We start from the raw sequence: 142,037 nt of genomic DNA, 5'->3' as shown, positions 1-142,037 counted from the left end.
ACATGGCACTTATTACTTAAAGCAGAGATGTTAACCCCGGTGTCCTGAAAACGAAGAGTTGCACACTCTAGTAGCTCAGATGCAATAATGTCATGACCTAATAACCAACGTTTCGACAGACAAGCTGTCTTCATCAGGGTATAATGACAAACACGGTGGGGTGATTAGTTTATATAGCGTCAAAGGACACACACGTGTCTGTAATCATGACCGGGTGTGGCTTGATATCATTGGCTCCTTTTCAGATATACAGTGGGGCAAAAAAGTTTTTAGTCAGCCACCAATTGTGCAAGTTCTCCCACTTAAAAAGATGAGAGAGGCCTGTAATTTTCATCATAGCTACACTTCAACTATGACAGAAAAAATGAGGGGGAAAAAATCCAGAAAATCACATTGTAGGATTTTTTATGAATTTATTTGCAAATGATGGTGGAAAATAAGTATTTGGTCACCTACAAACAAGCAAGATTTCTGGCTCTCACAGACCTGTAACTTCTTCTTTAAGAGGGTCATCTGTCCTCCACTCGTTACCTGTATTAATGGCACCTGTTTCAACTTGTTATCAGTATAAAAGACACCTGTGAACAACCTCAAACAGTCACACTCCAAACTCCACTATGGCCAAGACCAAAGAGCTGTCAAAGGACACCAGAAACAAAATTGTAGACCTGCACAAGGCTGGGAAGACTGAATCTGCAATAGGTAAGCAGCTTGGTTTGAAGAAATAAACTGTGGGAGCAATTATTAGGAAATGGAAGACATACAAGACCACTGATAATCTCCCTCGATCTGGGGCTCCACGCAAGATCTCACCCCGTGGGGTCAAAATGATCACAAGAACGGTGAGCAAAAATCCCAGAACCACACGGGGGGACCTAGTGAATGACCTGCAGAGAGCTGGGACCAAAGTAACAAAGCCTACCATCAGTAACACACTACGCCGTGTCAGGGACTCAAATCCTGCAGTGCCAGACGTGGCCCCCTGCTTAAGCCAGTACATGTCCAGGCCCGTCTGAAGTTTGCTAGAGAGCTTTTGGATGATCCAGAAGAAGATTTGGAGAATGTCATATGGTCATATGAAACCAAAATAGAACTTTTTGGTAAAAACTCAACTCGTCGTGTTTGGAGGACAAAGAATGCTGAGTTGCATCCAAAGAACACCATACCTACTGTGAAGCACGGGGGTGGAAACATCATGCTTTGGGGCTGTTTTTCTGCAAAGGGACCAGGACAACTGATCCGTTTAAAGGACAGAATGAATGGGGCCATGTATCGTGAGATTTTGAGTGAAAACCTCCTTCCATCAGCAAGGGCATTGAAGATGAAACGTGGCTGGGTCTTTCAGCATGACAATGATCCCAAACACACCACCCGGGCAACGAAGGAGTGGCTTCGTAAGAAGCATTTCAAGGTCCTGGAGTGGCCTAGCCAGTCTCCAGATCTCAACCCCATAGAACATTTTTGGAGGGAGTTGAAAGTCCGTGTTGCCCAGAAACAGCCCCAAAACATCACTGCTCTAGAGGAGATCTGCATAGAGGAATGGGCCAAAATACCAGCAACAGTGTGTGAAAACCTTGTGAAGACTTGCAGAAAACGTTTGACCTCTGTCATTGCCAGCAAAGGGTATATAACAAAGTATTGAGATAAACTTTTGTTATTGACCAAATAGTTATTTTCCACCATAATTTGCAAATAAATTCATTAAAAATCCTACAATGTGGTTTTCTTTTCTCATGTTGTCTGTCATAGTGTACCTATGATGAAAATTACAGGCCTCTCATCTTTTTAAGTGGGAGAACTTGCACAATTGGTGGCTGACTAAATACTTTTTTGCCCCACTGTATATAGAACATACAAAAACATGAATGGATAGCATGCGATCATAGATACAATTTTGCTATATCGGCCTACAAACATATACAATGAATAGCAAAATCACAATAATGGCTTCAAATCAAAGTCTAGGCAGCCTCTCGTTTTAACAATAAATTGTCGAGCCCCCCCCCCTCCGAGCCCCCCCCCCCCCCGGCATTGACGTGTTCAATGCCGATATAACGTAGGTACGAAATCGAGTGGTTCACTTCCAAAAAGTGGGCCGTAACTGGGTATGTCGAGTTTTTGCACCTAATGGTGCTACGATGCTCCGAGATCCGTACTTTTAATTCACGCTTCATTTTACCACAAGGACATAAATAACACCTTTGATTGGGATCCGAAAACACATTACTGATACTGTCATCGTATCTTAGAATGTGCCAATGTTTGTGAACGATTCCCTTAATTTGTTCAGAGCACTTTGAATAGCAGGTAGTGAGGATGCAAGAATGCTTCTCTTTGAGACTTTCTCAATGGCAGTGTTAATCTGACAATTTTTGTATCTGTCAAAATCGGATTGTTTTTTGCCAATTATTGTGATTAGACAGAATTGGCTGCAGGGAAAACTGTTTTTCAACGGAAGCGGTTGACAGCTATCTGCCCTCAACAGACTGTTACAATCAGTAGGTGTCCTGTAAAGATCAGTGTATAGAACATTATCCTCACACAAAATCAGAAGATCAAGATGACTGATTTGACGTGTGTCAGATTGCATAGTAAATCTCAGGTGCTCAGAAGAAGAGTTAAGTTCCCAACCTGTCCCTCACACAATCATGGCTACCTGATCATTATAATTTTATGTCAAAATGTATTATCACCATGATTTTATCACCAACCAACGATTTTGCTGTATTTATACATTGCATGTTGTTGTATAAATGTCATATCAGCATTTATTTATTTTTTCAATTGACCAAGTATGATTTGTTCAAACATCTTAACATCTTTATTAAGCAAATAACATTATAAATAAAAAAAGTGCATAGAAAAATTTAACAGGTTTAGAAATATGTATTCAATTATTTACAAACTCAGGGTTTATTTGTACAAGGTAACAAAGACAAGTTCACACATTTTCTTATGTCTTTTACACTTTGTTATACTTTAAAATAACCCTACCATATAGAACAATACAGCTTTCTGAACCAGTTCTGGGAGAGATCGTCATGGTAACTTCAGGTTTCCAACTAGTGCTTTGCATGCTTCATTGAACACACAGGCCAGCTCTGCAGGACATTAAAACCAAGTTACTCTTATTATATTATCATCATCATCCTCTTTTTTGCATTAGTATTCTTTAACATCTGTCAGAACAACTGAGGTAGAATCCTGGCAAGAGGTTGGGGAGTGGAGTGGGTATAGAGAAACTTTCTGCTCTGAGAGGTGTTCCCATTTCCGGTTTTAAGCAGAAAGGGAAGCTAGGTTAAGGATAGCCGTATCCCTGAAATCCAGATGCATCCTGTTAATGGCAAACTCTGCTAAGGGTGTTAGATGATTGACACATGGGAAAATCTGAACAGAAACATTAATAAATACAGCTATTTTAGAGCTCAAGCAATCTCTCACTGTAAAGATGTGAACCACAGTGTGTACATTTGATTTCCTAATATGTCTGACTGAACTGACAGCGTTGTCTAAAGTTGTACGACAGCAAACTTTAAGGTGCTGAGTGCATTCTCTCCCTATCTAGGTTTTACATCAAGACATGATTCTCTCTTAAAGCCATCCTACGGAGCAACACAGTACAGTACTGGCCTAATGCTATGCTTGAGATCTCAGGGGTGCTGTCAGTCCACACAGTCGGGAATATATAGAGTTTATAACGCATCTCTTAGTGGTGTAACTTGGACAGTGTTCCACCCTTCCACCCTTGGATTGCGGAGAATGTCATAGAGAGAAGTCAGTTCTTTGTTAACTCCACTGAATGTGGAAGAAATATGGAGTCTGGATTTTGTTAGTTCACTAAAGACGCGCAACTGTAATGCAGCAAAGTCGTAGGCCTAATATTATTGCAAAGGTAATCAGCATTTGCCATGATAGTAATAACATACATTTTAAATAAAAAAAGACGCACTAAGGTTTCCAGCTAAACTCTTCTCTCTTGGATTGGGTAGTGTTTGCTACATACAAAAATGGTGAAGGGAAAGTTCTTAAAGATATGATTTATCTACAGCAAACTCTGTAACGGTGACACTAACCGTTATCTAACCGTTTAACTGAACATAATGGAGGTCCCTTCCCCGGTCTGTGTGAGAGGGGAGTGGAGAATGGATAGAAAAATAGTTATTATTTGCAGGGTCTCTGACCTAGGAGCCTCCAAGCCTATTGCCCATCATATCTAGCACCATGGTTCTCTGAACAGTCAACGGAAAGCAAATATGTACAACCTGACGCATGATGAGCACTGTGAAATATAACTTAAAATAAATAAAACTATGATTACAGGATCAAGTAAAGATGGAGATATGGCCAAGGGATCGACTCCCCTGCTCCCCGACAAAAAACATATAAAGAATATGTCCAAGTCTAGCTTTTCTGGTCCACCCTTATTTCAACAGAAAGGGCTTGACATTAGGGCGTCAAGGAAAATACCTCCATGCAACATAGAACCAGCATAACCACAACAGATGTCTGCAGGGTTCAGTATCCTGTTCTCAAGAAAAAAAACACACTATAACGGTAGCTACTTCCACCGTCTCCTGTGGTGAACTTGTGCAACCTCTGGCAAGTGCATATTGGTTAGAAGGCAATGTGAGCTTATGGATGCATGTCCCTGTGTGGCGCTCCTCTTCCCTCTTGCTCCCCATCTCCTGGCCTTGGTTCCTCTCCCAGTCTCTTCGTAGTGGCTCATCCTTTCCTGTATTTTCTCCTCCCCCACCTCCCAACCCAGTAAAACCTTAATTTAAGGCTTTTAACCTCTGTCTTCCCCTGTTGCCTCTGCTCTCAGCCACTCCCGTAGTGCCTTGTCCCCCCTGCAGAGACTGTGGCAGTACCACGTCCTCCTCCTGCCCCTAGTTGAGAAAGCGTCTGCATTTCCGGGCCCCGAGGTTGCAGTTGAGCTTGCTTGCTTCTGACCTTTCGCATTTAACTCTGAGAAATGAGTCACTAGAGACTCAGACACAAGAGGTTAGAACATATTTTTAACATTGCTTGTTAGGAGGAGGTAGTTGCAGAAATGGCGGAATGGCGGAATGGTTTAGCCCAACCACAATGATGACTTTAGGGGAGTTACAAAACAGAAATGGACAAAATTTCAATAATGAATTAGTTACAGCTATAAAAACGATTATGTAAACCTGTAGTTGTACAGCTCCTTTGTTACTCATAAGTCTGAATGAGAACATTGATATGTTATGTCTACCAACTTATAAATGGATAATTTGTTGATGTGAAAGTTGTTTTTTAAAGGAACAACACTTGCGGCCATGTACAACACGTTCTAAGAATGTTCTGCTAGACAAGATCTTTCATGGACTAGCTCCTGCACTATTTTAGCCAAAGCTTCCTTTTTTAAGATGTTAGCATTTAGCTGGCTTCCTTTGCGATGGCCGGCATACAATAACTCTGTAATCTGACCTTGTGGATTTGAGTGGGACTTCATCCTCTTCCTCATCGTAGGGGTTGATGTCAGGCAGCTGGCGGTGCTAGGAAGCCAGGAAGTTGAACATGTCGAAGGTGGTCTTCCTGTAAGAGAAGACAGGAACAAAGTGTTACGTTACATTTTACAGTATGCAGGCTTGACTTTCTTGATCATTTTTTTTCCCCCGAGCATTGGTATAGAATTTGGGATGTGGACATCACCCACAAACTCTTCATATGTTAATGAATGGAGGAGCATAGACGTCATACAGGTCTTATTTCTAATTTACGCAGACTGTGGGAGGTGGAGATGACACCTCAGCATTTGTTCCTCTAAACCTGACAGATGTCTACATTCAAAACATACATTTCACCAATACTCTACACAGAGAGACTAGCTTCCACTTTGAAGTTGAAAACCACCTACAGAGGGGAAAACCTAGATTCTCCAGACATTTTCTAGACAGTGGTATGGGTTGACCAACTGCAAGGTAAGGACAAAGTAATACCGGTTCCCACCATTACACTTGTGGTGATGTACAATTTCTCTGAAACTTCCAAAAGAACATTTATTTATTAAACTTCTAAGCTACGACTCATGATACCTAGGAAGTATTGGTTAAAATGTTTTCAAAATATGTAAGATGAATCTGTTAGATAACTCGGACTCAATTTACGAATTACATTCCAAAATAATGACTCCCCTTGTCATTTCTATATTTAACTTCCAGGGCCCCTGTAGTGGACAGAACACCGGGACACTGACCTGAGGTAGACCTCAGAGCGGGCGCATCCAGAGGGGTTGACAGGCAGATCCTCCTCCTGGCTGATCTGTTTAAAGAAGCGGAAGGCGTGGCTATGGCAGCGGCGGGCCCCCTGGAGCTGCTCCACCAGGAAGACCACTGTGTCGTGGAGCAGGCCCAGCATACGGGCACCTGTCATCCCAGAGAAGGACAGCTGCCTAAGCCTAGCCCCCGCCCGCGCCTCCTGGACACAGTCGATCACTGCCCTCCAGGCCTCTGAGGAGGGAAAGGAGGGGGAAGAGGAATGGAGAGAGAGAAGAGTAAGTTGTGAGTAACACAGCATAACACACAAATGTAATACATATGGAAATTAGCCTACATTTTGTGCTAGATGGTTTATTACACAAGTTAATTCTAGCCAAGTACGAGAAGGAGTATATTTCATCATGTTATGTTTAGTCATATGTAGAAATAGTGGGTATTTGTGCAGAAATCATTGCATTGAGTACTGGGTAATGTAATTATTTCTAAACTAACATTCTATAGATAACAGACACATGCAATCTATTCATTTGCCATTTCCTCCCTGAAACCTCACCCTCTACGCTGTCTGCCTCCACAATGAAGCCGTCATCGCTTTTGATCTCGAAGCGGAGGTGGGGCTGGTCTCGGCTGGGGGGACACTCATCGTCTGAGGGCATCAGCTCATCATCTGAGCACGATACAGCACCTGACAGGATGGAAATACCACAGGGTATTTTCAAATCAGGCACACTTGTTTACATTGTACAGGTATAAGAAGTATCATCAGTCATCATCATACAGACATACTGTTCATACGGCACTATTACACATACAGTGAGGCAAAAAAGTATTTAGTCAGCCACCAATTGTGCAAGTTCTCCCACTTAAAAAGATGAGAGAGGCCTGTAATTTTCATCATAGGTACACTTCAACTATGACAGAAAAAAATGAGAAAAAAAAATCCAGAAAATCACATTGTAGGATTTTTAATGAATTTATTTGCAAATTATGGTGGAAAATAAGTATTTGGTCAATAACAAAAGTTTATCTGAATACTTTGTTATATACCCTTTGTTGGCAATGACAGAGGTCAAACGTTTTCTGTAAGTCTTCACAAAAAACATAATTAAAACATATCCCCTTATCAACTGTTCCGGGGACTGCCCTCCCCAGGTAACTGTTTCGTGGTTGGCTGATGTTGTTTTCTAGAACACCTCTGGGTTTAAATTTTTTTGCTTTGTTAGGACTTTTAATTGTCAGGTTTTGAGTGATTTATAGATATTACCCAGAAAGCATTGATTGTTTGTGTGTCCGTTCAGTTGTCTTACTGCTATCAAGTCCAAACCCCACCACCGGCAACAATGTCGCCTATGGGCACAAACAAACCGTTGCTGGACCAGACAGGACTGGCAAAAAGTGCTCTTCACTGACGAGTCGCGGTTTTGTCTCACCAGGGGTGGTGGTCGGATTTGCGTTTATCATCGAAGGAATGAGCGTTACACCGAGGCCTGTACTCTGGAGCGGGATCGATTTAGAGGTGGAGGGTCCGTCATGGTCTAGAGGTGGAGGGTCCGTCATGGTCTGGGGCGGTGTGTCAGGGCATCATCAGACTGAGCTTGTTGTCATTGCAAGCAATCTCAATGCTGTGCGTTACAGGGAAGACATCCTTCTCCCTCATGTGGTACCCTTCCTGCAGGCTCATCCTGACATGACCCTCCAGCATGACAATGCCACCAGCCATACTGCTCGTTCTGTGTGTGATTCCCTGCAAGACAGGAATGTCAGTGTTCTGCCATGGCCAGGAAGTGCCCGGATCTCAATCCCATTGAGCACGTCTGGAACCTGTTGGATCGGAGGGTGAGGGCTAGGGCCATTCCCCCCAGAAATGTCCGGGAACTTGCAGGTGCCTTGATGGAAGAGTGGGGTAACATCTCACAGCAAGAACTGGCAAATCTGGTGCAGTTTATGAGGAGATGCACTGCAGTACTTAATGCAGCTGGTGGCCACACCAGATACTGACTGTTACTTTTAATTTTGACCCCCCCCCCTTTGTTCAGGGACTCATTATTCAATTTCTGTTAGTCACGTGTCTGCGGAACTTGTTCAGTTTATGTTTCAGTTGTCGAATCCTGTTATGTTCATACAAATATTTACACATGTTAAGTTTGCTGAAAATAAACGCAGTTGACAGTTAGAGGAAGTTTCTTTTTTTGCTGAGTTTACATGCATCGAGCTTGGCTGACGCTTTAAGCACACTGTTTGATAAAATAATTAAGACAGCGAGTCTCTCTCTCCTCCCTGCTGCAGCAAACAGACACCACAGCAAGTGTTTATTGCGCTGTACGTGCCAAAGCTGCAACATAATTACAGCGATTTAGTTTCTTACTTGTTTCTCAAACTGAAAAGTTCTGTTACCTAAATACCATTTGTTTAGGAAAAACATTCCCTATTTCCTCAACCCTTGATCTCTTTACGTGAAACATGTATGTATGCATGCATTTTAGACTAAACATTTATGTCCCTACTCTAAGGCTGATTACTTGACCTGTCAATGTTTTAAATTAGCTGTTTTATGATTTTGTTATAATCCTGTGATTTCTTTGGTTTTAACTAGATTACCAGTAGTCTTTCATGTTGTCTGTCTGTAATTGTGTAATGACTTGGTGCTGCCTATCTTGGCCAGGACACTCTTGATAAAGAGATTTCAAATCTCAATGAGTGCATGTTAAATACAAGTTTAAATTAATAAATGTCATATTCTAGCTCTGAGTCAGTGCTTCAGTCCCCCATCCAGAATAGGCCATGTATATGTAGTGAATGAAATGGACTTTGTGCATCTTATCTTTGGTGTCATAAACAATCCTTGGTTCCTGCCTGTGTCTGTTCAAGAGAGGAGGGGGAGGGCCCCCCCCCCCCCCCCCCCAGGAAAACATCTGGAAGAACGCCCAGAATGAGGTTCTTTAAGTTAAGATAGAGACAGAGCCAGTCACATGTGGTGAAAGCACTCGTGAGAGAGATCATACCCAGGTGGGGTCTGCCATCAAACATTATTAGGCCCTTGACTATATTTTGGCAGGTCAAGGGGGCACTTGTGCAATCATTGGTGATGAATGTTGTACTTTTGTCCCAGATCACTTTTCAAATGTGAATGATTTTGCCGAATACATTGCCACAGTTGCTAAGAATAATTCTCCAAAACCAGATTGGACGCTTGCAACTTGGTTTGAATCCCTGTTTGTAAATTGGGGATCACAAATTGCCCAGTGCAGTGTGTGTTTTTTGTTTAGTTTGCTTAATTGTGTTATTAACATGCTGTAAGGCAATTTGTGCCTCTCTGACTGGTAAGATTTCAACTGTTATTATGTTGTTTTCTGCTCCTCCAGAGAATGGTGAAACGAATGAGCTACCAACTCTGGATGACCTCCCATTTCCCCCTTGTAGATGCAGACGATAAGTAATGATTGAAGTTTCTTTTCTTTTAAGTTGAGGGTAAGGTCATCTAAACCCTTAATCTGTTTTACATTATGTGGAACATAGAGCTGATGATCAAGGTCTTTGCAGAATTGTTAAACAATAGGCTTTTATATCTTGACTAGGTTGATGTCCCAGGGACAATTAGTGAAAAACATTGGTCAATCCAACCAGATGGTGGAAAGAGGTATGGAAACAATGGATAGCATTGAGAGTTGTTCACCTCTGAATCTACAGATTCCTTGTGTATGTATTTTTTTATATACTCACACACGTTGGTTATAACTTCTTGATTGTACATTTTAGCTTTATTATGATTTATGATGATTTTATAGAACCTCCTTTTGACAGAAGCTCAAATCTAAATGCTTACTTTTAAATGTAATTATTGTTAATCACACAAGTGATAAAAGGATGGAATCTTGTGAATGAAATTTACTTTGTGCATCTTATCTTTGGTCTCATTGTCACGATAGTCTAATGGATGAGACCAAAACGCAGCGTTGTAAGTGTCCATGTTAATTTAATATAACTGAACACGAAATACAAAATCACAAGGTGAAACAACGAAAATCGAAACAGTCCTGAAAGGTGACACAACACAAAACAGGAAACAGCTACCCACAAACACAGGTGGGAACAGGCTACCTAAGTATGGTTCTCAATCAGAGACAACGATAGACAGCTGCCTCTGATTGAGAACCACACCCGGCCAAACACATAGAAAAGGACAACATAGAACAAAACATAGAATGTCCACCCCAACTCACGCCCTGACCAAACCAAAATAGAGACATAAAAAAGGAACTAAGGTCAGGGCGTGACAGTACCCCCCCCCCCCCCCAAAGGTGCGGACTCCGGCCGCAAAACCTGAACCTATAGGGGAGGGTCTGGGTGGGTATTTCACCGCAGTGGCGGCTCTGGTGCGGGAACCTCGCCGCCGACCCTGGACTAGGGACCCTTGCAGTGGACCCCGGACAGGAGGGCGAATCCGGCAGCTCCGGACAGAAGGGAGACTCCGGCAGCTCCGGACAGGAGGGAGACTCCAGCAGCTCCGGACAGGAAGGAGACTCCGGCAGCTCCGGACAGGAGGGAGCCTCTGGCAGCTCCGGACTGACGCCCGTCGCTGGAGGCTCCGGACTCACGGCCTTCGTTGGAGGCCCCGTGCCATAATTCCTCACTGGAGGTTTCGTGCCATAGATCCTCACTGGAGGCTTCGTACCATGGATCCTCACTGGAGGCTTCATGCCATGGATCATCACTGGAGGCTTCGTGCCATGGATCAACACTGGAGGCCTCATGCCATGGATCATCACTGGAGGCTTCGTGCCTTGGATGATCACTGGAGGCTTCCTGCCATGGATAATCACTGGAGGCTTCGTGCCATGGATCATCACTGGAGGCTTCGTGCCATGGATCATCACTGGAGGCTTCGTGCCATGGATCACCACTGGAGGCTTCTTGCCATGGATCATCACTGGAGTGGAGAGACACACAGGAGGCCTGGCTCTGGCAGCAGGCACAGGACTCACCAGGCTGGGGAGACATGCAGGAGGGTTAGGGCTTAGCACAGGCACAGGACTCACCAGGCTGGGGAGACATGCAGGAGGGTTAGGGCTTAGCACAGGCACCGGATACACTGGGCCATGGAGGCACACTGGCGGTCTCGAGCGCAGAGCTTGCACAACTCGTCCTGGCTGGATACCCCCTGTAGCCCGGCAAGTGCGGGGAGTTGGAACAGGCCGCACTGGACTGTGCTGGCGAACCGGGGACACCGTGCATATGGCTGGTGCAGTATAACCCGGGCCGAGGAGACGCACTGGAGGCCAGATGCGCTGAGCCGGCATCATCCCTCCTGGCTTGATGCCCACTCTAGCCCGGCCGATGCGAGGAGCTGCGATGTAGCGCACCGGGCTATGCGTGCGCACTGGGGACACAGTGCGCTTCACTGCATAACACGGTGCTTACTCGATCACTCTCTCGCCACGGTAAGCACGGGGAGTTGGCTCAGGTCTCCTACCTGACTCCGCCAATCTCCCTGTGTGCCCCCCCCCCCCAAAAAAAAACAATTCTGGGGCTGCCTCTCGTGCACATTTCCTCGAGCCAACTCCTCGTTGCGTCGCCGCTCCGCTTTAGCTGCCTCCAGCTCCTCTTTAGGACGGCGATACTCTCCCGGTTGTGCCCAGCGTCCCTTTCCGTCCAAGATTTCCTCCCATGTCCAGGAGTCCATTCCACCTCGCTGCTTGGTCCTTTGGTGGTGGGTAGTTCTGTAACGATCGTCTAATGGAGGAGACCAAAACGCAGCGTGGTAAGTGTCCATGTTAATTTAATATAACTGAACACGAAATACAAAATCACAAGGTGAAACAACGAAAATCGAAACAGTCCTGAAAGGTGACACAACACAAAACAGGAAACAACTACCCACAAACACAGGTGGGAACAGTCTACCTAAGTATGGTTCTCAATCAGAGACAACGATAGACAGCTCTCTCTGATTGAGAACCACACCCGGCCAAACACATAGAAAAGGACAACATAGAACAAAACATAGAATGTCCATCCCAACTCACGCCCTGACCAAACCAAAATATAGACATAAAAAAGGAACTAAGGAGGGCCTCCCGGATGGCACAGTGGTCTAGGGCACTGCATCGCAGCGCTAGCTGCGCCACCAGAGTCTCTGGGTTCGCGCCCAGGCTCTGTCGCAGCCGGCCGCGACCGGGAGGTCCATGGGGCGACGCACAATTGGCCTAGCGTCGTCCGGGTTAGGGAGGGTTTGGCCGGTAGGGATATCCTTGTCTCATCGCGCTCCAGTAACTCCTGTGGCGGGCCGGGCGCAGTGCGGCTAACCAAGGGGGCCAGGTGCACGGTGTTTCCTCCGACACATTGGTGCGGCTGGCTTCCGGGTTGGAGGCGCGCTGTGTTAAGAAGCAGTGCGGCTTGGTTGGGTTGTGCTTCGGAGGACGCATGGCTTTCGACCTTCGTCTCTCCCGAGCCCGTACGGGAGTTGTAGCGATGAGAAAAGATAGTAATTACTAGCGATTGGATACCATGAAAATTGGGGAGAAAAGGGGGTAAAAATAAAAATAAAAAAAGGAACTAACGTCAGGGCGTGACACTCATAAACAATCATTGGTTCCTGCCTGTATCTGGTCAAGAAAAGAGGGGGAGGGCCCCCTCCAGGGGAATATCTGGCAGAACGCCCAGAATATGTTCTTTAAGTTAAGATAGAGACAGAGCCAGTCACATGTGTGAACCGATCCAATAAATCATGTTTATGTAGGTTTAGATGGCAGTATAGAAGGCTCTATGTAAGGAACATCCTTTTAGAGCTCCCTTTAGACCGGTACTTATGCATCTAAGTTTGACTGTGACCTCTCCAGCTTGCTGACAATAAAGAGTGATTCATTTAATATTGACTTTGAGTGTCCTGGTGTAAGAATTTTCACAACATATACTCAGCGCCTAACCACACTGTCCACGGGTCACTCCCCACCCAGCCCTCCCTTCGCCTCCCCCCTTCCTTCTGTAACTGAACACACAGTGTGTGACCCACCAGTGGCCTCCACAATCCCTCCAGGAGGACAATGACTTCAAACTGCTGCTTCCTCAACTGTTCATGGCCATGTGGCTCTCCCTCAGGTTACCCTGTCGGTACATCAGACACAGCTGGTCATCACGGTTGGCGATGACGCAAGTGCGGCTGAAGAGCAGCGTCTCTGCTCTCTTCTTGGGCCGGGAGATCTGGTCCTCAGAAGAACCGGAGAAGAGGACCTATTCCCGGGCAACACGCCACCTGGCGCAAGTTGAGAGCAAGGATTGAAACTCCGGACTCATCACTCTCTCACTCAGAGAGTGACCCACCAGTTACCTGAGAGGCCTTTCATTTGTATTTCTCCCCTCCCCCCAACCTTTATTAAAGAACTACTTTGTTTTGAGCACCATAAATCGGTCTCCTGCTGTCTTATTTTATTGTGAGTTTCACCTCTGATTCCCCTGGGCTGCCACATTTGGTGGAGAATGAGGGCACAACCCTCCCATGCTCTGAACTCACAATAAAATAAGACATCATTACGGAAGATACTGTAACTCAGCTGGTGCAAGGCCAAACGCAGAAAACCCAAAGCCTCATTGCACTTCAGGAGGCCGTAACACAGCTTAGCCAAGCCATGGTCCAGCCGGACCGAATGACAGAACCAGGCACAGTCCTCACCAAGCTAACTATTGGAGAGGACATTGAAGCGTATCTAGAGGTATTTGAGCACACTGCAGAGAGAGTGATGGCCCAAGGAGGACTGGGCTGGCCCAGAGGACTGTAGAGACTTGGCATTGGCGGACATCAACAACTATGCAGCTCTGAAAACGTGCATCTTGGCCCATTATGGGCACAACCTACCAACCCGGGCCCAACGGTTTCCTTCCTGGGCCTATAATGGCCACGCCCCGGTGAGACCACACTGGGAGATACGATAAGTTACCCCACCAGCCGTGTGGAAGTGCAAATGCCTCAAGGTAGCTTTGTGATTGTAGCTGGGGTAGTAGAGAAAGTGCCAGTAGATGTCCTACTAGGCCAGGAGTGCCCAATTTTCCAGAGATTCTGGAGCAGAGGTGCCACAGCCCCTAGGAGAAGAGCTTAGGGGAAGAGAACGGTTTTCTGACATAGAAGCATCATGCAAGTCTGTGCCGCCGCTTCCCCGCCCACCTCTTCAGACTCTGTGGAGGCCCCAGCCAATCCCCCCTCGGCACCGAGGTGAAGAGAAGCTTGAGGAGGAGAACTCCTCAGGTGAAATGTTTTCAGAGTTTCACTTTGTGGAGGAAGGAAAGGGAACTTCACCGGGACAGTTCGGCACTGGGAGATGAAGTGGTAGAACAACTCTTAGTGCCCAAATGTTACATCTCAAAAGTTCTATACCTAGCCCACTCACATTTGCTTGGAGCACACCTAGGAGTGGAGAAAACCAATGATCGGATCCGGGCTCCGTTCTACTGGCCCGGAGTGAAGAGGGCAGTCCAGGATTACTGCCGGTAGTGCGAGGAATGCCAGAAAACAGCCCCAAAAGGTAACCTACAGTACAAAACTATTGAGATTTAACTTAGCGCATGCTATATACACGCATGTTTCCAGTTAAAAATCAGACCCGTCCTGAAACTGTGGGCCTGAACTACTATTAAAACTCGGCCTGAAAAATGACGATCATTCAACATTTTGGTGACAATAATGCCCTTATTGCTGTATACTTTGGAAGTTTTGGAATTAGGCACTTGATCAAATGTCTTTATAGGTGTTGGCAGAATGTTTCATTTTGCAGTGACATTTGCTGTATCTGACGTTTCTGAAATACAAATACAATTGCAAATTGTTTGTGGACCTGTAAACAAATCGTTTGAATTCAATAATGTTTGGCATTTAATTTTCCCCGAACCTATTAGTTTGGGGAGCGAGGATGCCTGGAAGTATTTCTACAATATCCTTACCTCCACTGGAGCAGTTATTTCCTCACACGGTCGAACCAACAATCCCATGGGACAGATGGATGTTGTCGTTTGAGGTGTACATGGTAGCTACCAGCCTGGATGTGGTTATCCCTGAGAGGATAAGGGCCATTCTTCTCCACTGTTTCGGTGCCGAGGGCCTGCATTTGGAAGATGCGCTCGGGGAAGCACACACATATGATGCAGCTGTTGAACTTTTGGATGGACATTTCGCGAAGATTGTGCTTCTGAAGAGACTGCCTTTTCGGCACCGCACACATTATGTGGGTGAGTCAGAGACACAGTACGTTAGTGATCTTAAAGGGCTAGGGAAATCATGTCAGTTGGTTTATTTTAGAGATTAAATGATCAGGCACCAGTTTATTGAAAGAACCTCAAGCTCACTCTGTGGAGAGGCTTCTCCTTGAAGATGATCTGACTTTAGCAAAAACTGTTTCCCAATTGGAATCAGCACCTCACTGTGCAACTAAGATCACTGAGGCACAGCCACATGCTTCCAGTGCTGTTCAAGCTGTGCAGTCGTCTCAGTGTAGCCGTCACTCAGACAGTGACATGAGTGCGTCAGTGCAGTTGATGAGAACCAAAGGGAGTCAACGTTGTGCCAACTGTTGTTCCAACCAATCCTCCACCAAATTTCACAGTGGGTGCGAGACACTGGCTTGTAGGTCTCTCCAGGTCTCGCACCCACTGTGAAATTTGGTGGAGGATCAGTGATGATCTGGGGATGCTTCAACAAGGCTGGAATCGGGCAGATTTGTCTTTGTGAGGACGCATGAATCAAGCCAAGTAAAAGGTTGTCCTGGAAGAAAACTTACTTCCTTCTGCTCTGACAATGTCCCCCAACTCTGATGATTGGTTTTTCCAGCAGGACAATGTTCCATGGCACACAGCCAGACCACCAGATCAAGACCCTGTCATGGCCAGCCCAATCTCCAGACCTGAATCCCATTGATAACCTCTGGAATGTGATCAAGAGGAAGATGGATGGTCACAAGCCATCAATCAAACAAAGCCGGGCTGCTTGAATTTTTGCGCCAGGAGTGGCATAAAGTTACCCATCATCAATATGTAAGACTGGTGGAGAGCAGTTTATAGAATAAAGCAAAAATGTTCATGTTACCCAAACACATACGTATAAATAGTAAAACCAGAGAAACTGATAATTTTGCAGTTGTCTCTTAACGTGGTCATAAAAATATTTTTTGACAAGTTATAAGCATGAAAATAAAGATGCTTAAAACATTTGACATTTTGGAGAGATTTTTGGACACTATAGGGGCCTCCTAGGCCTTGTTAAAGACAAATGTCTATAAAGAATGATTGGTATAAGATATCTGCTCCATTTTTGGGGCACATGTTAACAAGATGTTGGGGAATCACTCGAGGGGCATATTGACCAACTGAGCATCTCAGTGTACAGCTCAGTAGGCATTTTGTGACATTTCAGTCTTCTGTGATGTATTTAAAGTGGCATATTGTGTTGCAAACTCAAAAATGAATACATTTAAACTATATCTGACATGTTACTGGTGTCTTCCTTTTTAAGTCCATAACTATGTGTGTGAAGTGTACACTTTTGTTTCACTGTAGATTTGTTTAAGACTACCAAGAAACACTGTGTGCCCATGATTTAGCCCACTGCAGTAATAGGTTATTAAGGGGGGGGGGGGGGGGGGGGGTAAATTGATCTGTTTAAGTCATAAGTAAAGGGCCCATCTTTTTTTGTAACAGCATTAATATTGGAATTTCACAATTTTCATCCATATTAAGAGATACAAAGACAAAGCAAAAAACAGCACTCACTTACACAGTCCTGCATGCATATATACATACAATCTTCCTCTCCCCGCTCGGCGCTTCTCTCACTTCATCCCCATCATTCAATCATACATTTTAAACAAATATACAAATAGAAATTAAACACAAAAGCTCAGTTTAAACCAAGAAGTTAGGTTCAACACATGGAACGTACAATGTCTGAAATAAATAGATCACCACCATTCTAAGAGAACCCTTGCAGCACAATATCTGATACCTCAGGTTCTAGATAATTTAGATACGGTTCCCATACTTTTTTAGAACTGATCTGTTTTAGAATGCAATGTACAAGTCAGATATTCCAGTGGCACCCATTCAAATAGTATCTTATGCCAATCTTTGATAGAAGGAACCTTATCACTAATCCACTGTAAGAAGATATTTTTTCTTGCTGTGAAAGTAAGGATGTTGTAAAGCCTCCTCTTACCCACAGAAGTAACATGTCTGCTAGGGTCACCTACCAGTAAAGAAACTGGGTCCAATTCTAGATCGACCCCTGGGATCTTTTCAAATTCTTGCAGAACACCAGAACAGCATCTTTGTATTTTGGAACATGACCATAAACAATGCGTTACGGTGCCTGTATCAGTTTTACATTTAAGACACTGAGGAGAAGAGGAAGAGGGGATAAAGGCATGTCTGCGATTTGGGGATATATGCAATCTGTGTATTATTCTTAATTGGATTGCTCTAGTACGATTACATATAGATATTGTTTCTGCATATCTCCAAATGTCCTCCCACATCTCTTCGTCAATAGTAACAGACAATTCTTTCTCCCGCACTTGTTTCACCCTCTGTGTGTCAACAGCAGAAAAGGACCCTACAGCATCATAAAACAAACTTAGACATTTTCGTTTGTGGGGGAAAAAAGCATTCTTTCAATGACAGACACATCAGGGTTGCCAATTAAGGTGGTGATCTTCAAAATGTGTCTTATTGTAGAAAGTGGAAAAAGTCCTGCTTTGGGAGTCGGTATTTCTCAGTTCTGTCATACTCACAGACATTATTTTAACAGTTTTAGAAACTTTAGAGTGTTTTCTATCCAAATCTACCAATTATATGCATATCCTTGCTTCTGGGCCTGAGTAACAGGCAGTTTACTTTGGGCACGCTTTTCATCCGGACGTCAAAATACTGCCCCCTAGCCTTAAAAAGTTTTAACCCCGGTGTCCTGAAAACGGAGAGCCACACACTCCAGGAGCTCAGATGCAATAATGTAATAACTTAATAACCAACGTTTCGACAGACAAGCTGTCTTCATCAGGGTATAACGACTAACACTGCAGGTCACTCGTTTTTATAGTGTCAAAGGACACACAGAGGTGTCTGTAATCATGACCGGGTGTGGCTTGACATCATTGGTTAATTTTGAGATATAAATAGAACATACAAGAAACATGAATGGATAGCATACAATCATAGATAACATTTTGCTACATAGGCCTACAAACATTTATAATGAATAGCAAAATCACAATAATGGCTTCAGATCAAAGTCTGCGTTGAGCCCGAGGGGAGCAAGGGTCTTTAAATTAAAGATCCGGGCAGCCTCTCGTTTTAACAATAAGGGAGGGTGACGTCTTCGATGCCGATATAACGTAGGGATGAAATCGAGTGGTTCACTTCCAAAAAGTGGGCCGCAACTGGGTACGTCGAGTTTTTGCACCTAATGGTACTACAATTTGCACTTTTAATTCACTCTTGGTTTTACCCAGATCATTGTACCACAAGGACAAGTTAAGATACATAACACCTTTGATTGGGATCTGTTTCCCTGTTTGGGGGTGTTTAAAGGATCCACATTTGTAAGTGCCATTGCATTGAGCGCAGCCGTTACATTTGTAATTTCCATCCGGTGGAGGTGCAAATAGACATTGTGCAGGGATAAATCAGTTTACCAATTGAGGTTTCTGTCCCGCAAGAATACGACCAAGGGAGGGTCCGAAAACACATTACCAATATGGTCATCGGATCTTAGAATGTGGCAATGTTTGTGAACGATTCCCTTAATTTGTTCAGAGCACTTTAAATAGCAGGTAGTGAAGACGCAAGAATGCTTCTTTTTGCGAGACTGACCTTGAAAGAGATTAAGGGACATTTTAATGTTTGTGCTTTTCTTAACTCATTTCTGTGTTCTATACATGTGCTGTTCTATAAACCAATTTCTGTATTCATGCAAGTGGCTGACTGTATGTCACACCTATCATTAACTGCAGTAAGTAGGCAGTAAGCAGTAAGCCCAGACCGTGTTTTGAGAACAAACAAAAGATCTCAGTTTCAAGGTCTCAGTTTAGAGAAGGAAGCCTCTGAGGTGTTGGTCTGTCACGTTATGAAACAGTATTGGTCAGTCACATGGATGAAACAAAATGGTAATGATTAATGAATTATTCTAAATCATGCATATGTAACTAGTCTGTGTATAGCCGTATATAAGACAACTGTTGGGACTGCCCCGGCAAGAGTTTTTCCTGACAGACGTGTGTACTATAGTGCAATGAGTTGGTTGGAACCTTTCCAGCGCGCTGACAAATAAACTATTATTAATTTAAGATTGACTTTCAGTGTCTCTGCGTAAATATATGTTTTTGATTTTCTCAATGGCAGTATTAATCTGACAATTTTTGTACCCTCTCCCCTTGATTTTTTTTTGCATCTCAGCCATGTTTTTGATGCGACATAATTGGCTGTAGGGCTAACTGTATGTAATGGGAAGCGGGAGACAGCTATCAGCCCTCAAACTGTTACGATCAAGATGTTTCCTATAAAGATCAGTGTATAGAAGTGTCAGTATCAGTGTATACAAGTAAAACTAAATGCATGCTCTTCAATCGATCGCTGCCTGCACCTGCCCGCCCGTCCAACATCACTACTCTGGACGGTTCTGACTTAGAATATGTGGACAACTACAAATACCTAGGTGTCTGGTTAGACTGTAAACTCTCCTTCCAGAGTTAAATCTAGAAATGGCTTCCTATTTTGCAACAAAGCATCCTTCACTCATGCTGCCAAACATACCCTTGTAAAACTGACCATCCTACCGATCCTCGACTTCGGGAATGTCATTTACAAAATAGCCTCCAATACCCTACTCAATAAATTGGATGCAGTCTATCACAGTGCCATCTGTTTTGTCACCAAAGCCCCATTTACTACCCACCACTGCGACCTGTACGCTCTCGTTGGCTGGCTCTCGCTTCATACTCGTCGCCAAACCCACTGGCTCCAAGTCCTCTACAAGACCCTGCTAGGTAAAGTATCCCCTTATCTCAGCTCGCTGGTCACCATAGCAGCACCCACCTGTAGGACCTGCTCCAGCATGTTTATCTCTCTGGTCACCCCCAAAACCAATTCTTCCTTTGGCCACCTCTCCTTCCAGTTCTCTGCTGCCAATGACTGGAATGAACTACAAAAATCTCTGAAACTGGAAACACTTATCTCCCTCACTAGCTTTAAGCACCAGCTGTCAGAGCAGCTCATAGATTACTGCACCTGTACATAGCCCATCTATAATTTAGCCCAAACAACTACCTCTCCCACTACTGTATTTATATATTTAGCTCCTTTGCACCCAATGATTTCTATCTCTACTTTGCACATTCTTCCACTGCAAATCTACCATTCCAGTGTTTTACTTGCTATATTGTATTTACTTTGCCACCATGGCCTTTTTTTTTGCCTTTACCTCCCTTATCTCACCTCATTTGCTCACATTGTATATAGACTTATTTTTCTACTGTATTATTGACTGTATGTTTGTTTTACTCCATGTGTAACTCTGTGTTGTTGTATGTGTCGAACTGCTTTGCTTTATCTTGGCCAGGTCGCAATTGTAAATGAGAACTTGTTCTCATCTTGCCTACCTGGTTAAATAAAGGTGAAAAAAAATAAAAAATCATCCTCACAAGAAATCAGATCAAGGAAACTGGTTTGATGTGTGTCAGATAGCATAGTACATTTCAGGTGCTCAGAACAAGTGTTAAGTTCCCAACCTGGCCCTCACACAATCATTATCATCGATTGTCAAATGTATTATCACCAACCAATGATATTGCTGTACTTATACATTGCATGTTATATAAATGTCATATCAGCATTTGTTTCATTACATTTTCAAATGACCAAGTCTGATTTGTTCAAACATCTTAACATCTTTATTAAGCAAATAACATTATAAATAAAAAAGTGCATAGAAAAATTAAACGGGTTTAGAAATATGTATACAATTATTTACAAACTCAGGGTTTATTTGTACAAGGTAACAAAGACAAGTTCACACATTTTCTTATGTCTTTTACACTTTGTTATACTTTAAAATAACCCTACCATATAGAACAATACAGCTTTCTGAACCAGTTCTGGGAGAGATCGTCATGGTAACTTCAGGTTTCCAACTAGTGCTTTGCATGCTTCATTGAACACACAGGCCAGCTCTGCAGGACATTAAAACCAAGTTACTCTTATTATATTATCATCATCATCCTCTTTTTGCATTAGTATTCTTTAACATCTGTCAGAACAACTGAGGTAGAATCCTGGCAAGAGTTTGGGGAGTGGAGTGGGTATAGAGAAACTTTCTGCTCTGAGAGGTGTTCCCATTTCCGGTTTTAAGCAGAAAGGGAAGCTAGGTTAAGGATAGCCGTATCCCTGAAATCCAGATGCATCCTGTTAATGGCAAACTCTGCTAAGGGTGTTAGATGATTGACACATGGGAATATAGGCTCCATCTCACTGATTGGTCGCGCAGGCAGGCGGGCTTAAGCTCTTCCTTACTGTGTATTAAATTCCAAAAAGGACAGAACTCATTTCCTTTAGATTATTATCTCTAGCTTGAAGGGTTCTCTGTAGTACGCAGATGGGAAGAATAGCATGGATTCTAATGCTTGTTATTCTCCTGTTATAAGGCCTGCCGATACTAAGGCCTGCTGTACTTTCTCCATGAAAATTATACCAGAACAAAGAAATAAAATCAAAAACAATTAAAAAAGACCTGCTTTAGAACAATGTCTTGTGTAAAGACTGAAATGTAATACACAACTTTCCTCAAACATCAAGGTTCAAATAAAAGAAAGAGGAAACAAAGTAAACAAAAAGAGGAAATGAGGGGAGGAAGATTTCCCACAAGACCACCACCATTTACACTAAGCAAAGCTAGTTTCACCAGTCCTAAATCTGAACAGAAACATTAATAAATACAGCGATTTTAGAGCTCAAGCAATCTCTCACTGTAAAGATGTGAACCACAGTGTGTACATTTGATTTCCTAATATGTCTGACTGAACTGACAGCGTTGTCTAAAGTTGTACGACAGCAAACGTTAAGGTGCTGAGTGCATTCTCTCCCTATCTAGGTTTTACACCAAGACATGATTCTCTCTTAAAGCCATCCTACGGAGCAACACAGTACAGTACTGGCCTAATGCTATGCTTGAGATCTCAGGGGTGCTGTCAGTCCACACAGTCGGGAATATATAGAGTTTATAACGCATCTCTTAGTGGTGTAACTTGGACAGTGTTCCACCCTTCCACCCTTGGATTGCAGAGAATGTCAGAGAGAGAAGTCAGTTCTTTGTTAACTCCACTGAATGTTGAGAAATATGGAGTCTGGATTTTGTTAGTTCACTAAAGACGCGCAACTGTAATGCAGCAAAGTCGTAGGCCTAATATTATTGCAAAGGTAATCAGCATTTGCCATGATAGTAATAAAATATATTTAAAATAAAAAAAGATGCACTGAAGTTTCCAGCTAAACTCGTCACTCTTGGATTGGGTAGTGTTTGCTACATACAAAAATGGTGAAGGGAAAGTTCTTAAAGATATGATTTAGCTGCAGCAAACTCTGTAAGGGTGACACTAACCGTTATCTAACCGTTTAACTGAACATAATGGAGGTCCCTTCCCCGGTCTGTGTGAGAGGGGAGTGGAGAATGGATAGAAAAATAGTTATTATTTGCAGGGTCTCTGACCTAGGAGCCTCCAAGCCTATTGCCCATCATATCTAGCACCATGGTTCTCTGAACAGTCAACGGAAAGCAAATATGTACAACCTGACGCATGATGAGCATTGTGAAATATAATTTCAAATAAATAAAACTATGATTACAGGATCAAGTAAAGATATGGCCAAGGGATCAACTAGATAGGATGGAGCCAACATGATTATGGGTGTCAATTAAAAATCTACCCCCGCCCCCTGACAAAAAAAGATAAAGAATATGTCCAAGTCTAGCTTTTCTGGTCCACCCTTATTTCAACAGAAAGGGCTTGACATTAGGGCGTCAAGGAAAATACCTCCATGCAACATAGAACCAGCATAACCACAACAGATGTCTGCAGGGTTCAGTATCCTGTTCTCAAGAAAAAAAACACACTATAACGGTAGCTACTTCCACCCTCTCCTGTGGTGAACTTGTCCAACCTCTGGCAAGTGCATATTGGTTAGAAGGCAATGTGAGCTTATGGATGCATGTCCCTGTGTGGTGCTCCTCTTCCCTCTTGCTCCCCATCTCCTGGCCTTGGTTCCTCTTCCAGTCTCTTCGTAGTGGCTCATCCTTTCCTGTATTTTCTCCTCCCCCACCTCCCAACCCAGTAAAACCTTAATTTAAGGCTTTTAACCTCTGTCTTCCCCTGTTGCCTCTGCTCTCAGCCACTCCCGTAGTGCCTTGTTCCCCCTGCAGAGACTGTGGCAGTACCACGTCCTCCTCCTGTCCCTAGTTGAGGAAGCGCCTGCATTTCCGGGCCCCGCAGTTGCAGTTGAGCTTGCTTGCTGGGTCTTCGATGGGGAACTTGTAGTCGTAGGTGAGCTCCTCACCCCGGTAGATCTTGCGCAGGGCGAAGATGACGATGTGCTTCTGGCCCTCCACGTTGATGACGCGCGAGTAGCAGTTGGGCTCGCATGAGTGGTTTATGAAGCGCGCCGCATTGCCGTGCATGGTGGCGTCCACCACGTCAAAGTCATCGATACGGAACATGTAGCAGCCGATACCCTGTGGAGGAAGGAGGGAAAAGAGACAGGGGACTTAGTTTTAGTTTAACATGTATTATGTTGGTATCAATAACATTTATTCATTCAAGCCCACAATTAGTGGATTTTAAAAAGGTCCACCAACTAAGGTTTCGTTGGGACAAACCATAGGGCTTATGTCGTCTCAACCACACTCTGAACTGATTGATCTCACCTTGCCATCGTAGTACTTCTCCCGCTTGTCTGTGAGCACTGAGCGAATGACGATGCCGGCATACTCAATGACCATCTCCTGAGCATCGATGTTCCTCTTGCAGAACAGACCTCGACCGTGGATAGCAGACCTACACCAGAGAGAGATGTCAAAAGAGGCTCAAGTATGAACAACAGTTTCCATAGCTAATCTCCTTGGCAATTAAAAGGATGCGATGATCACATTATTTTTATTATTATTTATTATCTGATCCTGAGTCAGTGGGAATTCATGTTACTCATTTTGTAGCAGAATAACATAATAGCAGAAAAGGGAGAGGCAGGAAATATAAACCATGCCTCAGTTCCTAGTTTGCTGTGATAGCTGTAGAAACCGCAATGACGGCTTCCTGTCCAGACAGACTGCAAATGATCTATTGTGGGGTCAGTTGGCACCCCACTGAGAAACACATGAGCTCTTTAGCCCAGAATCATGATCATAGTCACAGGCTCTGTCCATAGTATTGGCTTTGACCTCAGTGCCTCAGGGGGGACGAGGACTAGTTGTGTGCTGACCTGTACACGCCTACAGCCTCCTTTGATGTCCTCTCCAGATGTCTGAAGCGCATGGCCATGGGGAGCTCCAAGCTAGTGGCACGTCTAGGAGAAAAGGGACAAGCAGAGAAGATGACGATGTGCTTCTGACATTTCACGTTTAACACTGAGAAATGAGTCACTAGAGACTCAGACACAAGAGGTTAGAACATATTTTTAACATTGCTTGTTAGGAGGTAGTTGCAGAAATGGCGGAATGGCGGAATGGTTTAGTCCAACCACAAAGATGACTTTAGGGGAGTTACAAATACAGAAATGGACAACATTTCAATAGTGAATTAGTTACAGCTATAAAAACGATTATGTAAACCTGTAGTTGTACAGCTCCTTTGTTACTCATAAGTCTGAATGAGAACATTGATATGTTATGTCTACCAACTTATAAATGGATAATTTGTTGATGTGAAAGTTGTTTTTTAAAGGAACAACACTTGCGGCCATGTACAACACGTTCTAAGAATGTTCTGCTAGACAAGATCTTTCATGGACTAGCTCCTGCACTATTTAAGCCAAAGCTTCCTTTTTTAAGATGTTAGCATTTAGTTGGCTTCCTTTGCGATGGCATACAATAACTCTGTAATCTGACCTTGTGGATTTGAGTGGGACTTCATCCTCTTCCTCATCGTAGGGGTTGATGTCAGGCAGCTGGCGGTGCTGGGAAGCCAGGAAGTTGAACATGTCGAAGGTGGTCTTCCTGTAAGAGAAGACAGGAACAAGGTGTTACGTTATATTTTACAGTATGCAGGCTTGACTTTCTTGATCATTTTTTTCCCCCCGAGCATTGGTATAGAATTTGGGATGTGGACATCACCCACAAACTCTTCATATGTTAATGAATGGAGGAGCATAGACGTCATACAGGTCTTATTTCTAATTTACGCAGACTGTGGGAGGTGGAGATGACACCTCAGCATTTGTTCCTCTAAACCTGACAGATGTCTACATTCAAAACATACATTTCACCAATACTCTACACAGAGAGACTAGCTTCCACTTTGAAGTTGAAAACCACCTACAGAGGGGAAAACCCAGATTCTCCAGACATTTTCTAGACAGTGGTATGGGTTGACCAACTGCAAGGTAAGGACAAAGTAATACCGGTTCCCACCATTACACTTGTGGTGATGTACAATTTCTCTGGAACTTCCAAATGAACATATTTTTATTTATTAAAACTTCTTCCAACCCATGACGCATGATTAGTGTTGCACATTTTGGGGAAAATTCAGAAGTGGAAACTTTCCGTGGGAATTAACAGGATTACACGGGAAAAAACTGAAATATATGCAAATTAATATTAATACCATTTAAATGTAGACGTTTTTTTGCATTGGATATATTTACCATATCATATGGAGACAGAAACATAAACCTTTTACCTTATCATATGTAGACATAATTGCAAATGATTAAATCCTTCCAATAGAAAAAAAGCTTAGTTACGAATTTAACTTTAATTAAATGAGATGACTCTTCACATGGCACGATTTCACTGAACAACAAAAGAAAGGGAATATTGAATGATCCATCGCTTCTCCCAAAAATGTTTTCAACATACATCTGTAAAATGATAGTCTAGAAACTAAAGCTTTGGTTGTCTTCTTCTCAGGCTTCCATGTCTTCTCCCTGGACCTCCTCAATGTTCACCTATTGAACATCAGACTAAGGCCTCATCTTTACTGTCACTTTCCAACCTTGTTGAGGATTGTTCGTTGTCCGTCTCAAAAACCCTCAGAATTATCCGGATGGCCACCAATTTTTCACCCCTTGTATTGGTCAGCCTGTTGCCTGTTTTGGTGTGTGTGTTCCCAAACAAGGACCAGTTGCGCTCTGAGGTGGCTGATGTTGGTGGGATTTGGAGGATGATGGAGGCAACAGGAGAAAGAGCCGCAGATCCACAAAGCCCCTTCCACCAGGTGGCTGATGAGATGTTGGCACGACTGCCATATTGCATCTCCATCCCAAAGCCCTTGCTTGGAAGTGTACTTCGCCAGACTGCCAATAACCGTGCCCTCATCCAGGCCAAGGTGGCGAGGACACAGTAGTGATGACACCCCATAGGCCTTGTTGATCTCTGCACCAGACAGGATGCTCTTGACAGCATACTTGGGGTCCAACATGTAAGCTGTGGCGTGACGTATGGCCTTCAGGATTTCAGAACTGCAGTTTCCTCTGCTTTGAGCAACAGTGAAGCGGGCGTAACGTATTTATTCTCTTACTTCTGCAAGCAGAGTCTGAACATCAGACAAGATGGCATTGTCTCCCTCAATCCGTGCAATGGCTACTGCTATAGGTTTCAGGCTGCTTACCACTCTCTCCCAAAATACATCATCAAGGAGGATCCTCTTGATGGGGCTGTCCATATCGGCAGACTGTGATGTGGCCATTTATATGAGAGACTCCTTCCCCTCCAGGAGACTTTCAAACATGATGACAACACCACCCCAACGGGTGCTGGGCAGCTTCAATGTGGTGCTCTCATTGTTCTCACTTTGCTTGGTGAGGTAGATTGCTACTATAACTTGATGACCCTTCACATACCTAACCATTTCCTTGGCTCTCTTGTAGAGTGTATCCATTGTTTTCAGTGCCATGATGTCCATGAGGAGCAGATTCAAAGCATGAGCAGCACAGCCAATGGGTGTGATGTGAGGGTAGGACTCCTCCACTTTAGACCAAGCAGCCTTCATGTTCGCGGCATTGTCAGTCACCAGTGCAAATACCTTCTGTGGTCCAAGGTCATTGATGACTGCCTTCAGCTCATCTGCAATGTAGAGACCGGTGTGTCTGTTGTCCCTTGTGTCTGTCCTCTTGTAGAATACCGGTTGAGGGGTGGGGGTGATGTAGTTAATTATTCATTGCCCACGAACATTCAACCACCCATCAGAAATGATTACAGTCTGCTTTCTCTATGATTTGCTTGACCTTCACTTGAACTCTGCATCCAGCAAATGAGTAGATAAAGCATGTCTGGTTGGAGGGGTGTATGCTGGGCGAAGAACATTCAGAAATCTCCTCCAATACACATTGCCTCTGGGCATCCGAGGTGAACCAGTTGCATACACAGCTCGAGCAAGACATTCATCAGCATTTCTCTGACTACGTTCCTCCATTGAGTCAAAGAAACTTCTGATTCCAGGAGGACCATGAGCTGTTGCTATTGATAAGGTGTCTCATCATTTTCACCTCGAATAGAAGTAGAGGGACATTTGTCAGAGGTTGCTTGTTGTGAGCACTGAGGGAACTTTATGCACTTGGCCAGATGATTCTGCATCTTTGTTGCATTCTTCACATGATTTGGCATAGTATTTGCAAATGTGCACAGCTTTTCCTTCTACATTGGCTGCAGTGAAATGTCTCCACACATCAGATTGTGCCTGTGGCATTTTCCTGTGAAGATTAGAAAAAATTGTAAGAAAAAACAAAATACAAATCCATGTACAGATAAATAGTTGAGCAGTTAGATTAAACAACTCCTTTGTAAGATAAATGTTTTAAAATGAAACATGTATGGAAACGGGTGAATTAACACTCCTCAGTTAGCAGGCTCAAGCAAGCTAAAAGCCACATGGTAGCAAACACTAACTTGCAGAAATTGTTAACCAGTTAGAAATGATTTAAACACACTTTGCTGTAGGCTACTATTTACTAGTTAACAAAAAATCATGTTTGTCATATAAAATATATTCACTCCACCCAGTATTGTAATCAAAACTTACCAGAAAGCATGTAATCCTTGGCTCAGACAGTGTAGTAGTGTGGGCTCAAAAGCATCTCATTAGTGTGCAAGATCTTGAGAATCTTGATGGAAGAGTACACTGCACATGTGATGGAAGAATGCACTGTGCATGCAGAGGGTTCCATTTGATTTGAATTGGGGATTGTTTAACCAAAATATGCCACAAGACCTAGAATTGCCTTATGTGTATCCCACAAAAAGGTTCACTGTTATAAGCTAACTTTTTTGATGAATTTAAGCAAAATTCCCGGGCTTAACTTCCCATTGAAAAATTCCCGGAACGTTTGACACTTTGCAACCCTACTCATGATACCTAGGAAGTATTGGTGAAATGTTTACAAGATATGTAAAATTATTCTGTAAGACAACTCGGATTCAATTTACACTACAAAATAATGACTCCCCTTATAATTTCTATATTTAACTTCCAGGGCCCCTGTAGTGGACAGAACACCGGGACACTGACCTGAGGTAGACCTCAGAGCGGGCGCATCCAGAGGGGTTGACAGGCAGATCCTCCTCCTGGCTGATCTGTTTAAAGAAGCGGAAGGCGTGGCTATGGCAGCGGCGGGCCCCCTGGAGCTGCTCCACCAGGAAGACCACTGTGTCGTGGAGCAGGCCCAGCATACGGGCACCTGTCATCCCAGAGAAGGACAGCTGCCTAAGCCTGGCCCCCGCCCGCGCCTCCTGGACACAGTCGATCACTGCCCTCCAGGCCTCTGAGGAGGGAAAGGAGAGGGAAGAGTAAAACGTGAGTTATACAGAATAACACACAAATGGAAAACATATGGAAAACAGGCAAAATTTTGTGCTAGAAGGTTTATTACACAAGTTAATTCTAACCGATTACGAGAAAGAGTATGTGTCATAATCGTATGTTTAGTCATACAGTTGAAGTCGGAAGCTTACATACACCTTAGCCAAATACATTTCAACTCAGTTTTTCACAATTCCTGACATTTAATCCTAGTAAAAATTCCCTGTCCCTGTCAGTTAGGATCACCACTTTATTTTAAGAATGTGAAATGTCAGAATAATAGTAGAGAGAATAATTTTTCCCAGCTTTAATTTATTTCATCACATTCCCAGTGGGTCATAAGTTTACATACACTTGATTAGTATTTGGTAGCATTGCCTTTAAATTGTTTAACTTGGGTCAAACGTTTCGGTAGCCTTCCTTCCCACAATAAGTTGGGTGAATTTTGTCCCATTCCTCCTGACAGAGCTGGTGTAACTGAGTCAAGTTTGTAGGCCTCCTTGCTCACAACACTCTTTCAGTTCTGCCCACAATTTTTCTATAGGATTGAGGTCAGGGCTTTCTGATGGCCACTCCAATACGTTGACTTTGTTGTCCTTAAGCCATTTTGCCACGACTTTGGAAGTATGCTTGGGGTCATTGTCCATTTGGAAGACCCATTTGCGACCAAGCTTTAACTTCCTGACAGATGTCTTGAGATGTTGCTTCAATATATCCACATCATTTTCTTTCCTCATGATGCCATCTATTTTGTGAAGTGCACCAGTCCCTCCTGCAGCAAAGCACCCCCACAACATGATGCTGCCACCCCGTGCTTCATGGTTGTGATGGTATTATTCGGCTTGCATGCCTCCCCCTTTTTCCTCCAAACATAAATGGTCATTATGGCCAAACAGTTCTATTTTTGTTTAATCAGACCAGAGGACATTTCTCCAAAAAGTACAATCTTTGTCCCCATGTGCAGTTGCAAAACGTAGTCTGGCTTTATTATGGCGGTTTTGGAGCAGTGGCTTCTTCCTTGCTGAGCGGCCTTCAGGTTATGTCGATATAGGACTCGTTTTACTGTGGATATAGATACTTTTGTACCCGTTTCCTCCAGCATCTTCACAAGGTCCTTTGCTGTTGTTCTGGGATTGAATTGCACCAAAGTACGTTCATCTCTAGGAGACAGAACGCGTCTCCTTCCTGAGCAGTATGACGGCTGCATGGTCCCATGGTGTTTATACTTGCATACTATTGTTTGTACAGATGAACGTGGTACCTTCAGGCATTTGGAAATTATTCCCAAGGATGAACCAGACTTTTAGAGGTCTACAATGTTGGTGGTCTCAGCTGATTGCTTTTGATTTTCCCATGATCTCAAGCAAAGAGGCACTGAGTGTGAAGGTAGGCCCATCCACAGGTACACCTCCAATTGACTCAAATTATGTCAATTCGCCTATCAGAAGCTTCTAAGGCCATGACATAATTTTCTGGAATTTTCCAAGCTGTTTAAAGGCACAGTCAATTTAGTGTATGTAAACTTCTGACCCACTGGAATTGTGATAGAGTGAATTATAAGTGAAATAAACTGTCTGTAAACAATTGTTGGAAAAATTACTTGTGTCATGCACAAAGTAGATGTCCTAACTGACTTCCCAAAACTGTAGTTTGTTAACAAGAAATTTGTGGAGTGATTGAAAAACGAGTTTTAATGAGTGTGTGTAAAAAGTGTTTGTAAACTTCCGACTTCAACTGTATGTAGAAATAGAGGGTATTTGTGCAGAAATCATTGCCTTGAGTACTGGGTAAATTAACACTACAGGTAAGACATTCATTTGCCCTTTCCTCCCTGAAACCTCACCCTCTACGCTGTCTGCCTCCACAATGAAGCCGTCATCGCTTTTGATCTCGAAGCGGAGGTGGGGCTGGTCTCGGCTGGGGGGACACTCATCGTCTGAGGGCATCAGCTCATCATCTGAGCACGATACAGCACCTGACAGGATGGAAATACCACAGGGTATTTTCAAATCAGGCACACTTGTTTACATTGTACAGGTATAAGAAGTATCATCAGTCATCATCATACAGACATACTGTTCACACGGCACTATTACACATAAGTACCTGAGTATTTGTTCCAGTCAGTCAGGGCACTGCGGCCCACTGCATCCCAGTTCTGTTGTTTACCTGTGTCCATCCCTAATCGAGGTATCGACAGGCGCTCCCAAAGCCCTGGCCTGTGAAGAATACAACGAGAAAACACTGAAATCGACTGGATACAGGCTGTATATCATTCACTGTATAAGATACACACTTCGGTTAGGGCATAAATGCAGTGATGACAATTGGAGAGCATCGTGCAAACTAGGAGCTGTATTGTAGATTGTAATAACCGTCACCACTCATTTACCAATCTCAGTTATGACTTCAAAAAAGGGTTCTATAGTTACTGACATCTACAAAGCCTATTGACAGTCCTATTTCACGAGTAAAATGCCTTGTTCCATTTGTCATATCATACTATAGGTTACTAGTAGGGAGAGGAGGAGTTAAGCGTAAGGTTAAAAATAGCCAGACATGATCTTATCGACACTGACGAGAAGAGGCCCACACTGGAAAATTGAGTGACGTGCCAATAGTGAAAAAAATTATATTTCAATATGATTCTGACCTTTAGCATAGTTTCAGATGTAGCAAGTTAACCACTTTTAATAAAAAAGGAACACTACAGGAGACTCACTGGCCATTAAACATAAAGGCATGACAATTCTTGTATTATTAATTGAAAACAATATTTGTACATTTTGTCTCATTACTCATTTCATAAGATCACTGCCCTGATAAGTTCCAAAAGACTAACCTTGTGCTTTCAGAGTCACTCAAGTGCTCCTCCTTTAGCTTGTCCAGGTCCAACACACCTTTCACCGTTGGGGTTTTAATGCGAACACCCCCGGCCCTGCTGGAGACAGCAGCAAAGCTGTCTTTGGGTAACGACAGGTCCTCCTTAGCACTAGGGGGCTCTGGCTCTAGGAAGTCTGTCTTGGACTTCTTCGTGGCACCAATGCGATCAGAAAGGGAGGACACCCTCTTCATACGGACATGGGCGCGAGGAGGGCGGGGTGTTGAAACAGACAGTGTGGTGGCTGCGGGCTCGGGTTCGATGAGTAGTCCTGGGGGCAGGACCACAGATTTCAGGGAAGGGTTGTTACGGAATGTAGAGGGACTCAGTATGCGCGGACCGGTCCGGTTGGGGGTGTAGTTACTGGCCATGGCTTGGTTGATGATGGCTTGGGCACTCTCAGTCTTGGTCATGGAGGAACTGCCGTCCTGACCAGCAAACTCAAACAGGTCTGCAGCTTTGTCAGACTTCTTTCTCCTAGAAGTTGTGGAAGGTTCTTTCTTCTTTCTGGGTTTCTTCATCCCTGGTATAGCTCCATCTGCAGATGTGCTTGCGTTCTTCCTGGGTTTCTTGACCGCTGCAACTGTCCCATTGCTGTTGTGAGTGAGCAGTTGAGTGATGGTACCTGGGCTCTGAACCACAGGCGTGGCCATCCTAGGGACATGGGTTGGCATGGCAGTCCCTGGAGCCGGGTTGGACATTGTGCCAGCTGCTGCCAAGGTGGCAGACAGGGCATTGCTCTGAAGGAGGCTGGCTATCTGAGTGACACAATTATAGGAGGGAGAGCTCTGACTGGGCAGCTGGAAGGTGTTGCTCTCTGGGTTCTTCACAAAGATCTGGCCCAGGCGGTTGACCAGCAGAACGTGAGGTGTAGGGTCCACGTTGGGACCACCCACTTCCTTCACAGTAAGGATAGCGTGGCCAGGTAGTCCCTGAGGTAACAGCGGCTGTTGGGGCTCCAGTGGCGGCCTGGGGGTGGAGAAGTTGATGGAGATGGTGTGTCCCATGGCAGCTTCCTTCTGCAGAGCCGTGGAGCTGTATCCGTTAATCATCACAGGGGCAGAGGAGGGCTGAAGCGAAGAGAGCATGGGGTGACACTGGGTGGATAGAGCATCGGAGAGAGAGCATACGGAGGGAGAGGAGGATACAATGGTAATTGCTGTGGAGAGCATGGCCTGGGATTGTGTGGAGAATATAGGCAGAGAGACTGATCCATAAGATGGGAGACTGATGCTTGATGTTGCAGACAAAATGGGATCAATTTGAGAGGACAAATGTGGAAGGGCACTGCCTGGAATAGGTGCTGATAATTTGGTACAAAAGGTCTCCATGGGCGGCAAGACTGTTGACCCTTGGGAGGATGTCAGGGGTTGTAGCGAGATGCTAGTGAGAGGTGGCCTTGAAGGGTTAAAGCCAGGCAGAGAGGACTGCACAGAGGGACTCATTTGTAAAGGGTTCATCTGGGCTACGCTGGGGTTAGGGAAGTCCGAGGAGATAAGAGAAGAGGGTTGAAGAAGCTCCAATAGGGTGCCCTGACTACTGCTCAACGAGGGATCTCCGGAAGTCTCGGTCAAGTGGTTCATGTAAATAGCCGATCCATCTGTGGGCAATACAAAGTGGCCGCTGTTAGAATCCAAGAAGAGGTCTTTTGGATCTTGAGGCTGATGGGTTTCCATGGGAGCATCAACCTGGACAGGGACCAGTTCAGTGAAACAGGTGCTGGGGGAGGGAGGATCACACCTTTCAAGAACAAGTGGAGCCTCAGGGGCAAAGTCTAGACTGGAACCTTGGAATAAATCCTCTGGGTAGACCGTATCAGACACCTTAGTATGGACAAAGTCCGGCAGAGTTCCTAGAAGGGGTGCAAGCGGCACTGGTTCCTGGGCTTTTAAGGTGGGGATTGAGTTCTGTTGTTCAAGAGAAGTTGGGAAGGTGTATAACTGCAGGGGAGTAGTATTCACATCAGCAGGGCTGTATGTTGTGGATGGGTCCACTCCAGCTGGTCTTGGAGCTTTTGGTGAGATCTCAATTGGCTCAAGGGTCACACTGTCCAATTCAGTCCCAGCTAGTTGTGCGGCATTAAAGGCTTTGGATGGATCCTGGGGCATATACGCTGGGGGAGGTTTTGTAGAGGGGAGGACAACTCTGGTTGTAGACTTGAGAGGGTTGCTAAGGGGTGACTGATCTGAGACAGGGCTTCCAGAGTCTGCACTTAGACCATTTGTCGTCATTTCTACTTCAGGCGGAACATGCATTTGACCTGGGTTCTGAACCTGACTGGCGCTCTTCAGTTTCTGAGCCCCGTCGGTGGTTGTCACGCTGGCATCACTCTCCGCCCCATCGTCCACGCCGTCCAGCTGAGGGATAGATCTTGAAGAGGGAGAGGCAGGAGCCTGGGTTGTGTCCCTGGAGCCTGTGCGACTGACCACAGTCCGCGAGAAGTCAAAATAGTGCTCCATGTCCTCATCGGAGGAAGTGTTCCCCCAGTCTTGCCTGGCAGCTGAGCGGGTCAGGGCTGTACGCGTCTTCCTCTTGCGAACCTCTGGCTCCCAGAACTCCTCTTGGTTGTCGTCGCCTTCCACGTCTATCTGGGCACCACAGTTCATGGCCACTCCCTCATTCACTAGCATCTCCTCAATCTCAAGCTCAGTCTTCAACTCGGAGCCCATGGCCACGTCAGAGTCCTCGCGGAATTGTGTGAAAGAGCCCCTAAGTGGTGAGGTGCTGTTGGGTGCAGGGTTATCCTCCGGTTCTGGGGAGGCCAGGAAGTTGTGTGGTACCTCCACTGAGTCTGACTGGTTCAGGTCAAAAGACAGCCTGGGTCTAGGAGAGTGCTGGATGATGGGGGAGAGGGACAGGCCAGGGGAAGGGAAGCTGCCCACACTGTCTTCCCATGGTGGCTGGGGAAAGAGTCCTGAGGTAGAGTGAGTCATGTTCCCGGGGCATCGGGCAGAGGAAGCACTTCGACCTCCGACAGGTCGGGTAGAGGGAGAGGTCAGCAGGATATCAGTAGCCCCGAGGGGAAACAGCGGAGAGGTGGGCACGGAGGCCTTGGGATGCATGGATCCCCCAGTGCGGAGGGTGATTAGTCCAGAACCAGTTGGAGAGCCCAGGGGTGGGGAGGAGATGTCCCTGCGGGTTTGGGAGTGGGGGCTGTGGCGACGAGGCCTGCGTGTCTCCTCCAGGTCACTGATGGTCAGGATGTGGTGGGGTTTGGACTTGGTAGCTCCTGCAGAGGAAAAACAGATAGAAGTAAGACAACTGAACGGACACACAAACAATCAATGCTTTCTGGGTAATATCTATAAATATATAGACCCAGAGGTGTTCTAGAAAACAACATTAGCCAACCACGGAACAGTTACCTGGGGAGGGCAGAGGCCGGAACAGTCCTCCAGCTGGTCTCCTGATTTTGGGCCTTGCCCCGTGGTCAGGTTTAGGGAGTGGAGCTGAGAAGCTGGGAGTAGTGGGTCGAGAATGTGCCACGTCAACCTCTTGGGCATCAGATTCTAGAGGTGAAGCAACAAAAACAACTCTGTTTCCTATGCCACGACCAAGTCTTGCCAATATCCACTTTGCAGTGTAAGAAAGCCAACAGTCACACTAATATTTTATACTGAACAAAAATAGAAACTCAACATTCAACAATTTCAAAGATTTCATTGAGAGACAGTTCATAAGGAAATCAGGAAATTCATTAGGCCCTAATCTATGGATTTCACGTGACTGGGAATACAGATATGCATATTCTGGTCAGATACCTTAAAAAAAAAAAAAAGTAGGGGCGTGGATCAGAAAACCAGTCAGTATCGGGTGTGACCACTATTTTTGCCTCATCTCCTTCACATAGAGTTGATGAAGCTGTTGATTGTGGCTTGTGGAATGTTGTCCCACTCCACTTCAACGGCTGCGCAAAGTTGCTGGATAGTGGCAGGAACTGGAACACACTGTTGTACATGTCGATCCAGAGCATCACAAACATGCTCAAGGAGTGACATGTCTGGTGAGTATGCAGACCATGGAAGAAGTGGGACATTTTCAGCTTCCAGGAATTGTGTACAGATCCTTACGACATGGGGCCTTGCATTATCATGCTGAAACATGAGGTGATGGCGGCGGATGAATGGCACGACAATGGGCCTCAGGATCGCATCACGGTATTTGTGCATTCAAATTGCCATCAATAAAATGCAATTGTGTTCTATGTCCGTAGCTTATGTCTGCCCATACCCTCACACCACGATGGGGCACTCGGTTCACAACGTTGACATCAACAAACCACTCACCCACACAGACGTGATCTGCAGTTGTGAGGTCGGTTGGGCATACTGCCAAATTCTCTAAAACAACTTTGGAGGCAGCTTATGGTAGAGAAATGAACATTCAATTCACTGTTAACACATCTGGTGGACATTCCTGCAGTCAGCATACAAATTGCACGCTCCCTCAAAACTTGAGACATCTGTGGTATTGTGTTGTGTGATAAAACTGCAAATTTAAGAGTGGACTTTTATTATCCCCAGCACAAGGTGCACCTGTGTAATGATTATACTGTTTAATCAGCTTCTTGATATGCCACACCTGTCAGGTGAATTGATTATCTTGGCAAAGGAGAAATGCTCACTAATAGGGATGTAAACAAATTTGTGCACAAAATTTGATCGAAATAGGCTTTAGTACATTTAGAAATTGCTATATTTTATTTCAGCTCATGAAACATGTGACCAACACTTTACACATTGCACTTATATTTTTGTTCAGCGTAGCAGTAAGGGTTTGATGCAGTGTTGCGTGACCAGGACTCTCACCTGACTGGGTGCAGGGGCTGTGTGCTATAGTGCTATTCTCTCCTTTGTCAGGCATCTCTTCAGCAGGTTTCTCAGGGACCGGAGGGCGGACTTCACGGATCGTACATGTGTATTTGCATCGCCGCAGTGGGTTCACCGTGCTCCAGTACCAGCGAGAACACCTGCGGAGAGGAGTTGAAAGGAAGGAAGTCATAAAAAAACACATCTAAACATGCCAATTTCTGATTCATTATTAATTATGAATTGCTGCTACTTACCGGTAACCCACTGGGAAAAGTTTTCCTTGCTTTGCAGACAGCTCAGTCAGCATACCTAGCTTTTCAATCTGCAAAGAGCCTGAATTCAGAAAATAACAATGATTAGATGAGCAAAATCCATGACCAGTCCTGTGTCCACTGTACTGTGATACCTGTACTCAAGTGAGCTAAAAATAACAATGTAATGTGTCGAGAAAACATACCAATCATCAAATTGATGTTTTCTGGCTCCAGTCCGGTCAAGAACTTCCTGCGAAGACTGACCCCATCAAAGTCCACGTACATCCTCCGATTCACCTCAAACCCTTGGCCGGTGATGATCTGCAATGAACAAGAACAATGTACACATGCGTGAGGAAACTCATAAAAAAACATAACAGTCCCACTGCTGAGTAGTCCCAGGACTTTACCTTGCCACTGATGAGGTCTCTGTGTTTGTAGCAGTACACCTTCTTGTCGTCCTGGAATACACAGTTGCGGGAGCGGGCACACATGAAGTGGTAGTTGCTCTGGCAGGAGGTCAGACAGCAGCCTACTGTGGCACCTGTATGGTTACAGCGCTCACAGCGCTGAGGGAACAAGAGACAGACAGGTTAGATCAGTCCAGGAGGAGAGAATAGGGGTGGATAATGCGTTTGAGAGAGATGGACGTTGGACAAAGATACACAAACTACAGCTGCTGGAAAAACAAGAAAGTCACTGCACAAATAAAGTGAAGCCTCACCATGAAGCGCCCCCTAGCGACGGCACTGTGCACATGCATCAGAGAGCCATTGTCCTCCTCGAACACCTCGGCGGACCACATGGAGCAGTTGATGTGAGCCCATTCGTTCTGGCCCAGGTACAGCAGCCTGCCAGCCTCCTGAGTAACACACGGAGGAGGTTAGAAATACAGAACTGGTTACCTACGGTGTGGATTTGGTTGACTTAATTTCCTGTGAGTCAAGGGCTGTTATGTTGAACAAGGGTGTGAAGGCTTAGTGCTCTGAAGTCAGAGTGTGGTTTGTGTTTCTTTCCTCCATGCTGTTATTCCTTAAGTCACTTCTGACAAGGGCTTCTCAAAAGTGTTCTGAAACCTAGTTTCAGTCTTACTCACATTGGACTTAGCATCTCCATACTTTTGGCACAGTGAGCATTGCCTCCCGTCGTCCTTGGACCACCCTGTGTCTAGGTCAGCCTTGGACAGCCGTCCCTCAGACTTGGATGGCCGTCCCTCAGACATGGATAGCCGCCCGGCTCTTCCCCTTTTCCCTGAGGGACAAACGCCAGACATCATACCAAAACCACAACAATCCCCTTAGGAAATTGGTCTATTCAATATTTGCTTTCTCATAGTTTTTCCTCCCCTCAGTTGTGTAAAGTACCTTTGAGTTTATTAAGCCTGAAAGCCCTGTTTTTCCTGAAGTGGAGGCCCCTGGTTGGCTCTGTGGTCAGTGGGGTGGTGGGGTGAGGCACCTCTTCTTGTTTCACCTCCAGGCGTAGTACGTTCTCCATCTGCAGGGACCCCAGGGGGGCCCTGGACCTTAGCTCCTCCCTCTCACGCCACTGGGCGTACACATGCTCGGTGGTGGGAGGCTGAACCGCATGGGACAGCATCCCACTGCAATGGGAAAGGGAATGGATGGAGAAATGGAGAGGTGAAGAGATGAAAAAAAGAGTTAGTCAAGTTGTGTTAGAGTCATGCTGTGCCAGATTCCAACGTGAGTTACCAGCACGTAACTCATATTTGGATGATTTAGGCAAACATCTGAGTTACATGCACACAGTTACACTCAAGTTAGAATTTGACTTGAAGAGTACACAACTAAGACAGTGGTTCACATCTAGCTGATTATGATTACACTCATTTACATTAACAAATAATTCATGTTTATTAATCAATCTTTCCCCCCAGAAGATAAGGTGACAGGCAGGTCAGGTCCTGAGCTTACCACTCTACCTTTACCACTCTGTGCAACACCCTACAATGAGCTAAATGAAGTCACTACTCTGTGTCCTCTGTCGCAGGGAAGGAAAGACATGAACTGGGAATGTGTGAGAAAGGAGGGGAACAGTCCTGGTTTTAACATCCAGAAGAAGAAAATAAGAAAATAATTATAAGACTAACTTCTGTAACATTGGATTTGAATGACTGTTCCCCACTTTAAGGTCGTTGTTGACAATATAGTACAATTCAATCAACTCATCATTTCCCATCAGGATGTGAACAACAGGGGTGTCATACAAATGTGTGGCAAACCAGAAAACATCAAATCAGTTGCTCCACTGAATGTAGGCTTATGCTGCCTCATGGGAAAATACATGAATTCCTGCAGGGCAGTAGTGAAGCAATATGTTACAACCCAAAGTTAAACTGGAATTTCATAGACATTTTCACTTATGAGTCAATATCTGATGACTTAAAACATGGCCTTGCCTTGCCTTGTTAAAACGTACGCCAAGTTTACAAGCATAACAAAAACCAGGTTTAACAGACTAGGACAGGGATCATCAACTAAATTCAGCCGTGGGTCGATTCTCTCTTGAGCAGATGGTCAGGGGGCCGGGACATAATTACACATCATTTGTAGACTGCAAAATTATCTCCAGAAGCCCAAACAGATATAATAATTTGACTAAAACAGTCATTTCAAAACTTACATTTGTATAAAACCACTTATTTCTCTTTTATGCGCGGGAAATAAAATCACTGTGGGCCACCAGTTGAGATACCCTGAACTAGGAGATATGAGGAGCAGATTGCTACTCACATAGGCAGGTCTTTGGATCGGGGGTCCCACACTTTGGGGTCCTGACTGTTGAACCAGTTGAAGACCTCCTCCAGAAGCTGCAGAGAGAACAGTGAGGAGAGGGTGAATCTACACTCCTCTGTTGGCCATTTTACAACATGTACTGCTTTTTTCTTTCCAATAAACATTGCAAATATTCTTGGATTCAACCATCTTCTATAACTTTAGTTTGAACCAAGTGAACCTATGACCACCAGGGGAGTCATAACCACCAGAACCACAGCGCCCCATAACGCACTCCCAATTACATATCGTTCTGCTGACTAGACAGCCATATGGAACAACTTAAACACCACAAGACATACTGAGGACTGATGTCACTGACTGAGACAGGCCATGCATTGTGTTAGGATGAGGGTATTTAAGTGTCTGTGTTGTCTAACTTTATGAAACTAGTGTGTACAGTCTATACACAATACTTCAAAATAAGTAAGCAAGATGAGCGTAAACAGCTGTGTTCACAAAGTGCAGCCAAGTGTAGTGAGAACATTTGTATAAACGTGTATTATCACGTATGTGTGCTTTTAACAAAAAAGCTGTGTTTATGTAGCTAAAGTACCGGGAAAACGCGATAACATTGCAGAAGACTGAACTGTTTTTCTGTCATACTGAAAGTAGTGTGCTTGCAGCTACACGATCAAGTAAATACTTCAGATTAGTTTCCTCCCAGAGTGTTGCTGTCTGAGTACTCAGCATTACCTTCAAGTAGTAGGAGCGGGCCACGGCTGTGGGCCTTTCATCCTCCGGTAGAAATTCCTCCTGATCCAGACGCCTCCGTACCACTTGCACCACATCTTCATGGAATGATTTCTACAACATAAATAGACATGGAAATATACAAACATAGTTATTTAGCTGACACTACTCATTCATCTTCCTTTGAAATCTTTGAGATCCTGTCCTGCTAATTCAGATGCTATATAGATAGACACTGACCAGGGTGGTGTAGAGGCCTTTGTCAAACTTCTTGCCCACAGCACGAAGGTCACAGGCTGGCTGGCCCTCCGCTCCACTGTCAGGGACAACCTGGGTCACACACTACATGAGTGGAATAGGGACAAATTTAGTATGCTACAGAGAAACAACACTGAAAATACAGCCACACAAGCACTTATGTGCAACAGTTCAAGAGGAACAGGCAAATAGTGCTAGCAGATCTCAGTCTGCAAATGTACATCTGATATCAGCTAATAAACTTTAAAAAAGAGAGGGGAGAGTCGTTGCACTTGTTCTTTGAAATTATTTCTTCAGAAAAGCCACATCAAAACTTGATAGGTGTTAAAAAGCCTGTTGCTATTTTCAGCCTGCGCATCCTGTCTCATTTAGCATCGTGTGGTAAGAAGCATTGTACGGCCTGGTATCTCCCACCTGTGAGCAGGCAATGAGGTGCTGGGTGAGAGTGGAGGTGAGCAGGCAGGCCAGCACCTTCTCTACCCCGGCCCTCAGCTCCATTTGGAGCAGCTCCCTCCAGGCGCTGGGCTGGGACTGGCTGCAGGGCCGGCAGGAATACGCCACACTCTCTGGCAGGCTGGACAGAATCTCATACAGGTCACCTGGGGGGGAGGAGAGCAGAGAACAACCATAAGAACCATTCCTTGGCACTACATCAAAGCATGGGAGATAACAGCATGTGATAAACTTCCGATTTGGGCTGTCCCAGACAGAGAGGCGTCTGTTCCTTAGACAAATCAAAATTGTAATTTCTTCCCCACATAGACACACCCTATGCATTTGGATAAAATCAACTATATGCACCGAGCTTGTCTGATGATTTAAGCTCAATGTTTGATTAAATCATTTAGACAAATTACTCATGAGGAAGCCCATTGTCCACACTGAGTAAAAACATTTATAATAAATGACAGCAAGTCTCTCCTCCCTGGTGCAGCAAACAGACACCACAGCAAGTGTTTATTGCGCTGTACGTGCCAAAGCTGCACATAATTACAGCGATTTAGTTTCTTACTTGTTTCTTAAACTGAAAAGTTCTGTTACCGAAATACCATTTGTTTAGGAAAAACATTCCCTAGACCCTTGTTCTCTTAAGTGAAACATGTATGCACGTGACCAATAAGGCCTCGCCTATAGCCTAGAAAAATACGATTTCAGAGTGCCCTATGGTGGCGGTGGGGTTATGGTATGGGCTGGCATAAGCTACGGACAATGAACACAATTACATTTTATGGCAATCTGAATGCACAGATATACCATAACAAGATCCTGAGGCCCATTGTCGTGCCACTCATCCGCCACCAACATATTTCAGCATGATAATGCACAGCCCCATGTCGCAAGGATCTGTACACAATTCCTGGAAGTTGAAAATGTCCCGGTTCTTCCATGGCATGCATACTCACCAGACATGTCACCCATTAAATATGTATGATATGCTCTGGATAGAAGTGTACGTCAGCGCATTCCAGATCCCGCCAATATCCAGCAGCTTCGCACAGCCATTGAAGTGTGGGACAACAATCTCATCTCTGTACCACACACACTTATCTGTAAGGTCCCTCAGTTGAGCAGTGAATTTCAAACACAGAATCAACCACAAAGACCAGGGAGGTTTTCTAATGCCTTGCAAAGGTCACCTATTCCTAGATGGGTTAAAATAAATGCAGAAATTGAATATCCCTTTGAGCATGGTGAAGTTATTAATTACAGTTTGGATGGTGTATCAATACACCCAGTCACTACAAAGTTGCCAGAGAGGAAGGAAACCGCTCAGGAATTTCAACATGATGCCAATCGTGACTTTTTTAAAACAGTTAAAGAGTTTAATGGCTGTGATAGGAGAAAACTGAGGATGGATCAACATTGTAGTTACTCCACACTACTAATTGACTGAGTGAAAAGTAGGAAGCCTGTATATACGTACTAAAAATTATCCAAAACATGCACCCTGTTTGCAGTAAGGCATAAAGTAAAACTGCAAAGAATTTTAATAAGAAATTAACTTTATGTCCTGAATACCAGTGGTATAAAGTACTTAAGGAGTACTTTAAATTATTTTTACCTAAGTAGTTTTTTCATCAGTATCTGTATTTCACTATTTATATTTTTTACAGCTTTTACTTCACTACATTCCTAAAGAAGATATACTTTTTACTCCATACATTTTCCCTGACACACGAAAGTACTCCCTACATTTTGAAAGCTTAGCAGGACAAGAAAATGGTCCAATTCACACACTTATCAAGAGAATATCCCTGGTCATTCCTACTGTCTCTGATGGACTCACTAAACACAAATCCTTCATTTGTAAATTATATCTGAGGGGGAGAGTGTGCCCCTGGCTAGCTGTAAACAAATGTAAAAAAACAAGACAATTGTGCCGTCTTGTTTGCTTAATAAAGAATTTGCAATGATTTATACTTTTACTTTTGATACTTAACTATATTTAAAACCAAATACTTTTAGACTATTACTCAATTAGTATTTTACTGACTGTCACTTAAGTAATTTTCTATTAAAAGGTATCTTTACTTTTACTCAGTATAACAATTGAGTACTTTTTCCACCGTTGATGAATGCAAATCATTAGCTTTGGGGGCAAATCCAACAACAGATCACGGAGTACCACTTTTCATATTTTCAAGCATGGTGGTGGCTGCATCATGTTATGGGTATGCTTGTCATCGGCAAGGACTAGGGAGTTTCTTAAAAATACAAATACATGGAATAGAGCTAAGCACAGGCAAAAGCCAAGAGGAAAACCTAGTTCAGGTTTGCTTTCCAACAGATATTGGGAGACAAATTAATCTTTCCGCAGGACAAGAACCTAAAACACAAGGCAAAATATACACTGGAGTTGCTTACCAAGACAACGTTGAATGTTTGAGTGGCCTTTTTAGTTTTGACTTACGTCTGCTTGAAATCTATGCAAGACTTTATAATGGCTATCTAGCAGTGATCAACAACAAACTTGACAGAGCATGAAGAATTTTTTAAAGAATAATGTGCAAATATTGTACAATCCAGGTGTGCAAAGCTCTTAGATATTTACTCAGAAAGACTCACAGCTGTAATCACTGCCAGAAGATGATTATAACATATATTGACTAAGGGGGTTGAATACATAATCAAGGTAAGGTTATTATCCCACTTTGTAACAACAAAATGTAGAAAGTCAAGGGGTGTGAATTATTTCTGAAGGCACTGTACATGCACTGTACATACATTCCCCCTTTGAATTGTCTTTTCAATGTCTGTTTAGCCCATTGGCATCGGTTACTTCTATCATTACTTCATATAGAAGAATAATTACTTGGGGAAGGTAGTGTATAGATTGTATTGGCGGGAAATAATAATGCCTCAATTTACAATGTGCTGGTCCTAGACATCCCTGTATGTAACCTAGAGTGTTTATCACCTTTTCCCGCTTCTTCCTTTCCTCAGAAAAGAGGTCTCTCCAACAGGAAGGGATTCTTCCAGCGTGTCCAGGGCCTCATCTGCACTTGTGAATTCCATTCTTTGCTTTCCCTTCCAAACCCACAGCATTGCCAAGAATTGTAGATGAGTTTTTAATTCACTTTTCTCCAGTGACTATCTGAACGGAATGAATTCGTAGTGTTTTTTTCACAGCCTAGCAGACAGGTCCTGGATGAATCTAATGGATTGGCCATGGATTTTAATCTCTTTTTTCACCCCTGTGACTTCAGAATGTTGACTTTGGTCTGATAGTTCCACAACTTGAAGATTACCATGCAAGGGTATTTAGCGTTCTTCTATTTCACGCCGATCCAATGGCATCGTTCCAGATACTCTGCTGATATACCCACATCAAGTTCCTCTGAAATCAGTTTGACCATGTTGTCGTCTTGTTCGCCCATACACATGCATTGTTGGTGTGTGTCTGTCATGATAGACAACTACCTTCGAGCAAATCTACCTTTTTCACCACAAATTGTTTGCTTTGGTGAGCATCAAGAGCCTTTTAGCTACGCTTTCCTGGATATACCTTAGATGTTCATTACTCTAATTTGCAACCTCCAAGTTGTTCCTTGTCTTTTCCTCTGAGGGAAGCCATGGTTGAGTCGCCGTGTCACTTTACCAACTGATTGGTTTGTTGTTATACATAGATTACCACTAACGCTCTCCCAGGTAATTGGGGATTGATCTATCGATTTTATGGGCTTAATTTAAACTCTGTTTTCTGGCTTTTATATATACGAACAGTTTTGTCTGTAAAAAAACAACTACTCACTCCCCATGCATCCTAAACAAAGCTACTCACTCCCCATACATCCTATCGGTACCCGCAAGCCTCTCCTATGGCGTAAATTCCAAGGAAAACTAACTGAAATTAAACAAACAATGTGAGAAACATGTTCCTGAGAGCAAAGGTCAACTTCTTCATAACTGGAGAAAAAACCCACTACAAAAGCACAAGATGGGACACTTTGTAATTATTTACAGTTGAAGTCAGAAGTTTACATACAGCTTAGCCAAATAGCTTCCCACAATAAGTTGGGTGAATTTTGGCCCATTCCTCCTGACAGAGCTGGTGTAACTGAGTCAGGTTTGTAGGCCTCCTTGCTCACACATGCTTTCTCAGTTCTGCCCACAAATTTTCTTTAGGATTGAGGTCAGGGCTTTGTGATGGCCACCAATACCTTGACCTTGTTGTCCTTAAGCCATTTTGCCACCACTTGGAAGTATGCTTGGGGTCATTGTCCATTTGGAAGACCCATTTGCGACCAAGCTTTAACTTCCTGACTGATGTCTTGTGATGCTGCCACCCCCGTGCTTCACGGTTGGGATGGTGTTCTTCGGCTTGCATGCCTCCCCCGTTTTCCTCCAAACATAACAATGGTCATTATGGCCAAACAGTTCTATTTTTATTTCATCAGACCAGAGGACATTTCATAAAAAATACAATCTTTGTCCCCATGTGCAGTTGCAAACCGTAGTCTGGCTTTTTTATGGCGGTTTTGGAGCAGTGGCTTCTTCCTTGCTGAGCGGCCTTTCAGGTTATGTCGATATAGAACTTGTTTTACTGTGGATATAGACACTTTTGTACCTGTTTCCTCCAGCATTGTCACATGGACCTTTGCTGTTGTTCTGGGATTGATTTGCACTTATCGCACCAAAGTACATTCATCTCTAAGAGACAGAACGCGTCTCCTTCCTGAGCGGTATGACGGCTGCGTGGTCCCATGGTGTTTATACTTGCATACTATTGTTTGTACAGATGAACGTGGTACCTTCAGGCATTTGGAAATTGCTCCCAAGGATGAACCAGACTTTTCTGAGGTCTTGGCTGATTTCTTTTGATTTTCCCATGATGTCAAGCAAAGAGGCACTGAGTTTTAAGGTAGGCCTTGAAATACATCCACAGGTACACCTCCAATTGACTCAACTGATGTCAATTAGCCTATCAGAAGCTTCTAAAGCCATGACATCATTTTCTGGAATTTTCCAAGCTGTTTAAAAGCACAGTCAACTTAGTGTATGTAACCTTCTGACCCACTGGAATTGTAATACAGTGAATTATAAGTGAAACAATCTGTCTGTAAACAATTGTTGGAAAAATGACTTGTGTCATGCACAAAGTAGATGTCCTAACTGACTTGCCAAAGCTATAGTTTGTGAACAAGAAATTTGTGGAGTGGTTGAAAAACAAGTTTTAATGACTCCAACCTAAGTGTATGTAAACTTCTGACTTCAACTGTATGTTTCTGGGTAACCCTGACAGCAAAAGGACAAAGCAAGAAAGCAGAAGTCTAGTCGTGCATTTTTACTACTCCTTCAGGCAGAAAGTGACATCAGTGCATTACATTAAATAACTATTTTGAGAATCACCCACGTATTTCATTCGACCTTTCATACTAGTTTGGAAACTCCTGTGCTTAATGTGATGAGTCATTTGTTGAATGCTCTTTAATGCTACTGGGCTCATCGCACCTGATGTTCTGACTTGTCAAAATATACAGTGTGGGCTTGTCACAATACCAACATTTTACAAACGATACAATACCAGGCCGAGCAGTATACCGAGCAGTATACCGAGCAGTATCAGTGGCCTTGCATCCCCTGGATGCTTTTCTAAACGTTCTCTAAAAACCTGTCACTGAAATTCACACTTGTACGCAATTCAACAAAATTAACTTAATAGAATTCTGCATAGAATGGCTGATTTGCTTATATTTGCAAAGCCCTACCTGTGATTTGGCTGGAGTAATGGGAGGAAGGAATATACATCAGTGGAGAGTGCTGAAGGGAGGACGGCTCATAATAATGGCTGGAACAAGACAAATGGAATGGCATCAAACACATAGAAACCGTGTGTTCGATACCATTCCACAAATTCCGCTCCAGCCATTACAACAAGCCTGTACTCCCCAATTAAGGTGCCATCAACCTCCTGTGAAATACATGCATAACGATCTGCATGTCATTGTGTCAGTAAGGAGAAGACACTGCATGAAACCTTCTTTCCTCTTCAGTTAACAGACACACACTCACCCTCCCTTCCTCACACACTGTCTTCCTCACTCTCAAACATCCCTCTCTCTCCCACAAACACACATATACACACACTAAGCCCAACTTAAAACATTAGGCACCAAACAGAATTTAAGGAGCACCAGAAATAAATTAGATTTTTCTATATAGTTCAGGCTTACATTAGGCCTATATGAAGCTTACATTTTAAAGCACATCTCATGAGTAGCAGACCCAAATTCCTTTCCTCGTGTACCAATCAAATTTGCCCAAACCTACTGTCAAGTTACCAGGTTGTTAGATAACATGACCGAACAACGTTATTTGATGTCAAATCAATAATGAGCAACCCGGGGTTTGTTCAAAATGTCCCGCGTCATGATTTGTGATATATAAAATGCGTGCGAATCCTGATACAAATAAAAAAGGCATCTCTGGTAATATGGGTCATATATTTGTAACCGTTTAGGCTAGAAACAATTTGTTGGGGCATGGACTCTACAAGGTGTTTAAAGCATTCCACAGGGATGCTGGCCCATGTTGACACCAATGCTTCCCACAGTTGTGTCAAGTTGGCTGGATATCCTTTGGGTGGTGGACCATTTATGATACTGTTAGATTCTGGGTTCTGACTTCTTAAACTTGGAACATTGTTAGAGACATGATACATCAGAAGTAATACTATAGTATCTGAGGAGTGATAGAGACTGGTTTTTATATCAGAGGTTAATGGTCATCTGTAGGAGCCAGATGGCTTTGGAATGTGCTGAGGGGAGGCAATCACATGATTGTATAGGTGGAGAGCTTTGGATTAGGCATCAAGGGGGTTGAGGTCAGGTCACCTTAAGGGAGAAGCAATGGTTTATTACCCCATCACCTCACCTTCCTCGAACCATAAAAGATGTAAGGGTTGGAGAGAAGGAGGAGTGCATCTAAATTGGAGTATATATACACTTGTGTTGGTGGAAACATGTTTTGTCTGAATGAAGCTGTATTGACCCTCTGGGAAGAATACAGTTGGTTAAGCTTTCATAGTATCCGTTGTGGGACGGTAGCGTCCCACCTGGCCAACATCTGGTGAAATCGCAGAGCGTGAAATTCAAAAATACCAAATTCAAATATTTAACATTCTAGAAAATATATGTGTTTAACATTAAAATAAGGCTCAACTTCTTGTTAATCCAGACGCTGTGTCAGATTTCAAAAAGGCTTTACGCCGAAAGCAAACCATGCGCTTATCCGAGGACAGCGCCCTGCATACAAACACATGAAAATCATAATTCAACCAGGAAGGTGCGCCACAAAAGTCAGAAATAGCAATATATTTCATGCCTTACCTTTGAAGATCTTCTGTTGGCACTCCAAAATGTCCCAGAAACATCACAAATGGTCCTTATGTTCGATAATGTCCTTCTTTATGTCCCAAAAATGCCCATTTATTTGGCGCGTTTGATTCAGAAATACACCGGTTTCAACTCGCCCAACATGCCTACAAAGTATCTAAACTTGGTCCAAACATTTCAAACAACGTTCCTAATCCAACCTCAGGTACCCTAAAACGTAAATAATTGATACAATTTAAGACGGAATAAACTGTTTCCAATACCGGATAAAAACAACGTGAAGCACGCTCCAGTTCACACGCAGCAAAACAGTAGAGTCCACCTGGAGTGACACTTACAATGAATAGCACTACGTTTCTCAAAAGAAAAACATCGAACAATTTCTAAAGACTGTTGACATCTAGTGGAAGCCATAGGAACTGCAATCAGGTTACTAATAATAAGGGTATCCCATAGAAAACAAATGGAAAATCCTATGACCTAAAACAAAATTCCCCCTGGATGGTTTGTCCTCTGGGTTTCGCCTGCCATATCAGTTCTGTTCTACTCACAGACATTATTTTTACAGTTTCAGAAACTTTAGAGTGTTTTCTATCCAAATCTACCAATTATATGCATATCCTAGCTTCTGGGCCTGAGTAACAGGCAGTTTACTTTGGGCACGCTTTTCATCCGGAGGTGAAAATACTACCCCCTACCCAACAGGTTAACTTGTCTCCTCCCCTTCATCTACACTGATTGAAGGTAACATCCATAAGGGCTCATAGCTTTCAACTGGATTCACCTGGTCAGTCTGTCATGGATAGAGCAGGTGTGTCTAATGTTTTGTACACTCAGTGTGTGTTCTCTATTGTGAAAGCGGGGATGCAAACTGTTGAGGGCCTAAAAAGGTGACAGAAATTCTTCGCACATTAACACACAAAAAAATACTACGTAAACTGCAAGAAAATGTGCCCATTTTTAGAGCGGGGTTGTCACCATACCAACACTTTACTAAGGATGTGCTAACAGACCAAGTATCATAATACAGAGTAATATGTATCTACTTCCCTTGCACTGCGAGCAGCTCCAATTATTAAACAAATGTAACAGAAACCACATCACTGTCTGCACACCCCAGCTCGCCATCACGGCTAATTAGCATTTTAAAAGTGATAGAGATGTGCAGAAAGAACAGATGGAGAGAAGCCGCTGAGCAGGCTAACGGCTGGTTAGAGGGACACAGCTGGCTGCTCACAGCTGTCACACGTGATATTGGATGAAGCACTCATTCTGATATGACATATCTGACATCTTGATCTAAACTCTGGTATTCTATTTGTAGGATGCAGAGGGTAGGGATGCATTCTGTACAGTCGGTAGTGATCACACAGGGAGAAGATCTGTTGGGGCCTCGACGTTATAACTCAATGAGTGATACACTACATCTACGCACTTTATGTCAGATCTACATGACTCACGTGGATGACCTTCTTTATTCTGGGATAAAAAGGCAAATATCACGGAAAAGTGACGGGTTTGCATCCCTGTGAAAGGTACTGCTGAGCATGGGAGCCTGTTACACAGCACAAGAAGTTGGGCGTAACACTGGAAGACACACCTGTCAGGTCCTCACACTTGGCATGGACCCAGTGGTTACAGGTGGCACACTGCATCATCTGACTGTCGTAGTCACTGTCCTCATAGCACTTGAAGCAGATCGGACAGTAGTTGCCTTTAGAAAGAGATATCGTCAATATCCTGCCATTCCCATATGAACAGTGAAATCAAATAAATGAACTTGTCTTATGTTTTAACATTTGTTTTTGAAGAATAACTTCCCCAAAGCGTTCACGTCATCTCACCTTGGTCGTGGAGCTTGGTGCAGTCTGGACAGAGTCCTTTATCGTGGTTCCACTCGGTGTCCCAACTCTTCCCTGGTGTAACCCCACAGCTTTTACATCTGATGCATGTCATACACACCCAGGCCTTCCTCCTCCTGTTGGGTTTTGGGTAGTTAGGACCCAGGCATGAAGGGTGATAACAGTTCTGACATCTGTCACACTCCAGCAGAGGCTGAGGAACACCAGAGAGATACAGTATTACAGTTACACATAGATTGGTGGCAACACTGATGTCTCAGTTTTTTCCTTATCAGTGACAACCAAAGATGGTGGATATATGAAGATAGTTCACACTCAGGCCGTTAACAATTGAACAAAATGTATTTTGTGGTCTACGCAAGTGTCTCTCCCATAGACATCAATAGCAGCTAGATCTGGTCTACTCAGTTCATTGACTCTCAATGAACCAGAAAATAAACAGAGTGGAGTGTCTCACTTCCTCTTCAGTCTATGGGTTAACTATAGACCCTAGATATAGCCTAAAAACTAGTGACCAGGTGGTGAAGTCCTCAGGAGTGACTGGGGCCTTGTGTGGACCCATACCTTGGAGTGCTTGCTTTTTCTGCCACATATATGGCAGCACTTGCAGTGGCGACAGCACCAGTTCTCCTTGTTCTCCTCAGAGGGCCGCTCCGTTGGCTCAAGGCAAAACCGGTGGAATGGCTCACAGCACACCTGGCAGTACAGCATTTGCTAGGATAGGAACAGACAACGATCTGCAGGTTTAAGACTTTCCAATGGTGGATTCAAAATATCCATCATGGCCATACATTGACAAAAACATCCTACATGTCAAAACATCCTATAGCAAATAGCAGTGTTGAAAGCAAAGACATTCCTCCAATGGGACATTGTAATAACAGAGCCATGTTGTGAGCCATTACCTCTTGTTGTCCTTTACTGGCACACAGCAGGCAGACACAGGGGGGCATGATGGGCACAGAGGTCAGGATACTCAGGCCTCCCATCATCCACACGTTCTGGAGGTCACAGTCCTCCTGCATGGCAGACAGGGGAGGCTTAGACACAGCTTTCAGCTCTCATACTGGACAGAGTCAGACACAGGAGTGGGAGATACAGAGATGGGGAAACAGCCTTCTGGACTCATGATGTAGAAGAACACTGACATCCAGTGGATAGATAAGGGTATTACAGAACTAAACCAAACCAAAGACAAAACCTGATAATGATAATGGCTAATTTAACCATGATTATAAACGGAGTAGTTTGGGTCCTGGATGCTGATGGGCTGAAACAGCATTCTTGCCGTGTATTTTGCATACAATATAGCACGGGTATGACACAAAACAACTTACTGTTATATTTATGTTTGTAACAGTTTATAATAGCAATAAGGCACCTCAGGGATTTCTGGTATATTGGCCATTATAAACTGGGTGGTTCACGCCCTGAATGCTGAATGGCTGACAGCCGTGGTATATCACACTGTATACCTACCTCCTCGGCTTTATTACTTAATTATAATGCAAAGCTCAAGTTCAGTTGTTTAAATCAATGCACTTGAGCTGGGCCTAAATCTTTCTGGATTGGCTCGACAAGCAAAATCAGTAGCTAACAGGTAAATGATATCTCTAAAAACACAGCTACAAGAGTCAGGGAAAAGCATCCGACCTTGAAGTCCACGCCGATCTTGTGCGTAGGCTCGGAGGGCTCCCTCTCCCTCTGGTCGAATCCATTGGCCAGGGCGGCCAGGACGCTGGGTGGCGTCTGTTCCAGAGGATTCTGGGAAAAATATGACGGAGGATGAAAACGGGCTCGTCCCCACCCCGCCTCCAACATCCTTCCCCTCTCACCCCCTACCCTGGCCCTTTGCCACCCCGGGGTGGCCCCAGTGTGGGATAGCAGGCGCCAGGGGTGGGGGGACCCCTGGTCCTCGGGGTAGGAGGAAGATAGTTCCAGGTCTGACTGTGGGTGTGGGGGGGACTGCGTCATCTGCAGCAGTAGCTGCTCCGCCGACACCCTCTCTGACTCTCTCTCTCCCTGGTGGTCATCGTCCAGCCATCTGTAGACACCACCGCTCAACGGGCCTGTCCGCCTTCGCTGTGCCTGTGAAGGGTGGGACTGCTGAGGCCAAAGCAAAAGAGCACCAGCGTTATCTGCCACGAGCACCTATAAGCAAGCAGCAGCTTAACTCAGAATGAGAGGAGAAATAAGGAAGAGAGGACAGGGAATCCCACCATAAGGTGCAGCAGAGAGAAGACGAAGTGAGTGGAAAGATAGAGGAGAGATTGGAGAGAGAGAGAGAGAGAGATTGGAGAGAGAGAGAGAGAGAAGGGGGGGGGGGGGGGGGGGGGGGGGGGGTTGTGGAGATCCCTTGTGTTATACACCTAGGAGACCCAGAAACTGTCAATTCATGCATCGCCTGCTCAGTGGCATCAGAGCAGCAGCCCTGTTGTGATTCTTTACCTTGTCAGTTTTACGGCGACCAGGAGGGACTCGGTGGTGCAGCCTGCGATGTCTCACACCGTCGTCCGACAGGTCTCCCAGGAATCCATCCAGAGAGACAAAGTCTGAAGACGAAAAGGAACCATTGCAGTGGTCATTAGACAAACAGCGTTAATGCATTACCTCACAACTATGAATGGGATCATCTAGAACAGTGGTTCCCAAACTTTTTATAGTCCCGTACCCCTTCAAACATTCAACCTTCAGCTGCACTAATACCAGGGTCAGCGCACTCTCAAATATTGTTTTTTGCCATCATTGTAAGCCTGCCACACACACAATACATTTATTAAACATAAGAATCAGTGTGAGTTATTGTCACAACCCGGCATGTGGGAAGTGACAAAGAGCTCTTATAGGACCAGGGCACAAATAATAATCTAATAATATTTGCTCTTTATTTAACCATCTTACATATAAAACGTTATTTGTTCATCAAAAATGGTGAATAACTCACCACAGGTTAATGAGAAGGGTGTGCTTGAAAGGATGCACATAACTCTGCAATGTTGGGTTGTATTGGAGAGAATCTCAGTCTTAAATAATGTTCTACACACAGTCTGTGCCTGTATTTAGTTTCATGCGAGTGAGGGCCGAGAATCTACTCTCACATAGGTATGTGGTTGCAAAGGGCATCAGTGTCTTAACAGCGGGATTTGCCAAGGCAAGATACTCTGAGCACAGCCCAATCCAGAAATTTGGCAGTGGCTTCTGATTAAATTAAATTTTCACAGAACCGCTTGTTGCAATTTCGATGAGGCTCTCTTATTCAGATATCGGTAAGTGGACTGGAGGCAGGGCATGAAAGGGATAACGAATCCAGTTGTTTGTGTCATCCATTTCGGGAAAGTACCTGCGAAATTGCGCACCCAACTCACTCAGGTGCTTCGCTATATCACATTTAACATTGTCCGTAAACTTGAGGTAATTTGCACATACAAAAAATCCTACAATGATGGAAAAACTTGTGTGTTGTCCTTGTTAATGCAGACAGAGAGGAGCTCCAACTTCTTAATCATAGGCCCAATTTTGTCCCAAACAATGAATATAGTTGCGGAGAGTCCCTGCAATCCTAGATTCAGATCATTCAGGCGAGAAAAAACATCAACCAGATAGGCCAGTCATGTGAGAAACTCGTCATCATGCAAGCGGTATATACAAGTGAAAATGATGGTCAGTAAAGAGAATCGGACTTCTGTGTGAGGTTAAAGCGTTACATGGTCGCTGCCCATATCATTGCATAGTGCAGAAAATACATGAGAGTTCAGGGGGCTTGTTTTAAAATGTAACCTTTTTCACTGTAGTGTCCAAAACGTCTTTCAAGCTGTCAGGCATTCCCTTGGCAGCAAGAGGCTCTCGGTGGATGCTGCAGTGTACCCAAGTGGCGTCGGGAGCAACTGCTTGCACACGCGTTACCACTCCACTATGTCTCCCTGTCATGGCTTTTGCGCCATCAGTACAGATAACACATCTTGACCACCAAAGTTCATTTGACAAAGCCCAGCTTTGTATCAAAGCTGTCCAGTATTTAAAAAATATCCTCTCCTGTTGTCCTGGTTTGCAGAAGAGAATGTCTTCCCCCATAAACATAACGGACCTATACCAGAAGCTGTGCCAGGCCCACCACGTCTGTTGACTCATCCAGCTGTAACATATAGAATTCACTGGCTTGTATGCGAAGCAGTAATTGTTTCGAAACATCTGCCATGTCACTGTTGCGTCATGAAACAGTGTTGTTTGATGAAGGCACTGTCTGTATAGTTTATTTGGCCTTTCCACCCTGCCATATCCATGTCAGCAGGAAGAATTCAGTCCTTCACAACAGTATGGGGCTTGCCTTTCCTAGCCACTCTGTAGCTCACCATATAAGATGCTTCTAGCCCCCTCTTATTAATGGCATCTGTTGCTTTTATACATCTTACTACTCGAAAGTCATCTTAATTCTCGCTCAAAAAACTCCTTTGGCTTATTATTCAAATTGGCATGTTTTGTTTCTAAATGTCTGTGCAAGAGTGAAGGTTTCATCGAGTTGTGAGATAGTACTTTTACACATATAACACACTGTGGCTGAGGAAAGGCACTACTCCCAATGTAAATGAACTCCAAATCAATGTAGTTGTCATCATATTTGCACCTCTTCGATGGTTCAATGTCCTTGCCTGTTGTTCAGTGCTTTCCCAGGTAAGGGGACAGTAGCTCTTCGTCTGCATCAGATTCACAACTGTCAGTGTCCATGCTAGCTGGGCTAACAACAAATGTAGAATTACTAATGCTAGCATTGGACGTGCTCGTGGAAGCAGAACAATGTGTCGTCGACGGGTGCAGGTTGTGTACTATATATAAAAGATGCGAGCAGGTATGTGTCTCTATGGACGTGGGCCTTACAAAATGGACTGTTTGAAAATGTGAAGAAAAAACGTTTATTTCTTTTTAAAAATGTGAATCGCGTTTTTATTTGGCGTACCCCCGACTGCATTGCGCGTACCCCAGTTTGGAAATACCTGTTCTCGAAGATCTGACACTATTAAATAAACAGAGGAAAAGCCCTTTGTATGATCACTTGTCAATGTTATATTATTACCTTGGCTGCGTGGGCCGGGGCCTCTCCTCCGGCCGGGGGAGGCAGAGTTGGAGCCCACAGTGATCTCCAGGTCGGAGTCATAGTCCAGCAGGTCAAAGTAGGAGCGCGGCTTCACACAACGCCGCGGCTGCTTCCTCACAGATGGGCTCTGGCTGTCCCCCACCTCCATCCCATCAACTTCCTCATTGCTAGACTGAACCACGCTGAGGGAGTGCCGCGGGCGCTTCCCAGGACCTCTAGGAATCTTGCAACTCAGACGACGTGCCTTTCTGTCTTCAATCTGATCGCATCTTTTATATCTTTTGGAGAGAGAAATACATTTGTCATTTTGTCAATAGCATATATGTGAGTTGGTCACCTTTGCAATTCTGATGAGCAGTACACTTACATGCAGCACTGTCGCTTCGTATTGGGCCCTCCAAACTTGGGTTTGTCCAGGCAGTTCATGCACTCGCCACAGTCCTCCTCGTGGTTGCAGCCCTTGCAGATCCCACACCTCCGAGAGCGGAGCCCGAACGTTCCAAGGCTCTTTTGTTTACCAAAACCTGCTCCCGACTTCCTGACCGTGGTAACCTTCTGGTCTGGCAGCCCAGGGCTGTCTGGCCCAGAGGGAGACCGACCACCTGCAATAGGTAAGGTATATAATTATGAAATCTTTCATAGGAAAGTCAAAGAAAGTTGTGGGGAAAGACAAGGACGCATGATGTCACTTAAAAATGTTTGTTGAGAGATTTGCATTGATAATCAGTTTTGAAAGCTTGAGGCTCTACCTTGGTTCTTGCCAGAGGGGGATATGCCAGTTCTCTCATGCAGTGGCAGAGCACTGAGTCTGGGGATCATGTCATCGGGCACCAGCGCACGAGGCTGGCCAAGCACCACAGCTGCTGCACGGCACACGTGTTTGATGCGTGGACCCCCCGCTCTGCGGAACTCCTGGTAACAAGGAGAGAGGGGGGACAGGGAGGGATGCTGTTATGACACATTCTTTACTCACAGTGAAAAATGTATTCATGACCAGAATAAGTGGGTCTTAGTGAGGAAGAATCAACATACTGATACGTTATTGAGTAAGAGAAAGAGACAACGTTGCATTCAGACACATTGAAAAGCGAGAGACACTGAACATAAAATATGCAGAGAACAGCACAGACCAGGATTGTGTTTATATGCCCATACCTGTGACAGTGGAGGGTCAGTCATGTTTGAGGCAGCAGGCTCAAGCTGCTCTTTCGGTTTCCTCCTTTGTCTCTTCCCTGCTGCATCTCTGGAGCCAGCAGGCCCTGATAGAAGCTGCAGGTAACATGTTTCATCACTATGGGCTAACACAGGAAGCTCTCCAGAGATATCACAATATTGATGTTAATGAATATAATCCTATTTAATGACAATGAAGGGAAACATAGCATATTCTGTATCAGAAAAAAGTCCCATCATGCATGTTGTTTACTGCAAAAAATAAATTTCTGCATTCCAAAGTGTTAAAGTGTATTCTTTTTATGAGTGAGACAATTATTACCCCTGAGGACTTGAGTTGTTTCTGCTGGTCGATCTTGTTGAGCTGGACCTTGGCTTTCTTGAGCAGATTGAACATCCTCTTATTGGCCCCTGTGAGGCAAACTCTCTGGGTGGCTCCTTTCTCAGCAGTAGCACGGTCAGCCTCAGCGATCATGCCCAGATGCAGTTCCTGTGGCTCAAGCTTTCCTGCTTCTGGGACAGACAAAGTCCAAAAGATATGTCACTTTACTTTCCAGGGTAGTTTAAGCAGTAAAAACATACTCATAGACATTAAACCAAGTAACATACAAAAATACCAGGTTTACATAATGTGCAGTTACTTATCAAGCAAGCTAATGTTAAACAACTATACACATGAATTGATTGATAGCTCTTTTCTTACCTGCAATAACATTTTCAGCATTTGTTTTGTCTTCCTCTGTCAACTCCTCATGTTCTCCATATTGAAATGTTAAGAACTTTGAGTTCATAGTCCGAACACACACAGAGACTTTTCGCACAACCCCAGGGCTATCAAGGTCCTCAATCTTGAGCTTGGATTTGCCTTGCTTTGATTTGGGTTTGCTTGGAGCTGTGATTGTGGGACGTTTCTTTAGACAGATGCTCTTGACTTCATCATCTAGACCTTCCGCTAGCATATGAACAGAAGATTGAAGAGTATTGCAAACACCATCTGTCATCACGTTTTTTCTTCTCCTTTTGGGAAGTCCTGGATGCAGCTTCTTCAGTCGCTTGTACATATTTAGGTGAGATGTTTGCTTGTTGAACTTGCAGGGCCTTTTCTTTTTCTGAACCTCCTGGGGATCGGTTGATGGGTCAGAAGCAATTTGGAATTCTTTGGATAAAAGTAAAGTCTCATACTCGCTCTGAAGAGTTTTGTCCAGCGTATATACTTCCTCACCAGACTCTCCTGGCACATGCCACTTGAAACTAGGATTCCTCAAAAGGGACCTCCTCTTCCCAAACTGCTTTCCGGAGGATAAGCCGTCACTCACGTCAGTGGTTTCCTGTTCGAGTTCCTGAGTTGAGAACAAATCGACATCTAACTGCGCCTCATTCAGAAATTCTTCCTCGTCGATAGGCAGATCAGGAGTAAGCTCTCTACCTGTGCCATCTTCTCGTTTCCTTCCAGTGCGTGGGTGTAAACCGAATAGTTGGCCTTTCTTCGGGGAGTTTCTACGAGGCAAAACAGACATGCCAGCATCATCCATAAACCTCTGTGGAGTCTTGATCACCCGTGAGGACCGTGCACTGACAACAGGCATGATGAAGTGCTTTATGTTTTTAAGGTACTTTGATTTACCATGCTGGTCATCAAAAGCATCAGACTGTGGTTCATCATCCACAGTTTCTCGTATATCCTGCTCCTCCAAAATTTGCTGGGAGAGATCAATTTCTACCTGCTTAGATAGAGTTTTAGGCCTGGCTCTTGGTCTTTTGCTACCAAGGAACTGAAGGCTTGAATTGGGGACCTTTTTCCTTCTGTACTTGGTCTTGAGGATGCCAATGAGTTTAGAGCTTGCCGGTGTGGAAGCAGCCTCTGGGGAGGAAACTTCCTTTAAGTCTACCTCTTCAACAGCTTCAGGTACCTTACTTTCAGGTGATTTACTCTCATCACTCATTCTCCCTCTTGGCCTTTGTTTCTGCCTCGGTCCAATCATGGCTCTTCGATTCTTTTTGCCATGTTTGAACAAACTTCTATGACGGCGTGGTTGTGTCTTTTCAATAACAGAGGGCTCCAAAAGCAGCATCTTTCCACTCCCTATTGGCTGGGTCTCTGCCTCCACCTTTACCGCTGGTTGAGTGTCAGCCAAAGTCACAGGCTCAGATCGGGCTAATTCTATGTTTGGAGTGTCAGATGTTGGTGTCTTTGACTTATTTCTAATTGAAAGGCTAGAAGTTCTTCTCCTAGGTTTAGAGACAACAGACAACGTGGAGACCTCCTCTGTCTGTGGTTCAGATGGGGCCATCTCTGTGTTTGGAGTTTCAGATGGTGTCTTTCTTGACTTCTTTCTAATTGAAAGGCTAGAAGATCTTCTCCTAGGTTTAGAGACAACAGACAACGTGGAGACCTCCTCTGTCTGTGGTTCAGATGGGGCCATCTCGGTGGTTGGAGTTTCAGATGATGTTGGTGTCTTTGACTTCTTTCTAATTGAAAGGCTAGAAGTTCTTCTCCTAGGTTTAGATACAACAGACAACGTGGAGACCTTCTCTGTCTGCTGTTCAGATGGGGCCATCTCTGTGTTTGGAGTTTCAGGTGGTGTCTTTGACTTCTTTCTAATTGAAAGGCTAGAAGTTCTTCTCCTAGGTTTAGAGACAACAGACAACGTGGAGACCTCCTCTGTCTGTGGTTCAGATGGGGCCATCTCAGTGGTTGGAGTTTCAGATGATGTTGGTGTCTTTGACTTCTTTCTAATTGAAAGGGTAGAAGTTCTTCTCCTAGGTTTAGAGACAACAGACAACGTGGAGACCTCCTCTGTCTGTGGTTCAGATGGGGCCATCTCAGTGGTTGGAGTTTCAGATGATGTTGGTGTCTTTGACTTCTTTCTAATTGAAAGGCTAGAAGTTCTTCTCCTAGGTTTAGAGACAACAGACAATGTGGAGATCTCCTCTGTCTGTGGTTCAGATGGGGCCATCTCGGTGGTTGGAGTTTCAGATGATGTTGGTGTCTTTGACTTCTTTCTTATTGAAAGGCTAGATGTTCTTCTCCTAGGTTTAGAGACAACAGACAACTTGGAGGCCTCTGTCTGTGGTTCAGATCGGGCAGTCTCGGTGGTTGGAGCTTCAGATGTTGGTGTCTTTGACTTCTTTCTTATTGAAAGGCTAGAAGATCTTCTCCTAGGTTTAGAGACAACAGACAACGTGGAGACCTCCTCTGTCTGCTGTTCAGATGGGGCCATCTCTGTGTTTGGAGTTTCAGATAGTGTCTTTCTTGACTTCTTTCTAATTGAAAGGCTAGAAGATCTTCTCCTAGGTTTAGAGACAACAGACAATGTGGAGACCTTCTCTGTCTGTGGTTCAGATGGGGCTAACTCTGTGTTTGGAGATTCAGTGGGTTCAGGTAACATCAGTGTCTTCCCTGGCCTCTTTCTAACTGGAACACTCAAACTTCTCCTTCTAGGTTTAGAAACAGACAATGTGGAAACGTCAGTCTTCAAAACCTCATTGGTCTGTGGCTCTGCTTCACTGTCAGGTTCATCAGATGGATGTTCCACATTTGGACTTGTTTGAAGCTTGTGTTTGTGGGTTGTCCAGGGTTTATGACTTCCACGCTTCTTCCGTGGTGTAGACATCTTCGCCAGTCTTCTCCTCCTTGCTTTGGGAGTTGGCACAGCATTTGTGTCCGATAAAGAAATGTTTTCCTCCAGAATTTCACTTGAATCTTTTGTGATTACCAGTATCTTTTTTTCTTCAGGTGCAGGAGTAGTTTGATGGATCAAGAATGATGGTTTTGAGCGTTTAGGTTTACCGGGTGAGGAGACCTTTTTTATCTGAAGGGGTGGAACAACCTTTGCCACAGTATCACCACAGTCAGTTTGAGTGGCCTCCTCTGGATGTGGTTGTGTTACCTGTCCCACTTCAACATGAAGAGATGACTTTTCCTCAAGAGACGAAGTCTGCTTAGTCTTCTTCTTGGAAGACTTCTCATTATGTGTGTGCTCAGCATCTCTGGAAGTAGTACAACTCGTGGCCTCTTTCTCTTCAGGGTTCTCAACACTCTTGATCACACTGGGTTCAAAAAGAGAGGCATTGTCTAATTCAGTGGTATTCTGCTGCTTCTCTGTTCCTTTGACAGTATTTCCAGAGCTTTGCACTTGGGTGTCCTTTCTTTTCCCCTTAACCAATGTAAGTGTCCACACAAACTTGCTTCGTTTCTTCTTACGAGAGGAGCCCTTACTGTCAGACCGAGATGAGCCTTCCAATTTGGGGTTTCTGATTTTAATCAGCTTAAAACTTGGAATCCCGATTATGTCATCATCATTTTTAAAAGCCAAACCGTCATTGGATTCAACAATTGGCTTTTCAGGTTCTGTGGCTAACGGAACATGGATTTCTGTGACAATCTTCTCTTCTTGATGTGCCTTGCCTTGTTTACGCCTACTCTTTTTGGATGGTGGTTTGGCTTCCTCTATTCTTGAAACCTCTAACAATGACTCTGCCAGACATACTTTGTCAATGCTCTGGTTTTTTAATTCTGCTACAAGGCCTTCATGTAATTCGGAGGGTGGATTAGTAGTTCTATTTCTTCTCCGGATCACCAGTTTATTGACTTCAGTGCTTACCTCTGGGGTTCTTTCTTTCCGTTTGAATTTCTTAATGTCAGTTTTTGGCTCTGCATTTCCACTTTGCAGTGCAATGTCCTGTTTGCCTGTTGATGTTCTACCCCCCTCTGATTTTTGGTCATCAACATCCCCAACTTTGGCCCCCCTTTGAACACAGGGTTCAGTGATCTTGGAGGCAGATCTACCACGCCTCCTTGCCGGTATGGCTCCTCCACCTCCCTCATCCTCAGTGCCATTCAGATGCTGTGCATCTGCTTGTGTCTCTGTCTTTAATTTGACATGGGCACTGGAGATCTGGTCACCTTTGACGTCATTAGCCTTTGATTGAAAATGTAATCCTTTTACCTTCAGCTTCTCCACAGATTTTAGACGCCCTCCCTTTTCCTTTCTCACCGTCTTCTTGGCCACCAACTTGATGGTAATCCTTGGAGTTAAAGCTGTCCCGTTTTTCGCAGGATGCCTCTCTTTTGCTGGGTTTGAGTGCTTGTTTTTTGAACCCTTCCTACCATCCTTGGAAGGCACTGCATCTAGAGGAATTGCACAGTGGATTTCTTGTGAAGATTGTGCATCTTCTTCAGGAGCCGGAGACTCATCGGTCTCCTTTGGGGTGACTACAAGGGGTGGCTTCTCTCGTATCCTTTTTGATTTTGTTTGGACAGGATCACCTTATGGAGGAAAATAACAAATGAGAGAGGAAATTACTATCATATCTAAGCTGATATACAATGGCTTCAGAAAGTATACATACCCCTTGTCTTATTCCACATTGTTGTGTTACAGCCGGAATTCAAAATGGTTTAAAATTAAATTTCTCACCCATCTACACACAATACCCCATAAAGACAAAGTGAAAACACACAAAAAAAGGTTTGCTAATTTATTGCAAATGAAATACACAAATCTGATTTACTCAGGGGTGTGAAAAGTTGTCAGAATCACCGTTGGCATCAATTACAGCTGTGAGTCTTAATGAGTGAGTCTAAGATCATTGCACCACTGGATTGTACAATATTTGCACATTACTCTTTTTAAAATTCTTCAAGCTGTCATGTTGGTTGCTGATCATAGCTAGACGTCCATTTTCAAGTCTTGCCATAGATTTTCAAGCAGATTTAAGGGATAAACTGTAACTAGGCCTCTCAGTAACCTTCAATTTCATCTTCGTAAGCAACTCCAGTATATACTTGCAGTGGTGGAAAAAGTACCCAATATACCTTAACAGAAAATGACTCAAGTAATAGTGAAAGTCACCAAGTAAAATACCAGAGTAAAAGCCTACAAGTATTGGGTTTTAAATATACTTAAGTATCAAAAGTAAATGTATAAATACATTTCAAACTCCTTATATTAAGCAAACCTGACCACCATTTTTTTCCTTCTGGATAGACAGGAGCACACTCCAACACTTACACATCATTTACAAATGAAGCGCTTTGCGTTTAGTGAGTCCTCCAGATCAGGCAGTAGGGATGACCAGGGATGTTCTCTTGATGAGTGTGTGAATTAGACCCTTTTCCTGTCCTGCTAAGCATTCAAAATGCAACAAGTAATTTTGAGTGTCATAGAAAATGGAGTAAAAAGTACATTATTTTCTTTAGGAATGTAGTGAAGTAAAAGTAGTCAAAAATATAAAAAGTAAAGTCCAAAACAAACTACTTAAGTAAAAATACTTTCAAGTACTAAAGTACTTTACAAGTACAGTTGAAGTCAGACATTTACATACACCTTAGCCAAGTACATTTAAACTCAGTTTCACAATTCCTGACATTTAATCCTAATAAAAATTCCCTGTCTTAGGTCGGTTAGGATCACCACTTTATTTTAAGAATGTGAAATGTCAGAATAATATTAGAGAATGATTTATTTCAGCTTTCAATTATTTCATCATATTCCCAGTGGGTCAGTATTTTACATACACTCAATTAGTATTTGGTAGCATTGCCTTTAAAATGTTTAACTTGGGTCAAATGTTTCGGTAGCCTTCCAGAAGCTTCCCACAATAAGTTGGGTGAATTTTGGCTCATTCCTCCTGACAGAGCCTGTGTTACTGAGTAAGGTTTGTAGGCCTCCTTGCTCACACATGCTTTCTCAGTTCTGCCCACAAATTTCCTATAGGATTGAGGTCAGGGCTTTGTGCTAGCCACTCCAATACCTTGAGTTTGTTGTCCTTAAGCCATTTTGCCACAACTTTGAAGTATGCTTGGGGTCATTGTCCATTTGGAAGACCCATTTGCGACCAAGCTTTAAATTCCTGACTGATGTCTTGAGATGTTGCTTCAATATATCCGCATCATTTTCTTTCATGATGCCATCTATTTTGTGAAGTGCACCAGTTCCTCCTGCAGCAAAGCACCCCCACAACATGATGCTGCCACCCCCGTGCTTCACGGTTGGGATGGTGTTCTTCGGCTTGCAAGCTTCCCCCAATATCCTCCAAACATAACGATGGTCATTATTCTATTTTTCTTTCATCAAACCAGAGGACATTCTCCAAAAAGTACGATCTTTGTCCCCATGTGCAGTTGCAAACCGTAGTCTGGCTTTTTAATGGCGGTTTTGGAGCAGTGGCTTCTTCCTTGCTGAGCGGCCTCTCAGGTAATGTCGATATAGGACTCGTTTTACTGTGGATATAGATACTTTTGTACCCGTTTCCTCCAGCATCTTCACAAGGTCCTTTGCTGTTGTTCTGGGATTGATCTACACTTTTCGCACTAAAGTTTGTTCATCTCCAGGAGACAGAACGCGTCTCCTTCCCAAGTGGTATGACGGCTACGTGGTCCCATTGTGTTTATACATGTGTACTATTGTTTGTACAGAGGAACAGGGTACCTTCAGGCATTTGGAAATTGCTCCCAAAGAAGAACCAGACTTGTGGAGGTCTACAATTCTTTCTGAGGTCTTGGCTGATTTCTTTTGATTTTCCCATGATGTCAAGCAAAGGGGCACTGAGTTTGAAGGTAGGCCTTGAAATATATCCACAGGTACACCTCCAATTGACTCAAATTATGTCAATTAGCCTATTAGAAGCTTCTAAAGCCATGACATCATTTTCTGGAATGTCCCACGCTGTTTAACACGGTCAACTTAGTGTACGTAACCTTCTGACCCACTGGAATTGTAATACAGTGAATTATAAGTGAAACACCCTGTCTGTAAACAATTGTTGGAAAAATGACTTGTGTCATGCACAAAGTAGATGTCTGAACCGACTTGCAAAAACTATAGTTTGTTAAGAGGAAATTTGTGGAGTGGTTGAAAAACAAGTTTTAATGACTCCAACCTAAGTGTGTAACTTCCGACTTCAACTGTATGTATGTATGTATGCATGTATGATTGTATGTATGTTATTCTCTCTAACACCGCATGGCAAGCGGTACCGGAGTGCCAAGTCTAGGACAAAAAGGCTTCTCAACAGTTTTTACCCCCAAGCCATAAACTTCTGAACAGGTAATCAAATGGCTACCCGGACTATTTGCCCCCCCCAACCCCTCTTTAACGCTGATGCTACTCTGTTTATCATATATGCATAGTCACTTTAACTATACATTCAGGTACATACTACCCCAATTGGGCCGACCAACCAGCGCTCCGAGAATTTTGATCCTACCTCAATCAGTCTGACTAACCGGTGTCTGTATGTAGCCTTGCTACTTTAAGACTCGATACTGAATATAGCCTGTCTATTTACTGTTGTTTTATTTCTTTACTTACCTATTGTTCACCTAATACCTTTTTTGCACTATTTGTTAGAGCCTGTAAGTAAGCATTTCACTGTAAGACCTGTTGTATTCGGCACACATGAGAAATATTGATTTGATGTATACATTTGTCCTTGTGTAGTAGGTTATTGTCTTGTTGAAAGGTGAACTTGTCTTCCAGTGGCTTTTGGAAAGCACACCAAACCAGGTTTTCCTCGAGGATTTTGCTTGTGCTTATCTCTATTCTGTTTCTTTTTGTCCTAAAAAAACTTACTAGCAGTTGCCGATGACAAGCAAACCCATAACATGAAGCAGCCACCACCATGCTTGTAAATATGAAGAGAGTTACTCAGTGATGTGGTGTGTTGGATTTACCCCGAACATAACACTTTGTATTGTAAACATGTATTGTAAACATTTCACCAATACTTCCATGATACATGAGTAGGATTGCAAAAGGTCGGAAACTTTCCAGGAATTTTCCATGGGAAGATAAGCCTGGGAATTTGGCTTAAATTCATCAAAAAAGTTAGCTTATCACAGTGAACCTTTTTTGTGGGATACATAAATTTGTTAACTAGTAAATAGTTGCCTACAGCAAAGTGTATTTAAATAATTTCTAACTGGTTAACCATTTCTGCTAGTTAGTGTTTGCTACCATGTGGCTTTTAGCTTGCTTGAGCCTGCTAACTGAGGAGTGTTAATTCACCCGTTTCCATACATGTTTCATTTTAAAACATTTATCTTACAAAGGAGTTGTTTAATCTAACTGCTCAACTATTTATCTGTACATGGATTTGTATTTTGTTTTTTCTTACAATTTTTTCTAATCTTCACAGGAAAATGCCACAGGCACTTTCTGATGTGTGGAGACATTTCACTGCAGCCAATGTAGAAGGAAAAGCTGTGCACATTTGCAAATACTATGCCAAATCATGTGAAGAATGCAACAAAGATGCAGAATCATCTGGCCAAGTGCATAAAGTTCCCTCAGCGCTCACAACAAGCAACCTCTGACAAAAGTCCCTCTACTTCTATTCGAGGTGAAAATGATGAGACACCTTATCGATAGCAACAGCTCATGGTCCTCCTGGAATCAGAAGTTTCTTTGACTCAATGGAGGAACGTAGTCAGAGAAATGCTAATGAATGTCTTGCTCGAGCTGTGCATGCAACTGGTTCACCTCGGATGCAATGTGTTTTGGAAGAGATTTCTGAATGTTCTACGCCCAGCATACACCCCTCCAACCAGACATGCTTTATCTACTAATTTGCTGGATGCAGAGTTCAAGTGAAGGTCAAGCAAATCATAGAGAAAGCAGACTGTATTGCAATCATCTCTGATGGGTGGTTGAATGTTCGTGGGCAAGGAATAATTAAATACATCATCTCCACCCCTCAACCAGTATTCTACAAGAGCACAGACACAAGAGACAACAGACACACCGGTCTCTACATTGCAGATGAGCTGAAGGCAGTCAATGACCGTGGACCACAGAAGGTATTTGCACTCGTAACAGACAATGCTGCGAACATGAAGGCTGCTTGGTCTAAAGTGGAAGAGTTCTACCCTCACATCCATTGGCTGTGATGCTCATGCATTGAATCTGCTCAAGGACATCATGGCACTAAAAACAATGGATACACTCTACAAGAGAGCCAAGGAAATGGTTAGGTATGTGAAGGGTCATCAAGTTATAGCAGCAATCTACGGCACCAAGAAAAGTGAGAAGAATGAGAACACCACATTGAAGCTGCCCAGCAACACCAGTTGGGGCGGTGTTGTCATCATGTTTGACAGTCTCCTGGAAGGGAAGGGGTCTCTCCAAGAAACGGCCATATCACAGTCTGCCAATATGGACAGCCCCATCAAGAAGATCCTCCTGGTTGATGTATTTTGGGAGAGAGTGGTAAACAGCCTGAAACCTATAGCAGTAGCCACTGAACGGATTGAGGGAGACAATGCCATCTTGTCTGATGTTCAGACTCTGCTTGCAGATGTAAGAGAAGAAATCCGTACTGCCCTGCCCACTTCACTGTTGCTCAAAGCAGAGGAAACTGCAGTTCTGAAATTATTCAAAAAGCGCAAAGATTTCTGCCTGAAGCCCATACACTCCGCAGTATACATGTTGGACCCCAAGTATGCTGTCAAGAGCATCCAGTCTGGTGCAGAGATCAACAAGGCCTATGGTGTCATCACTACCGTATCTCGCCACCTTGACCTGGATGAGGGCAAGGTTCTTGGCAGTCTGGCGAAGTACACTTCCAAGCAAAGGCTTTTGGATGGAGATGCAATATGGCAGTCGTGCCAACATCTCATCAGCCATCTGGTGGAAGGGGCTTTGTAGATCTGCGGCTCTTTCTCCTGTTGCCTCCATCATCCTCCAAATCCCACCAACATCAGCCACCTCAGAGCGCAACTGGTCCTTGTTTGGGAACACACACACCAAAACAGGCTCTCCAATACAAGGCGTGAAAAATTGGTGGCCATCCGGGCAAATTTGAGGCTTTTTGAGCCTAACAACGAGCCATCCTCAACCAGGTTGGAAAGTGACAGTGAAGATGAGGCCTCAGTCTGATGTTCAAGAGGTGGACATTGAGGAGGTCCAGGGAGAAGACATGGTAGACAACCAAAGCTTTAGTTTCTAGACTATCATTTTACAGATGTATGTTGAAAACATTTTTGGGAGAAGCGATGGATCATTCAATATTCCCTTTCTTTTGTTGTTCAGTGAAATCATGCCATGTGAATTGTCAACTCATTTAATTAAAGTTCAATTCGTAACTACATTTTATTATTTTTTTTCCATTGGAAGGATTTAATCATTTGCAATTATGTCTACATATGATAAGGTAAAAGGTTTATGTTTCTGTCTCCATATGATATGGTAAATATATTCAATGCAAAAAACATCTACATTTAAATGGTATTAATATTAATTTGCATATATTTCCGTATATTCCCACAGAAAGTTTCCACCTCTGAATATTCCTCAAAATGTGCAACCCTATTTCCCCAGTCACATATTTATTTCTGAAGCATATCATAGTTTCCCAGAGCAGCAGCATCATGTGTTCGTTGTAAAGAACACAACGGGAGAAAGCGGGAGCTGGTGAGTCCATTGTGTTCAATATCTATCGGTGAGTCTCTGTGTGGCGCACATGAGGTGAGAAAGTTATACTTGTATGCAATTCACTACTAAATGTTAGCCATCAGATATCTTAAAACTGTCTAAGATGTGCTATACTCTCCAGCTGTGTATTTAGTTACTTGTTAGTTATCTAAGTAAGTGGCTGAATTAATAAGGAGACGGGTGGTTAACTTTCTGCCGTGTTTGATAAGTCAAAGAGCTCTGGATGAATCATCTGTACAGTTGCCATTTTTTGTCTGTGCTTCCAACTATCGTTTTTTTCATCCTTTCTGTTCTCCTCCCCTCTTCTCAGCGTACAGATGCTGTTCTTCCTTCAGACAAGCATGCATTACAAATTTGTTTATTTGCAAAATTTCTCTCGTTCACTTTAGCTTGTAAGATGTCCACACCAGAAATGACTACTAGCTATACTTGTATAACTTTATGAGCTGGATTTGCCAGTCTTTGCAATTGGTTTGTTCGTTTGTGCTCGTTAGCATTCAGCTAAAAGCGTCCATGAGAATTTGACATTAATTGTGCTAATTTTGTTGGAATTCTGGTAATAGACTGCCAATGGGCCTTTTTTGCATTTTGAGCCTCTTGTGTGCTATACCAGTAATACCGTAAATCCCGGGATGGCAGAATGACAGTATGAAAATCTCGATTCCGCCCAAGAATAATAGATAGGTGGCAAGGGATGGGCATAGGTGTAGAATAGGCTAATACTTACTTTTGGAGGGATTATGTCTGGACCGTATGGGGCCTTTATATCCTTTACGATCAGATTCAAATCCTGTGAAATCATCTCCCTGAAAGGCAAGGTCAGATTATTAACTTTGGACACCCAACATGCGTTTTCAGACTGTTTCACAATGTTCCATAACCTCACAACACTTTGATACCGAATATGCATTTGAAATTGATGAATAGTAGTTTACATGCAACAATTAGGTCTAAAAGCTTAGACAACAGTGACAATAACCTAACACACACACACCTAAACACAACTAGGCCTATGCAATTGAATGCTAGTACTAGTACGGTTGACTACAGAATTTTGTTTATATACCAATCTTGAGGGAGAACAGTGGCATGGCAATCAAAAATTATATTGTGTAATGTCATGTAGTGAGTAGGTCATTCCATGATAACAGAATTACGCTGAGACTCCTATTTTTTACATTAAAATGTATGCTAAACAAAAAACATTGATTTCAAAGTTGAACAAATCATACAACTCTATGCACAAGGAGTACTTTGAACAATTTACACAGAAAATTTCACAAAAATACATTTACTGGTAGAACTGTGCAGATGCTAAATTTGGTAACAGTAAAATCTCCCTCTGTTTATGCAACCACATTTTCCAAAAACTTCAGATTCAAAGATGTTTGCAGAAAGAATGGAGTGTCAGCTATGACATGACACCTTGACTTTGAAATTCGATTTTGGTTATCGAATACACTATGTGAAGTGAATTTACAACCGGTAACAGAACAATGATTGCGGAATTACCTAATCGGTCTCTGATCTGTACAACACAGAAATGCATAATTATGGATATGAATTTCACTCTTCATGGTGATGTATCCTGAATTAGGTACACAAAAGGTAAAAATATGCAATATCTTACTTTGCATATTTGGGTATTATGCTACACACTGGCCATTATTCTCATGATCTCTGTCACCAATTAAGACCAAATTTGGTTGGTCCGGAACAAATCTGAACCAACTTCTATGTAGGGTACAGTACAGTACTAGAATTGCAAATTTCGTTAAATTTTGCTGCCGGCTATCCGACCATCATTAACAGGTCAATAAAACAGCTACATTTTTACAAACAGTAAAATGGCACGACCAACCGAAAATACTATGCATTAAAAAAAGGAGCGGACATTTTTCATTAATTAAGAGCTTAATACAAACATGCAACAATAGCAAGCCTATTGTCTTACAGTCAAAATATTATAGCCTATTATGGAACATGCAACTCTTGTAATGAAGCAGCTAATAAAATGTCATTCAAACATTTGCCAAAATGCATTACGCGGGAAAAGCAGTTCAAAAACTGCTCACCTAATGCAAGCAGGTTTCCTGTGTGACACAAAAAGATGGGGAATCTAACAGCAACAACTAGGATGGGTTGCTAATATGACTAGGATTGTGCCTTTGGCTTCTAGCCAACAAAAGAAAGTTGATATGAAAATCAATAGAACAGTAAAGAAATTAAAGTTAATGGCATGAGGAAGTCTATATAAAATAATTGCCTGTTTTTATGGTTGGCTTTTCTCTGGGCTACCTTGAAGCCAAGTAAGACATGTCTCATTATTTGAAGTAAAGTAAAACTTTCAGGTTTCAAACAATTATACTGCCTAAAGCTCATGCTGCAAAGTGGTGGGTGATAGCCTAACTATCGTTGACTATAGCATAGCATATCAAATCAAATTTTATTTGTCACATACACATGGTTAGCAGATGTTAATGCGAGTGTAGCGAAATGCTTGTGCTTCTAGTTCCGACAATGTAGTAATAACCAACGAGTAATCTAACCTAACAATTCCACAACTACTACCTTATACACACGAGCGTAAAGGGATAAAGAATATGTACATAAAGATATATGAATGAGTGATGGTACAGAATGGCATAGGCAAGATGCAGTAGATGGTATTGAGTACAGTATATACATATGAGATGAGTAATGTAGGGTATGTAAACATAAAAGTGGCATAGTTTAAAGTGGCTAGTGATACATGTATTACATAAAGACGGCAAGATGCAGTAGATGATAGAGTACATTATATACATATACATTATATTAAGTGGCATTGTTTAAAGTGGCTAATGATACATATGCATATGCACTCGAATGGGAAGAGAGCTTAAATTACGAGTTGAGATTTAGATATTACTTTTTTTTTCTCAAAGCACGTTTCACTCCAGTACCATCTTTTGAGGAGCTGCTCTCTGACAGGTGATAGGCTATTCTCTGTATGCTGTGCGCGTGCGATAAATAAGATACATGAGAACCAACGAAAATACACAGACAGCTTAATTCCCCTAAATTATGCAAATTAACCTATAGACTGATAAGCATGAGCGGTCAACTGTATTTTCGGCAGCTAACCAATTAACTGGTAAGATCCCTATTCAGTACAGTAGACTACTGTACCAGGGATCACGTTAGAGTTCAGAAATCTGCATTTTCAAAAATGCACACCATCAAAAGCTGCGTTTTAAACCATTTCCCACACGTTTTACGTTGAAAGTGTCTTTTTGTTTCAATAGGGTGATCAGGGGAGTGCAACTATAGTTCTTCTTCACAGAAAATACATTAGTGCAACACATTTGTCAGATAAAAGCTTAATTTACATCAGATGACAACAGAAGTGCAACACTATCTGGCTAACAGCCACACAAGTAAATTAGCTTACAATTTTAAAAATCAAGGTATTTTTTGCAAACACGATGCATGACCATCATATTTCTATTGTTTATCATAGAAAGAGCATAGCCAGCTACATTTCCTAATGTGTTGCTTGAAGTTAATCTAGCATTTTACCTGAGAAAAATAGGCTACACTGAGAAAATTACCTGAGAAAAGTGCCTACACATCAGTCAGAGCACAATGCCTGTTCGTGAATTCTCATTAGAGTGAAGTGCAACTGAAGCACAAAATTAGTATGATGCCTGGCAGAAATTACAATAAGCATTTTAGATCTGTGCTTAAAAAACACGGTAAGATACAGTATCTTAGGAAATCTCTTTTTCTGAGTGAAAAATGCAGAATTCTGCATTAACGCGTAATGAACTATGGTCTTCTTTACTGTACCCAGTTGTGCTTCACTGTACTGTGCAAACTTGTGAAACAGACGTCTAGGATTGGTGATCGGACCAAATCTGAACCAATCATGGAAGTCTACGCTGCTGCTACTCTGTTTATCTTATATGCATAGTCACTTTAACTATACATTCATGTACATACTATGTAAATTGGCCCGACCAACCAGTGCTCCCGCACATTGGCTAACCGGGCTATCTGCATTGTGTCCCACCACCGGCCAACCCCTATTTTTATGCTTCTGCTACTCTCTGTTTATCATATATGCATAGTCACTTTAACGATACCTACATGTACATACTGCCTCAATAAGCCTGACTAACAGGTGTCTGTATATAGCCTTGCTACTCTTTTTTCAAATGTCTTTTTACTGTTGTTTTATTTCTTTACTTACCTACACATACCTTTTTCCCCCCACACCATTGGTTAGAGCCTGTAAGTAAGCATTTCACTGTAAGGCGCACGTGACAAATAAACTTTGATTTGATTTATGTTTTGGACAAATCGAGGCCGGCCTAAACTGACCAAAAAAACTGTCTGTGGACGTTGAAATCAAGGCCATGGCGGACTGACCAAACGTCCATGGACGTCCGGTGTCAGTCGGTTCAGATGCCAGTTCCAGTAAATGGAAAGAAAGTGGTCTCATGGGCAGTTGTCAGTAAGAGCTGGGAGAGATAACATTAACTGGGGGGGTAAATCAGACCCATTTTACTTTTTCCACAACAAAGAAATATGTTACAACCTTATTCTAAAACGTATTACATTGCCCCCCCCCCCAAATCTAGACACAATACCCCATAATGACAAAGCAAAAGCAGGTTTAGACATTTTTGCAAATGTATTAAAAATAAACTGAAATATCACAATTACATAAGTATTCAGACCCCCCCTTACTCAATACTTTGTTAAAGCATATTTCAGGTCTCTCCAGAGATGTTCGATCGGGTTCAAGTCCGGGATCTGGCTCGGCCACTCAAGGACATTTAGAGACTTGTCCCGAAGCCACTCCTGTATTGTCTAGCCTAATAGTTAGAGCGTTAGGCCAGTAGCCGAAAGGTTGCTGGAGTGAATCCCCGAGCTGACAAGGTAAAAATCTGTCATTCTGCCTCTGAGCAAGGCAGTTAACACACTGTTCCCTGGGCACCAAAGATGTGGATGTCGATTAAGGCTGCCCCCCACACTGCTCTGATTCAAAAGGAGTTGGGTTAAATGTGGAAGACACATTTCAGTTAAGGCATTTAGTTAGTACTCCTGACTAGGTCTCCCCCTTTCCCTTTCTTGGCTCTGTGCTTAGGGTCGTTGTCCTGTTGAAGATTCAACCCAGTCTGAGGTCCTGAGCATTCTGGAGCAGGTTTTCATCAAGGATCTCTCTGTACTTTGCTCTGTTCATCTTTCCCTCGATCCTGACTCCCAGTCCCTTCCACTGAAAAACATGCCCATAGCATACTGCTGCCATCAACTTGCTTCACTGTAGGGATGGTGCCAGGTTTCTTCCAGATGTGACACTTGTCATTCAGAGTTCAATTTTGGTTTCATCAGACCTGAGAATCTTGTTTCTCATGGTCAGAGAGTCCTTTAGGTGCCTTTTGGCAAACTCCAAATGGGCTGTCATGTGCCATTTACAGATGAATGGCTTCCGTCTGGCCACTCTACCATAAAGGCCTGATTGGTGGAGTGCTGCAGAGATGGTTCTCCCATCTCCACAGAGAAACTTTGGCGCTCTGTCAATCAGAGTGACAATCGGGTTCTTGGCCACCTCCCTGTCCAAGGCACTTCACCCCCGATTACTCAGTTTGGCCGGGCGGCCAGCTCTAAGAAGTGTTTTGGGGATTACAAACTTCTTCCATTTAAGAATGATTGAGGCCACTGTGTTCTTGGGTACCTTCAATGCTGGAGAAATGTTTTGGTACCCTTCCCCAAATCGGTGCCACGACACACACAATCCTGTCTCGGAGCTCTACGGACAATTTCTTGCTCTGACACGCACTATTAACTGTGGGACATTATATACAAGTGTGTGCCTTTCCAAATCATGTTCAATCAATTTAATTTACCACAGGTGGACTCAAAATCAAGTTGTAGAAAAATCTCAAGGATGATCAATGGAAACAGGATGCACCTGAGCTCAATTTCGAGTCTCATAGTAAAGGGTCTGAATACTTATTTACATGGATGTTTTTTTTGGGGGGGGTTTATATAAATTTGCAAAAATTCCTAAAAACCTGTTTCTGCTTTGTCATTATGGGGTATTGTGTGTAGATTGTTTTCATCAATGTTTTTATTTAATCCATTTCAGAATAGGGCTGAATACTTTCCGAGTACACCAACAGTATGCCAGTTGGAGGGAGGACAGTAGTAGGTGATTCAATGGTGGTTTGCGACTACTATGATTTCCCATTGTTGACAATTGCAGTAATTTCATTAATTATTACTTAATAATTGATTAACAAAAATCAGTAAAAACACTAACTAATTGGTAGGTCTACATTTACTCGTTACTTCTGTGAACGTTCATTATCCTCCCTCCACATGAGGGAGATACATTTGAAAATATCTTAAAGACGTGGGATTTTGCTAACGGAATTACAGGGCACAAGGAAAAGTTTCTTCAACTTAAAGGCAAATAATTTCTCTAAAACTAAAAATAATTGTTGATATTACTTGGCAGGGGTCTTTACTTCAACATTATGTTTTGATTTATTTCTAATACCTTTTATGACTTTCTGGTAGATATTTTTAAAGACCCCTTTCCATCTTTTTTGCCAGAAATCAATGCCTAATTTGCAAAAATACATATGTTTTTAATGCATCTGTACCTTTAATTTCCAAAAATATAGACTCTTCGCTTTCATTTGACACCCAATTTGATATGCTCCTACAAACTTCACGTTGGTGCTCATAGGTTCTTTTACATGGAAACGACCATGTATAGTGTTATAGGTTACTACCTACTTGGAATAGGTCTCCCATGTTAAATATTTACCATCATTGGGATGACCTGTAGATTATCGTGCTAGTCTTGAGCACCAAACTATACCATTACAAACCCAACACAAGTGCAATGGACAAGCCATTACATCAACTAGTTAAGTTAATCATTAAAAACAGTCCAAGCACATCTTTCAAATGATCTTCTCCTCCTGGTAATGCATCTTTGTTCATGGATGGCGAGGCATTACCAAGAAACCAGCAGCAATTTACCCAGTCATGCCTGGGAACTGTGGAGGGGTTGCAGGCCTCTAACTACACCTGCTACATGCCTGTTAATATGCAAATAAAGTCGATATTGTGGCAGCGGCATTTTGTCAGCTAATGTGGAGATTGGGTCCAAGACAGATTATTAACATATGAATACTTGCAGTCATTAGGTAGGCCTAGGTTATTTATATTTCAAATGTAAATATCTAATATGCTTGGTGCTCCTCTCTTGCTTGTAATGAAATAGAAAATGGACTGCAATAGCAGGCCAAGTAACGTTAACATCTCACATCATGACAAATGTACCCACTACCGGGTTTCGTTATCATAGTTTTCCCTCCAATGACTTCAACAACCTAGTTACATTAGCAAGCGTTACAATAATTGACTCAGTGACAGCAACAACAAAAAACTGACCTGGTGACATTCTGCAAGCCATGTTTTTTAAAGGAACGTGAAATGATCCCCATACACCGTAGTTAGTTAGCGATCATAGAGAGTAGGATTCTGACGTAGCCCCTCCCCCTCTTGAATTCATAGAAACATTTATGTAGCTACGTTCGTTACTCACTGCAGCAAATACAGGCATAAACGAGCTAAATACTAATTTAAGACAAATACCTGGCTAGCTAGCGGGGGTGTAAGTTATTCGTGGTAAATCTTATGTCTAACTAACCATAGAGCTCCAATGCAGACAAATATTACATTAGCCTTCCCCTTTGTTAGCTAGCGCTATTGACGAACATCTCATGAAGTCGCTACTGCTAACGTTAGCTGGCTAGCTAACTAATGTTGACACTTAAAGCAAAGTATTATGAAACGGGGCTAACTCTACATGACACACACACACAACTACACACCAACACAGGTAACCAAAATGACATGATAAAAGAAGCAAAAATATACTAACTCCAGCAGCGATTTGGGCTCTCACCTCTTCGCTCCCACTTGAGCTGTACCCAGCCTCCGCTAAGCTCTTGTGGTTCGACTCTATCCCAAGTAAGCGCAAGTGAGACTGGTCCTCGTTTAACGAGAGAACCAGGCTTGTGGGCCTTGGGCCTCCAGCATTAGTCACATCGTCAGCTTCTACCCCTGATCGGTCGAGTTGCCATCGCTTCTCAGAACGCAAGCGGCTGCGAGACGACCAAGGCCGACCAGGGAAGCGACCTCGGGGTGCAGCAGTACCAACTTGGCCTCCTATGGCAGCCGCGGTTGCTGATCCGCATCCCGCTGCCGCCATCATAGCTTCAAAAACAACACCGATAGCAACTTGAGGTGAGACAAGAGGGAAGGCGCGAGATAGGGAGGGGGGACCTGCAAGGCTGCCGGGAAATGAAGTATGTCCAAGGAAAGCTTCACAGGGTAACTTGCAAATCTTTATTTAAATGATGATTGGAATTTATAGGAGTGGTGTGTGTAATACAATATGTAATGCAAGTAATAAACCCATTTAATATTAAACAAAGGACACATTGCTCGATCATCGTTTCATTACAACCATTACGTTTATTGATAATTAACTACAAGGCCCAGCTTCCCTCCATACAAAAAAATACACATTTTGTGAATGGCCATCTACCGCTGTACCAATATTTTTAGGCTTGTCCCTATTCCTCAGTGGCGGAGCGGCTTGTCCTCGTCTTTTGATATGATCATACAAATTGAACCACTATGCATTATGTGCGCGCTCCTCACATGAGAGAGAGAGAGTCAATGCACTTAAATCAAGCTCTAAACATAATTTGAAAATAAGAATTGAAAACATCCACAAGTCTAGGCCTATATTTTTTTGCATTGATAAGAGGAGAATTATGGTTGCATATTGTAGTAAACTTCCCTGATGGAAATTATTCACAGAATAAGACAGGCAGGTTAACAGTAATTTTGCAACTGCAAGGCACATATTTTGCATATATTTTGCATTGCAATTCAGATAATCTGCACCGTCAGCAATCATAGGTGATTTACTACAAGCAAAAGTTAATTACACTGTTGAAATATATTTGAATTTAAGTGCCAAAACATACGTTTCTATGTACGCTATCTGAACTACATTACCCACAATGAACGGGGGGGGGGGGGGGGCAATATGGACGTCACATCCCCCTCTTCAGAAAACTGGAGTAGGAAGCGGAAAGGAACAAGTTGAAATTCTCTTTTGTGTTGATGGTTTGAGCTGTTTAACGTTAAGTTGTCAAGCAATTTAGAGCTATTTGACATATATATAATTAAAGATTACAGGTAAAAGCCTCGGGAAATATTATTAATGATGTATTTTCTGTAATAGAGGACAATTGCTGTTAACATTGTAGCATATATTGTTAGCCATCCAGTACGCAGTATTTTCGACTGCTTTTTCAAAACTTAGCTACTAGCCTACACATTTCGCCTTAAAATATTTCAGATCGCAAAATTGGTGTTTAAATATGTTATTTTATCGTGTAATCTGAGCAGATAGCCAGGCAAAAGCTAGGTGGAAACACAAGACTTGTTCCATTCTTTATCGATAGGGGGCACCCTCGTATTTTACAGACGGGCAGTTCCATGAAGCCTAAATGTGCCAGTCTAGATCTTCAAAATACCCTCTCACTTTTATACTCTTCCATCATACTTCAAGGTCTCTTTGAAAAGCTGTCAATACGAAGGGGGAAATAACAGGAAATCAACATGAACCTAGAGCGCCTTCCCAATGAGGAAAAACTCACCCTCTGCAGGAAATACTATTTAGGTAAGTTGGTAAGTCTGAACCACCAAGTGTTGTTTTTCTCTAATTATAAGCCACGTGACCAGGGGATTTCTGTCCCCTGGCATGGTTCAAAGAGAAAAACATTGCATGAGCTATCCAATGTTAGTGTTTACAACGTGTGTATGTAACGGATGTGAAATGGCTAGCTAGTTAGCGGGTGCGCGCTAGTAGCATTTCAATCAGTTACGTCACATGCTCTAAGACTTAAGTAGTGTTGCCCCTTGCTTTGCAAGGGCCGTGGCCTTTGTGGAGCGATGGGTAACGACCGTGCTTCGTGAGCAACCATTGTTGATGTGTGCAGAGGGTCCCTGGTTCGCGCCCGGGTCGGGGCGAGGGGATGGTTTAAAGTTATACTGTTACATTGATGCTGTTGACCCGGATCACTGGTTGCTGCGGAAAAAGGAGGAGGTTGAAAGGGGGGTGAGTGTAACGGATGTGAAATGGCTAGCTAGTTAGCGGGTGCGCGCTAGTAGCATTTCAATCAGTTACGTCACTTGCTCTGAGACTTAAGTAGTGTTGCCCCTTGCTTTGCAAGGGCCGTGGCTTTTGTGGAGCGATGGGTAACGCTGCTTCGTGGGCGACCGTTGTCGATGTGTGCAGAGGGTCCCTGGTTCGCGCCCGTGTCGGGGCGAGGGGACGGTTTAAAGTTATACTGTTACATGTATATATATATATATATATAAGTAATGCAAGAATCATGTAGTAATACTGTAATGACTTTCTATCTCAGGGGGATTTGCATTCCTTCCGTTCCTGTGGCTGGTGAATGTGGTGTGGTTTTTCAAAGAGGCCTTTGTAAAGCCAACATATACTGAACAACTTCAGATCAAAACATGTGAGTGTCAATCTGCCAATCAGAGTCTATGCACACAGAGAAAGTGCTGTTAATTAATATAACTCAAGATCCCTGTACAAATTATTAGTAGTCCAGGTTTGTTGTGGCACATCCACATACTGAATAAATAATACATTTATGTTACAGGTTGTGTGTCTTATGAGATGTAGGCCTATGATCCATGATGAGATAAGATGATCCAGCTAAAACATAAAGTTGGCTTTGTATTAGTTTAACATTAGTGTAAGTATTAGTTAAAGCATGCAGTTTCTATGCAAACATGACTACAATAAATTACATCTCTCTTTCAGATGTAAAGCGATCAGGGCTGGGGTTGCTACTGTGGGTTGCAGTACTCACCACATGGATAACCATATTCCAACACTTCAGAGCAGAATGGGGTGAAGTGGGCGACTACCTCTCCTTCACCATTCCACTTGGCATTCCCTGAGACAGACAAGGCGGGGAAACAAGAACGCTTCCTACTGTATAAACCTTTACCATGACAGAATTAATAGACAAATCTAACATAGGTTGAAATGGTTAAATGTGTAGTTGATCTCAATGGATAATCATGGTAATTTTTTCTGGGCTTTAATGAGTGGGAAGATGTCCTATGAACACTGCACCTTTCCCCCAAATTGTGTGTAGTGTGTGGATGTCTCAACACGTTTGAGTAAATTTGGAAGGTTATACAGGCGAATGGTATGTATGACAAAAATAAATAGCAAATTCATTAACTTTATAAATTAAATGGAAGTGTATGTGTTTTTTATTTGCTGTAATAAAGTTTTCGGTTTAGATGCCAGATTGTGGTCTGGTGTGCATTTCATTAGACATTTGGCTCCTATGGATAATATGAATGGTATGAGCATAGCTTTGGATAACAATATCCAATTGGATTTGTGTTTAATATGTCAGTATTTGTTTAACACTGCTCACGATAACAACATAGTTATTCCAGATAATAATATTCATAGTATCCTTTGTACTCTGTGTAAACAATTCCAACAGTGATGAGATATTAGCCAGTAAAGTACTTTATGATTGCAGAATTATGATTTTTAAGTGCTTAAATGAGGTCCGCTTCTGGCCAATCTCTTAGGCGCCTATTATGAAATTCAATCCATCTGTAGCAAATGTTAGCCCCCCTCTTCAGGATCATGGTTGATGCCATTTTTAGGTACTCAGTCAGACTCTACTTCTATTACCAACCGACGCCATGGCAGGAAGGACATGTCATCCCACCAGCTCCAGTACTTAACAAGTCCATTGAGTCTGCCAGGGTTGTATAAGTCACACGACTGTCTGCTCTAAATGGGGTCAAGGGGCAGTGGATGTAAACCCAAATCACATGTGTGTGATGGATGGTCATAAGATACCCAATCGATGAGGTGCTAAGACCTGTGACATGCGGGGGGCTTATATGACATTGTTGTGGATGTGGTGTCAGTGTAATTGTAGAACATGATGTTCACCCTGCATGTCATGATGACCTAATTATTAATAAGGTCGTTTTAATCATCTCCCCCAATCCCTCTCCAGGACAAAGTGGCTCGGGGAGACTGGCCAACATTAATCACAGATTTGTTCATCCCTCTCTTTGGGATTATGATCATCTCTGTAGAAATTATAGAATTAATACACATTTTGAATCATTTTTCTTTAGAATATAAAGACTTCCAAATAAGGCCAATGTGATTGAAGATTAGTGTGCTTAACACCTGCTTCACATTGATCAAAAGATCATTACATAAACAATGTAACAGAAAATTCTGAAGTATGTAGACCTATAAAATAAATGTTGTAACATCTTTAACATTCCAGTGTTTGGTAAAATATTGTTACAGGGTGTGACATTGACAATGTTTGAGACCTTGTTCAACCTCTGTTTAATAAGTTTAGGATTTTTTTTAAATCCTCATGCCCCAGTTGATAACCCGGGATAAACACAGTTTATGCAGTGTAGGCCTAATGGATACCATCATTCCAATTAAGCCTGTCAAAATAAAATTGCAATATTTAATTAGTTTTCAACGAATCTGTAGCAGCAATTATTGAGCAGTCCAGTCCGTTATGCAGTCTATCCCTAGAAGGAAGCGTCTGAACTGTTGCCTGGCAGAACACTGTATTGAGATTACCGCTTTTGGCAGTGTTGATGCCAATTGCCAAATTAACAAAAGGGGCTCCCAACAGGTGTCAAGGAAAACGACCATGTACGTTTAATTAAAGAGGTGCATTATCACACGTACACTATATGATTTTGATGGAGAATATCGTAACAGTTCTTCATATTTAGGTTGATATTATCGGGAGGAGTGTACCTTAAGGCAGGTCCCTACGCTATCGAAGCATTTGAGAACAACTAAAAAAGCATTTGAGAACAACTAAAAACCAAATCATAATTCACATAATTCCCAAACAGGCTGGTGGTGAATCCAAAGCAATGCAGGGTGCCCCACAGCGAAGTTCCCGCCTCATTATGTAACTCCTGCTATCATAAATACAGACCTTAACTGGAACTTCCACAGTTTATGTCAGGGAAAAGGGCAGAGTCAGATACACGGACGCAGCAATCCATCCTATTGGCAGTCAGAACATAATAGGACTTGCAGGCATCTCATAACGGTAAGTGCTAACGACTCTACGTCTCAGTCGGGATTTTACACGGTGACCCTTCCCAGCAACAATTTGAAAGGTCTTTGAGGTTCAAGCGGATTCGGTATTATTTACTGCAATATTCCAGATTTGACAAGGACTATAAAAACCATCGCTGTAGCCTTTACGAATCAATCACTTTCTGAACCACAGCAGTGAAGAAGCGGGTATATTATGGTTGAATTATTTCTTGCTTCATTCTAACAACTTACATTAGGCTAATAGTTTCTCGAATAGACCTACATTTATTGGACTATCATTTTTCCCATATGCTATTTCTTCCTGTGGCCTAGAATATTCGTAACATCCCCGGCCCATACTGGTGTGAAAGGCTGTAGCAATCACCGCATATTTTATTTTTTACCTCAGACGCCAAATGGACTTCGATCTGCCACCCACTTTTCCAGCCAGCGGTATAGCATGGGAGAGGGTCCTGCCGCCTCTTCTTCCCGGGCTCAACGGGACATTCGGGCTGTACTCATTCACTCCGTCGGAGCTGCTCACCCCAGTGACGGAGCACACTGGCTCTGCACAGGTAGGTTTATTCCCGTTACACTGCATGCAGTGCTCTAATTTCTCAATGATCAAACCATTTCTGGATTCATTTTTATATCAATTTTGTCTCAATGAGGTAGTCTTGATTAATTAATTTTATGTTTTACTTTCTATATTCTACTGACATTTTAATGAATGCCCATTTACTGCAGATGCTCTTGCATTTTCTTATCATTTGAATAGAATTACATAAAAGTAGATTAAACCAGCAGTAATAGAGCAGCAATAGTGTCAATTTGAGTAGTAATATTGGGTATCTTCCCCTGTTGCCAGGTGTGTTGTGACCACAGTCGATTCACAGTTCAGGTTGATGTAAAACACTTCAACCCAGAGGAGTTGATGGTCAAGGTGACAGGAGACTTTGTGGAGGTCCAAGGGAAACACAAAGAGAAAAAAGTAAGCAACTACTGTGTTACATGTATTATGCAAGAGTTGTTCTCTGTTCATAAACACACTGTCATAGTGTGATGACAGACATTGAATATAGCCTGGTTGCTATGCAGTCTGTTTCTGCTTCAGACAACTACTGACCAAACAGACTGGAACCCAGTCCACTTGTTAGCCTGAAAACGAGCATTCCTCACTGACTGTGTTCACTATATCGTGTGTTTGCAGGATGGGTCGGGACTGGTGACGCGACAGTTTAACCGGCGCTACAGGATTCCAGAGGGAGTGGACTCCATGGCTCTGGAGTCAGCTGTGTCGCCTGAAGGCATCCTCATCATATCTGCCCCTATGCTGCAGGGGGAGAACTCCACACACCGGTCCCACTCAGAACCATGAGCATACACACCATAAGAACAAACACACAATCCATAGGAACCAGTGTTGGGGGGGGGGGGGGGGGGGGGTAGTAAACTACATGTAGTTCAACTAGTAATTTAACTACATTTTGCAGTAGCTTGGTGGCAGTTCATATCTTGGTAGTATTTAGTAGTTTGCTACACAGCAAAAAAAAGTAGTTAACTACTGGAACTACACACTACTTTTTTTGCAAATAGAAAATATGGGTGAAGTAGGCAATCATTTCCTTTCTTTTTCAGTATTACCCCTTTCTAATTCTCATTTGAAACAGTTGTGTTTAATATGCTAAATTACACATTCTGTTAACATCTTACTCCAGAGTGATCTGTTCTTGCAATTTGTAGTCTGACATTTCAAATATAGTTTTCGCAAAGTAGTTTGCAATTTTTCAAATTAACTTTAGTTAAAGAAAATAAAAATGTAGTTATGGGTAACTTTAATGTAGCTTAACTTCTTCCAGTGTGAAGTAATTGGTGACTTGGTAAACTGTACACACACCAAATAAGGATAGAAGCAAAAATACAGGCAAGCTCTCCTCCAACAGACATATCAAACACTCACCAAGGAGCTGGTGCCTGCCTGTACCAAAACACCCATTAACTAAGCCGTCACACTATTAGAATTCCCTGCTCTCTCTCCCTCTGAGGTTTGTATATATTAACAGGACAGATTCCTCATTTAAAAGCATCCCTCATCCTAAATAATCCCATTTAACTCATCAATCTTAATATTTTTATGGAACCATTCATTGTAAATATGATATAAAACCATTGAAAATGTTGATTTGATTGTGTGGCGTGTCTAATGCCCTCTAAATCATGTGTAAATGTTTTAACACTCAGATTATCAAGTATGTTCACAAAACCCAACAGTAAGGTTGTTGTATATTTTCTAACTATTCATTGTAAAAAGAGAATTTGTTAACAAAAATAAATGCACTATATATTTCGGTACAAAAATAAAAATGCTGTTGAATTGATTGTTGTTTTTGTTCCATGTGTGTGCTCACCACCAGTGATCACGCTTCCTGGAATTCATCCAACAGTCCACAGTCGCTGAAAGAAAAAACATCTATTTTTAGAGCATGTTCCAAGGTTGCTTCAACACTTTGCATAGCCAAATATTATATCACTCTACGAACCATATCTGTGTCTGCAATGAGAAGACAAAACAATCAGCATAACACATGATTTAACAATACAGTGCATTCGGAAAGTATTCAGACCCCTTGACTTTTTCCACATTTTGTTATGTTACAGCTTTATTCTAAAATAGATTAAATCGTTTTCCCCCCTCTATCTACATACAATACCCCATAATGACCAAGCAAAACAGGGTTTTGATTTTTTTTTGCAAATAAAGAACTGAAATATGACATTTACATAAGTATTCAGACCCTTTACTCAGTACTTTGTTGTAGCACCTTTGGCAGCGATAACAACCTCGAGTCTTCTTGGGAATGACGCTACAAGCTTGGCACACCTGTATTTGGGGAGTTTCTCCCATTCTTCTCTGCAGATCCTCTCAAGCTCTGTCAGGTTAGCTATTTTCAGGCCTCTCCAGAGATGTTCGATCAGGTTCAAGTCCAGGCTCTGGCTGGGCCACTCAAGGACATTCAGAGACTTGTCCCGAAGTCACTCCTACATTGTCTTGGCTGTGTGCTTAGGGTCATTGTCCTGTTCTAAAAACCTGTTTTTGCTTTGTCATTATGGGATATTGTGTGTAGATTGATGAGGATTTTTATTTTTATTTAATCAATTTTAGAATAAGGCTGTATACAGTGCCTTCAGAAAGTATTCATACCCCTGGACTTATTCCACATTTTGTTGTGTTACAGCCTGAATTCACAATTTATGAAATATTTATTTTCGCAACCATCTATGTTTTTAGAAATTATTCCACATTTATTGAGAATGAAATACAGAAATTTGTAGAAGCACCTTTGGCAGTGATTAAGCTGTGAATCTTTCTGGGTAAGTCTCTAAGAGCTTTTCACACCTGGATTGTGTAACATTTGCCCATTATTTTTTTCAAACTCTGTCAAATGGGTTGTTGATCATTGCGAGACAACCGTTTTCAGGTCTTGCCATAGATGTTCAAGTCGATTTAATTCAAAACTTACTCAGCCACTCAGCCAACATTGACCTTCTTCTTGGAAACCAACTCCAGTGTAGATTTGGCCTTATGTTTTAGATTACTGTCTTGCTGACAGGTGAATCGGCGTACACATCACGGACAAACTGAAATGGTCCACCCACACAGACAGCGACACAGAGAGCGTCTCTTCAACCTCAGGAGGCTGAAGAAATTTGACTTGTCACCGAAAACCCTTAAACGTTTACAGATGCACAATCGAGAGCATCCTGTCGGGCTGTATCACCGCCTGCTCCGCCCACAACCGTAAGGTTCTCCAGAGGGTAGTGAGGTCTGCACAATGCATCACCGGGGACAAACTACCTGCCCTCCAGGACACCTACAGCACCCGATATCACAGGAAGGCCAAAAAGATCAAGGACAACAACCACCCGAGCCACTGCCTGTTCACACCGTTATCATCCAGAAGGCGAGATCAATGCATCAAAGCTGGGACCTAGAGACTGAAAAACAGCTTCTATCTCAAGGCCATCAGACTGTTAAACAGCCATCACTAACAGAGTGGCTGCTGCCAACATAGAATCAAATCTCTAGACACTTTAATAATTCATGTAATAAATTGGATGTAATACATGTATCACTTGTCACTTTAAACAATGCCACTTTATATAATGTTTACATACCCTACATTACTCATCTCATATGTATATACTGTACTCTATACCATCTACTGCATCTTCCCTATGCCGCACGGCCATAGCTCATCCATATATGTATATGTACACTGTCGGAACTAGAAGCACAAGCATTTCGCTACACTCGCAATAACATCTTCTAACCATGTGTATGTGACCAATAAAATTTTATTAGATTTGAATTAATCTCCCAGTGTCTGGTGGAAAGTAGACTGAAGCATGTTTTCCTCTAGGATTTTGCCTGTGTTTAGCTCCATTCAGTTTTTTTAATCCTGAAAAACTCCCCAGTCCTTAACGATTACAAGCATACCCATAACATAATGCAGCCACCACCATGCTTGACAATATGGAGAATGGTACTCAGTAATGTGTTGTATTGGATTTGCCCCAAACATAGCACTTTGTATTTAGAACAAAAAGTTAATTTCTTTGCCACATTTTTTGCAGTTTTACTTTTTAATACCTTATTGCAAACATGATGTATGTTTTGGAATATTTTTATTCTGTACAGGCTTCCTTCTTTTCACTGTCATTTAGGTTCGTTTTGTGGAGTAACTACAATGTGGTTGAACAATCCCCAGTTATTTCCTATCACAGCCAATAAACTAACTGTTTTAAAGTCACTATTGGCCTCATGGTGAAATCCCTGAGCGGTCTCCTTCCTCTCCGGCAACTGAGTAAGCAAGGACACCTGTATCTTTGTAGTGACTGGGTGTATTGATACACCATCCAAAGTGTAACTAATAACTTCACTATGCTCAAAGGGATATTCAATGTCTGCTTTTTTTCTTCCTCTTTGTTTACCCATCTACCAATATGTGCCCTTCTTTGCGAGGCATTGGAAATCCTCCCTGGCCATTGTGGTCGAATCTGTGTTTGAAATTCACTGCTCAACTGAGGGACCTTAAAGATAATTGGATGTGTGGGGTATATAGATGAGGTAGTCATTCAGAAATTATGCTAAACACTATTATTGCACACAGATTGAGACCATGCAACTTATTATGTGACTTGTTCAGCACATTTTTACTCCTGAATTTATTTAGGCTTGCCATAACAAAGTGGTTGAATACTTGACGCAAGAGATTTTTCAGCTTTGAATTTTTCATTATTGTAAAGATTTCTAATAACATAATTCCACTTTGACACTATGGGGTATTGTGTAGGCCAGTGACAACAAAAAAATCTCTATTTAATCGATTTTAAATTCAGGCTATAACACAAAATGTGGAAAAAAGTGAATACTTTCTGAAGACACTGTAATTACCCTGAAAATATATTAAGTTCATTATCTTAATGAGGAATGGAAAGGTCAATTAAATAAATGACGAAGGATGTACTGTATCTAGGGAACATATACCAGTTCTTTACCTGATTTGCTCCTTCACCCACTTCCTCTGCTGCCTTAAGACCATCAGTAAGGGGTCGTCTTTAAACTCCTGCTCGTCTGAATCTTAATGGGGAAAAAATATGCAGTTAAAATGTCGCTGTGCAGATAACAAAAGTAACTTTAGGAGCAGTTGATTACATGACCGATTCTTTTTGTTCTAACTTTAGTTACTTTCCAGCAAAGCTATGCCAGGTGTTCATAATATGTTATATTAGATCACATGTTAATTGTACAAAGGTATAAATAGCCAGAAATATACACATGAAAACCGATAACTGTCACTGGTTCACACGGTCAATGTACTCCTGTAACAGAAGACTATGGCATCACTCAATTGTTATGCTGCCCTATATAGTTAGCAAAAGACCTCTTCAGCATTTAGGGCAAAATCCTAACTTATTATTTCGAGTAAGTAATGCATGTATAGGAATGGGATTTTCAGGAAAAAGTTGTTTGGATTCAGTTCCGGTGGAACTTGACTGGAGGCTATATATACACTGTATTATATGGCCAGAGTCTATTCCACCTCTGCTACCTAGAGTGTTAAGGTCAGCAGTCCCCACTGCACCAGGCAGTCTCACCTTCAGCCTCCTGCAGCAGCTGAGCTACGACCTCCCGGGGCTGCTGTGCACTGGGAGGCGGGGCGGGGGACTGTGGGGGCGCGTATCTGGGAGAGTCAGAGGACACAGTCGTTCTGGGCGGGTCCGGGGAGTCCATGGTCGGGAACATTACCTCTGAAACTACCTGCCAAGGTAAATTAATATGCTTTACTCATCTAATATCTTTATTTAAATTAAACTAAGCTGGATAAATTAATAAAGTAAATGAATATTATTGTAACACTGAAAAATTAATAACAGTCTTTCTTCAATGTATTAATGGCATCTAGCATCGGTGATGCTGATGACCCACGGTGTTAACTGACCTGTCCAAGGGTAATGTGTATGGGAGAGGGTGGTGGAGCACAATCTCCAGGGCGGCCCTCTCTCACTACCCCTGGCCCGCTTTCCTGTTGCCCCCAGTCTCTGCTGGGCTCCTCTCTCCATGGGGTGACCCTGTCTTTACCTCTGGTGCTGTGTTGGCTCACACTCCAATCTGTATAGCTGGGCCTCTCAGCATGGTCTGCATCACCAACGTGATGCCTACAGAGATATTGTCATTGAGTTTTCAGACTGGACCACATAATGCATCTGTTTCACATGTCATTCAATCAAAATGTCACCCCTCTTAGATACAGGTCATACCTGACTGATTTCTTCTTTCTGCAGGACGGCCCTGTCCGCTTTTCACTCCTCTCCTCCTGTAGTGTCTCCTTTTTTGTCCTCTCAGTTCTCCTCTGTTGAACTGCCCACTCTTCCTCTGTGGTCTCAGACGAGGCGGGCGGTGGTGGAGAGGACTCATGTTTACTAGTGGGCTCCTCAGTGGAGGTGTCTGTGGAGCTGAACTGGGCTTTGGGCTGCCTGACGGTCCGGTCGGCCCAAGAGACCTCCCTCCTCTTTGGGCTCCTCTAGTGGCTGGGTGGAGGGGAGAGGGGCTGAGCGGTATAAGGAAGGATGTCACAGAGGAGGTGCATGTAGGGACAGACCGGGGTATCCGGCTGCAACTTGGAGACGGTGGGGCTGGAGATGGGGAGGGAGAGGGCAGCTGCAGGGGAGAACGGTCCATGGGGGACACTGGTCTCCTGGGGGGCTGGGGTGAAGGAGCGGTTAACTATACGAGTGGAATATGCAGGGTGAGGATTCCGCTGTACCTAACGAAGGGAAACAAATCAAATGATCTGTGATTAGCTAAATGCATTGGAAAATCCTACCACACAATGGCAGACATTTCAAAGAGACATCAAAACATCTTTCTAATAGCAGGTGTAGTAGACAGGAGGGTAAGTACCTTGTGTGCCTGCCAGCTGACAGAGTGCTGATGAAAGGTGTGAACCTGCTGTGGGTTTGACTGAACCCACTGACTGGCCTGCTCCATCTTCCTCCTCAGACGCCACTGAAACAGGATGTCCTCCTCTGGGCGTGTGCGGGGGTCAGGGGGACCAACCACAGACAATTTGGGCACGGTTCCAGCATAGAGGTCTGCTGAGCTTAGGTTCCCCACAACTTGAGGAAGCGGTTGCACAAGAAGAGTTATTGCAATATGTGTATTCAGATATAAAGTGAGAATAAAGAGTGTTGCAAAAGGAAACTAAATCGTGACCATGAGAAATGAGGGATGTGGCAAGAGCACAGAATAACAGTGGCTCTGGGAGTTTGAAAAAGCAATATCATGTGGTTGAGACAAGGGAAATTCATGCAAATCAGATGTTTTGAACTTCCCCACCCCCATGACTCACCAGTGGTTGAGTTGATAAGACTGGTAATTATAGGCCTTTGGACTGGCTCATCTATGCTCACAGGGGAGGACAAATTGGAGCAGCCCAGGCCCTCAGAGCTGATGGGGATAGATCCACTACTGAGTGAGTGCTCACTGAAAACATCAAATTTATTTTTTGTAAGACTAATCCAATTCCAATTTTCCACATTGCAACTGACTGAATTACATTTAATTGACCCCAACCCTGCTCAGGTTATTCCATTCCTCCCAGCATATCTACCTTCTGTGTAGCAGTCTACTGGCCTTCTCCTGTAGATGCAGTATCTCGGAGTCTCCAAGGTCACCATGAGAAGAGTCTGACAGGCCCTGCCAGGGCATCAGAAAGAGAGGCCAGTGAGTGCACTAGAGGCATCATCTCCTGTCACCATTTCTATCACCAACATTCTAGAACATTCACAATGTTGTGTAACTGTGAGCCCTCAGCGGGTTCCGTTTTGAAAACGCTTTATGGATCGGTTCTATGAAAGTTCACGTCAGTTGCATATCGAGTTTAGCTCATTCCCTCAGGGATATGCAGCAAGCTGGATATGGAGCGGTGTTTTGACCAGAAGGGGTATCAACAAAGGCATCAAACACAGTTGCATAATCAAAGGGAACAGCTTCTAACTAGTTCATATAAACACATTGGTTGGGCAGGACATGTCGTCTGGTGTTGGTATGCAAATATTTATGAGGAGAGGGACTCTGCAAGTGGTGGTCTTTCTTCCAATACATCTCAACCATTCTGGCTCTTGCACACTTGACAGCATTACATAAACCTGTCCAATACCAATATATCTCACCATCTCAAACACAAACTCTTACCAAAACATAGGATGAACAGAACAATGTTGTTCCATTTAACACCACTAGATGGCTACACTGACCCCACCAATTCAATGTACACTTGTAACAACAAGGTTCGTCACACACCATGGCACTAAGATCAAGGAGTCCCCTTGTTTTATAGAGCCAGCAAATCTTTTAGTGAGTTTCAATGAGATGTAAAGAACAATGAATGATCCAAGTGAAGTACCCTTGTCACTGGTTTGAGTGGGTGTAGAACTGGTGGGTAGAGGGGAGGAGGACAGCCACCAGAAAGGCTGCTGGCCCTCTCCCATCATTGCCGACATCTGCAGACGTTCCTCTCGACTCTGCGGCCTTCCGTGACGAAAGCGTTCAATGTACCTGGAAAAGGAATTGTTGTAGTTACTAATGAGACATGTAAAGGGCATAACATCATAAAGCAATGCAAAAATCCTATACTCGTCACCTGCAAGCTTATTGTGGATATCATTTTACACACTACAATGAAGACATACATAAGGATGCAGGGTCACAAATGCTGTATGACATGTCACAAATAAAACAAATGACCATTATGTAATTCTAGAAATAGTATTAAGCATACTTTGCCAACACTGAATCTTCCTGCTCTCCTCCCCCAGTGGAGACCAGGGACTTTCCCGATGTCGGGTCCCGTGTCAGTGTGTCTGTGTGTCTGTGTTCGGGGAGGCGGCAGTGTTGGCTGGGGAGGACACAAGATCAGTGGAGGGCCAGGACTCTAAGAAACTAGGCTGGGCCTCTGGCAGGAGGAAGACAGAGGACAAAGTGGTTGGCTGCCCCAAGGATTTACGTATCTCAGAGCATCGTAGCACCATTAGGTGCAAAAACTTGACCTACCCAGTTGCGGCCCACTTTTTGGAGGCAGGCCACTCGATTTCATCTTTGCGTTATATTGGCATCGAACATGTCACCCTCCCTAGGAGAGGGGGTGACCTTGATAATTTATTGTTAAGACGAGAGGCTGCTTGGATATTTAATTTAAAGACCCTTGCTCCCTTCGGTCTTAATGTGGACTTTGATCTGAAGCCATTCTTGTGATTGTTGTGTTTGTGACTTTGCCATTGTGGTTGTTTGTAGGCTTGTGTGGTCTTTAGTGAGTCTATAATCGTATGCTATCCATTTGTATTAATTGTATGTTGCTCATTCTATGCCGTTTTAATATGAGTAATTAACCAATGATATTAGGCCACTGTTGGCCATGATTACAGACACCTGTATGTCTTGACACTATATATAAACGAGTCATCCCGCAGTGTCTGTGATTGTACCCTGATGAAGACAGCTTGCCTGTCGAAACGTTGGTAATTAAATATTTTTGCATCTGAGCTCCTAGAGTGTGCGGCTCTCCTTTATTTTCAAGTTTTCTACTCCGCTAGCCAGCACCTCGCCTACATAGGTGTGCGTTTCTTTTTCTTGTAGATTGGCTGCCCCAAGGAAGCACGGGTCCTCTGGGCTCAGTGAGTGTGTCTGGAGAGGAGGAGGGCTGGACAGCTGGGCAAGGCCAACAGGGTTCAGGGTCTAAGACAAACCAGGAAAAAAAGCTAAAGTTTGATCAGGAGACTATACTGACAATACATGTATTTACTGTATTGGAGTATGTGTATTTGGAAAAGACCCCGACAGCCCCATAGTTCAGTTCTTACGGTTTTCCTCTGTTGCTTTGGAAGCTTCTTGGTGCGTGAGGGGTTGTAATGTGTTTTTCCCAGAGAATGGTCTGGCGGAAAGGGATTCTTCCTTGTGAACAGAGCAGCATCACTAAGAGAGCAAGAGAGACAAAAGGTGACCATTTTCATTGTGGTAAAAACACATCGTTCTGGTTTTGAAAACGGTAGCTCCTTTTTATTTGTTCCACGTCTCACCTGGATTTCATGTTGACAGTACCACCGGCACCAACTCACCCACTGGGCAGAGAAGTGTTATAGCACACATGTAGACTACTCTTTGCTATAATCATAGGATGAGACAGTGTTAAAGTGTGTCAGGTAAATAGTTAACGGAAACTCACCCCATTCCGTACAAATGTGCGCAACCGCAACATTCAAACGAGGCTACAAAGAAAACTAATGGGATTGTAGCGACTTTGTTGACTTCAATATTCGGGGTCTGAACTAGGTTTCCATTCAAGCGTTGATCGACATGGTAATGGCTCTATAGTATTGGAGGAAAGTTGAAAAAACGGACCCTCCGTTATATCGTGACGTGTCATGTCGTAACATACAGCACGCATAAAGCAACTATTTCTGTATAATAATCTCTCTCCACCAGGTGTAGCACTTCTCTCATCGTTTAAAAACAAGAAATGGACAGTGACGGGGTAAGGGGGGGACACCTAGTCATTTTATGCATCATCATTGCATGCGATCATCATTCTCAAAGCCGCGGTTTACCTCTAAGATTACTTTAGCACCGCCCTAAAAACCAGATTCAAATTCGACACAAACTTTCAAATAGGTATGTAATGACACATTATATAAACTCTTTGTAGTGTTTTATTTACATTTTAGAGGCGATAAGGTGATAAGTTGGACAGATCGAGTCCAACTTATCATGCATTAGTTTAGTTTCCCCACCCGCCATTTTTAAAAAGACCCGATGGGGCTCATTGCCTGCTTGAATTATGCAGAAACGGGCAGCCTTTAGGTCATGTAATTGATAATGTTGGAAAGGCGAGAAATTGTGCTTTACAGTGGTATTGACATGACAGTTGATCTGGAATTATTACGTTTTTTGGGGCGCTAAAATAAGGGCAATTGTACGGACCAAGGCGAAGTACGAGTTTACGTGAGTTTACATTAGCACACATGCATTTGATTTAACAAGAGAGTGAAAAGAGCTAACTGACACTGCAAAAAGTTATCCCTGTAACTTAGCTAGCTTAACAGCATTGCAGTTTAAAACTAGTTTGTTCATTTAGAAAGGCTAGATCGCTGACATCGATAACGTATTAAATACTTTTTAAAAAGCACGTACTTTCCATGTAAATGTTACTTGAGCATCTCGATTTGATCGCTGCCTGGGTTGATTCAATGAAAGAAAAACACACTGCGCTTTCCGGGTTTTTATCTGGCCTGGACTTGTGTCAGTTACCAGGCAACCAAACTGCTAAATAAAATAGTTAGATTAGGAAAATCTTATGCATAGTCTAGACAATTAGTTCTACTTTTCTAAATGTTACATTCCTCGTGGGGAAACTTTTTATTGAATTATTTGACAGATTCGATAATCTTGAGTTTTCTTTACCGAGAACATCATTATCGACAACAATCGATTCTGGCCAATCTACAGAAAGTTGGTAAGTGACAGACATCAATCTGGACCAATGATACTCGTGTAGTTGACTCCGCATTGTCCAACCAGCAGAAAGGAAACGACCTGCGCGCGGAAGAGGAAAGTCTACTGAAACAAATTCGACCACCGCGCTAACCAGGCAGCTAGCTAGCTAGTTGTTGGAGGGTAACAAAACTACGTTCTATGTATAGATACGTGGCATTTAGACATTAATTCGACAATAATGTTCTGCTGGTGAAAAGTTATGTATCAAATAGACACAAGTCGAATAATGCGGCTACACACGCTTATTCAAGAAAAGGCTGCTTCAATTTGCGTTAGCTAACGTTAACGTTACTTAAGCTACTTAAGTTAGGTTCGGTATCCAGGCACAACAACAGTGTCCCCTTGGGTCATTTAACGTTAATATCTAGAAACATTTTGAATCAGTGTTTCCCCGTATATAATCAATTTAGCAAGCTTGTCGTTGAAGCTAGCTACAAACTAACTTGTATTTTATCTTTTGTTTTGGGGATTTCTGAATGTCAGTGTGAACTGGTCGACTGATCATGCATCACGTCAAAATCAAGACTGAGAAGCCAGGTGAGAGCTTGAACATTTCAAAACCAAAAACCCATTCAGCTGACGATACAGTGGTACCTAACACTATCTACTGGAATTATTATATCTCTCCTAAGTAAAGTCGACTGTTTATTTATATATGACAGATGCAGAGGGGAGTGGTGCACGCAGCCGACTAGATGCAGTATTACAGGGGCTGGTAGAGAAGAGTGACAGTGAGAGGTTGGTGTTTTTATTTTATCTGGAAAGATGCAGTACATTAACTGGCTTGACACTGAAATGTAGAGCTTCAGGAACTTTTCCTTTTCCTCTAATCAAGCTTAGGTGATGGGAAATGCTGTTTGCTGTTTTATAGGGAACAAAATGAAGATGAGACAAAGATGGCAGAAGAGTCTCTGAGCAAGTATGGCCATTTTTTTATTTTCCGGTATTTTTTTATATTAAAAGAAGTATGCTATTTAGACTTACTCAATAGCCTATTGTGGTTCCGTTAGTTCCACTACTTCTGTAGTAATTCCGATTGCCTATTTCCTCCATAGGGATGTGTCTCCATCTTCTGCTGGGAAGCGGTAAGCCTTATTTTAGTTTTTTAAACACATCTGACTGTGTGGCTGTTAGACACTGAAAGGCCTTGACCTGTCCCCTTCCCCTTGTTGTTGATGTCATAGGCAATTGTCACGGTTCCCACAGCACCGGAGAAAGAAACGGAAAGAGATGGATGATAGCTTAACAGAGAGCAACCAACATAAACAAAGTAAGTCTGCTGCAGATGTCAATCCCCTTCCAAACACAGATAGTTTGACTTTTAAAAACCTTTTCTCTCTCACTCATTGACTCTACCATTCAAGCTCTAGATATTCACCTACATATACAATCATTTGTTCTCCTCCCTCTCTGCTAGATGCCTACATTATCAAGTTGTTTGACCGCAGTGTGGACCTGGCCCAGTACACCACCAGTACCCCACTTTACCCCATTTGCCGGGCCTGGATGAGGAACAACCCGGCGGTCAGAGAGAGAGCTGCATCCCCAAGCCCCCCACACAGCATGGGGGAAGAGGAGGTAAGCTCACACCCAAAAATCAGGACAAAGATGCCCACAATGTGGGCATAAATATATATATTTTTCAATAGCGCTCTCTGTTCAGTATTTGTTTTCACCCTGCATCTTGTCAGGCTGCAGACATGCTCAATGGTAAGGGACAGAATGTGTATCGCCTCCCTCCGCCCACCTCCTGTCCTCTCAACCCTTCTGGAGATCCTGTCAATCTGAGGATCCCGCCCACAGAAAAGCCTATTGTCAGCAAGGTACTGTATAACATCTGCTACACCTAGCCATCACTTTCATATTTTCCACAGTAAAACGGTTGATTGTTTCAATCTGTCTGTCTTTGTCACCAGTCTACAGATACAGCTCTTGTCTCTGGTCCCCTCATATACAACCACATAGAACGCTGGAAAAAGATAAGGCAAAAGTAAGTCCAAGGCATCTAAATAATCACAAAGCTAACTTTGTTGACATGGATAGATTGGGGAGTCGAATATCAACTATTGAACCGAATGTAATCTTGATTGGGGGAAAAAGTTGATACAAATTCTGTCAGTAAACATTGTTTATCTAGCTGCGATCAATCTTAATATACATAACTGTGTTCAGATGGAAAGAAGCGTCCAACAAGAATCAGCTGAGGTATAGCGAGAGCATCAAGATCCTGAAAGAGATGAAGGAGATGTACGACCGCTAGCTTGGAATCCCCCAGGCAGTATCCCACAGCAGAGGGAGGAGAAAAGAATAGAGCAGGTAGGAGCCACGAGGAAGTCATCTACCCCAGGACGCTGCCCTAGTCCTCTCCCCAAGGAGGCCATTGCGTGTGACAATGTCAGAGGAGCCTCATGGAGCCCATTTTTACCATATACTGTCACATTTAAGGACCCAGAGTCCTCGTTTTGAAAATGTAGCAATACTTTCAGCAAGTTGATGCTTCTGGTGGGCCCAAGTTCACCTGTGACTGGTGTATTGGGATTCTATTTAGATAATTATTACATTAATATTTTTGGTCATATTACAGAATATCTGGTAATGCATTATATAGTCTGTTGTCGATCCCACAATGTGTCATGAAAAGTTTGTAAACAGGTTGAGTAGTGTACAACATTTGTCTAAATTCTGGGATACTCTAAATCAATTCCAATGGTAAATATTTGTTTTAGGATCACCAGTTTCCCAGACAAGCAGTGCCCTTGGGAATATTTTTTTGCATAGACGTTCAAAAGAAAAGTCTGACACATATCCCTAATTTAAAGTAAGTAAACTGTGTAAAAAAGTTAAAGCATTGAGCAATTGTAATTTATTTATCGCTATAATAAATCTGCCAGAGTGCTTTTTTTACAGTTGATTGATTTCTGAAATTTAATTCAAAGGATTTCTCCACAGCAGTTATTTTGGGAGAGAGTTTTTCAGAGGGATCTTGTCATCTGCAGGTCCAAGATATCAATCACATACAGGCAATAAATGTTCTGTTTGTTTTGGATCACAAAGGAATGTCGTCTGAAGTAAAAACCTTTATCTGACCAAAGAAAAACACTTACGAAGAGTCCTTTTAGGAGTCAACTCTTTTATATTAGCTACACGCAAAATATAAACAAAGAAATTAATAAATGACATTAGAGTTTTTTAATTTTTAATACCAAAATACCTTCAGTTAATAGATCCGTCTGGTCGAACAGTCTTGTATGATTTTTAAATTAGAGGTTTAGGAGTGTTTTCTATTTGTGTGTGTGATAATGTCCCCATTTCCCCATAACGTCAACATAAAATCACTATAACATTAGAAGTTAAATCCGGTAACTGCATTTGCATTGCTTGCACTTTGAGGTTTTAGGCTGGGTATCTGTACAGCACATTGTGACAACTGATGTAAAAAGGGCTTTATAAAAGACATTTGATTGATTTGATTAATACCACCATGAAAACCACAATGACCACAACTACTGACCATTTCAAGTGTCATAACTACAAATCAAATGTATTTATATAGCCCTTCTTACATCAGCTGATATCTCAAAGTGCTGTACAGAAACCCAGCCTAAAACCCCAAACGGCAAGCAATGCAGGTGTAGAAGCACAGTGGCTAGGAAAAACTCCCTAGAAAGGCCCAAACCTAGGAAGAAACCTAGAGAGGAACCAGACTATGAGGGGTGGCCAGTCCTCTTCTGGCTGTGCCGGGTGGAGATTATAACAGAACATGGCCAAGATGTTCAAATGTTCATAAATGACCAGCATGGTCTAATAATAATCACAGTAGTTGTCGATTGTGCAACAAGTCAGCACCTCAGGAGTAAATGTCATTTGGCTTTTCATAGCCGATCATTAAGACTATCTCTACCGCTCCTGCTGTCTCTAGAGAGTTGAAAACAGCAGGTCTGGGACAGGTAGCACGTCCGGTGAACAGGTCAGGGTTCCATAGCCGCAGGCAGAACAGTTGAAACTGGAGCAGCAGCACGGCCAGGTGGACTGGAGACAGCAAGGAGTCATCATGCCAGGTAGTCCTGAGGCATGGTCCTAGGGCTCAGGTCCTCCGAGAGAGAGAATTAGAGAGTGCATACTTAAATTCACATGGGACACCGGATAAGACAGGAGAAATACTCCAGATATAACAAACTGATCCTACCCCCCGACAGCATAAATACTGGAGGCTGAGGCAGGAGGGGTCAGGAGACACTGTGGCCCCATCCGATGATACCCCCGGACAGGGCCAAACAGGCAGGATATACCCCCACCCACTTTGCCAAAGCACAGCCCCCACACCACTAGAGGGATATCTTCAACCACCAACTTACCATCCTGAGACAAGGCCAAGTATAGCCCACAAAGATCTCCGCCACGGCACAACCCAAGGGGGGGGTGCCAACCCAGACAGGAAGATCACGTCAGTGACTTAACCCACTCAAGTGACACACCCCTCCTAGGGATGGCATGGAAGAGCACCAGTAAGCCAGTGACTCAGCCCCGGTAATAGGGTTTGAGGCAGAGAATCCCAGTGGAGAGAGAGGAACCTGCCAGGCAGAGACAGCAAGGGCAGTTCGTTGCTCCAGAGCCTTTCCATTCACCTTCACACTCCTGGGCCAGACTACACTCAATCATATGACCTACTGAGATGAGTCTTCAGTAAAGACTTAAATATTGAGACCGAGTCTGCGTCTCTCACATGGGTAGGCAGACCATTCCATAAAAATTGAGCTCTATAGGAGAAAGCCCTGCCTCCAGCTGTTTGCTTAGAAATTCTAGGGACAATTAGGAGGCCTGCATCTTGTGACCGTAGCGTACGTGTAGGTATGTATGGCAGGACCAATTCGGAAATATAGGTAGGAGCAAGCCCATGTAATACTTTGTAGGTTAGCAGTAAAACCTTGAAATCAGCCCTTGCCTTAACAGGAAGCCAGTGTAGGGAGGCTAGCACTGGAGTAATATGATCAAATTTTTGGGTTCTAGTCAGGATTCTAGCAGCCGTATTTAGCACTAACTGACGTTTATTTCGTGCTTTTTTTAGTGCTTTAACTACTGTATAGATACAGTCAAATTACACTGTAATACAGATGTACTAGCCCTGTCTTTTGCAGACATCTCACACCTCGGTTTCCACTTTACCATCAGACTGGTCACCAGTGAGGCGTAAATGTCCTTCTCCTGGAGTCAGAGACTCAGACTTAATGGGAGATCCGGGAGAGATGGGAGCTCAGGGAGCGCGTTGATGACACAAAGTTCATCCCATGGTCCTCTGCAAAAGCGTTCTCGAATACAAGCAGCACGGACTGACGCAGCTTCTTCTGGAACTCGTCACACATGAAGACGTACAGGATGGGGTTCAGGCAGCTGTTGAGGAAGGCCAGGCTAGCGGACAGGGAATTCCGATATGCACGACCAGGTTGAGGCCTGGGCTGCCATTTGTCATGATGTCCAGAAACTGTAAGACGTGGAAGGGCATCCAGCAGATGAAGAAAGCCAGGACAACGGAGACAATGATCCGGAGGGATTTGCGCGTTGTTCCTCTCTGAAGGCGCCTGGCACGTATTCATATGGCAATGTAAGAGGCTATGGTGACCAGGAATGGGATGAGAAAGCCCAGCAGGAAGCGGAACACAATCATGTTCCTGTAGGTGGAAGAATCATGGGAAAATTAATAACTGCACGTTGTCCTATTACCATAGTGCATGATCTGCCGAAAGATGGTGAACGGGAGGCTGCAGACCAATGAGGCTAGCCAGATCCCCACACAGATGACCTCGGCCCTGCCTGGCGTGCACTTGTTATGGGCCCACACAACCCCCCACGTGGACACACAGTTGTCCAGACTGATGGCCGCCAGGAGGAAGATGCTGGCAAACATGTTGAGCACATTCACCATGCTGTTTAACTTGCAAAGGATGTCACCGAAAGGCCAATCATAGCCATGGGCGATGTTGATGATATAGAGGAGCAGAAAGGAAGTGAAGAGGAAGTCAGCCAAGGCCAGATTGAGGAACCAAACAGAGTTGACAGTCTTCTTTATACTGTCGCTCGTCACGTAGATCACCAAGCCGTTGCCACTGGGGCCAAGCACAAGCGCCACACAGTAGACAACCAGAGATATTATGTCCAGGTGCCTTGTGTCCAAGACAGAGTCCATCCCAGTTGTCACATCGGAATATAACATGGTAGAGTTTTCTGAATTAAAAAATATTACCAATTGTCTTTTAGGCTCTGACACATTGTAATCTGAAATACAGTGCTGGTCATCAGACTTTTCTAGAAGAGATCATTTGAAACAGATGTTAACTGAAAGTCATTTTCAAGGGATGTCAGTATCTTGCAAAATGGTGCATATGTTGTGTAATTTTGCACACGTCTACTGCACTGCTATAGATGAGCCTTAAATATCTATTTGTTTATTTGGATAAATTATTCCCAAGAAATGGCCCAATGGAATGGGCAAGAGAAAAGGTTACATTTTGGTAATTTGTTACCCCAGTTTTTATAAATTTCCCACCTATGACCAGGTAGGACTTGAAACAAATAAAGTCATTAGATTTATAGAAGACATTTAGTACATGACTTCGCCCTCATATGGTCTTTTATTCACACAATGTAACAATTCTAATGCATATGAGTTTCTAAAAAGTATGAGTATAAAGCAACTGACAAATTGAGATGACATTAAGAATTGCATGTTTGTCATGAAACTCTACTTCTACAAATGAAGCATAAGTCTGAATGACAAGTTAAAGCATCCGGGGTCAGAGATCATAAGGGTAGAAAATAAGACTAAAGCGTCTTACCCATTTCCATCCTATTCTCTATCGCAATGAATATCATCCACTCTCTCCCACCACAAATGAAACAGCTCTCTCTCTCGCGCGCTGTCGCACTCTGCCTCACTCCCTTTCTCTCCAAACATCCTCTACGTTTAAAGTGAATTTTTTATTCATATTTGAACATGGTATTGCTTTGGGTTGAATAACAGGAACTGGGTTACCGAGATTTACCACCCAACCTACTCCATTTCCCCAGTATAAATAACTGAGAAACTGGTAAATTATAATAAACAGGCTCAGCATGATGTGAATGGAATTCTTAAATATATGGCATATCTAAATCTGGCTTCTCTGGGAAAAGTACTCAATTGTCATACTTGAGTAAAAGTAAAGATACCCTAATAGAAAAGGACTCAAGTAAAAGTGAAAGTCAGCCAGTAAAATACTACTTGAATAAAAGTCTAAAAGTATTTGGTTTTAAAAATACTTAAGTATCAAAAGTATGAATCATTTCAAATTCCTTTATATTAAGCAAACCAGACAGCACAATTTTTATTTTATTTTATTGTCGGAAAACCAGGGCATCTCCAACACTCAGACATAATTTACAAACAAAGTATGCGAGTCCACCAGATCAGATGCAGTAGGGATGACCAGGGATATTCTCTTGATAAGGTCAGGACCATTTTCCTGTCAAAATGTAACGAGTACTTCTGGGTGTCAGGGAAGATGTATGGAGTAAAAAGTACATTATTTTATTTAGGAATGTAGTGAAGTAAAAGTTGCCAAAAATACAAGTATCAAAATAAAGTACTGATACCCCCAGAAAGTACTTTAGTAAAAATACTTTAAAGTACTACTTAAGTACTTTACACCACTGCAGCCATGTCCTACTCTGCTATCTGCATTATCAATCATCAACGCTTTTCAGTATGGAGCGCAGTTCACAATGCATGCATCTCATCATGGTAACTTTTTTTTCTTGTGAAAGGTAGGACTACATTTTCCTCAACATAGCCTATGCCACAGTAATATAAGGACTGAATGCAGTCCAATTTACACTTCTCCATCTGGAGTCTGGGGGGGGTGATTTCTTTTTTTAATATTAAGATGCATTTTTTAAATTTCAGCTACAGAGTTCTAAAACAGCCTATCACTTGAATATCGTTACTTTAAGTGAGTGCGTTTGCAAGCACTATCTTTCTCGCTCCATCAATTCCATTCAAATTGCATCCAAAATAGACATGCCTAATCCTGGTCAAGATTGATATATGCTGTACAGTGCACTCAGAATGTATTCAGACCCCTTGACTTTTTCCACATGTTATTTTACAGCCTTATTCTAAAATTGATAAATAGTTTCCCCCCCCCCTCATCAATCTACACACACTACTCCATAATGACAAAGCAAAAATAGTTTTTTCAGAAATGTTTGCAAAAAAGAATAATCTCAAATTCACAAATATTCAGACCCTTTACTCAGTACTTTGTTGAAGCACCTTTGGCAATGATTACAGCCTCCAGTCTTCTTTGGTATGACACTAAAAGCTTGGCACACCTGTATTTGGGGAGTTTCTCCCATTCTTCTCTGCAGATCCTCTCAAACTCTGCCAGGTTGGATGGGGAGTATCGCCGCACAGCTTTTTTCTGGTCACTCCAGAGATGTTCAATCGGGTTCAAGTCCGAGCTCTGGCTGGGCCACTCGAGGACATTCAGAGACTTGTCCCGAAGCCACTCCTGCGTTGTCTTGGCTGTGTGTTTATGGTCGTTGTCCTGTTGGAAGGTGAACCTCCCCAGTCTGACAACCTGCTCCAGAGCGCTCAGGACTTCATCAAGGATCTCTGTACTTTGCCCCGTTCATCTTTCCCTCGATCCTGACTAGCCTCCCAGTCCCTGCTGGTGAAAAACATCACTGCAGCATGATGCTGCCCCCGCCATGCTTCACTGTAGGGGTGGTGCCAGGTTTCCTCCAGACATGACGCTTGGCATTCGGTCCAAAGAGTTCAATCAGACCAGAGAATCTTGTTTCTCATGGTGTGAGAGTCCTTTAGGTGGCTTTTGGCAAACTCCAAACGGGCTGTCTTGCCTTTTACTGAAGAGCGGCTTCTATCTGGCCACTCTACCATAGAGTCCTTATTGGTGGAGTGCTGCAGAGATGGTTGTCCTTCTGGAAGGTTCTCCCATCTCCACAGAGGAACTCTGGAGCTCTGTCAGAGGGACCATCAGGTTCTTGGTCACTTCCCTGATCAAGGCCCTTCTCGCCTGATTTCTGAGTTTGGCCGGGCGGCCAGCTCTAGGAAGAGTCTTTAGGTTCCAAACTTCTTCCATTTAAGAATGATGGAGGCCACTGTGTTCTTGGGAACCTTCAATGCTGCAGAAATGTTTTGGTACCCTTCCCCAGATCTGTGCCTCAACCCAAACCTATCTCGGAGCTCTACAGACAATTACTTTGACCGCATGGCTTGGTTTTTGCTCTGACATGCAGTGTAAACTGTGGGACCTTATATAGGCAGGTGTTTGCCATTCCAAATTATGTTCAATCAATTGAATTTACCCACAGGTGGACTCCAATCAATTTGTAGAAACATCTCAAGGATGATCAATGGAAGCAGGATGCACCTGAGCTCAATTTTGAGTCTCATAGCAAAGGGTCTGAATACTAAATAAGGTATTCCTGTTAATTTGTAATAAATTAGCAAACATTTCTGAATCTGTTTTTACTTTGTCACTATGGGGTATTGTGTGTAGATGATGATTTTTTATATAATCCATTTTAGAATAAGTATGTAACGTAACAAAATGTGGACAAAGGGAAGGAGTCTGAATAGTTTCCGAATTCACTCTATAGCCTATATATCTTTGAGCCTACCTCTTTCAGGTAATAAATTAAATGCAGTATTAGCCTTATTTAGCTAATGAATGATGGGTTATGCATAGGCTAAGCTTCTAATTTATAGCTCTGTCACTTGCATAATCCACACCAACGCTCCGCTGGCCTCTCCTTAAAAAAATGCTCCTTAGCTCTTGGAGTCCCAGGAAAAGCTAGACTTGAATAATAGCTTGCTGGATATTTTTTTAAGCATTATTAGACTATCAGTAGAATATTTGAAGAGGGATGCAGTCTCTTGTTTGCTGAATGTTAAATAGGCCTACAGCATCCAATGAGTTTAAAAGAAGAGAGAATGCATGATGGTAGGCTCTGGCAGTTATTTATTCAGACCCATAACTGGTCAATCTTTGTGGAGTGAATAGATAGCCATCTGCATCTTATTCTAGTCCTATATTTATTATTCAAGGATGTCATTACAATGGCGAAGATAAGGACAATAAACCGTATTTCATTTAACTGTTGAAAGCAAAGAAGGAATGATGCAACAATGGAGAAAGAGGAGGTAGGCTATTACACACATGTTAAAACATTAGAGGAAATATTATGAAAGGTATATATGTCAGCCTGCAAATTATACACATTTTAAAATAGGCCATATTATATTTCCAAATATAATTGTGACTTTGTAGACCTCATGTCCTGCACCAGCATCACGTTCTCTCCCAGCTTCATGTTTTGAATGAGGTCTGTAATTCCAGTCCTTATAATACAATACAGTATACTAATACAGTCCACACTCAAAAAGATTAGGCTACTAGAGCTTGTTTCCTTTATTTACCCAAGAGAGCATGTATACATCTATTGGCTTTTATGTTTTTGTGTAATGTGTAGTAGCCTATATCATAAACAATGTATTAGATAATGGCACTATCATTTGTGCTTTTTTGGGCTTGGGATCATAAAATGTCTTTGATGTATGGCTCATCAGGCTTGGATGTTCATGCTGATCAAAGCTCTAATCAAATCCAGACATTTATATTCTTTATATATTTTAGAATGGCACTTCTGGTTTTGGCATGAAATACCGGGTTCGTCATGTGACAAGTCATTTATTTTCGGGATGGAACATTTGTAAAATACCAGGAAAATATGTAACCCTGGTATGGCTTGCTTGCTTGACATATGTTTTTAAAATCTTTCCATATTTGCTGTCTGGGGAAAAGTTTTTGGGAAAAATGCTTTACTTTCCCCAGGGAAGTTCACACATTAAAAAAAAATAACTGTGCCAAATGTGTTTTAGTAAGACTCCAAGGGTTACTATTAATGAATGCTCCGTTTTTGTTGTGTGTGTTTTGTTGATGATTGTTTTTCCTGAGTGGTCTCTCGGCACTGTTCTGACTTCAAACAGAAACAACTTCTTTATACAACTTTAATTGAATGCATCTTTTTCAGTTACATTGAAAACAATTAGACGGTGGCAACACAGTGAGCGGCTGTGCATGAGACATGTTGAAATGTCACTAGCTGATGGGAAAGCCTGTATGACATCAAACACTCGTCTGTGGGACCACTGTTTGCAGGAAGAAGAGTTTGTGTGCAGAGACATGGCTGCTATTGCAGCTGGGGTCCACTGTGACTCTAGTTGGATGCGACAGTCTGGTCAATCCAGCCACGCAGGTAGGCGACACGGGAGTAGACGGCAGGGGTACTGACGTTGCAGTTGGTGGTGCCCCAGGACACGATACCCACCTGAAACCACACACCACTGCTCTGACACACCAGAGGACCGCCAGAATCACCCTGGAGATGGAGAAGAAGGGACAGGTTAGGAGCACTGGCACTGGTGGAGACTATTGTAATAGGGGCCGAGTGGTGGCCTATCTGACCTCCATTGTCATGCCATTGCCAGAGAATTTGGTTAAACAAATCTGTATCTGGCGCTTTAAGATGGCGTGTGTGTTGGGGGAAAGGTTATTGCCGGACAAAATGATACCAGAGTGATTAGAGAGAAATGTTCAGTAACTGACTGGAGAAAGGTAGTCTCAACTTGCTCCAGGAGTACAGTCAGTTACCTGGCAAGAGGACACTCCGGAGGCTCCGGCGCAGATCATGGCGTCAGTGATCCTGTTCTGGCCCCAGTACTGCTTGCACTGAGCAGGGCTCAGCAGAGGAAGGGCCACCTGCTGGAGGATACGGGGGCTTGCTGGGGACAGGGGTCAGGGGACATGGTTAGGAAGGAGCTCAGTGCTCTAATGAAAGCTGTGGTGGAAACATTGGCATCCATTTGCACATACTCTTGTATTAACTGTAAATCTATCATGTATCAATAATGGTTCAGTAGCTTGTGTGGCCACTCACAGGTGGTGCCAGTCTTGCCCCAGCCAGTGGTGACACAGCGGGTTCCAGAGGGGAAGGAGGTGCTGGAGGTGGCCAGGCACACAGGGGACACGCGGGAGGTGATCTGGACGGGGGAGGACAGCTTCAGCAGGGTCACGTCGTTGTTAAAGTTCTGGCTGTTGTAGTAGGGGTGGGTGATAGCCTACAGGGATCAAGGAAAGATGTAGACACATAGTGAAGTGATTAATCTTCGAAAGTGAACAGAATCTCATGAAGCAGGCAGGCATGTTGAGGTTAAGTGAGTGGATCTCTCCCCAGGCTCCTGGACTTACCCTGGAGATGCTTTTGACCTGGATCGGCTCAGCATTGGATTGACGATCGTGCTCTCCCAGGATCACATGGTGACGGCCAGGACTGGAGGGAGAAAACAGATTACAGTGTGTATAAATGAACACAGCTCATCTGAGTGAAACTAAGAGGAATGCAAAATGTACTTATGAACATGGTGCTAATAAAGCACTTTGGAATTAAATGCACTTACGTGACACGGCAATGGGCAGCAGTGACAACCCAGTTCTGGCTGATTAGGGAGCCTCCACAGAAGTGGAATCCAGAGGCATCCTGAAGGAGAAAGTGAGAGGTGGAAGACAGTATATAGTATGGGTCTGACCATAATGTGAAGACAGTAGATAGATAGTATGGGTCTGACCATAATGTGAAGACAGTAGATAGATAGTATGGGTCTGACCATAATGTGAAGACAGTAGATAGATAGCATGGGTCTGACCATAATGTGAAGACAGTAGATTGATAGCATGGGTCTGACCATAATGTGAAGACAGTAGATTGATAGCATGGGTCTGACCATAATGTGAAGACAGTAGATTGATAGCATGGGTCTGACCATAATGTGAAGACAGTAGATTGATAGCATGGGTCTGACCATAATGTGAAGACAGTAGATTGATAATATGGGTCTGACCATAATGTGAAGACAGTAGATAGATAGCATTGGTCTGACCATAATGTGAAGACAGCACTTCCCAACATTTTCAGCATACATGTAAGTGGCTAACAAGAATCATCAGTGATTACAGCATTGTGGTTTGAAAAAACAATGTATAGAATGAAAGAGTGGAAATGGGGATACCTGAAGTGACACTTGCCAGGGCCAGGAGCCAGATACGGCGTTCTGTCCGTTCACAATCTTCAAGCCGCTCACCTGCGGCGGGATGCTAGGCACTCCGCAACCTAGGGCACAAACACACAGTCTCAAACAACACCCTATCCTCATATTTAGTGCACCACTTTTGACCAGTCCTACATAGTTTTGATTGGCCTCAGAGTATGGACTGACATGCCTTCAGTAACTACCAAAGTATAATACAACACTTCACCTCCTTCTTGGCCAGGGCTTCTTTTAGCTATTCATCTCAATAGGACTTACCTATGTGAATAAATAAAGGATCAAAAAGATCAAATCAGTTCATGTTACCAGACGTTGATGATGACACCACTCACCCAGGGCTGAGGCCACCAAAGCGAGACAGCTGACGATCCAGAGCATGGCCATAGAGTATGAGACTGCTTGACGTCTCTTTGTCCCTCTCCCTCTTATACCCTGGCAGGTCCATCAGTCATGTCTCCCACTCACCCACGGGTTCCCCCAAGGTCTGATAGAGCTGGTGGAACAGGTGGGAAATTCTCACGCCTCAGGGACAGTCAAATACACGCTTGTTTGCCATGTAGTGCACTGTACTCTATGTAGGCTAGGCCTAAGCAAACAAGGCTTTGCACAAGGATTCCAGGGAAAGTCATAATTCTGTATCTTTATGCTGAGTGGAATATATGCCCAGACCCCAAATTTGGTCCTCTGAAATGCCCTTGATGCCTATTTTTCTGGTTTCTTATCACGCTGTCCAATTGGAGTTCTGATGATGGGCAGAACAATAACATCTTGTAACCGTGTGTTGCAATCCCACGAGCAGGGTGGAAAACCATGGTCAGACCATTCTGTTTCTATGCAGCCGTACATGACAGCAAAACAATCAAAAACAAGACACTTGATTAACATTATGGATTCAGATCATATGTTTTATGGAGCTCTTTGTGACAAAAACATTTCTTTTATTAAGAAAGGAAGCTATTGGGATTTATTAATCTATACAAAGTAGCAGTAAGGACATGTGTTCACATTGCTATTCAAGTTCATACTTTGACACATTTAAAATGTCACTACATTTGAGGGTTGTAACAGAGGACCCACCACCATGAGGATGAGGCCACTGAGAAAACCTCCAGAAAATAGGAACTTATCCCATTACATTTTTAGAAAGAGACAAGTTTATCAACCAGTCAAGAACAAAATCTGAATCTGCACATGGTGCTGTCTTCACACATCATAATCACATACATACCTATTTCTACTTCTTCATAATAAGATTGCTACAAGATGAATGTCACTTTTGAGGGAACTTTTCTGATGAGCAATAGTGCAGATGTTCATACAAGTTTATAAGACTTTAAGCACTTTGTGACTCTGTTAATGTACATTAACTCTTAACTCTGTTAATGTATAAAATGTATTTGTCATCTCAAACCTCAGGGAGGGTATTTGGTGGGAGGTTAAAGAAAAACACAAAAAATGCTTATCAGAATCCAGCTTTATTGGTTGTGATATATTCAATCTGATAAAAGTGAAGGTTGTGTGAACTGCACAACAGTACAAAGCTGTAGGAGCCTGCCGTAGATATAAATATTACACAGGATGTTCTCAATAAGAGAAGTGAGGACACAAGCCAGGTCTGCAGTAGGTGTTGTGTGAAGCATGGGAGCTGAGATGTGGACAGGATGTGGATTCTCTCCTGTAGAGGTCAGGGATTTTAGTCGACCTCCTCGATGGTTGGACCAGAGGAAGAGCCAGCTCCAGCACCTCCAGGGAAACCTCCAGGCATACCGCCTGGCATACCACCTGGCATACCTCCTGGCGGGCCTCCGGTACCCTGATACAGATTGGTAATGATGGGGTTACACACCTTCTCCAGCTCCTTCTGCTGGTGCTCATACTCATCCTTCTCTGCCGTCTAGATAAAGACAAGGAGAGAGACGAGAGAGTATGAAAGGGTAAGAGACAGGTGGTGATCACAATAGTCTATCTTATATGATTTACTTACTGTGTAGCCTACTTTTACCAAGGGAGGAAATGCATCAATGTGAAACCATTGCTAACCAACTGATGTTGCACTAAGAACACTCAATCTAGGTGGAACTCTAGACCAGCCACCTGTGGTTTACCTGGTTCCTGTCCAGCCAGGAGATCACTTCGTTGCACTTGTCCACGATGGTCTTCTTGTCCTCCGGGCTGATCTTTTCCGCAAGCTTCTCGTCGTCCACGGTGCTCTTCATGTTGAAGGCCAGGGACTCCAGTGAGTTCTTAGCTGTGACCTTCTCCTTCTGAGCCTCGTCCTCAGCCCTGTACTGGTCAGCCTCTTGCACCATGCGCTCAATGTCCTCCTTGGTCAGACGTCCTGGGGATGACAAGATACAGACATCATTATATATTTTCCCATATGTGACATATTCATTATCTCCTACTCGTTCCTGTTGTCTCTCTTTCTTTTTGGGACTTTGAGGAAAGGGTTGGAAAACAATAAGACATTTGATCATGTCGTGAGGTTCAAGGTTAAGGAGGCATACCTTTGTCATTGGTGATGGTGATCTTGTTCTCCTTGCCGGTGCTCTTGTCCACCGCAGACACATTGAGGATGCCGTTGGCGTCAATGTCAAAGGTCACCTCGATCTGGGGGACGCCCCTGGGGGCAGGGGGGATTCCGGTGAGCTCAAACTTGCCGAGGATATTGTTGTCCTTGGTCATGGCTCTCTCCCCCTCATACACCTGAGAAAGAAATTGTGGGAATGGATTAATACCAGATAGAATCACAGAGGGTATAGGTGTTCTGACTACTTTATACAAACGTTGGCCTTGTACAGCTGATAAAAGACTCACCTGGATGAGCACTCCGGGTTGGTTTTCTGAGTATGTTGTGAAGGTCTGGGTCTGCTTGGTGGGGATGGTGGTGTTCCTTTTGATGAGCACGGTCATGACACCTCCGGCTGTCTCAATACCCAGGGACAGGGGTGTGACGTCCAGCAGCAGCAGGTCCTGCACGTTCTCTGACTTGTCACCGGCTAAGATGGCAGCCTGCACAGCTGTGGAGGACAGAGAGGAGATGTTGGATGAAACATTGAATCACATACACTTGACACAGTGAGATATTCCTGCAACACACAGTGTGATACCTACCGGCACCATAAGCCACAGCCTCATCAGGGTTGATGCTCTTGTTGAGGTCTCGGCCATTGAATAAGTCCTGCAGAAGCTTCTGGATCTTGGGAATACGTGTGGAGCCTCCCACCAGGACGATGTCGTTTATCTGGGCCTTGTCCATCTTGGCATCTCTCATAGACTTCTCCACAGGTTCCAGGGTACCGCGGAACAGGTCAGCGTTGAGCTCCTCAAAGCGAGCCCTGGTAATGGAGGTGTAGAAGTCGGCACCCTCATAGAGGGAGTCAATCTCGATGCTGGCTTGGGTGCTGGAGGAGAGGGTGCGCTTGGCCCGCTCACAGGCAGTGCGCAGGCGCCGCACTGCCCGCTTGTTGCCGCTGATGTCCTTCTTGAATTTACGCTTAAACTCACCGATGAAGTGGCTGACCATGCGGTTGTCGAAGTCCTCGCCTCCCAGGTGGGTGTCGCCAGCAGTGGACTTGACCTCAAAGATGCCATCCTCGATGGTGAGGATGGACACGTCAAAGGTGCCGCCGCCCAGGTCGAAGATCAGGACGTTGCGCTCACCGCCGACCTGATAAGGGAGAGCAATTAAGTCAGTCGGACTTTCAAAGGACTAATCAAGCAGACCTAGTGTGAGCCGTACAACCCAGTGTTTTTTTGTTTGTTTTGGGGTTTCTGTACCTTCTTGTCCAGGCCATAGGCGATGGCTGCAGCGGTGGGCTCGTTGATGATGCGCAGGACGTTGAGTCCAGAGATCACTCCAGCATCTTTGGTTGCTTGGCGCTGGGAGTCGTTGAAGTAGGCAGGGACTGTGATGACAGCATTGTTCACTGGCTGAAGAGGGGAAAACACTATTAGTTAGAGCTAGTGTGTATCATCCCTAAATAGACTGTCAGTTTGAGTTATTAACATATAATGTATACCCATCCAATCTTTTCAAACCTACATGGGGTGTATGGAGTGGGTAGGAGCTAAGAGTAGATTTAGAATTGAGGTGTTTTTTCATTTGGTTAGTCAGACTCCCTACCTTGCCCAGGTAAGCTTCAGAGATCTCCTTCATCTTGGTGAGCACCATGGAGGACACCTCCTCAGGGAAAAAGGTCTTCCTCTCTCCCTTGTACTCTACCTCCATCTTGGGTTTGCCACCATCGCTCACCACTGTGAAGGGCCAGTGCTTCATGTCCGACTGTACCACAGCATCATCAAACTTACGACCAATTAGACGCTTGGCATCTTTGGACACAGGGATGGCAGAGTAGGGTTGATTTTCAAGAGTAGGATGAATTTGTCTGTGGACACTGGTCTAAGGTCAGTTTTGCATTTCCCCCTAATGGAGTGGGGCGAGGCTGATGGATTTAAATCTAGTACTTTTAGGCCCTCAAGTGGGGACTACTGATAACAACAGGCAAGAGGCTACAGCGCTGAGCTTCAAATAAACCTTGATTCTGTTCCCTTTGTCCACTAGAGACTTCATCCAACTACCCACTGTGTGCCAAGGTGAGGTGATGTGCTTACCGAACACAGTGTTGGTGGGGTTCATGGCCACCTGGTTCTTGGCGGCGTCACCGATCAGCCTCTCCGTGTCGGTGAAGGCCACATAGCTGGGTGTGGTTCTGTTGCCCTGGTCGTTGGCGATGATCTCCACCTTGCCATGCTGAAAGATGCCCACACAGGAGTATGTGGTCCCCAGGTCAATGCCTACTGCTGGTCCTTTAGACATCCTGCAACAACAAGACCAGAATTAGAGTTCATTAGTGAGAGGAGAATTACTTGAATTATTTGAGGATTACGTAGGCCTACAGTATCATACAAGAATGTTGAAAGATACTTTTCATGAAGACGATATTGTTATAAAACCTTCTCTTTTGATTATTATCAGTTATTAGTAGTTAGCAACAGGTAGTTGGATGACAACAGTCAAATGTTTCAACTTGTGTTGAAGGCCTTTGGGGTTAAAGGTCATCATGTTCATGTATGTGCATGCGCGCACACGTGCACGTCTTTGACAGTGTGTGTGTTCCTTCCCTGTCATTGACAGAGAGCAGATGCAGTCCCACGTGAGCCCCCAAATTGGAAGTGATCCCCGGGGCTCAGCTGTTCTAGAAAGTGCTGTCATGGCAACATGCCAACCAGTGGAGTGGTACCAACACCGCAACTCCTTAAAGCAGCAGTACCACCAGTAGCATTCCACCAGAGGCAACAGGTCACCCTCCCTCACCCTCCCCTCCCTCATCCTGTTCTCCCCTCTCCACAGATCATTCTGGCAATACAACACCCAACTGTTACCAGCCAGGCTAAGTCAATGTGATGTATTAACACAGTGGCTTTTTTCCAACAGCTGAATCCCACAAACTACCAACACATTCTATTAATATGGCTCACAGATCTGTTGTTGGAACACGGGTTGGATTAAATTAAGTGATTATTAATGAGCTGTTAAGTAAAACTGGACTTTGCCAATATCATATGTACTGGGCAGTTACCTTGTTGAAATACTTACTACTGTACTTCACTATTGTGTAATATGAAAGTTATTTTGGGCCTGGGCTGTAATGACAGTAAAAGCCTTAGAAACCTCACTACTGGAGAAGGAACTATGATATATTTTAAAGATGTTACCTCACAATTAACTAATACATTAACTCAGTGGGGAAACAAGGGGGGATTGTTGAAATGGTGAACATGCTAGACAGGGCCAGATCATGTGGTGAGGCCCAAATATTTGATCGTAATATTTTTGATTTTATGTTTGGCATGTAAATACGGTACCTATTATGTTATACAGCCACTCACTGTATTCTTGTGAAAGGATAAAAGTAGCATTTCTCATATTCGGGATGGATTAAATAGACAAAGCCACCTCACACAAACTACTGGTAAGTTCCTTATCACTTATGATCTAATTCTGTTACTACTGGTATATTCATTTAATTTGAACAAACTCTTGTTAGCATCCTTTTTATCTATTTTTTAAAAACGTATCTAATAACTATCGGTGCTAAGTATACCATACATACCACTGTACCCATATTTAGATCAGCTGCGTATATTTCATATGTGCATGATTAGTGTTCAAACTGACAGAGAAGCATCAAGCATGGATCAAGCACATGGACAGAGCTGACACCATTGGGTGTGGTGTGTGACACTGACAGTGTTTGTGACATACAGTGAGACCAGGCATGACACAAAGGGATTACAGGCACAACTTCCACTGGTCAAGCATGTCAGTGGACACTGGAGAACATGTGTGCCCAGAAACAGAAAGTCATGCAAGACAAATCATTCAAACAGGCTTTACAAGAACTTTTGGCTTCATGCTACTTAAACACTGCTTAAACAATGAGATAAGCTTTATGCTACTTCTTAATGCTCCTCCGACAGCCAATAGTTGACATAAAGCTTGCTAGTGTCATTATGAAAGTCGGGTCATGTCCCTTGAGTTGGACAGGAGCTGGCAAGTCAAGCTGAAAAAGCAGAGCTGAATGCAACGCTTCTTAGAAAAGGAGTTACCTTGCTCAGTCAGTTGTGCAACGCTTCAAAGATTACCACACAAACCACAGAACACCAGCTGCTTAATTCCACTGAAGCACTCCTCTCCCTTTCCTGGACAGAAAGACTAAGAGGACGAGTGTCGCGTCTCTCCAGAGTATATAGCCACAGACAGACAGCACACGGCTCACTGAGATTCCATCAGGGAATCAGGTGACTCAGCCAGAGAAAGTTCTAGGCCCACGTAACTGCCTGCATGTGCCCATTCCATTCAGTGCTAGCCAACTCTAACTGTATCTGGTATAGGAGCTGAATTGCCGTTAGCCCTTTTCAGTGAATAGAAATTAGAAAAGACGATTGTATTTTCTCTCTACACTATCTTAATTCCTGTTTTATTTAAAAAAAAATGTGAAACAAGTTTGTCCTGTTCAGAGTAAGGAGGTTTTCTCAGGGCATGTTTAATTTGATTCACATGGTCTGGGGGCTGTTCAGTGAGATAAGCACTGTGAGAAGACTACAGATATCTTCTACCAGCAGCCGGCCTGTGGATTCACATTCATTAGATAAGCAGGACAGCAAGCAGCAAAGCACATTCTAGTTTGTACAGTAAATTACATGCTGTAATGAATTGACAGTATTTTGGACTAAATGAAGCATTTGTTTTTTATATAGTTGTCTGAACCTTTCACAGCATACTCCATGAAAATACTACACTAACCATGAAAGCATTCACCAAGGGCTTACGTCAAGTAGGTCACACAAAGGCTATTAAACCTAAAAAGGTTAAATGAAGAACATAAACACGCCTTTAATGTCCCACAGTTTATTACATTTAACCCTTATATAATAACAGTCCGTACATACAATAACAAGAATGTCCCTCCAACATGCAGAAACCTATTCTTCACTCTCCAACTTGCAGGTCGAGGAACTGAAATGTCAAGCAGCTATACATCTGGAAATAATCATCCTCCTCACTGGTGGCCTTCGTTTGTAAAACATTTTTTAATGAATTGCTCCAAACCCAATTATACTCGGAATTACATGTTCACTCCTATCTGCCTAAAAGCACTGGACACTTGAAAATGACATCTCCTTTAATGGCAAATAGCTGGATCAGAATAAAACATTTAAATCACCAACAAACTAACCCACACACATAATATCAAACTTTCACGAAGCAAGATTGTGACAGACATGCATATTTATTTTAGTATTCCAGACAGTATTAGCACACTGTCTGGAAGGGTTCTGGGGGCCTACAAGACCCCCCCCAAACCCACCACCACCACCTGATGCAGTTCCAAGACTTGTTTTCTTCCAGTAGTATCACATATTATATAGTTGAATCTCAGATCAAGGGTGAGAACCCCTTCTGGCCACATCATATTCCTAATTAGTATATCATTTTGTAAACAGGGCTTTCTTCTAAACTCAGCAAGAAAAACATAGAAATCAAGAAGGCCAAACTCCAGGTGAACGTATGTAACTAATTCAGCGTTGCACACTTTTCTACCCGTTCATTGACACCTTTCTAAATAATAAATAGATCAAAATTAACATAATCAGAAACAACAACAAAGAGAGAGTCCAAATTGACAGAATTGTTGGTAAGTAAGCAGCATCACTCACTCAAGGTAGATCCCCCAGAAATATGAATGTGTCAACGTTAGTGGACAAGAGATGTAAATAGCGCACACTCATCTTAGGAAATGGGTCCCTTGTTTTGAGTCCACCACACAGTTACTACAGGTTGTAGGTGAATGTTCAAGAGGTTAAGTTAAGGACTGATCTGGGTTCAGGAGAAGAAGCTGCGGAGCTGGAACAAGAAGTGTCCCTCCTTGTTTTTACTTGTTCTGCAGCGGCCGTTCATATAGTCCCAAGCAGAGCGCTTACAGTAGTTGTAGAAATGCTCCTCTGCTTTCTTCAGGGTGAGGTTCAGGTCCAGAGTGCCCTGCAAACTGCACGGAGAGAAAGACTGATGAGTCTGGTTGTATTGCTTTGTAATGAAAAGGCAAATATTTCAGATGATGGACGGATGCAGATACTCACACACACACACACACACACACCTGTTGGTGAACTGGATGAGCTGCACATCGTTCCTACACCTCAGCAGGGCATCTCTGTTGTCCAATAATATGGTGGCACAGATGAAGAGTTCAAAGGTGAATTCTGTGTTGACGGCCTGTGCCTCAGACACTGGTTTATCCTCTGGAACCATCCCAGAGCATTCGTTGCAACACAAACAAATCACAAGAAGGACAACATACCATTGTTATAAGCAAATACAGAAGGACCAAAACGGCTTCTGTAAATTCATATTACCAATTGTATGGACATATACACTACATGACCAAAAGTATGTGGACACCTGCTCGTCGAACATCTCATTCCAAAATCAGCACTCGGTGGTCCTGTTCTGTGAGCTTGTGTGGTCTACCACTTCGCGGCTGAGCCGTTGTTGCTCCTAGACATTTCCACTTTACAATATATTGTGTATTTGGAACCATGCTGTGCAGTGTTTCTTATGTACTGTCACATGTCACTGACTCACTAGCCTGTGACTTGGAAGGATAGCCACAGGAGACTACCGTCTCACCTATACTCTGCCTGCGGGCGATCCTCTCCTGGTAGCGGGCGCGGTCCACCTGCTGGGAGATGAGCTCCAGGTGGTCACAGCTCAGGATCTCAAAGAGACGCAGGGCGTCACAGTGCTCAAATTCCCTTTGGAAACCCAGCAGCAGCCATCTGGGAGAGGGGACACACATACATGTAAGTATACACATTTCATGCAAATACACCCCTTCAAATTAGTGGATTCTGCCATTTCAGCCACACCGGTTGCTGACAGGTGTATAAAATCGAGCACAGTCATGTAATCTACATAGACAAATATTGGCAGTAGAATGGCCAGTACTTAAGAGCTCATTGGACTTTCAACGTGGCACCATCATAGGATGCCACCTTTCCAACAAGTCAGTTCATCAAATTTCTGCCCTGCTAGAGCTTCCCCGGTCAACTGTAAATGCTGTTATTGCGAAGTGGAAACGTCTAGCAGCAACAACGGCTCAGCCGCGAAGTGGTAGGCCACACAAGCTCACAGAACGGGACCGCCGAGTGCTGAAGCGCGTAAAAATTGTCTGCGCTTGGTTGCAGCTCTCACTACTAAGTTCCAAACTGCCTCAAAGTAATGACACCACAGCACTTTTATTTGGAAGCTTCATGAAATGGGTTTCCATGGCCGAGCACCGGCTGCAGTGGTGTAAAGCTCGCCGCCATTGGACAGTGGAAACGCGTTCTCTGGAGTGATGAATCACGCTTCACCATCTGGCAGTATGACGAAAGAATCTGGGTTTGGCGGATGCCAGGAGAACGCCATCTGCCCCAATGCACAGCGCCAACTGTAAAGTTTGGTGGAGGAGACATAATGGTCTAGGCCCCTTAGTTCCAATGAAGGGAAATCTTAACACTCCAGCATACAATGACATCCTAGATGATTTTGTGCTTCCAACTTTGTGGCAACAGTTTGGAGAAGGCCCTTTCGTGTTTCAGCATGACAATGCCCCCGTGCACAAGCGAGGTCCATTCAGAAATGGTTTGTCGAGATCGGTGTGGAAGAACTTGACTGGCCTGCACAGAGCCCTGACCTCAACCCTAGTGAACACCTTTGGGATGAATTGGAATGCCAACTGCGAGCCAGGCCTAATCGCCCAACATCAGTGCTCGACCTCACTAATGTTCATGTGGCTGAATGGAAGCAAGGCCCCGCAGCAATGTTCCAACATCTAGTGGAAAGCCTTCCCAGAAAAGGTGAGGCAGTTAAAGCAGCAAAGGGGGGGACCAACTCCATATTAATGCTCATGATTTTAGAATAAGAGGTTCGACTAGCAGGTGTCCACATACACTACATCAGGGGTGTCAAACTCATTCCACGGAGGGCCTAGTGTCTGCAGGTTTTTGGTTTTTCCTTTCAATAAAGCCCTAGACAACCAGGTGTGGGGAGTTCCTAACTAATTAGTGATGTTAATTCATCAATCAAGTACAAGGGAGGAGCGAAAACCCGCAGACACTCGGCCCCCCGTGGAATGAGTTTGACACCTGTGCACTACATGGTATGTGGAAAAAGTATGTACTGCAAACATACAGATGCAGTATATGCGTGTGTGTTGTGTACCTGTGACAGAAGGTGAAACTCTCCATGCTATCTGTGATCAGGTGGGTGTGGAGCTGAGGATCCAACTCCTTCAGCAGTGCTGCCTCCAGCTCTGAGTGACAACAATCAAAACGTTAATAACATTACCTTATTATCAAGTCTACCATATTATTACACATGTACAGAGAAGACAGACAAATAAATTAAAAAACATAATTAAAACTAACAAACCTATCTTCCTGTGCAGGCCGTCAGCGCGGAAGTCCTTGGAGAACTTCTCCATGTAGCAGGAGAAGCTCCAGTATGTGTCCACCTCAGAGTCCAGCACCTCCAGGAATCGGCTACAAAGGTCATTCATCCCCTGAGCATAGCTCACCTCTGACCCTCAGCACATCAGCATGAAGAAAGTAAGTAAATACAGTTACTTTAGCTTACTACTAAGACTAAGGGGATAATCTAAACATGAAATATGCGTGTACATTTCTCGTAAATTATGCATTTACTTCCATGGCAGACAGCCGCGAAAACCTACACACACATTTGTCAAGTTGGGATTGTGTAACACGTTACTCCGCCAACATATATTTCTCCATAGAGGGCTCTCTAACTAAACTTCCTTTCAGTGGTTGGGTGACAACCGGCTCATGACCAGTATACAGTATTTGCAGCACTAAAAACTGAGATGGGCAGGGTCAAAGATAAACAGAGAGAGTGAGAAAAGAAAGAAAAAGAGAAGAGAAAGAGACAATAGGAGAGAGAAAGAGAGATTACCTGGGTGAAAAGCAGCATATGTGATGAGAATATCCCTCAACACCAGCAGATTGCCCAAGCCTTCACCCCTGTAAAAGCAAACAAACCAAAAACACTAGGGTTGCAAAGGGAGAAAATGTTACTGGTAACTTTACCAGTACACTACTAGAATATTGGACACTTTCTATGATTTCAGGTAATTCTCATAACATGTAATAAAATGTCTTAAATGTGACAAAGCTGTTAAACATAATCCTTAATAAAACCCATAAATTTATGAATAGTGTTAGTATTTAATATGAGGGTTTCAGCATGGAATGTCCTTTCTATCTTTTTTATATGCTTGTATTTATTTTACTACGGGTATGTCAGTATGTCTTTGTTGTAAATGTTTTGGGGCCGAACTGGTGGCAGTTGTGAAAAAAGTAAATAGTTGGAAGAGTTGCAGACAATGTCATTCTATTTAATATGCTTTTTTTCATTATGTAGGCCATTTTCTCCTGAACCATATGGTCTATCCACTAGAACAGGGTTTCCATAACTTTTTTTTTTGCAACCCAACCATGTAAAAACAGTGATGTAATCAAAGGCCAATGTTTACTTTTTTAATTGGGGCTATGGCAATCTATTACAAATCAGTTTGACAGTACTTCAATCAAAAGGAAGTATGGTTTGAGGTGACAAATGCATCAGAAAGGTATTGGGAAATTCAGAAGATCATCAGGCAATAATTTAGCATGATATTCCGTGTAGAAAAGATCATTGATGATATTCTTTTTCCCCCCAGTCTGATTTAGAGCCTGGTCTTGTCCACTCTGTTCTAATGAGTCCTGCGCAGTTTGAGGGAAACAGAAGACACATACGTATTCCTTATCTTTCAGTGAAGGCGTCATAATATTTTGTAGCTTAACCCGTAAAAAATGTTGAGACATTTGTAGGAAGAAAACAAACTGCTCTGTTTATTACAACCGTATCACTGGAGGTTACTGACAGAATCCCGGTTCTATGAACCAAGCGCAATTATTCATATTTTTTTCTTTGTCTCTACCCCTAGTTTGGGAAACGCTGCACTATAAACTAATGGACACACAGATGTAAAGATTAAGAAAATATCACTATTTTATATGATTTTTTTTTTTTAAAGTTACCATAGATAAATTAACTGTTAATTACCAAAATGACTTTGACAAAATCTGATAACTTTGGTAAATTACCAGTAGTTTTGCAACCCTCGTTAAAACAAATCAGATCAAATACACTGATACCTCACACAAAAAGACTGATCCTTAAAATGAGTAGCTACATGTAGCCTACTGGCTTTATATGGGTTGTAATGTCAAGCTAAAAACCTTTAACGTTGTAACGACACAGCTTTCTTATCCTAAAACCAACAGGTAGTCAGTGTGTCACTGCTTATACATGTCGACAGAGAACAAACACTTAAGGCCCTACTCCAATATGCCCTGTTGATTTAAGTGTTGAACTGTTTGTAGCTGACAGCCTGCCAGAGGAGTTGAAACATAAATCCTGTTAAGCTTCCTGTTTCTGTTAAGTGTTGAGCAATGTTCCCTGTAAAGGCATCAGCATGCTTTAGTTTGCCTGGCGCCTAGCCGAGCTCGGCTAACCGAAACTAATGTGATCGCTTACTCCAATAAAAAAACGTCGCTTGAAAAACGAGGGGGAAACAAGTGGCAAGAGTACTGTTTGTCCATTTTGAGACGCCGTAGCCAGATTACACTTCCTCAAAAAGTCAGGATTAATTTAAGGTAACTCAAGAAATCTGTCATTAATTTTGAGGATTTCCAGAGGAGATCTTAATCGTGCAATTTTGTATCTGACTAGAATGTTTGGTGCAGTATTTCTCAAGTGAAAAAATGTGCATGAGGACGAGTCATCTCTCGTTGAATGACAACAAGCACTTCATTGAAGAATCCCTACTGGTGACCAATCTCCGACGAGGGGGCGTAGACTCTGGCTACCGACTTACTATTTGATCACCACAAAGTATTGAGTATTCATCTGTGAGAATTTCATTGGCGCTCTGTCTCAATGTACAGAGACTGAAGTTGATAATGAACTAAAGCCACTCACGAGTAGTAGGGTAGGTCTCTGTCTGTCCGAGGCACGTCCTTGTCGATGATTCGGATGGCCTCTTGGAGCTCCTCCAGATCAAAGGTCACCCGCTCAAACAACACCTGGGTTCAGGGGTCAGAGAAACAAAGATATTAGTGGTCAGATGGACTATGTCATCATCTCAGATTTCAGTCTAGCATACTGTAGACTGTAAAGGTCTGTAACAAGAAATGTCAACCTCGGAGAGTGTGACCAGCTGTTAAGAGATTATAAAATATAATATTCAGTAATAAAATGACAGAGTGGATTATATTGACATGTACATGACTAAAACACAGTTTGTAGCCTAACACCCATATCCTGGTGCAATATAAACTGACAACATTTCAAACAGCCCCAAGCTAAATTACCTTAGTACATTTTCAACGCATAGCACTTCTGTTGAACATATTAACTATGAATAGGTGAATGGTCAATAGGGAAGGTGTATGGTAATTTTGATCTCTTACAAACAAAAATGCAAAGAGGGAGAAGCAGTTAAACCATGTACTTTTCAGGGGGTTTGTGTGTACTTTCTGAGGCTGGTGGTTTACCTGGGCCTGTAGCTCCAGGAAGGACAGCCTCTCCTTGACCTCGTCACACTGGTTCTGAGCCTGCAGCTGGACCCTGTCCTGCCTCACATCGAAGTACCGCACCGCTGCCACCAACTCAGCTAGAAACACACACAGGGAAGGAGGAAGAGAATTGTAGACAGGTGAGCGAGAGTGAAGGAAGCAACTTTACAGGAGGAAACCAGGGAGAATTTACAAAATTGGTTGAGCTCATAGATTCCAGCATAAAGTTGATGAGTCTCGAATAAGGTGCTGAACAACAATAGATAGCAAGAGAGAGAAAGAAAGAGTATAAGTTGATCTACATCCAGGCCCTACCATCGGTGCCATTTATACGCAGTCGGACAGCGGCAGGAAAAAGCTGCTGCCACTTCCTCTTCATGGAGTGGTAGCGGACGTTGAGCTGCTCCTGCAGTAGGGGGCGCTCCAGAGAGGTGGAGCTGCAGGGGTACATCCCGAACAGGAAACGCCACACCTGGCCACGCCCCGAAGGGGACACACCACCTAGACACATACAGCACAGGTTGAGTCCAGATACTTTACAATGGCTTCTTTCCTCCTGTGTACTCCATTTCCTCACTCCTCAACCTCACTGATGGGAAACAACTGGATAGGTGAGAGATGCAAAGACATGTCCACTTGGTGTTCTGGACTGGTAGGTCTCTAGCTTTTCAACAGAATCGACTCAGGTTATAATGTTGAGACTTCTGCATAATTTTACAGGAGTGTGAAGACTAGACTAGAACTAAAATATAAACGATAAGCTATTGGATCAATTGGCCTCTGACTAGATTTTTTTAAACATTTTTTATTTAGCTAGGCAAGTCAGTTAAGAAAGAATTCTTATTTACAATGGCGGCCTACCCTGGCCAAACCCTAACGACGCTGGGCCAATTGTGCGCCGCCTTATGTGACTCCCAAACACGTCCGGTTGTGATAAAGCCTGTAATCGAACCAGGGTCTGTAGTGATGCCTCTAGCACTGAGATGTAGTGCCTTAGACCGCTACGCAACTCGGGAGATAAAGCGCCTAATTTATTCCTTCTAGCTAATTTATCCCTAAACAAACTAGGCTTCTCAAGGAATGAGTGGCTTATAATGGTTAGTGTGCAAAACAAGTCTTGATCCTCAGCGTGGAGACCTTTAGCCCCCTTCTTAGAGCTCTGACAGGGATTATTATATAATGTTTTTACACCATAGTCATTTCAGCTAATGATATCGCGCCAGAGGAGAGAAGGAATGTGCATCAATGAAAGAGAGGGGGGGGTTCCGTGTTCCTAATTAAGTTTTTTGATAAACACTGTCACAGTAGTAACGCCTCTGTAGCAGTATACCATGTACCTAGCTCAGAGCTCTACCTTGCGTGCAATGGACTCTCTCTGAGCTTTTCAGCATGACGAAGCCCTAGGGGTTCCCAGGAACTAAAGTCAGAGGGGGGGTTCAGTGTTTACAGTCAACACTAAGCACCCTGAGTCCTACATCTTAGTCATATACTGTAGCTGTTTCCCCTAACCACTGATACATGGTCAGATATTTTGTCATCCCTAAATGGTTAAGATTATGATTGGTAGTTGGATAATCTGATCCTAGATCTGATGTTAGGGTCCATTTCACCTTGAGCTTGAAAACATGTGAGTGAAGGCCCTGAGTGTACCGGTGACTGCAACTTACTTATGGAGCATTGATGCAGATAGAAGCTAGAAAGTATACAGTCCCCAGCTATTCACCCATTCATACACTCCCCTCTTGTTTTCCCTCAAGAGCAGATGTGTGTGGACTGTTGATGTCATACCCACAAACCATGACTGATGGATTTCATGTGAATCATGATTTTTAAATAATCTGTCAGATCACACCAAAGGTCTTGACTGGTAACTGTAAAACCAAACCATTGTCTGTTTCTAAAAGTCTTTGCTTGAGGGGTCTCAGCGAGGTTTGATTACATGGCTTTCTAGAGAATGGTTGAACTGTAGTGCAGTCAGCTAGCTCCTCAGGCAAACATCACTTGACTTCCTCTTGACTTGTAGATATTGATAGAGCAATAGCAAATCTGGGAAACCCAGCACTGGGAAACAATTTAACTTTACTTAATTTAAACTGTGATAGGCTCCAGCTTACTGGCCCATAATGTTTGAATATTAAATACTTTTCAATCAATTAATATGTTGAATTATGAATTGGCAGTGATTCATGCCCATCAATTTCTCTTTGGGATATCGTATCCCATCCTTACCATTCTTGAAAATGTGCATCCGCAGCCTGGACTCGTCCACTCTCCCCTCTGCGTCCATAACGCCAGGTAACTCGAGAGGTGTCGTGGGTAGAGCAGGTGCGTTTACCAATGATACTTTCTGTTGGTTCCCAAACTCCGCCGTGACATTATTGACAGGTGAACTTATTTTCGCTGTCCCATGCTTTCCCTTTGTTTTAAGGGGAGTCCCATGTACTCCGAGTTCTTTGGCAGTACTTTCACGACCGGGAATATCAAGTGCAGGTGAGTGCTGTAGCCCGTTCTCCTGTAGAGTGTCCATGATGTATATTCTCACTAATGACACGAAGTGTAAAACACAAACATCCCTCGTGAAAACGCATTGAGTGCCCGCTACATTTGTTTGTTGTAAAAAATAAAGTTACGTTTTACCTTCCTTTCAATTTAATGTTTATGCAGCGCTCCGACTTTAAATGGAATATCCTTCAATACACAGGAGTTAGGACATTTCCCAGTTCAGGCAGGAATCCATGTTGTGTGAGACTTTTATGCTCTGCCCACTTTAAACCTCACGACCAAAGTTCTTCCTGTGAGTGAATCATATGACTGAACCTTGTTTTGTGTGTGTGGCCTACATTCGGGTTTTTATGTCGGGTTGAAAGCCGCCATTCTTCGGCTACAGGAGCATTTTAACACCACCTAGGGGTTTTTACAAGACAACTATTTCTACTGTGTAAAGCTAGGCTACACATGGTCAGTCTGGCATAAGCGTTTGAAAGTGAAACGCCTTCATTCATATTCGTGGCTTCTTGTGATGGACAATTCTAAACTGCTCTTTTATCATGCTACACACTCAAACCTAAATCTAAATTAAATCTAAATTTCCTCCCACACTATGAATGGAAGTGGTCTGTGAAATGCAGATTCAGTGCAATACTAAAACTAATGACCAAGATAATGACCATACAATATGATGGGCCTTTTTCCATTAATGAATTGAAAAACTACTTAACAGTTTTTTAATTTAACCTTTATTAAATCCTCCAAATAAAATCTTTAAGAACTGATTCTGAGGCCTCCAAGCACTAGGATGACCAACAGCTTCACTGCCAGAAAAGCATAAAAAGAAAAGTTGCATCTCTGAAGTATTCTCTTCTGCACCTTAAAAAAAAATTTTTTTTTGAAAACATTAACTTCAAAGGGAAGGACAACATCATCTGTATGATAACTTGATACATTTTTGAGTAATACAATAGTAAGGGAATAAATGTGATCTTTTTTGGCCTAATATGTGAAAAATTTTGTTGTGTTACTTGGGATAATTGAGGTAAATATTAACCCATAAGGTGTAGGCCTAGCCTCGATGAGGAGGAGTCTTGTCCCATTGCCATGGTACTGCTTGTAGCTCCCATTGACGCAGCCCTGCAGAGTGCAGAAGTAATAGCCTATGTCATTCAGCTCTAACCAGGTCATCAAGATGCTTGTGTCTGTTGTGTTCAGGTCGTAGTTTTTCTGAAACCTCCCCTTGAATCGGGGCAAGTCACTCATCTCCCTCCACACCTTCCTCTGGCCATGTGTGGCCGTGTTGATGTACCACTCTGCCCTGCAGCTCTGCCCTGCCCTGCAGCCAGTGATAAGCTCTCCGCTGTCCAACAGGACACGGCATCCCATGGAGACTTTCTGGGCCAGTGTGATGGTCACCACAGGGTCCTGGTCCATCCATACACGACAGAAAGTGTGATGAGGGACTGGACAACAGAATAGACAAATAGTTGTGACAAATGTTCTCGTTATGGTATAATTAAGCAATAAGGACCAAGGGGGTGTGGTATATGGCCAATATGCCACGGCTAAGGGCTGTTCTTATGCGCAACACGGAGTGCCTGGACACAGCCCCCTTAGCCGTGGTATATTGGCCATATATCACAAACCCCTGTGGTCCGTTATTGCTATTATGAACTGCTTACCAATGTAATTAGAGCAGTAAAAATACAAAATACATGTCAGCCAATCAGCACTCAGGGCTCAAACCACCCATTTTCTAAATAACTAGATTCCTGTCAAGAGGATGAATTTCTTTGCCATCAAGACAAAAGAGTGAAACTAGATGCACCTGTTTAGATCTCTCCTATAGTCAACATTGGGGTTTGTGTCTGCGAACTGCGCAAAACTAAATTAAAACCCAAACAAGATAAAACCATTACCTTTGAGAAGGATGATCAAAATTAGGACAATGTGAAAGGTAGTCATTCTTTATGTCAACAAGAAGAGACAAATAATTATCATGTTGTATGATACTAAAAGTCAGATTTTGTGGGTTTAATAGTGGAAGAATTTCATCCAGATATGAGATTCAGAGAAGAAATGTACTAAATGTATCTTTCAAGTCTTACCTTATGCCCCCAAATAGTACGGCAAAACAATTACAATAACCAACTTTACTTCCTTAAATTAATTTCCTGATGCTCTACCTGAGGTTTAAAAAAATATATAGATATGAGTCAAACCCACTGTGGTTTCCAATGTAGGTTTGTGTGAGTAAATGTCAATTGGATGTGGATATCAGAAATACTTAATGTGTATGTTTAAATCATTGACCTTGCAAAGGCCTAAACAATATAAAAGTGGTTTTGTTTTCCTATTTTAAAAGTTCCAGAGAGGGTTCAGTGAAAGAAAGAGGGGGTGAGCGATAAAGAGGTGAGAGAAAGACAGAGAGGCATGAGGGATAGAGAGATCGAGACAGGGATGAGAGAAAGACAGAGAGATTATGAGCGATTTTTTTTTTCTGCGTTCCTGATCATGCGTCAGTTACACTCATACTCACTACCCCACAATCCCCACCCCGTGGCAGCCCCTCTAGTAGAACACCATGTACCATGTACTCTAACAGAGCTCTCTAACAGAGCTCTTGTTTGTGCAGTGGAAGCCTCATGACTCTGAGCTTTTCAGCATGACAAAATCTCTTCAGCAACCACAGGCTAGAGATGATTGTGTTTACAGTTCAACACTGTATACCCTGTGTCATATCTCTTTTTCTCATATCTCCCTTACTGATAGAGAGAGAAAAAAAAGAGAAAAAGACTCCTCAGCACATTTCATTCCTTGAAAGTTGTGGGAATGTACATTTTTGTTACCCATTGGTTCTGGGAACGAAGCCATACGTTTCCTGACTGGTAAAATGTTGTTTTTTAAATGTTCTGATAATGGAAGAGAAAATTTAGCCTGTTCTGGGAATGTTCATTTTTAGGGTACAGGGAGGTTCTGAGAACGTTTCATTATGGAACCCTGAAAGTTTTCCTGGGAGGTTTTATTAACATTTTGAGAACAAAAATGATAGGCTATTTGAAGGTAATTAAATAACATTCTGAGAACATGTTTCAATAACAATGTTGGCCTAGTTTGCGTTAACTGTTTTGAACACATGGAAATTCATTTGTTTAGGCATTTTCACTGTTATAGCAAGGCATTGGTGAGATTCAAACCTATAATCTTCTGTTTTCTATTCATGGAATTAGTCCACTGCGCCACCCGGATGTACAAACAGGCCCAATTTAAAAGGAAACAAGCGCTCATTAAGATTAGGTGTCGATAGAGAGAGTTTTGTTGATGCTGAGAACAGAATATTTTTAAATAAAAAAAATGTATTGTGGTTTTTATTGCAAGTTTTCTTAATGTTCTGAGAACACGACGTTAAATAGAACCATGAGGAATACCTGCAGAAAACATGTTGAAGTACTGAAATTCCCACAGAAGAACGTTGTTTCTTAGCATTCTCTGAAAGTTCTGAGAACATGACTTTAATAGAACCATGAGGAAACCTGTAGAAAACTAAATGAAATTCCTACCTAAGAAGCACATGGTTCTCAAAACGTAATGTGCCATCTGGGTATCCTGCACCGTTCCCAGAATGTTGTGGGAAGGTTGTATTCAAAATAACCATAGGACAACCACACTCTCACCAAGCTCTAAGAAATATGGTTCTCATAACGTTATGTGCTAGCTGTTTCTCAAGTAATTAGCCAACAGTAACCTTCAGTTTACACATTTACACAACTTCCTCTAATTCCTTTTTTTGTTCAATCACCATCATTGTTAAGTAACAGGAAATACACATGCAATACTTTTGACACCACTCTCGTTATAACTGCTTGTCACTCATTTTACTGGAACCAGTTGGCTTTTAAGACGTGTGACAGTGCCATGGTCACTACTGGTGTTTTCCTTGGACCTGTAGCCTCCTGTTTTGGCACCTCTTTTCACAACACAGTGAGTATCCTCCGTAGATTTGAGTTTTTACTTTGTTGTTGCTGAACCAACATTATTTCCCAGTGCTTTACAGTCTATGCAATGCTTGTTGGTCAGTGGTAATGTTGTATTTGGTTGACACAATTATGATGGGCGTGCCATCTGACACCAGGCATCTTTAACGCAACATGTAAAAGATATTAGGAATCTGGTGCGTCATTAGTTAGAATTAACTTTCAAATCTCTCTGTTGGACCAGATGAGCCCATTGATGTGGATTGAGATGATGCTCATTTTGTCTCAGGCCTCTGGCACTAGTGGTATGTGTTTCATTTTTATGTCAATATGCACTCAGTGTTTTCTTATGCTATGTCTAAACAACATGAACTGAATAATCCTAATACTTTTGTTGTTAATTCAAACACAGGTGTGGATTGGAAAGCTGATTACCCGAAGGTTGTTTTTACCAATAAGGGAGATGATGTGACCATTCCATGCAATGTTACCTATCCCCCGTTTCCATCTAAAGAGCCTGTCCAGGCCTACTGGAAACGCCTGGGAACAACTAAACTTAAGATCAATGACAATGACAAGAATGAATTCCTCTATCACCCCAACAACACATTCGTCATCAAGAGTTTTCAGAACAGGACCAACCTGACAGGAAATGTCACTAAGGGAAACTGCTCCCTGAACATCAAGAGAATTGTAGAAGGCGACATGGGGCGCTCCTACTACTTGAGAATTGCCACTGGAGCCAACAACTTCAGTTTTATTAATGAACTTGTCTACATTAACATTTCTGGTAAGCAGTAGAGGATGCAATGTAAAGTGCTTTTGTTCAGTGAAGTGTGTCATTAATTTGATATGGAGGAAACTAATCCCTACTGTATTTTTTCCATTCAGGATCCTCCGGGACTATTTCAATCATACCAATGGACAAGTCAAACACAGGTGAAGTATTCAGCTTAGAATTTTCACGTACACACAGAATTTTAACTGTTGCTCTGAATCAGATATTGGTTTACTTTAGAAATTACCAGTGAACCTGACACAGTTGATAACACCAATAACAATGTATTTGTCAAAGTTAAAAGATGGGCTGAAGTTGTTTTTGTCTCCTTCTCAGTTGATTCCACGACTACAGTTCCATTTGCCACCACAGAATGTAAGTAGACTCTCAGGAACAGTTTCCCAGACCCATAAGCCTAGTCTTGGACTAAAATGTATGCTATATCTACAGTGCGTTCAGAAAGTATTCATACCACTTGACTTATTACACATGTTGTTGTGTGACAGCCTGAATTCAAAATGGATGAAATATTTATTTCTATCTCATCTATCTACACCACAGGAGGTTGGTGGCACCTTCATTGGGGAGGACAGGCTCGTGGTAATGACTGAAGCGGAATTAATGGAATGATATCAAGCACATTGTTTCCATTTGATACCATTCCATTTACTTTGTTCCAGCCATTATAATGAGCTGACCTCCACTCAGCAGCCTCCACTGATCTACATGCAATACTGAGAAAGAGAAAACATATTTTTAGAAATGTATGCAAAGTTATTGAAAATGAAATACAGAAATATCTTTACATAAGTATTCACACCCCTTAGTCAATACATGTTAGAATCAGCTTTGGCAGTGATTACAGCTGTAAGTCTTCCTGGGTAAGTCTCTTAGAGCTTTGCACTCTTGAATTGTACAATATTTGCAGATAATATTTTTTTTTATTCTTCAAGCTCAGTCAAGCTGGTTCTTGATCATCGCTAGACAGACATTTTGAAGTCTTGCCATAGATTTTCAAGCCGACAAAACTGTAACTAGGCAACACAGGAACATTCAATGTTGTCGTGGTAAGCAACTCCAGAGTATATTTTGCCTTGTGTTTTAGGTTATTGTCCTGCTGAAAGGTGAATTTGTCTTCCATTGTCTGTTGGAAGCAGACTGAACCAGGTTTTCCTCTAGGATTTTGCCTGCGCTTATCTCTATTCCGTTTATTTTTATCCTAAAAAAACTCCCTAGCCCTTGCCGATGACAAGCATACCCATAACATGATGCAGCCAACACCATGCTTGAAAGTATGAAGAGTGGTACTCAGTGATGTGTTGTGTTAGATTTGCCCCAAACATAAGGTTTTGTATTCAGGACATAAAGTACTTTTTTTTTTGATAACAGGATGCATGCTTTGGAGTATTTTTATTCTGTACATGCTTCCTTCTTTTCACTCTGTAATTTAGGTTAGTATTGTGGAGTAAATACAGTGTTGTAGATCCATCCTCAGTTTTCTCCTATCACAACCATTAAATTCTGTAATTGAAATCACTGAGCAGTTTCCTTCCTCTCTGGCAACAGAGTTAAGAAGGACCCCTGTATCTTTGTAGTGACTGGGTGTATTTATACACCATCCAAAGTGTAATTAATAACTTCACCATGCTCAAAGGGATATTCAATGTCTGCTTTTTTTTACCCATCTACCAATAGGTGCCCTTTGCAAGGCATTGGAAAACCTCCCTGGTCTTTGTGGTTGAATCTGTTTGAAATTTACTGTTTGACTGAGAGAACTTACAGACAGTTGTATGTGTTGGGTACAGAGATGAGGTAGTCATTCAAATATCATGTTAAATACTATTATTGCACACAGTGAGTCCATGCAACTTATGTGACTTGTTAAGCAAATTTTTACTCCTGAACTTATTTAGGCTTGCCATAACAAAGGGGTTGAATACTTATTGACTCAAGACATTTCAGCTTTTCATTCTTTATTAATTTGCAAACATTTCTAAAAATATAATTCCACTTTGACACTATTGTGTGTAGGCCAGTGACACAAAATCTAAATTTAATCAATAAAGAATTCAGGCTGTAACACAACAAAATGTGGAAAAAGTCAAGGGGTGGGAATACTTTCTGAAGGCACTGTATCTATTTCCAATAAAATCTTTTGAGAGAGGGTCTCTTGATTGTGCATTGGGAGGCAGGTAGTCTAGCAGTTAAGAGTGTTGGGCCGGTAACCAAAAGGTTGGTGGTTCGAATCCTCGAGCTGTGAAATATCTGCTGATGTGCCCTTGAGCAAGGCACTTAACCATAGTTGCTCTGGATAAAAGTGTTGACTAAAATGTAAAAAAAATATTAATTCAAATGAATAAATATTCCTCAGTCCTAATCAGAATGTTTTTCACAGTGTGTGAGGAAGCGCTATCCACGACCATATATATTGCCATCACGGTCCCAGTGGTTGTAGTTTTACTGGTTGCTGTATTGGGAAGTGTTTGGTTCTTCAAGTACAGGAAAAGGTGGGTCCGGTTGATGGGTGTCCCCAGAGGGATGCTCTCAAGTTTGACTGACATTGATCCATTTCTAATGCAACATGATGTCCTCTGCCTTCTATTAGTCATTGCAGATACATTTTACTCAAATTCGCTAAAATAACAACTGATTTGATATTCTAGGTCCAGGTTTGTCACTAAGCAAGTGTCTGGATATTATGCTAATTTCACCATGACTCCAATGGCCAAACCTGAAAGGTATGCTTACAACTATGAAACATTCTTCGGTAAATTGCTAGTTTGACATATTTCAGTTTTTCTTCTGAATGTTACTCTAAAATATGTTCTTTGAGTTGACCTACAGTGTCAGTGAACTACTTGTCTTCCCCTATCTCCACAGAGTCAAAACTACAAAGAAAGATGACACCCAAGTTCCTCCTCCAAGGGTCATCGATGAGCCCGTCTATGGCAACGTCCAGGTACATTACAGCACCCTGAGCAGATCCGTTTTAAACTGACAGTACTCTTTATAATGATAGTACATGTAGACTGTTATTAAGTCATCAGCTTTGGACCTAATGGTCTTTACCAACTGGGCACACACTGGTTGACTCAATGTTGTTTCCTCGTCATTGAAATGACATGACAATGAAGCAACGTGAAATAGATGTTGAGTTGACGTCTGTAGCCAGTGGGTACTATATATGTTTGCCATGTTGGCCATTTAGTGTTGTGCTCATAGCTTCTCGATAGACCTTTCCCTACCTTCCCTGCCTGATTTCTCCATTTCTCTTTACAGGGTCCAAACGATCCGATGGACAGTATGGATCAAATGGACAGTGTATATGCAAATGTGGATCATGCAAAACAGTGATGAAGCTGCATCTCAGATTGTCACTGCTTAATAATACTTGTTGAATATGTGTGTGTGTGCGCGTGTGTGTTTTTGTCTTGATTGTTTTCTTGTCAAAAGGCAGTTAACAGAGTGTCAGCCCTCGTTTTTCACATCCTGTTTGACTTTCACTTGGTTAGACAATAATATGTGCAGTTTGTTTGTTAAATGTAAAATACATAGTTCAGTATGTAACTAGTTTTGAAAGGACTGGCTTTCAAATAAACATACTTACTGAGATGATATGCTACCGGTTGTTTGATTCAATGTCAAAAAGTTTCACACAAAAACAGCTCTCGCAGTCCTATATTGACAAGCATTCACAACTAAACATAACGTTTGTGCTGAGTTGGAGAGAAACATAATGTTGCCAGAAATTGTAAACATTTTTGACAAAGGCTTTCTGGGTAGTCATGAGTGAATGAAGTCATACACATGAGATTCACGTGTCAAAGTGAATACATTTTTTGAGTTTTGATTGGTTGAGTGTTAAGTTTTCTATGTTGCATATGTGAACAAACAGTATCTGATAAGAAACTTTGCAGACAATAACTGCCATTGTTATTTATTTATTTTTTCAAGGGTCGGATGCATATATAGGCCTTGATTTTGGTACTCAAATGCAACGTCTCAGGGTAAGAGTGGGTGAATCTCTGGCATATTACTGGACATGAACTAAGGAAACACAGAAAAGGTACTTCTGCATTCTTATTTTTTCAGTTCAAACTCATACATTGTATTCTGTGTTTGACGAATGAGAGCTGTTCCAATTGCCTTGGTTTAGGATTTCATCTCTACGGCGTCTGTTTTAACACATTTCCTCTCTTTTCTTCCATAGTCACCTGTGATGGAGCTCAAACTGCTGTTTCATGTTTTGCTGTTATATGGTACCTCCTTAATTTCCTGATAATATTACAGCAGTCATGTTTGTGCAAGCTGTCTATGTACACTAGGAAGGAAATGTTTGACCCAAGTTTAACAATTTAAAGGCAGTGCTACCAAATACTAATTGAGTGTATGTAAACTTCTGACCCACTGGGAATGTGATGAAAGAAATCAAATCTGAAATACATCATTCTCTCTACTACTTTTCTGACATTTCACACTCTTAAAATAAAGTGGTGATCCTAACTGACCTAAGACAGGGAATTTATATGAGGATTAAATGTCAGGAATTGTGAAAAGCTGAGTACATGTATTTGGCTAAGGTGTATGTAAACTTCCGACTTCAACTGTATTTAAAAAAAAAAAAAAAAATGCTATATATAATATAAATTGAGGTGAGGGCGATGGAAATGCCTTTGGCAGTTGATCTGCTTCTGTTCTGTGGGTGGCACTGTGTGCTCTTTTCGAAGGATGGGTCCCGGTCTCTTCGGGGCCATGGGATCCGGGAGGTCGGGTGTGGTCTGCCGGGCATTGGGATAACAACCCAACTCGAGATGAGGAGGGATTTTAGCGGGTGGAATAGTGGGGATCAATTGGAGGTTTAGTTAGTAGCAATGCAAATATCACGGTACAGCTATATAGACACTCAATCATCATGTTAATTTTTAATGGTATGTTTACAAACATATATTTTGATAAATAGAAGTGAAATTTGAGTCTCATTATGGTAAGTGGTGAAATAAGTATAGCCAGTTATAATTGTAATGGCTTAGCAGATAATAAGAAAAGACTGTCAGTATTTACCTGGCTAAAAGAGAAGAAATATAATATCTATTGTTTACAGGAAACATTCAACAATTTTAGATGAAATTTGTGAAAAAAGGACTGGAGGGGCGATATACACTGCTCAAAAAAATAAAGGGAACACTTAAACAACACAATGTAACTCCAAGTCAATCACACTTCTGTGAAATCAAACTGTCCACTTAGGAAGCAACACTGATTGACAATAAATTTCACATGCTGTTGTGCAAATGGAATAGACAAAAGGTGGAAATTATAGGCAATTAGCAAGACACCCCCCAAAACAGGAGTGATTCTGCAGGTGGTGACCACAGACCACTTCTCAGTTTCCTATGCTTCCTGGCTGATGTTTTGGTCACTTTTGAATGCTGGCGGTGCTCTCACTCTAGTGGTAGCATGAGACGGAGTCTACAACCCACACAAGTGGCTCAGATAGTGCAGTTCATCCAGGATGGCACATCAATGCGAACTGTGGCAAAAAGGTTTGCTGTGTCTGTCAGCGTAGTGTCCAGAGCATGCAGGCGCTACCAGGAGACAGGCCAGTACATCAGGAGACGTGGAGGAGGCCGTAGGAGGGCAACAACCCAGCAGCAGGACCGCTACCTCCGCCTTAGTGCAAGGAGGTGCACTGCCAGAGCCCTGCAAAATGACCTCCAGCGGCCACAAATGTGCATTATATGAACAAAAAATATTCTATTTTATTTGGAATTGCAAGCAGGACAATATTAAAAGGGCCTATTTATATAACGAATACGAATTCGGAGGGTAGAAATTAGTAAATATAAAAACATTAGACCTCTCACTAAAGGAATCGGTAATATAAAAGTTATAGTTAAATCTAAAATGGTTCTTTAGTAAATTACTAAGTATGTCTCACCGCATGTTCAAGAATGGCCTTTTTCCCTTTATTCAGATTACAACTGCTTACTTTTGGTTATTTGAAAATGAAATAATCTCCAGAATATAGGTATTTTTTTAAACAAGCCTTAGAAAGTTGGTTGCAATTTCAGTTTAATCCACCTGAAAAGACAGAACAAATTATACAAGAATATTGTGGTCAAACTCAGGTCTTGGCTTGGTCTTCATCGACCTGGCCAAGGCTTTCGACTCAGTCAATCATCATATTCTTATCGTCAGTCTCAACAGCCTTGGTTTCTCAAATGACTGCCTCGCCTGGTTCACCAACTAATTCTCAGATAGAGTTCAGTGTGTCAAATCGGAGGGCCTGTTGTCCGGACCTCTGGCAGTCTCTATGGGGGTACCACAGGGTTCAATTCTCGGGCCGAACCTTTTCTCTGTATATATCAATGATGTCGCTCTTGCTGCGGGTGATTCCTTGATCCACCTCTACGCAGATGACACCATTCTGTATACATCTGGCCCTTCTTTGGACACTGTGTTAACAAACCTCCAAACGAGCTTCAATGCCATACAACACTCCTTCCGTGGCCTACAACTGCTCTTAAACGCTACTAAAACTAAATGCATGCTCTTCAACCGATCGCTGCCCGCACCCGCCCGCTCGACTAGCATCACTACTCTGGACAGTTCTGACTTAGAATATGTGGACAACTACAAATACCTAGGTGTCTGGCTAGACTGTAAGCTCTCCTTCCAGACTCATATTAACAAGATATTTGTGGAGTGGTTGAAAAACGAGTTTTAATGACTCCAACCTAAGTGTATGTAAACTTCCGACTTCAACTGTATGTATATATACAGTGGGGGGAACAAGTATTTGATACACTGCCGATTTTGCAGGTTTTCCTACTTACAAAGCATGTAGAGGTCTGTAATTTTATCACACAAAAATCCAGAAAATCACATTGTATGATTTTTAAGTAATTAATTTGTATTTTATTGCATGACATAAGTATTTGATCACCTACCAACCAGTACGAATTCCGGCTCTCACAGACGTGTTAGTTTTTCTTTAAGAAGCCCTCCTGTTCTCCACTCATTACCTGTATTAACTGCACCTGTTTGAACTCGTTACCTGTATAAAAGACACCTGTCAACACACTCAATCAAACAGACACCAACCTCTCCACAATGGCCAATACCAGAGAGCTGTGTAAGGACATCAAGGACAAAATTGTAGACCTGCACAAGGCTGGGATGGGCTACAGGACAATAGACAAGCAGCTTGGTGAGAAGACAACAACTGTTGGCGCAATTATTAGAAAATGGAAGAAGTTCAAGATGACGGTCAATCACCCTCGGTCTGGGGCTCCATGCAAGATCTCACCTCGTGGGGCATCAATGATCATGAGGAAGGTGAGGGATCAGCCCAGAACTACACGGCAGGACCTGGTCAATGACCTGAAGAGAGCTGGGACCACAGTCTCAAAGAAAAACATTAGTAACATACTACGCCGTCATGGATTAAAATCCTGCAGCGCACGCAAGGTCCCCCTGCTCAAGCCAGCACATGTCCAGGCCCATCTGAAGTTTGCCAATGACCATCTGGATGATCCAGAGGAGGAATGGGAGAAGGTCATGTGGACTGATGAGACAAAAATAGAGCTTTTTGGTCTAAACTCCACTCGCCGTGTTTGGAGGAAGAAGAAGGATGAGTACAACCCCAAGAACACCATCCCAACCATGAAGCATGGAGGTGCAAACATCATTCTTTGGGGATGCTTTTCTGCAAAGGGGACAGGACGACTGCATCGTATTGAGGGGAGGATGGATGGGGCCATGTATCGCGAGATCTTGGCCAACAACCTCCTTCCCTCAGTAAGAGCATTGAAGATGGGTCGTGGATGGGTCTTCCAGCTTAACAACGACCCGAAACACACAGCCAGGACAACTAAGGAGTGGCTCTGTAAGAAGCATCTCAAGGTCCTGGAGTGGCCTAGCCAGTCTCCAGACCTGAACCCAATAGAAAATCTCTGGAGGGAGCTGAAAGTCCATATTGCCCAGCGACAGCCCCGCTGTCCCGCACGCACAGTGAGGCGAAGACTTTTGGAGGATGTCCTGGTGTTAAGAAGAGCAGCAAAGAAGCTACTTCTCTCCAGGAAAAACATCAAGGACAGACTGATATTCTGCAAAAGGTACAGGGATCGGACTGCTGAGGATTGGGGTAAAGTCATTTTCTCTGACGAATCCCCTTTCCGATTGTTTGGGGCATCCGGAAAAAAGCTTGTCTGGAGAAGACGGGTGAGCGCTACCATCAGTCCTGTGTCATAACAACAGTAAAGCATCCTGAGACCATTCATGTGTGGGGTTGCTTCTCAGCCAAGGGAGTGGGCTTACTCACATTTTTGCCTAAGAACACAGCCATGAATAAAGAATGGTAACAACACACCCTCTGAGAGCAACTTCTCCCAACCATCCAGGAACAGTTTGGTGACAAACAATGCCTTTTTCCAGCATGAGTGAGCACCTTGCCATAAGGCAAAAGGGATAACTAAGTGGCCCGGGGAACAAAACATCAATATTTTGGGTCCATGGCCAGGAAACCCCCCAGACCTTAATCCCATTGAGAACTTGTGGTCAATCTTCAAGAGGCGAGTGGACAAACAAAAACCCACAAATTCTGACAAACTCCAAGCATTGATTATGCAAGAATGGGCTGCCATCAGTCAGTATGTGGCCCAGAAGTTAATTGACAGCATGCCAGGGCAGATTGTAGAGGTCTTGAAAAAGAAGGGTCAACACTGCAAATATTGACTCTTTTCATCAACTTCATGTAATTGTCAATAAAAGCCTTTGACACTTATGAAATGCTTGTAATTATACTTCAGTATTCCATAGTAACATCTGACAAAAATATCTAAAGACACTGAAGCAGCATACTTTGTGGAAATTAATATTTGTGTCATTCTCAAAATTTTGGGCCATGATTGTACACACACACACACACACACACACACACACACACACACACACACACACACACACACACACACACACACACACACACATTTCCCCCACAACAACCGTAGACTCGGATTCTCAACAGTTGGACCATCCCAGAGTCCAACTCAAGAAAGGTCTTGATTTCCGAATGCATATACAGTTGCTACTGTATGAGAAGGCATGCAAAACTGAGCAAAAAAAGGGCAGAAATGGGGAGATTTGATTAACCATTGTTATGTCCTAGATGATGGAGGTCAGATATACCCCCTTTCCCTGAAACACCCAAAACATGGTCCCCCGTAGTGACCATATTCCCAAGCATCTCCGTGCAGTCAGACCTTTGATTTTGTGCCACCATGGCCACAATAATATGATCCCTCTCTGAATGTCTGAGTGTCACCCACCGGAATCCCCATCAGAATCCCCACCGGGTAGGTATAAGGTTGTCAAGGTTCTCATTAGCAGCTTTGAGAATTTCCTTGTGATTATGCTCTCCCATCAGGGGGCTTTGGATTTGCAGGACCAACCCTGCCAGGCAGGCTCAGAATCTTGAGGGGGCGGTGCTGCTTTAGTAGGTCTCTGACCGCATTAATCTTTCTGATTTGGCTGCGCATAGGCTACTTACAGTAGGCCCATAAAACAGATAGGGACTTCTCCTTAGTATCTGGATCGTTCAGGTGGGCGTCTAGGGTATAGGGCTGTGGACCCTTCCATCAATATAAGACCATAAATAAATTAGATGTATAATTAATTTTAAAAATGTAGTTCCACCATGATAGGACAATAAATAAATAAATTAGATGTATAATTCATTATAAAATGTATATCCCTCATCTGCACAACATTAAAAGCTTTCTCACAACCCCTACTCACAGACATACATTGGTTCTGGGATATGCAACCATTTCCTTTCTCACTCAATGCCACTTTCCCAAAAAACAAAAAACACACACCACACCATCCACACATACTGTGCCTTCTGTTTACTGTGTTTTCATCTCCATCCTGTTGAATTCGTGCTTTTGTATTCCAATTAGTTATATTTGAAGATAGATAGAAAATATGTATATCAATATACCGTTTATCGACCACGAGAGCTACGCGTTTCCCTTTCAATCTATTTTTCTTGAAAATTGGATACAGAACTTTGCGCCGTTCTGCAATTTCCTTCGGCAACTGGTCATTCATGCATATTTTCGTGCTGGAAAGTATTTTACCCAGGCTTTTAACCATTATTTTATCTTTAAAGAAAGCAAATTTGGCAACGATTAGGCGTTCATACCTCTGCCCTCTCTGTCTGAAGCGATGTACACGTTCGATTTGGATTTTGTAGATAGCTTTGCGTGGGATCTGAAGCGCTGTTAGGAGGAATTCTCTAACTACACATTCAGGAACTTCTCCTTCTTTCTCTTGGATACCTGTAAGTACCAGATTCTCTCATGGATCTAGTCTGTATGTCAAGTAAAGCTTCTCTCAGAACAATGTTCTCCTTTTTAAGTTCATTAACTTCGGTTTCAATCTATTGACTGGCCCTTTTAGCTTGCTTGTGTCTTTCTCCAATGTGTGAACGCTGTCTGCTAACTTTCTTTAATTATGTTTAATTACCGCAAACAATGAATGGCAAATGCAATTTTCGTATATACGGGTTCGCTGTATCACCACGCAGGGTTAACAGGGAACTGGCAGGAAGTACGTAAACAGCTGTTCTTATACCGTGATGACGTAGTTTCAACGTGTCTGTTGGCCTATCACAGTAGAGGCTGGGCGTGGTTTAGACTTTGCCCCGCCTTTGCTGGCCCTCGGATTTGTCCAAGCCCCTTGGCGCGTTCCTTTTGTCCACATCTGGTTGCTGGGTAGATTAGATTCTTCTTGTGTCTGTCGATTCTACACTGAAACAGTTCCTAATATGGTATTGTCCAGTATTCTAACCTCCTGGTTGGTCTAGAGAGATGCACCCCTCCCCTCTCCAGACTGTCCACAGCTTTTATGGCCTGTGTTGGTCAGTCCTTACACCTACACACACACACCCCTCTGTATTGTTTGTGTGTGTGTGTGTAACAAAACAATATTCATCTTCAACCAATATGCTAACAGGCTATAGTCCATAAACATAAATCCTAACAAATGTCACAGCTTTTTCGTCACTCATCTCGAGGTTTGCCTTCAACTCTTTTATATCCTTACTGACTAGTGTTAAGTATGCCCAGTTTGTCATTTATTGATTTTAACAGATTGGTTTCGACCTTTACCATTCCCGGTGGTGAAAAGATTAAATCGTCTGTGTATGTATGTAGCGGTCTTTATATGTACCACAGAAGAACCAAGAAATGAAGAGCGACACCACGGCTGTCTTTTTGGCTTTTACGTTGATCTGCAATAGTATTGTGAAAAGCCAGGACAGGAACACATCAGTCTCCAATGCACCATCTGACAAGTTTTTCTTTCTCTCTCACACGGAACCCAAACCGGCTGCGCGCGTGCGCCATCGTGCATAAATGTATTTTGTCTCCCCCCACAAACGCAATCACGACATGCAGGTTAAAATATCAAAACAAAACTCTGAACCAATTATATTAATTTGGGGGACAGTTCGAAAAGCATGAAACATTATGGCAATTTAGCTAGCTATCTTGCACTTGCTAGCTAATTTGTCCTATTTAGCTAGCTTGCTGTTGCTAGCTAATTTGTCCTGGGATATAAACATTGAGATGTTATTTTATCTGAAATACACAAGGTCCTCTACTCCACCAATTAATCCACACATAAAACGGTCAACTGAATCGTTTCTAGTCATCTCTCCTCCTTCCAGGCTTTTTCTTCTCTTGACTTTATATTGCGATTGGCAACTTTCATAAATTAGGTGCATTACCGCCACTGGCCTCGTTCGTCTTTCAGTCACCCACGTGGGTATAACCAATGAGGAGATGGCACGTGTCACGTTCCTGACCTGTTTTCTGTTGTGTGGTATGTGTTTAAGTGGTCAGGGCGTAAGTTTTGGGTGGGTAGTCTATGTTATGTGTTTTCTATGTTGGGTTAATGGGTTGCCTGGTATGGCTCTCAATTAGAGGCAGGTGTTTGGCGTTTCCTCTAATTGAGAGTCATATTAAGGTAGGTTGTTTCACATTGTTTGTTGTGGGTGGTTGTCTTCCGTGTCTGTGTATGTTGCGCCACACGGGACTGTTTCGGTATGTTCGCTCGGTTTTTGTGTAGTCTGTTTTTCCCTGTTCGTGCGTTCTTCGTGTTACATGTAAGTTCTTACGTTCAGGTCAGTCTACGTTGTTTTGTTATTTTGTAAATCCTTTCCAAGTGTTTGCTTTCGTGTTTAGTCGTTTGTCTAATGAATCTTTATGTATTCACAACCCGCTGCACGTTGGTCAAATCACTACTCCTCCTCTTCGTATGAAGAGGAGGAGGATCGCCGTTACAGCACGTGGGTACCTGCTTCTATAAACCAAAGAGGAGATGGGAGAGGCAGGACTTGCAGCACAATCTGCGTCAGAAATAGAACTGACTTCTATTTTAGCCCGTGGCAACGCAGACGCTCGTTGGCGCGCGCGAGCTGCGTGGGTGCAATAATTGAATAATATAGATTTCTAAATGTATTTTGCAACCTATCAGTGTTTTCAGCCTGTCAGTGTAAGCCTGTCAGTGTCAGCCTGTCAGTGTTTTCTCAGACTCACACAATCACATTCATACATAAAGCCATAATGTATAGTATAAAATAATAACCAGTACTTAATACAAACAATGTATGATCTTAATTCTTAGACAATAAAACCATACCTGCAATAGTATTGTGAAAAGACAGGACAGGAACACATCAGTCTCCAATGCACTATCTGACAAGTTGTTCTATACAGGAGCATAAAGAAAGGTAAAACACATATCCTGTCTCACATCCCCAATACGTTGCTAGGTGCTTTCAGTGTTGACAGTATTAAAATACAACAACTCATGTACAAAAACACTGTAATACAAACAAGCTACAACGTGAAATCGCCTTTATCCCATTTAGACCTTTATGAGAGACTACATCTCTCATAATGCAACGCTAGCATCAGTCGGCAGTTCAGCTAACCGTTTGCATCACAGAAAGGCATGCTAGCTAGCAACAGCAATACTTTTTAGCACTCTGTAAACTATATTAATAACAACAATAAAACTCTGAAAGTTAAATGTTTCCATAGTCTCACACTCCCTTATAACAATATCTACAGCATTAACCTTGGGGTGTTTTATTTCACGTTATGGACTTCCACAAAGGAGTAATCTGCAACACATACCTTTATCTCTCAGTGTTTTCTCAGACTGAGGAGAACGGGGGCCACGGGTAGTACCAGGGTGTTAGTAGGTGACGTAAGCACCCAGATGAAATAAAATACATTTAATGAAATAAAACCCAAAGATGTTAACATCATTCAGCTACTGTAGCTGCCTACTTAAAATTAACAGGCAGCACTAGTAGCACAACAATTAAAAATAGACACCAAAAGTTATGTTCCTGGCGATCATAGCGATCTGACTCCCCCCTTCTGTCTGAACTAGGAATATTCCTGTTCGCGGGCTTGGGCCACTGACCCAACTTGTTTGGGATAGGGGGCAGAATTTTCACTTTTGGATGAATAGCGTGCCCAGAGTGAACTGCCTCCTACTCAGTCCCAGATGCTAATACTGTATATGCATATTATTATTAGTATTGGATAGCAAACACTCTGAAGTTTCTAAAACTGTTTGAATGATGTCTGTGAGTATAACAGAACTCATATGGCAGGCAAAAACCTGAGAAAAAATCCAAACAGGAAGTGGGGAATCTGAGGTTT

At 42.8% G+C, this 142,037-nt stretch overlaps 9 protein-coding genes and 3 pseudogenes across 18 annotated transcripts in view; 5 read left to right on the top strand and 7 right to left on the bottom strand.

The window, feature by feature from the left end:
* Positions 1-2,003, top strand: part of LOC129857280 (IGF-like family receptor 1) — a 5,248-nt gene extending 3,245 nt beyond the window's left edge. For both annotated transcript variants that reach the window (XM_055925359.1, XM_055925358.1), the window contains exon 7: positions 1-2,003. This exon is cut by the window's left edge and continues 515 nt beyond it. The gene's annotated coding sequence lies outside the window, so the exon portion shown is untranslated.
* Positions 2,004-5,457: 3,454 nt separating this feature from the next.
* On the bottom strand, positions 5,458-6,937 carry LOC129857290 (histone-lysine N-methyltransferase 2B-like). The gene is made up of 3 exons (XM_055925377.1): positions 6,796-6,937; positions 6,221-6,473; positions 5,458-5,559 (listed from the first exon to the last, which is right to left on the bottom strand). The coding sequence occupies exons 1-3, from the start codon at positions 6,896-6,898 to the stop codon at positions 5,520-5,522; spliced, it is 396 nt and encodes a 131-aa protein (XP_055781352.1). The 5' UTR covers positions 6,899-6,937; the 3' UTR covers positions 5,458-5,519.
* A 14,200-nt stretch (positions 6,938-21,137) lies between these two features.
* On the bottom strand, positions 21,138-76,691 carry LOC129857256 (histone-lysine N-methyltransferase 2A-like). Of its 2 annotated transcripts, none has more exons than XM_055925309.1 (34): positions 76,304-76,691; positions 69,083-69,161; positions 57,624-62,189; positions 57,243-57,433; positions 56,903-57,016; positions 56,497-56,659; positions 56,115-56,349; positions 55,727-56,025; positions 53,107-53,210; positions 52,312-52,422; positions 51,564-51,677; positions 51,223-51,372; positions 50,641-50,851; positions 50,397-50,510; positions 41,376-41,560; positions 40,944-41,045; positions 40,707-40,817; positions 39,969-40,045; positions 38,583-38,818; positions 38,315-38,469; positions 37,943-38,080; positions 37,629-37,787; positions 37,422-37,539; positions 37,219-37,297; positions 36,962-37,122; positions 35,519-35,662; positions 32,115-35,382; positions 31,379-31,491; positions 31,116-31,247; positions 28,982-29,234; positions 25,363-25,470; positions 24,738-24,821; positions 24,184-24,313; positions 21,138-23,991 (listed from the first exon to the last, which is right to left on the bottom strand). In XM_055925309.1, the coding sequence occupies exons 1-34, from the start codon at positions 76,634-76,636 to the stop codon at positions 23,716-23,718; spliced, it is 12,813 nt and encodes a 4,270-aa protein (XP_055781284.1). In that variant the 5' UTR covers positions 76,637-76,691; the 3' UTR covers positions 21,138-23,715. The 2 variants fall into 2 exon arrangements, with proteins under 2 accessions (XP_055781284.1, XP_055781285.1); XM_055925310.1 differs by having other exon boundaries at positions 76,328-76,691.
* Positions 76,692-76,875: 184 nt separating this feature from the next.
* LOC129856822 (proline and serine-rich protein 3-like) lies at positions 76,876-92,241 on the bottom strand (annotated as a pseudogene).
* LOC129857291 (gamma-secretase subunit PEN-2) lies at positions 78,031-79,782 on the top strand. The gene is made up of 3 exons (XM_055925378.1): positions 78,031-78,121; positions 78,870-78,974; positions 79,286-79,782. Exons 1-3 carry the CDS (start codon positions 78,061-78,063, stop codon positions 79,423-79,425), a joined length of 306 nt encoding a protein of 101 aa, XP_055781353.1. The 5' UTR covers positions 78,031-78,060; the 3' UTR covers positions 79,426-79,782.
* On the top strand, positions 82,009-83,970 carry LOC129857288 (alpha-crystallin A chain-like). The gene is made up of 3 exons (XM_055925376.1): positions 82,009-82,167; positions 82,461-82,583; positions 82,803-83,970. The coding sequence occupies exons 1-3, from the start codon at positions 82,009-82,011 to the stop codon at positions 82,968-82,970; spliced, it is 450 nt and encodes a 149-aa protein (XP_055781351.1). The 3' UTR covers positions 82,971-83,970.
* A 781-nt stretch (positions 92,242-93,022) lies between the features above and the next one.
* LOC129857285 (protein lin-37 homolog) lies at positions 93,023-96,613 on the top strand. 6 transcript variants are annotated; one of them, XM_055925368.1, is made up of 10 exons: positions 93,023-93,152; positions 94,188-94,241; positions 94,367-94,442; positions 94,540-94,623; positions 94,760-94,789; positions 94,889-94,974; positions 95,122-95,282; positions 95,396-95,527; positions 95,621-95,694; positions 95,877-96,613. In XM_055925368.1, exons 2-10 carry the CDS (start codon positions 94,208-94,210, stop codon positions 95,962-95,964), a joined length of 765 nt encoding a protein of 254 aa, XP_055781343.1. In that variant the 5' UTR covers positions 93,023-93,152; positions 94,188-94,207; the 3' UTR covers positions 95,965-96,613. The 6 variants fall into 6 exon arrangements, with proteins under 6 accessions (XP_055781343.1, XP_055781344.1, XP_055781342.1 ...); XM_055925369.1 differs by lacking the exon at positions 93,023-93,152 and adding an exon at positions 93,645-93,663; XM_055925367.1 differs by lacking the exon at positions 93,023-93,152 and adding an exon at positions 93,737-93,824.
* Positions 96,614-98,844: 2,231 nt separating this feature from the next.
* LOC129856821 (chemerin-like receptor 1) lies at positions 98,845-99,912 on the bottom strand (annotated as a pseudogene).
* A 4,843-nt stretch (positions 99,913-104,755) lies between these two features.
* On the bottom strand, positions 104,756-107,270 carry LOC129857282 (chymotrypsin-like protease CTRL-1). Its single transcript, XM_055925361.1, has 7 exons — positions 107,199-107,270; positions 106,828-106,928; positions 106,219-106,298; positions 106,010-106,091; positions 105,699-105,879; positions 105,413-105,543; positions 104,756-105,140 (listed from the first exon to the last, which is right to left on the bottom strand). The coding sequence occupies exons 1-7, from the start codon at positions 107,248-107,250 to the stop codon at positions 104,979-104,981; spliced, it is 789 nt and encodes a 262-aa protein (XP_055781336.1). The 5' UTR covers positions 107,251-107,270; the 3' UTR covers positions 104,756-104,978.
* A 1,052-nt stretch (positions 107,271-108,322) lies between these two features.
* Positions 108,323-113,673, bottom strand: LOC129857267 (heat shock cognate 71 kDa protein-like; annotated as a pseudogene).
* Positions 113,674-114,264: 591 nt separating this feature from the next.
* LOC129857276 (TBC1 domain family member 15-like) lies at positions 114,265-123,888 on the bottom strand. Of its 3 annotated transcripts, none has more exons than XM_055925347.1 (10): positions 123,280-123,886; positions 121,366-121,551; positions 121,030-121,148; positions 120,455-120,558; positions 118,385-118,452; positions 117,845-117,991; positions 117,635-117,725; positions 116,060-116,208; positions 115,530-115,671; positions 114,265-115,418 (listed from the first exon to the last, which is right to left on the bottom strand). In XM_055925347.1, the coding sequence occupies exons 1-10, from the start codon at positions 123,575-123,577 to the stop codon at positions 115,256-115,258; spliced, it is 1,467 nt and encodes a 488-aa protein (XP_055781322.1). In that variant the 5' UTR covers positions 123,578-123,886; the 3' UTR covers positions 114,265-115,255. The 3 variants fall into 3 exon arrangements, with proteins under 3 accessions (XP_055781322.1, XP_055781323.1, XP_055781324.1); XM_055925348.1 differs by having other exon boundaries at positions 115,294-115,418; positions 115,516-115,671; positions 123,280-123,888; XM_055925349.1 differs by having other exon boundaries at positions 115,294-115,418; positions 115,522-115,671; positions 123,280-123,887.
* Positions 123,889-127,263: 3,375 nt separating this feature from the next.
* Positions 127,264-132,799, top strand: LOC129857281 (uncharacterized). The gene is made up of 10 exons (XM_055925360.1): positions 127,264-127,521; positions 127,759-127,819; positions 127,927-128,304; positions 128,406-128,453; positions 128,629-128,667; positions 130,688-130,799; positions 130,956-131,030; positions 131,173-131,251; positions 131,572-132,358; positions 132,503-132,799. Exons 1-9 carry the CDS (start codon positions 127,456-127,458, stop codon positions 131,644-131,646), a joined length of 933 nt encoding a protein of 310 aa, XP_055781335.1. The 5' UTR covers positions 127,264-127,455; the 3' UTR covers positions 131,647-132,358; positions 132,503-132,799.
* Positions 132,800-142,037: the final 9,238 nt, after the last annotated feature.

This window comes from Salvelinus fontinalis, chromosome 6 (assembly GCF_029448725.1).
Source record: "Salvelinus fontinalis isolate EN_2023a chromosome 6, ASM2944872v1, whole genome shotgun sequence".
Classification (NCBI taxonomy): domain Eukaryota; kingdom Metazoa; phylum Chordata; class Actinopteri; order Salmoniformes; family Salmonidae; genus Salvelinus; species Salvelinus fontinalis.
Note: the sequence above shows the minus strand (reverse complement) of the source record. Positions and strands in the feature narration are given on the sequence as shown.

Excerpts from the sequence above, each read along its gene's own strand:
- LOC129857256 (XM_055925309.1), bottom strand. The coding sequence starts at position 76,636 with ATGATGGCGGCAGCGGGATGCGGATCAGCAACCGCGGCTGCCATAGGA. Across the intron at positions 51,678-52,311 it reads AGATCGGCGTGGACTTCAAG|GAGGACTGTGACCTCCAGAA; the intron begins GTCGGATGCTTT and ends TCTGCCATGCAG. Across the intron at positions 31,248-31,378 it reads TGACTGGAACAAATACTCAG|GTGCTGTATCGTGCTCAGAT; the intron begins GTACTTATGTGT and ends CCATCCTGTCAG.
- LOC129857276 (XM_055925347.1), bottom strand. The coding sequence starts at position 123,577 with ATGGACACTCTACAGGAGAACGGGCTACAGCACTCACCTGCACTTGAT. Across the intron at positions 117,992-118,384 it reads ATATGCTGCTTTTCACCCAG|AGGTGAGCTATGCTCAGGGG; the intron begins GTAATCTCTCTT and ends GCTGAGGGTCAG. Across the intron at positions 116,209-117,634 it reads AGTTTCACCTTCTGTCACAG|ATGGCTGCTGCTGGGTTTCC; the intron begins GTACACAACACA and ends CCCCTCTCCCAG.
- LOC129857282 (XM_055925361.1), bottom strand. The coding sequence starts at position 107,250 with ATGGCCATGCTCTGGATCGTCAGCTGTCTCGCTTTGGTGGCCTCAGCC. Across the intron at positions 106,929-107,198 it reads TTTGGTGGCCTCAGCCCTGG|GTTGCGGAGTGCCTAGCATC; the intron begins GTGAGTGGTGTC and ends TTTGTGCCCTAG. Across the intron at positions 105,880-106,009 it reads AGGTCAAAAGCATCTCCAGG|GCTATCACCCACCCCTACTA; the intron begins GTAAGTCCAGGA and ends TGATCCCTGTAG.
- LOC129857281 (XM_055925360.1), top strand. The coding sequence starts at position 127,456 with ATGGTCACTACTGGTGTTTTCCTTGGACCTGTAGCCTCCTGTTTTGGC. Across the intron at positions 130,800-130,955 it reads TTCTTCAAGTACAGGAAAAG|GTCCAGGTTTGTCACTAAGC; the intron begins GTGGGTCCGGTT and ends TTGATATTCTAG. Across the intron at positions 131,031-131,172 it reads CCAATGGCCAAACCTGAAAG|AGTCAAAACTACAAAGAAAG; the intron begins GTATGCTTACAA and ends CTATCTCCACAG.
- LOC129857291 (XM_055925378.1), top strand. The coding sequence starts at position 78,061 with ATGAACCTAGAGCGCCTTCCCAATGAGGAAAAACTCACCCTCTGCAGG. Across the intron at positions 78,122-78,869 it reads CTGCAGGAAATACTATTTAG|GGGGATTTGCATTCCTTCCG; the intron begins GTAAGTTGGTAA and ends TTTCTATCTCAG. Across the intron at positions 78,975-79,285 it reads ACAACTTCAGATCAAAACAT|ATGTAAAGCGATCAGGGCTG; the intron begins GTGAGTGTCAAT and ends TCTCTCTTTCAG.
- LOC129857285 (XM_055925368.1), top strand. The coding sequence starts at position 94,208 with ATGCATCACGTCAAAATCAAGACTGAGAAGCCAG. Across the intron at positions 94,443-94,539 it reads GAGAAGAGTGACAGTGAGAG|CTTAGGTGATGGGAAATGCT; the intron begins GTTGGTGTTTTT and ends CCTCTAATCAAG. Across the intron at positions 95,283-95,395 it reads ACAGCATGGGGGAAGAGGAG|GCTGCAGACATGCTCAATGG; the intron begins GTAAGCTCACAC and ends GCATCTTGTCAG.
- LOC129857290 (XM_055925377.1), bottom strand. The coding sequence starts at position 6,898 with ATGCCCTCAGACGATGAGTGTCCCCCCAGCCGAGACCAGCCCCACCTC. Across the intron at positions 6,474-6,795 it reads GGAGGCAGACAGCGTAGAGG|AGGCCTGGAGGGCAGTGATC; the intron begins GTGAGGTTTCAG and ends TTCCCTCCTCAG. Across the intron at positions 5,560-6,220 it reads CGCTCTGAGGTCTACCTCAG|GAAGACCACCTTCGACATGT; the intron begins GTCAGTGTCCCG and ends CTTCTCTTACAG.
- LOC129857288 (XM_055925376.1), top strand. The coding sequence starts at position 82,009 with ATGGACTTCGATCTGCCACCCACTTTTCCAGCCAGCGGTATAGCATGG. Across the intron at positions 82,168-82,460 it reads AGCACACTGGCTCTGCACAG|GTGTGTTGTGACCACAGTCG; the intron begins GTAGGTTTATTC and ends CCCTGTTGCCAG. Across the intron at positions 82,584-82,802 it reads GGAAACACAAAGAGAAAAAA|GATGGGTCGGGACTGGTGAC; the intron begins GTAAGCAACTAC and ends GTGTGTTTGCAG.